The sequence below is a fragment of the Camellia sinensis genome, chromosome 1, assembly GCF_055761805.1.
Source record: "Camellia sinensis isolate YWXY chromosome 1, ASM5576180v1, whole genome shotgun sequence".
Taxonomy (NCBI): Eukaryota; Viridiplantae; Streptophyta; class Magnoliopsida; order Ericales; family Theaceae; genus Camellia; species Camellia sinensis.
The window spans coordinates 21,266,449-21,410,627 of NC_138961.1; the positions used below are offsets into that span (position 1 = coordinate 21,266,449).

Genomic DNA, 144,179 nt, shown 5'->3' on the forward strand with positions numbered 1-144,179 from the left:
TGCTCTAGAACCACTTCATGGACATGCTGAGAGGCCATCGGCCAAATGGTGAAGCCATCGGCCAAAGGAAAGATGTTAACGACCATTTATGAGGTCATCGGCCAAACACGTTTAGCTGATTGACACATCAGATAGCTGATCGGCCATCTTTTCGTGTAAAATGTTGTTTTGCTGCAGCAGAGGACAAACAGAGGTATGGCAATACATTTGCAAGAAAATGTTTGCAACTACATCCCTTATCATGTTTAAGGATCAAAGATGTGTAGTTCTCGACCCTCAGGCCACCAATCACGCATTCCAATGCATGATGGCCAAAGGAGCCAAGTGTGCAATTCGATGTGGGATGAATGCACAAAATCACATAAGAGACCTCAACCTCTATCATGTTTGATCAAGAGGCAAGGCATGCACACACAATGCTACGCAAACATGCAAGCATGATGCGATGAAATTAGCATGCAACAACATGTAATGGAATTAGCATGTAACAACATGCAATGTACCAAGTATGCAACAAGCATGCAACAACATGTGAAAATGGGCTTAAACTAAAATAGACAGCTCTCAAACATGCCCAAATTAGTGGCCAAAAGTGCTAAAATGATGGTACCAAAATGCAAAACAAACATGAATGCCAATTGGCCCATAAACTAAGCAACAAGACACAACTCTCAAACATGAGCAAGGTATGACAAACATGAGAATATGGCAATGTAATAAGCTCTGAAAATATGTGAGGAATGATGCCAAATCAACCAAACAAAGCAAGTAAAGCATGCAAGAAAGCCTAAAGCTTAAGGCTAGCCAAAGGACTCAAACCATGGCTATGCAAGGCAAGCCTCAAAGGGCCATGGGCACCCAAAACAGTCCCAAGGCAGGTCAAGATAGGGCCAAAAACAAGCTTAAACCTAGCCAACACAAGCTAGAACAAAAGTCCAAAAGCATGAGGCATGCAACGCTACAAAAGAGGTGTTATATTACATCTATCAAAACCAAACATGGCATGACTTAAATAATGAAAAATAGAGTTATGGCATGGTAAAACAAGGCCAAAACCCCACTTAGATGGCATCCCAAAGACCTACGCATGGAGGCATGCACAATGATCCGTTCATGAGGCATAAAACATCAACCTCCCAATGCATGGAGAAGATGACAAATGCAAGTGTATGGCCACACTTCATGGACTGAAATCTCATATGGAATGATGCCAAATCATAAGAATAGTCCTAGCAATGCATACTAATGACTTGGACACTCAAAGCCAACAAGCTAGGTTGAACCATGACTATACAAAACAATGCAAGTATGACCAAAACAACACCAAACAGACCTTAAGCATGGTAAAACAAGGCTAAAAGCTTCTTTGGGTCAAGCCAAAATCATGCTAAAAACATGGCCTAAAGCACAAAGCATATTAAGGCAATTTCATGAAAATGCACTAGAAGTGCATGAGGCATGCAAAGGCTAACCAAACCAAACCTAAACAGAGGTATGACATAGTAAGACAACACCAAATACATGCTGAAGTGGACACAACATAGGCTAGAATAACATGCAACTTCATGAAGCATACAAGACTAGTGTGTGTGATTTACACTATAAGTGTATAAACCATGCATGGAGCGATCAATCCAAGCAAAAACAGGGGTAAGCCTCAGCAAAATAACCACAAATACATGCTAATATACAAGCTGAAACAAGCCTAACAAACATGCTCACACATGAGGCATTCAAGGCAAGTATTGAAGACACAAGGAAAGGGGATGACCCTCTCCTTTTTGGGACCTTAAAACACTATCCCACCACTGAAATCCAGACAATTTCAGTGGTGAGAAGGCCAAAACAAGGTGATCCCGAAGCTCACAAATAAGGCACAAAAGCAAGGCCAAACAAGGCCTAAGGGGGGGTAAACAACCCCAAACCAAAAAGTGACCTTAAACAAAGGTCTCAAGCATGCAAAGTCAGAACTTTTTGTAGGTTAGAGTTAAGCTTAAAACAATATGCAAATAGGTCTAAAAGCTTAAGCAAGAATGGGGGTTTAAAAACAAGAAGCTCACCCTTGAAGAACACCTTCAAGAACACTACTCCAGCAGCCTCCTCCGGCCAAAACCAACTCAAGAACACTAAAAACAACCCCTAAGGACCTCAGCAGCCAAATGATGGTGTTCTACTAGGTGTTTGTGTGCAATAGTAAGACAAAAAGACACTTTAGAGCACAAAACAAGGATCAACAAGGAGATATAGATACAAATGTATATCTATCTCTCAAGACTCCATTTTCTGAACCTCTGAGAAGGGAGGAGGGGCTCCCTTCTTATAGAATTCCAATTTTCAAGCTTGAGTCTTGAAACAAATCCCTCCATACACGTGTATGGAGGATATGAATTGTGGATACCAGCTGTCACAGCTAGCAGAAAATATCTGCAAAAAACAAATGGAAAGGTCTCAGCTCAAAAATATGGCCGATCGACCAACATAAGTGCCGACCAACCAAAAGGAATGCCGATTGGCCAACACTTTTGGCCGATGGAAAGAACACAAGGCCGATGGCATCATGCCTTGGTCGATGGGTTGAGGGGATGGCCAACAAGCCACCATCTTCCCTCAGAAGCAAAAACACAAATGCTTGTTCGACAACCAAGCACAAAATAGACAAGTTGAGAGATCCTAAGGCAAGGCACGCGGTCGAGACCTCCGGGAACTCAAAACGAACACGAGCATAGATGATCATCGAGTGTTCAAACGATGACGTCCAAATCTTGAGGACGATCAAAAATGGGGTATCTACAGGGTCGTTGTAATGTACGGAGCTTCGTACATACTCAATTCCTGACCGTCTTTTTCTACGAGCGGTTCCTTGCTATGGGCCTAGTCCCCAAAGAGCATGAACCCTTTTTCACCGACAAAGTCCTTGATGCAGATGGTTGTCCTGTCCTAGATGCAAAGGCATGACCTGTCACAGGACAAGTACGTCATTCCCTCCCTTGCATCTCTAAGTGGTCTAGTGTTGGTACCAACAGACCTTTCATGGAGTACATTGACCGCATAGAGAAGTGCGTGTTCCGCCTCTTTACCCAGCTTCTTCCATCTTTGTTGTTCCGTTCTATTTTTCTAAGGTTCGTCATGTTGATTTTTCTCTTGACAATGTCCAGGCCAACTCCTTTCTTGTTGCTACTATGATACGCCCTGGGTTTCTACTTATATGGAATGAAGAGGGCATGTCCAGCGTCGTCTATCGACTGGACAGGGTCCTTAAACAGTTTGGCATGGATCAGGGTATCCCACATGCCCCTCTGTCTCAGACAGATTTCCATCAAAGCTTCCAGCAATTTGCTCATGATTATACCACTTTACTTGTGGAGGGTTTAGGCCTCATGGAGCTGCCTTCGCTTGGAAGGGAAAACACCTTTACCCTTAGTAACAGACTATTTTGGCACCGCAACCTCAACTCTTTGTTCAACTTTTGCAACAGTGATCCCATTGTCCCTACAGTGGAACCCATTCCGCAACCTAACTTATCCCTTCGTCCCCCCTCTGGTCGCAGGAAACAAACTAGTGTATTTTGCTGTTTCAAGCTTTTGTCCTTGCCTACAGTAGAGGAGCCTCATCCGTCTGGGGCAATATTTGTCTAGCCTCTGCAAGTTGCTCTCCCCTATCGATACAACAGTACATATGACCCGCTCCTAACTGAGGACAGCCCAGGAGGCAGCGGCATCAGTTACTGAGGCTCATGCCTCACCAAGTAGGAAGAGACTTAGAAAGGTACCCATACTTAGAAATTATTCTGCGTTCTTCTGTGATGACCGGTACATAGTTGTCTTGTTCTCTTGAGTTATGTTGGATTTACTTTCGTTAAAATGTCAAGTATTAAAGTGTGGTTTTATCAACAGTTGGGCTCGTTACTTTTGAAAACTTCTTCTCAAAATTTTCGTTCTTGTTTGTTTCAATTTCGAGTTTTCTCTTATTTCAGAGGGTGCGAGGCCAAGTTCGAAGTATCAGGAGTTGAGTTAAAAATCTTCCGGGCTAGAGGGCTAGGGCCGCATGTGCGGGGCCTTGGACCGTACGTGCAAGAGGTGAGGCCGCACGTGCGGGTTTGAGAGCTGCACGTACATGAGGCCGCTCCGCATATGTGGGAGGGGGCGTCGCACGTGCGGCCAAACGCGTGTTCAGCCTCGTTTTTTGTGCATTTCACCTATGTATTGCACATGTTGCCTCCATTTCACTCATTTCTGATTATATCTCTCTCTCTATATAATATTTATCTTCTTTTCTCTTATCTCTCTCTACCCAAACCATCAAAACTTTGCATTTTCTTTTGATCTCAAGAATCCATTGGGATTTTGGTACTAGTTCCTTATACCAAAATGACGAGCATACCGAGAGCTTCGTTTTAATCAGTGGAGATCAATTTCCGGCGAAGTTGATTTTTTTTTTTGGACTTTTCTCCTCTTCTTTCTTTGAGGTAAGGATTTCTTTGATCTTTTTCAATACCTCGTCTAAAGATAGACATGTGGTAAGTTTTTATTGCATAAAAACCATGTGTTATAGATTTTTCAAAAATCATGATGAAGGATCTAAATTTGGTAATTGAGATTGAAATTTCGTGAAATTGGTTGTTCTTTTGGTTAAATTGAGGAGTGGCTAACATGTTTATGTTAAGAAAGAGGTGAAGCCCTAAATTTTCTTTTTATATAATGCCTAATGGATAAAAAGGGTTGAAATTGTAAAATAATCATGTTATGAATTAAGGAATTTGATTAATGATTTGGTAATTGATTTGAGATTAAATTGGGTCTTATGATTTTAGCATTAACTTGTGTTGGGTTGATTATAGTTAAATATAACGAATTGATAGTTTGTTAATTGTTAAAAAGGGGATTTAACCATGAGATTAGAATTATTGGGTTACACTTTCGTTAAGTAGAAATTGAGTTTTTGTTGAAGGTATAGTTGGTGTATTGTAAATTGGGAATTGTGGAAAATTAACCTTGGAAAGGTAATGGTAATTATAACTCTTTTGCAAATTAAGTAAGAACCTTGGTGAAAGTTGAAAACGTTGGAACATTATTGTGTTGTTGAACTTAATGCCTCATGGAAATTGGATGATTGTATTACGTGTAGTGAATACATTTTGTTTAGAGGTTTGTCCTTGGTCATCGGTGGAGGATGATATTGTGATGATTGAAATGTTTATGTGAATGTAGTGCACTTGAGTTAATTATACTTGTTGTATAAAGTGATGGTTGGAAAATGTGGACTGCGCTGCGAATGAGAGGTACCATTACCTTCCAACTAACACTTGGAGAATTGGCAGAAGTACCATTACCTTCCAGCTGGTGTCTGGTAAATTGAAATTTCATTGCGGGTTGTGATGGTTATGTTTAAAGAAGGTCGAGTTGCCTCACTTGTTGAGTAAATAGTTGTTGGTTGCTTGCTTGTTTCCTTTTATCCTAATAGTATACATGTATAGATACGAATGTATTGGAAACAGACATAAGTACTATATTGAGATAGTAAGAAATGTGAAGGATATTGGACAATTGTGAACATGTTTTAAAAAGTCAAATCAGGTGTAAGTCGGGAAAGTGGGAGAAAACGTAAAATGATTTTGGTGAAATTCTTTCTTTCAGAAATTTGTTATTGTCATATAAATTTTGGTGAAAAGGTAATAAGAAGAAAGGAAGGTGAATTGCTTACGTTATGGAATGAAATTAATGATTCTGAGAAAAGTACTTATATGTGTATATTTTAGTATAAACCATCACATTATTTATACAGTATGAGATTAAGCATTCATGATTATAGCTATCTATAAGTTGTTATTGTTTAGGATCATGTTGAAATCCCTACTAGACATTATGTTCATTCCACGTTGCTAATCCTTTTTCAGGTGAATATCAAGAAGTGTTTCAAGGTCTTGGATCTTCTTTACTTGTTAGCCACGGGGCTTTTATTTGTGGGCAGAATGCCATTGATGTAAAAGGGTTAAATCTTGTTTCTACTTTTTGAGATGTAAGCCTTCGGAAAATTTATTTAGATGTACTCCTGATGCATTCATTTTATATTCGAATAAGAGAATTTGATTTATTCTTCCTTGTGATGTAAGGATGTTCCGCATGTTATCTCTGAAATTGATTTAATTTAATGAATTTGGTAATGGATTCTGAGTAATAAAAAATGGGGCGTGACATCTTCCATACCTCCTTGGGCTTTTTATCTTTACTTTAGTAGTCACCTGATCTTTTCATTTTCAGGGCCTATTAGTTTCTGGACGCGACACTACTTCGGCTATACCACCTTTAGGCCCTGGAGGTCCTTCGACTGCCATCAAAATTTCTTCAGATTCAGATAACGACGACCACCTTCCCATCGCTTCAAGGGTCACCAGACTCAGAACTCGTAGAGTGATACTCCCAGATGTTGAAGAAGAACCAAGTGCCGAGGTTGAACCAGCTACTGAGGCTGAGCCAGTTGTTGAGAATGAGCCAATTGTTGAGACTGAGCAAGTTGCTAAGGTTGCAGATATGGAAAGAGGTCATGATACCCCCCTTGTTGAAAGCAAACGAGTTTCCCTTGCTACAGAAGTTGTTGAGGGTGGTGTAGTTGCTGAGGGTGTTGAGCCACCAAACCTTACTGATTTTGCTCATTCAGACCGTTCCTCCGATGGAAACTGGATTTGGGGGTTCTTCCTAATCCACAAAGTCTCCGCTAGTTCAACAAACCACACTTCCAAGTATCCAAGTTGCTAAGGGAGGTGCAAATGTAGCGGTTGTTCCTGCTGTGGGTCCCCCAAACTTGGCCCGACTTGTAGAGGTAGTTGTCAACTTAGCCACTCATGCCGCTACTACTGTTGTTGGTACTTCTGACCCAGTTACCTCAGCAACTTTGGAGTACCTCGCTGATTTGTACCCCACTCATTTTCCTGATGTGCCAGCTAATCTTGGGGTATCACAAGATTTTTATATTGGGATGGCTACTACTATTGTACCTGATCTGAATGTTAGAGATTACCAAATGGATGACCTTTTCTCCGAGCGGTGGAGTGATAGAGGTAGTTTTGGTTTGTCTCGCGAGATTAGCTTGCCTGGCCACCTTCCAAAATCCACTCATTCCAATGCTGCTGGTCAGTCATCTTTGGGAGAGGTTCGCCACCCCTAAAATTTTGATCGCTTTGCAAGTCTCCCTCTTGTAGTCCAAGCTAGCAATGCTGCAAGAGAGTCCTCACAGCCTTCAGGGAGAGTTTCTTTTCTAAGCTATTGGGTCTCCTCTGAATCTGCTCCCATTCTTACCTGCACCCTGGCATCTTCACTGCTTTTAACGTTCCTAGCATGATGGTGCAGATAGTGCTGTTGGAGTCACTTACCAGTTTCATTTGTGACCTTGCTACGAAGAAGATTCTGACAACTCCCATCAAATTCGTGGAGAGTGCTAAGGCCAATCTGAGCGGCTTTGAGAGAAATGGTTTGGACCTATCGTGGATGAGGGCTAGGCTTCAGGCAGTCGACGGCTTCCTTGAGCATGCAAATAATGTGGCGATGATTGCATCCTTGGAGGAGACTATTAAGGAGTGTGAGGGTACTTTGGAGCAATACTGACAGAACCTGGCTTAGTTCAGGGAGAAGGACTTCGCGCTTGTTGCTCAGTTGCCTCGGGATGTGACTCTGATGGACTCTCTCATGAAGGGTTTGATTTGATGTATTGTGACTTTGTTATGGCTTTTTTTCTTTGTATTTTCGCTATCTTTTTTTTTTTTTCCTTTTCTTCTTTTCCCTTTGAACATTGTAATCATGCTATGGAAAACTTTGATATTTAAAAGGACCAAATATATTGAGTAGTTGAATCTTACTTCATTGCCTTCCTTTCATTGTCTTTACATATCTTCTAAGGATGAGCAAAACTCTTGCTATGAATAGAACTTCGCCATGACTAAGTCTTTACAAGGATAACATTTCACTAAGTATGAAAAACTTTTTTCACACTAAGTATTTACAAGAGTAACAGGTTTACTAAGTGCATGACATTTTTTTTACACTTTGCTTTAGAAATATTAACAAAGAAACTTACAACTCTTTTTCTGAACAAAAGAAATTAAGGAAAATACTCCTTTACATACTTAGCGTTGATAGGTCCGGTTCTGAGCCCATCATCTACTCTTGTCAACTTGTAATACCCGTTGTTGCTTGCCTCAGCAACTTTGTAGGGGCCTTCTCATTTGGGTGAGAACTTGGGAAATGGTTACCCCCGCATGACTGTATCCACTGTCTTCCTTACCATGTCCCTCTCATTGAACTCCCTGTTGTAGACACCCCATTTTTGACCGCCCTTAAGATTTAGGCGCTACTGATTGATCACTCGATGATGAGAGTTATGCTGTACAAACAGTTAATTTCTTCAGCAAGAAGAGCTTCTAAATCCCAACTTTACACCTCATTTTGGACCAAAACTATTTTGACCAAAACTATTTTAGACCTTACAACCCTTTTTTTCAAAATATTTTTGAAAATGTTTCTACGATGTTCCGAGACTCGCATTTCGTTTAAAAAATTACACTTTTCGGTAAACCAAGCAAGAACAAAGTGGAAATAGATGGAAGAGAGGTGAACTCTTTGAAAAATCTTTTAAATATCTTATCTAGAGGTTTGGAGTTGAAGAAAATAGAAGGAGAGGGAAGAAAACTAGTTGGGGAAGAAGTTGGGCTTGAAACCGTTGAGAGATAACTGAGTAGCCTTCACTAAATCAGGCCTATCCTTTTGTACACATGGACTTTAGTTGTGAGGCCATCACCATTGGAAAGTGGACTTCCAAGGCTTCAATTTACACTCAAGAATCTCCTAAAGTCGGGTCCAGATGAGGGAGATATGACTGTTTGAAGTTAGACATCCATCCATTTAAGCTAGAAATGAGCAACCTTAATTCAAATAGAAATATCTCTTTTCACACTTAGAATTTGGATGTTAGGCTGCCACCATTAGAAACTAGACTTTCGGGGCTTCAATTTAGACTCAAGAATGACTTAAAACTGAGTCCGGATGAAGGAGATATGCCCATTTGAAGTCGGACTTGGAATCAGATTTTTTGTGACCGACAAGCCATCATTGGTGGATGGCAGGCCACCATTGGTGGACCGCAGGCCACACTTATGGCCTGCCAACCACTGGTGAAAAACCTAGATATTTTGTGCCAGCTATCCCCTAAAAGGTTCAGCTATTCCAGGCTTGATATTTTCGACCTGAGGGGCTGTTTTTCTATATATACCAGGCCTTCCCTCGTGGTTTAAGGTTACAAAAATTTCCAAAAGTTCCAAAACTTGGAATTCTCTCTCTATCTCTATCTTGCAACCTATACACACTCTCTCTCTACACTTCCTAAACCAATATTGGAGCTCTCCTTGTTGAGATTCTTAAGTCCAAATTTCAGTCTTTGAGAGTGAAAGACTTGTGGTTTGTGAACAAAAGTGTTATTGCTCTTCAAGAGGTAAAATTTTGATCATCTTTGCACTATTTATTTTCTATATTTTCTTGCTAATTTTGAAGTATTTTTCAACTATTTTTATGGGTTGAAGCTTGTGGTTTAAGGCTATTAAAGGTAGAGGTGTTAATCACCCTTCTTTGAACCTTGTTCTCTAAGCCTTTCCACTTGTGTTTCTCATATTTTTCTCAATTTTTTTTGAGTTTTTTACCATTGATTTTCAGTGTTTGCCAGAGGCTAAAAATCATTGTTTTGAATTCCCAAAAATGGAGGGTTTTAGCCTTCCCTTTTTGTGCTTGTTTCCTAACTTAATTGCTCAATATTTTAGCTTGTTATTTTAGCTACTTTTGTCTTCATTCCAGCACATTTTTGTACTTTTTTGGGATGTTTTTGGACTGTGTAAACTCTATTTTTTTTGCATTGAAATTGGTGGTTTAAGGCCATTTAAGGTTAGGGCATGGTTCACCCATCTTTATTCCTTGTTTGTAAGGCCTTTCCACCTTTGTTTCCCACTTTCAAACTATCTCTTTTTGGGATTTTGAACATTGAATTTCAGAGTATTTTCAGTGGTAAAAATCATGTTTTGAGGTCTAAATTTGGAGGGGTTAGCCTCCCCTCCTTGTGTCTTGTTTACTAGCCTAGTTTATGCTATGTGTTAGCTTAATTTTCTAGCCATTTATAACTTAATTTCAGCATGTTTTAACCTCTGATTTGGACTGTTTTAACTCTTTTTTAGGTTGGTTAAGTCATTTGAGTCTTGTATTGCATGTTTGTAGTGTAAGCGCCCTCACAAGCTTGGTGTTTTAGGCCTTTAGACACCACTTGTTTGAGTTGATTGCATGTTTTAGTGCTTTTCTCACTTATTTTCAGCAAACATAATCTTTTCAACCTCCCTCATTTCTTCACTCTTTGTTTGCTTTGAGGGTTGTGTCAACCTTAGGATTATTTAAGCTTGGGATTGAGGTCCATGCTTAATGGTTTAATCTTCTTTTAAGGGTTCATTATCAACGGCATGAGATCTCTCTCTTGCCTTACACTACTCATTGTTTGACACATTCTTCTCTTTAGAGGACTTCTCACCAATGGACTTAATTGGTTAAAGAATGGAAGGATAATTAAAATGAGTAACTAAAAGTTAAAACTAAAATTGTGCAAAGCTAAGAATTTGGTTGTGTTTTGGAGTGTTCAATCGGACGTTAATTAAACATAAGGAAAATTGGGGCATTTCATACTCAAAGTGATGAAATGTGCCAATTTTTCTAAGGTCTTCATTGCTCTTGATCATGCATGATAGGATGATGGTTTTTGGTCTCGTTTGTGCATTTATTAAACTTGTACATCTTGGTTCCTTAGCCATTATGCAATGAAATTGCTTGAATTGATGGTTTGATGACAAAGTGTATCACTCATTTGAGATGTTTTGATGATAAGAAGGGATACACAGTACAGACAACCTGTGAGAATACCTTCTCTTTGCTTTGTTTGCTCTCTGTTGCAGCAAAAAATGGTGCATCATCAGTGGCCGACCGGCCACTATTTCTGGCCGGCAGGCTATCATTGTTTGACGGCAACCCCCTACTGGTGGCCGGCCGGGCACCACTTCTGGCCCGCCGGCCACCAATGAATTTTGAGCAGAATGTTTGTGAAGCAGAGCAGCTTTGACCTGGAAATGGAAAATCAATGTAAGTGTTATGCAACATAGGCTTTCAAAGGCAGACAGTGGACGTTGTTCGAGTGGAAATTGAGCATGCATGGACCTCCCTTGCTTCCCGGAACTAGTTAATTAGTTTAATTAGCAATTGGTCATTTATTTGTTGTACTTAATTAGTTGTAGCTATTACTTTGTTTTGTATTTATTTAATTAGTTTAGATTGATTAATTAAATTAGCTTGTGTTGTAATTATGTAATTAGTTAGCTAACTAGTTAGTTAATTCAAGTGTTGTAATAATTAGTTAAGTAGTTTAGTTAGTTATTCATTTAGTTTTGTAATAGTGAGCTTAATTAGCTTTAATTTAATTAGTTGTTTAGCTTAGCTAGTTTATTCATTCAGACTCTCCTTCGTGAGATCGTAATGTAATAATGTGTATGTCTTTCAACCCCACGTCTTTCTCCCTTTTATTTATTCGTTTTTGATGGTTAGATTAGGGGCATCACATTTCAATCATCATATCGCGTGTTTTCATCCATTCATTTGTCTTGCATACACCGAGGCTCAGTTCATCATTCAAACTTGCATTTTCGTTTATTACCTCGTTGAATACATGTTTAAACGCATGCTATGTAATTGTTTCATATAATATGTTAAGTAGCCGAGCCTATTTTAGTCGCATTATTGTATGTGTTGCATTAGTCATATCGCATAGTTAGGAGTCATACATATTTTTCTAACTCTTTTATTTTATCTTAGCTTGGAGTATTAGGTAAGCTTTTAGTGCTTTAGCATAGTTGCATGAGTGTGAGTGATTGCCATGACTAGTATGCTTGCCATGAGGCTAAGTGCTTACTTGTTAAACTATTTAAGTGCCTGTGGATGAAGGCTTGTTGTTTGAATTAGAATGATTCAATGAATGTATGTTTAAGCCCATTTTGTCAAGTGGCAAATTCAAAGCTTTAAGCCCACTTTGTTAAGTGGCAAAAATCAAAAAAAAATCGAAAAACAAACACGAAAATTGAATTATTCCAATTTGAGCAAACTAGTCTATACCTTGTGTGTGTGCGCATCACATAGCAAATGCTAGTCTAATAACCGGAACAAGAGCATATAATGTTAATAAAAATCATATCATGATTAGTAGAAGCCGATCTTTGATCGGGCGAGCAGGGGTGCTCAATTCATGACATTCCCCTCTCGTACCTAAGTTTCCGAGCCGAGACAATCTTAGTGATGACGGACACGTGGCCTTTAGCACGAGTCATGGGTTTTCTAAATTTTCCAAAATAAAATATTTAGGTAACAATTTTGTATCTAACAAAGCAGTCTATTTTTGGCAATTTGATTCAAAATCGATTTTCTAAAAAATTTACGAGATTTGGACTATTTGGTGTTTATCAATTTCACATTGCCCTTGTGAGATTAGATTTAGAACCGCGGGAGTCCAAATTGTAGGGCTTCTTTCGAGTTTTCCGAAAGGGGGTGCGAAAAAGCTGAGCTACATCTGTGTTGAACAGAGTGATTGTAGGTGCAGGCTATGGACTAATGATACTTTTCCATTGCTCGCGAGGCCCGATCTCTTCTCTCTTCGACTGCCTCTATGTCGTTCTTTTTGTTGTCTGGAACTAAGTGTGCTGACATAGCCATTCTTGCTGAGGGTACTGCCAACTCAACTGGTAACATAGCTTAGGATCCATATATTAGAGAAAATGGGGTTGCTTGAGTCGACTTCTTCCTTGATGTTCTGTATGCCCAGAGTGCTACAAGGAGTTGTTCAGATCATGTGCCCCCTACTTTATCTATCATTTTGCTTAGTATTCAGATAAAAGTCTTGTTGGTTGCCTCAGCATGTCTGTTCCCTTAAGGATAGTATGGAGTCGACTTGTGGTACTTGATCTGGTAGGTGTCTAGCAATCTTCCCACATGGTGGTTCATAAGGGGGTCCCATCATCAGACAACATCACCTTGGGTATGCCAAACCTGTAGATTATGTTTTCCTTGATGAAATTGGCCACTCTTGCTCCATCTGCTTTTTTCATCAGTATAGCCTCTACCCACTTGGTACTAACTTCAGTCGCTGCAAGTATCCATCTGTGGCCTTTGGATTACTACACTATAGAACATACTAGGTCAAATGCCCAAGTATGAAACGAGTAAGGAGTCTTGATGTTGTGCAGTTCAACCGCCAGTGTATGTATTAAGTTCCCAAACTTCTGGCAAGATTGACATCTCCTTATAAAGGTTTTAGCATCTTCTTCTATTGTCGGCCAGTAATAGCCAAGGTAGATAAAGTGTCCATATAGTCGCTACCCTCCATGATGCTCTACTTTGTGGGCTTCCCTCAGCACTTCATTTGCCTTATCCTTTGATAAACACGTTAAAGGTGCCCCATCAAAGCTTCTTCGGTACAGCTTGCCTTGGTCAATGAGGGTCCGCTTCTTAACTCTGATTGCATCGGCTTTGTTCTCAGGCAGCGTGCCATTTCCAAGGTAGTCAATATATTGTTGTCTCCATTATTCACTGCTTAAGAAATGGGCTTTCTCTTTTTTAGGATGGGACTGACATTTTGCACATTGCCTCTACAACTCTATACTTTCCTTTTTCCATTTCTGGCCAGCAGTACCCTTGCACCTGTATTCGTCGATATAGACTGATATCCCTATCTCCGCAGGACTTAGCATGGATCTGCTTAAGTCTGTAAGTTACTTCTTGTCTACCGATGCACCTTGCTAATAGGTTGTTGGGACCTCGAAAATACAACTCTCCTTTAAGGAGCAGGGATGATGCAAGTTCTACTGGTCTGATAGTTCCCTGGCCTATTTTCAGCTGTTGGATTATATCTGGTTTCCATCCCTTGGTATTTTGCTCTGTATGTTTTTTGGCTAACACTGTTGGTGTTGTTCTTTTCTCGATGACGATGGCTATACTATCATCTGGTATATCCACCTTTGCCCCCAGTGTAGCCAAGGCATCGGGAAAACGATTGCGTGTTTGAGGGGTGTGTAAGATTTGGACATCATCAAACTGAATGAGCAACTTTTGATCTATGGTGCAATATGGGGCAAGCAAAGGCTCCTTCAAGGTGAAATCGCCCATTGTTTGCTTAACAACTAACTTGGAGTTGCCCCAAATTTTCAACTTACGGAGGCCTTTCTTTTGAGTAGCAATCAAACCCAGTATCAACGCCTCATATTCAGCCTCGTTGTTTGAACATTCAAAGTTAAGCTTATATGATAAATGAAACTTCTCTCCTTTTTGATTGGTCGGTGTGATGCCAGCTCCACCTTTCCTAGCTCTAGAAGCTCCATCAAATTTTAAGTCCCAATAAGTCTCAACTGCGACTGCTGAAACGTGGACCTCACCTGGTAGAGGTACCTCTGCAAGTTCATGTTCACTAGACGGGAATTGGGCAAATAAGTCTGCAAGTGTTTGGCTCTTAATAGCCTTGGGAGTAACGCATGTTATGTCATATTCTACTAGAGCCAAAAGCCATCTTGTCATTCTTTTGGTCAGAGCGGGCTTGTTTAGTAAGTAGCGGACTAGATCACTCCTGGTCACAACCTGGATCAAGTGTGCCAAAAAATAATGGTGCAACTTATATGCGGTAAAGATTAAGGCTAAGCATTGCCTCTCAATTGGGGCATACCGTGATTCGGCACCATTGACTTTGCGACTGATATAATAGACTAGCTTTTCAACGCCGTCTATGTCTTGGACAAGTAGAGCTCTAATAGACCGAGGTATAGAGGTAAGGTACAGTAGCAGAGGCTTTTCAGGCTATGGGGTGATCATTATAAGTGACGAGATAAGTGCATTCTTGACCATATCAAATGCCTGTTGGTGTTCTGGTAGCCATTCAAACTTGTGATTCCCTTTCAGCAATGTCCCAAAGGAAAATGTTATCTCAGCAAGGGTTAGAATGAGCATCCTAAGGTATGACACTTTGCCTAGGAATTTCTTCAAGGCTTTTTGAGAGTGTGGTGGTGGCATCTCCATGATGGACTTGATCTTATCCCTGTCTACCTCATTACCACATTGGTGTATCAAGAAACCAAGGAACTTTCCTACGGTAACTCCGAGTGCACACTTGAGAGGATTCATATTTAAGCAGAATTTGCGATAACGCTGAAAAACTTTTTCCAAGTCGCGGAGGTATCGGTTTGCCTAGGTAGACTTTACTACCAGATCATCCACATACACTTCTACTTCATGATGTAACATATCATGGAATACTGCAGTCATAGCACATTGATAGGTTGCCCTCGAGTTTTTTAAACCGACAGGCATCACTATATAGAAAAAATTTCTCAAGGGCGTTCTGAAAACTGTCGTTTCTATATCTTCCGGTGCCATTTTGATCTGGTTATAACCATTAAACTCATCCATAAAGGAGAACATCTGATGGCCCGCAGTAGAATCGACAAGTGTGTCAATATGGGACAATGGAAACTCATCTTTCAGGTAGGCCTTGTTCAGGTCGTGAAAGTCTACGCAAACCCTAATCTGGCCATTCTTCTTCATAGGCACAATATTTACTAGCCAAGTTAGGTACTGTATAAGCTCAATGAACTTGGCCCTCTGTAATTTTTCTACTTCTTCCTTAATCTTCGCCTCAAGGTCAGGGTGATACTTTCGAGCATGTTGCTTTATTGGCTTAGAGTTGGGAAATGTGTCAAGGTGATGGGTGACAAGGGATAGGTCAAGACCACGCATCCTGTCTTATGTCTAAGCAAAGACGTCACTGTACTATTTTAACAGTGTTATCAATTCTGCCTTAGCTGCTAAAGCCATTGTGTCGTTGATAAACATAGGTTTGCTCTGCCCTAGTAATTCGCTGAGGTTTACCTCTCAAGTACTTCTTGCTGCAGTTTAGGCCTGTCTTGTATGCACTCAAAAGCGGGCTCAGGGGTCTCCACCAACCCTTTTTGGAATTCGTCACCATCACACTTATTGGTCTCAGGGCTATCCTCCCAGGGTATAAATTCTGGCCCCCAAGACCATCATAGGTAGTAAACTGTCTTGCCGCTCTCGTGCACCTTAACAATCTTGGGCGAAGGACTTGTAGACTTGCTGTTCCTCTTTTGCCTACTACTTTCTGGAGCTGCTTCTGCATCTCCAATGTCTTCCTACTTCGACAACTTTACCAGTCCTTGGAATTTCATCCATTGATAGTTTGGTAAAGAAAACTGTATCAAAATAGTGTTTCTCCTCCACTCCAAATGGCTTTTCAGACACATTTATGGTCACTGTTCGCTTCCCCAACTTTGCCTTCACACATTGGTGATAACTCGATGGGATAGTCCCATATCGGTGCACCCAAGCTCTGCCAAGTATCATGTGGTAATTTGTGTCAGTTTCAATCACGTGGAACTTAGTTGCAGAGCGGATCTCGCCAACTGCTAAGTCCACTACAACATGGCCCTTAGTAACTTTTTTCTCACCACTAAAACCCGTTATAGTAATGGATTGCCGGACTATCCTGGACTCTGGGATACCGGCCTTCACAAATGTGTCGGTAGTGATGATGTTTATGGATGCCTCACCATCAAGGAAAGCATGCTTAAACTCCACATCATTGATGTAAGCTGTAACAAAAAGAGGACGGTTATGGGGAAATGGTTATGCTCTGTCTGCTTCTTGAAAAGTAATAGCCCTATAGTCCTCTTGGATATGCCGAGGCACATACTTCTTAGCCTCAGCAACTTCAATATGATGCACTTTAGAAATATTGATGAGGGCCTTTGTTGCTTCTAACCTGGTAGCTTGGCTTAGCCCCAGCTAGTCAAAGAAGGTACGAAACTTGACAGAGTTTTGTAAGGCCTGAGCATGAGTATCTTCTGCGAGTTTTGCCTCCGTAGGTACTATTTCAAGGAGCTGGCCAGTTGTGATTTCTTTTAACTCATCATAGTAGGACGCCATGTGCACTTGATCGCGCACAGCCCAAGATACCCAATCATGTCTATGTTCTTCTCCTTCTTCTTGTGGTTAGAATAAGGATAAGGTTTCTAGCCGCTTCAATCAAGGCTAAAAAGGTGGGTAGATTGAAGTTCACCAAGAAAAGTTTGCATTCGCGTATGGCGCCCTCCACACATATGCTGACTAAATGAGCCTCATCCACTGGTTCGTAGCAATCAATGGCTTTGTCCTGAAACCGTTTGACATAAGCTAGTCTATCTTCACCTTCTTTCTGGACATCTCACCCAAGTGTAAGGGTAGTGACTTTTTCCTGGACTTGGAAGAACTTTGTATGAAACTTGTTCACCATCTCCACCTAACTCTTGATTGAGTTGGGGGCCAAGTTCACATACCAGCTGTAAGCCCTTTCAGTGTGGGATTTGGAAAACTCCTGAAGGCACAGAAGGTGGTCACTACCATAGACACCAAGGATTTCAATGAACTTCACCACATGTTCTCTGGCGTTGCCTTGTTTCCTATCAAACTTCACAAACTTGGGTACTGTATACCTAGTTGGGTATGGCATGGCCAGTATATCTTGAGAGTATGGGGGCTTCACATCTGGATTAGGAAGAGATGGCAGCTACTTCTTGCTGCGCTCTTGCTTGAGCATAGTTTGTATGTTGGCTAGAGTAACGAAGCGAGTGGGCTGAAATGGGCCAGTTTGCCCTTGGGTAACTAAACCAGTAGCCGTACCGTTCGCATGAGGTACCGCTGAAGGCACCTAGATTGGAGCCCGATTCTTAAGGAATGGGTTAGGCACTAGGTTTGGGGTTGTTACAAGCAAAGGTGCCTGTGTTGGAGTTGGTCTGGACGCCATGGCCATAATAGCCTCAGTGAGAGTTTGCAAAGCTGTTAGGATCTCCCTTTGCGTATCCTGAAGTGACTGGACTGCCTCAACCACAACACTGTGGTCATGGTCCTCAACATGTGCTGCTTTACCATTAAAAGAACCTTGCTGCCGTGGTTGTTGCTAAATTTCATCTTCTGCCATTTTTTTGGGTGAAGTATGAAAGCCTCTGGGAGTATGAACCATCAACAAAGTAGCATCCCTAGCAGAGTCGCCAGAAATGTAGGAGGGGTTCAAGGTTAGGAAGGTGATTAGAGAGGCAAAACTATGTTAATGGTCCAAGAATGGTGGAATGACTAGAGAATGAGCAACAACAACTGTCTGGGAGGTTGAAGAGTGAGTAGTTGAGTGAAGATGAAGCAAGTAGCTTAAGAAGAAGACAATGGCAGTGCACAAATGGGTAGCATCTTTCCCAAATCTGAAAAATTCCTCTCCTTGGACCTTAGGAAATGGGTCCTATTTATAGTCTTTTCCTTGGTATCAAGAGGACACCAAGTGGCCAAATAGAGAGAAGACAGGTGTCCCTAAGGATCACATAAAATATTCAACCTTGAGCCACCAGGCTGAAGGTGCCACTTGTCCCTCTGCATATACTGTGTACTATTTGTTTGCCTCCCCAACTACCTTTTTTGAGTCTTAGCAAGTGTAGTTACGACAGGAGTGTTTGGCGCTGCAACTCTTTTTTGAGCCTCAGCAAGTGCAGTTATGGCGGGATTATAGCGGTAAACCTTGTTGCTGCACTTACCTTCTCAGTTCTATTTAGCCAGTACATGCATTCTTAAGACTCTATTAGCCTACTATCGGCTATGCTCGTGTTCACCTCAACGAAACCTCCACCCTTAGCCACCTAACCACAAACTCCCCAGCTTCTCCGGGGTGAAGGCCACAACCAAACCTATAACTATCTAGATTGTACCTCGACCTTTGTTGTGTTCTGGACTCGGGTTTCGTGGTTGTATGTTGTTGTCTTTGTCTTGTTTCCTCTCTTTAATTCTTTAAATTTGAGTTTTGGGACTTATTGGGCGAGTTTGGAATAGGTTGGTTGTCTATTGGTGCAAATGGTTGTTGCCCAGGTTTTGGCTTCTTCGCTCGAGCGAGCCTTGGCTATTTGCTTCTTCGCTCGAGCGAGGGTTCTTACGCTCAAGCAACAATTGAGAGTCCTCAGGTCTTTTCCCAAACCTAGCTTTTCTGGGAAGGTGGAAGTGCGTCGCTCGAGCGAGGCTTCTTGCGCTCGAGCGAGCCTTGTGAAATTGTTTCTTCGCTCGAGCGAGAACTCTTACGCTCGAGCATGCGTCTGTGTTGGTGGCAGACCTGAAGCTTGGTATCCTACGCTCGAGCGACGTTTCTTGTGCTCGAGTAAGGTCATTGTTGTGTCTGGTCACTCGAGCGACAATTCCTTCGCTCGAGCGAGCCTCGCATTTATCAGTTCATAGCAGCGTGATTTTATATCACTTTTTGGTCCCTTCTTCACTTAAAACCCTAGATCGGCTGCCTCTCTCTCTAAAACACTCACTCTCTCTACAAATACTACTTGATCTAGAGTCCTTCTACCCTACTTCCTTTGTAAAAAAGGTAGAGTACCGCGTGGGCTTCCTTTTGATCCGAAAAAGTTCAAGTTTGGAGCATCTTCAAGTTTCTCTTTCTTCCTCTTTGAGCTTCTCCATTTGAGGTAGGGATAATCTACTCTTTAATATGAGTTTTGACCTAGACATTTGTCATTTTTGCATAAATGGTGGAGTTGGGGAGTTATGTGAGGTTAGGGTTGGATTTTGGTTTGTGAAAGAGGGGTTTTCTATTTTGGACTCCATATGTGTATGTGAGGTCTTGAAAATGGGGTTATGTGTGTATAATGGGTAAAATTTAGCCTTGGGTGTAATATTTGGGAAATGGGGAAAAATGCCCTAGTTTGGATTAAATAAACTATTTTGTATAAATAGTGAAATCAATGTAGAGATATGAAATTGGTTTGAAAATTATGAAATTGGGGGAAAATGTGATTAAATGGTGTAGTTGGATTGGTAAATCACTCACCTATGAAAAATTTGATAAATTATATGTTGATAGATTTATTTATCTATTTAGAAATATTCGTTTTGAGCTATCGGTGGAGGATAGCTATGATTATTGTAGAAAATGCATGAGGATTAGGAAAATTGAAACTAATCAATTGTATTATGTCATTGAATATGACGGTTTGAGTAAATCATTGAATATGTGAATTGATGAGTTATTGTATATGACAACGTGTTTAAATACATTGTATATGTATCTTTGAATGGGAAGAGATAGGTGATGTACTCTATTGTTTGGGAGGAGATAGGGGATGGACTCCATTGAGAATTAAGTTGGCCAGAGTGTCTAGGGTAAAAGTCCCAAAATCTTATTTATTTATGGGTGCCAGTTCCCTCGGACATAGTTCCGTAAAATGGCAAGAAATAGAAGTGTTGGACTGATGAATGCATTGAATTGTGAACCATTGAGTTGAAATCTCATTTTGGTTGTTTTGATGATTATGAATTTGGCAAATAGATTTACCCAAAATGGATGATTGGAAATGAATTGAGATATGGTTATGTAAATTGAATGGTCATGGAAATGATATGGTAGGTTGAGAAATATCCTACATTTATCTGATGCTTATGCCTTAGTTAATTCTCATATATTGTGAAGCATATCTGTACTGGGTTTTGGCTCACCCTACTTGGGACACCATTTTCAAGTACTGGTGACAGCCTCCAAGGGCATAGCTTGAGAGGTTTAGGGGCTGAAGGCTCCATTTTTGCTATTTCATTCTGTGTTGGATGTTTTCTTTTTAAACCGAGAGCTTTACTTGTATAGAGACTAGACTCTTCTTTTGTTGTAACCAAGTGATAATTTGGAAAGATGTAAGCCCGTAAGGCATTTATTTTGTTGTTATCAATTAGAGTTACATGCTATAATTTCTGGAAGAATATTTGTGAAAGTGTAACGCATGTAATATCTTTTGTAATACAGACTCTGATGAATGAAAATGTAACATTTCTATTATGTTTATGATTCTTATGAATGAATGATTTATATAATATTTTGAGGGCGTTACAAAGCTTGTTATCAGCCATGTTGTGCCTTAGTACCAAGCCCAAGGAGACTTTCTTAGTCCTGCCTATGCTACTAAGACAGGTCCATGACCTGGGTAATGGAAAGGGAATCCCTTACACTCAGGCTACTCGGCTTATCTTCGTGGGATCACCAAGGTAAACTGGTATCTCTGGTCCTGCTATCAGCTCTAACCAGTAAGTCTTGGGGCTTGCTATCAGCGCCAAGTCAATGAACTTTGAGGCCTGCTATTAGCCCTAGGCTAGTAATGTCTTAGGGTCTGCTATCAGCGCCAAGTATTAGCCAACTAACTTGTAGATGGAGAGCTTCTCCTAAAGGCTACTATCACCTTGGCAGGAGGTTTTCCTCCGCATGTTAGTTGTGGCGACTGTAATTACTGTGGTAGTCACTTCCCACGACAAATTCAAATGGAAAAATTGGCAATAGTAGAAATGGCGGCTCTGACAAAATACCTCCGCAACTTGGGCACTGCAAATACTGCCTCTGCAACTTAGTTGCTTCGGTTTTCTCGTTCCCTCAGCAACTCCAAATGGCTGCAGTACCGACAATACTGGGAATGGCGGCAGTACCGACAATACTTGGAATGGCAACGCTGAATCAAAGTGCCTCCGCAACTTGACCGCCACAAGTGTTGCCTCAGCAACTTAACCGTTGCATGTGTTGCCTTTGCAACTTGACCATTGCATGTATTGCCTTAACAACTTGACCGTTGCATGTGTTCTCTCTGCAACTTCACTTAAGTATTTTCTTTCATGGAGTCTGTTCGGACCCTAGGCGGGTCGGACCTGCTTCGGCCCACTATTGGCCCAATTCCCTTGAGCTTTAGCCCATACTCTCTTACTCATTCCTGGTCACCTTGATGGGGCGACCTCAGCACTTGGATCCACACTTAATTTGGGATTCAATTTCTGACCATCTACACATATATTTATTTGGGTCACATTAATTACATCTATCAACATTTTCTCTTTACTTTTTTACCTACTTTCTCTATTTTTCTACACATTCTTTTTTAATAAAAATTCAAAAAGTGCACTTATTTAGAACATCCCAAACCACTCCTTAATTGAATTAAAAAACATAAAAATAAAATAGACTAAATAAGTCAATAAGGTAAAATGTCACATCCAAATCATAATCATTTTATTTTTCTCTCATAAAAGTTAAAAAAATAAATCAAACAAACTTTTTAATCCCAAATTAAAAAAATCTCAACTCACAAAAATTTATTAAAAAAGTCAATGTCATATTTAGTACCCTATGATCACAATCAAAAGTCAAACAATCAAACGGCCGACAATATTCCATTCCGTTGGTTGTCTGAACTCTGCCTATCTATCCATTATGCGGGACCCAAACACGCCCTAAAACCCTTCCAATTTTTCACCCCTCCTTCTCTCTTCTAAATCCCTCCGTCACGCTTTTCAAAGCTCTCAATTATGCACACATACAGTTCTTGTAAAACCACTCACTAGCAATTCACTATTGTTCTTCAAAAATCAAAGAGTATATATACACATACAACAATATACATGAACAAATGTCTAGTGCTATAAGATTCTCTCTGCCCTTCAAATCACTCCGTTTTTCATGTGATCAACACTACCCAAAATCAGCCTTTAGGAGAGCTTCTTTGGCGACTAAGCATGATGTTTGTTCGAGAAAGATAGATTTGAATGGTGGGTATGATCGTATTAAGGCTTTGACTAGCCACAGCGAAGAAGGGTCTGTTCAGGGGCTCGAGTCTTCGCTTGCTTCGGTCAAGTTAGAACCCATTTCAAGCGAGAGCCAGTTCGATCGAGTGGTTGCCGAGGCTCAACAGCTCGAAGAATCGGTTGTAATTGTGTGGTATATATCTGGGTTTTGTTGGGTTCTCTTTGATTTTGTTCAATTTAGTGAGGTTTTGGTTTAATTTTTCTTAATTTGTTTTAGTTTTTGTTACTGGGTTTGTTTTATATTTTGCTCATGGAAGTTTGGGCATATGGGTTTTTGTTAGTTCTTTTTGTGGAATGTTTGAAATTGTTTAGAATATGCCATTCATTTGATCTCTGGATTCTTTGTTTTGTTATTGGCTTCTTGCTAATATATTAATGAAGCATGAATGTTGGATCATAAACTGTGCATAATAGGCTTAATTTAATTCAGAATTATTTTTTACTAGAGTTTTTTAGGAGAATACAGAAGATTGGTAGAGCATTTGGGAGAAGTTGTGTTATTTATCTTCTTATTGGGTATCTCCTTTAAATGGATTTCACTTTTTAAAAGTTATAGAGATTGGATTGTTATTCATAGAGCTTGAAGATCCTTGGTTTTCTTTTCTTTTTCTTTCCTTTTTGATTTTGGTGGACTTCTCCTTTGTATTTTCGCTTTTTAGTGTTTAATGAATTTTCTTTGTTGCAGATTGAAAAGAAAAAAAAAATTATGCATTTGTGCATGTGTCTGCAACTTTGTATGTGTGGTTTCATATGTATGTTTCTTGAAATGAAGCTTATTTTTAGAATTGAAGTCTATTTTGTCAAGGAATATTGAATTGAGTTGGGTTGTCATGTGAATTTACTTGGATTTGTAGGATGGCAAGCTGGTGCAGGAAATGTGTATATTTAAAACCAAAATTGGAAAAATTAGCAGCAGATTACTATCCAAGGTTAGATTGAATTTTTGTTTATAACCATCTGAGATCTAATTTTCTTGTGCTGGTTATCAAAAGCTTGTTGTGTGAGCTTTATGCAGGAAAGCGTGTTAGTACTTGCCTTTTGAGTCTTTCCATTTAAGTAGTCGTAATGTATCAGTACTTTACTTGTAGGGGTGATGAAAAGGTAGTTTATCTCTAGAACTGCCACGTGCATTCTTTCTCTTGGCGTATTTAATTCTTCCATTAAGATTTTGATGTATAGCATTAGCAATTGTACCTTCCACATCATGCTAAAATTTCTAGGTATTTGACTTTTATTTGGATAATTTAGAGGCCTTGATTGCAAAAATTTGTTAATCTGGAGGTTTAGTGTAGGCATAATAGTTGGAAGGGAGGTGTGCCATCAAGGTTACATCTCTTAAAGTGGTTTCAGTAGGTGGGAAGTGTTCTGTAGTTTTCTTCTGCTGTTTATTTATTTATTTTTGTTGTGTGTGTGTGATGCCTCAAGGTTTCAACATTTCTTGCTTGTGATTGCTTTGTTCTTATGGGGGAAATTCCCCCTTCCATTTTCATGTAATTTTCTGCTTAATGTTCAACATCTCCATTTCTAACAAAAAAGTAATCAAAGAATTTAGTTGAACTATGTGAAATGCATTGTACATCATGTATCTGCCTACGGCTCTCTAGGGGTGTGTACAACTAATCGCACATCATGTACCCCTATATGTTTACATATGTGTACCTTAACTAGAGTATAAAAAATTTCAAATCTTACTTGGTGACCCCATAATTATTAACCATTATATAGTATTGTTGATGCAGGACACGATTCTATTGTCTAGATGTGAATAATGTTCCACACAAGCTTGTGGTTCGTGCAGGAGTCACTGTAAGTCAATCAACTTTACAAATAATTTACATGCTATTGGTTTTTGTTTTGCCTTATTGTTTCATGTTATTACCTGTGCTCGTTTGTATTAGGAAATAGAAATAGATAAGCTATTGTTCTCTTCTGAGGTGCATGTTGAGTATTAATAACAAATTGTAACAATAATGAACAGTCCATGAACTGAAGCTATGGGTTGGATTGCAGATATATGGTCATTCAAATGTCTCATAATACATAATATTTACTTTTTCAACTGAAAGTTCTATGTTACATAGATTTGGGTACAAGTATCAGGTGTAGGTGCATGTCCAAATATCATACCTTCATAAACTTAAATAAATTTTAAAATACTGGGATATGTATCCAAAAATTGGATATGGGTAAGCACAATGGTCATTGCATATTGGATAATAATGTTAATAATTTATTGTAAATTAACTAGAAATGTACTTGAAATTAAATTATATTTAGGAAAAATATGGAATTTCAATCTCTCATGTATGTTAGAGGCTAAAAATGTTTATTTCCTTGGAAATGTGAGTTTATTCTTATTGTAAAAAAATTAGTGGATCTAAGTGTCTAATTGGGTATGAGTGTTAGAAAAAGCACATATCCCAACCTTTACCTTTGTCATATTCAGTAGACATGAGTACTTTGGAGAAGTAGAAAAGTCTATGTAACATAAATTGATGCATAGTGCACCCCCCCGGGGGGGGGGGGGGGGGGGGGGGGGGGTAAATTGGTTTTGTTCTTTAGGTTTAGTGGACTCGTGTAGCCTTGGGGTTATAGATTGTAAATTGGTTCTGTTCTTTAGGTTTAGTGGACTCAAACTTAGTGTAGCCTTAGCAGAGAGCATTAATGGTGAGGTCTTGAGGGAAGATTTGAAAGGTAAGATGTTTGTAGCGACAAGTTAGTGGTTGTTTTGTGATACTTCTTGAAAACTTTTTAAAATTCTCATCTTTGGCTTTTTGTGTCTAAGAGCACTTTCTATTCCTTAAGTGAGTCTCTTGATATTCCCATGATTTCAAATCTAGCAACATGTGGCTCATAGGTGGATGTATATAGAGTTCATTGCTTTCAGGTATATTGTAGTTTTAATATGTTAGGCCCCTGTGAAAATTCTACTCTTAAGACTGTGACTAGCCGCCAGTAAGAAAGTTGACAATGCCTTGTGATGGTATGCAGCTTAATGTGAAACTTCACTTTGAACTTGAAATATCACTTATTAGCTTGCGATGACAAACTATGAACTTATGGGAAAGATCAATCCGGCAGGGAAACAATTTGACTCTTAAGAGGCAAAGAAAGCATGGACACCATACTCTAAAGCAACTATAAGATCCATCCTCAATCTATAGAAAATATTAATACATGAATGATCTGTTGACTAGGAATTATGTGCAACTTGTGTAGGATATCTTAAATGTCTGTTTTGATGGGATCTCTCAGCCTGTGATGAAGGATATATTACATACTCTTAGAGTACATGTGACATATAGGCAATGCTACGTGGTTCTCCGGGACTACTAAATAAGGATATCCTTATTCCAGTCTTCTAGATTTGTGAGGGAATCTGTTTTTACAGAGCTCATAGTTTCCTGTTGTTGGAGGAGTGGGAACATTTCTAGTTAGTATACTGGAAAAATAACATTTCCTTTCTAATTAATTATGCTCAGATGAAATTAGTTGTAAACATGCTGGACCTTTCCTTCTTTGACCATACTGCCATGGGAATAATTTGTTGTTTTCATTAGTCCCATGGCTTCACCCATATAAATTTGCAGGAATGGTGATTGACACTTTGTTACCTTTTCATGCATGTGGGGGACTCCGAAACTTATGCAGAAAATGCCTACCATACAGGTAAATCTATGGATTTGGTTTTAACTTAGATGATTTTCATGATTTCCCCCCTCCTAATAATGATAAAGGACCGTGTAACAGCTGTGGAAGGATGGCAAGAAACAGGCAGAGGTGATAGGAGGCCACAAAGCATACTTGGTGGTTAATGAGGTTCAGGAAATGATTGAAAATGAGTCTACCGTGTAAACTTTCTCCTCGACGTTCAATATTCTGCACCCTTACTTTTGTGCTTTTACAGATTCTTAACGTGAAATTCTGTTTTTATTTCTTTTAAGAAATCAAACTAGCTAAATTTTTACAGATAGACATAAATTATAATATTGGCATTTTTATTTTGCCTCACTTTACAGAAATATCATTGTTTTTACTGGAACAAGTGATATTTGAGAAATTGCTGCCCTAATTTTTTTGTGGAAACTGATGCGTCCTACCGGACCGAAAGCTGGTGGTTCTCCATGAAAACAATATCGGTTACTGTTGCATACATTGGCATGAAATCTTGTTTGTTCTTCTTGAATGGCTATGAGATGTATTGGTAAGTTGTATAGGGAAGAGGATTAAATCAAACAAAACTAAGCTTGGTGCCACAGCCAGAATTTACTTGGTACTATATTTATGTATGTTCTCTTGAAACAAATACATTTGATTTTTTTTTTCTTTTTTGTATTTGTGTTTGTAGTTGAAGGCCTGTTTTCCTTTTGCTATTGTACTTGTCATAGTGTTTTTTAGGGGTTATGCATCATTAGTCTCGTTTGGAAATATGTTATTTTAGTAATTTTTTGATTTTTTATAAAAAAATATACAGAAAAATAGAAAGGGTGATGCGACAACTTATAGTGACTTTTTGATTTTTTAGTTAAAATATATAGTTGACAAACGAGAAGTAAGTATGGGTATATCAATAATTATAGTGTTCATTTTATAATTAAAAAAAAAAAATGAACGGTTTATTTTTAAAATCACAGTAGTGTTCATTTTTTTTTTAAAAGACAAGTATGATATGATGATATAGTTCTAAATGTTCGATTATCAATTTGTCTTTTGTTACATTAATGATCTTTTTTGTTCGGATCATGAAGGTGAATCTGAAATGGGATTGCACAACAAAACCCCTTATCCCACTTGCCAAGTTATTTAGTCTAATGGGTAGTGTCAAAAGTATATCATGTTATTGAGCAAACTTCTCACCCAACTGCCACCATCAGCTAAGGTGTGAGGCCTAGCTACTTTGGCACCAATTAGTTAAATGCTAGAACTGTGTTGTTTGTGAATTTTGATAGAGATTTGAAAAGGGAAAAAAAAATGTGTGAATTATAGGTATATTTTATTTACATTTTATTCACTATTCTTTTGATTTTTTATTTTTTAATTTTTTTTTTTTCAATTCTTATCTAAATTTATGAACCAAACACAATTAAAACTTTTCAATCTAAGGATGTTACAAAAAATATTATTATCGACCATTCAATTATTTAACCTTCAATTGTGCCTTTGGATTGTAACGCCCTCAAAATATACAGAATACCCATCATTCAGACATGCAGTAATATAAGAAAATCAATATCTTTCCATTCATCAGAGTAGTTTTTACAACAGTATCACATGTTAACAACAAAAGCAAGTGCCCTACGGGCTTACAGCTTTCCAAGTCAACACTTGGTTACACAAAAGAAGCGTACTAACTCTATACAAAATAAGCCATTGGCTTGATAGACATGTAATACAAACAAAATTAATCAAAAAGAGCCTACAACTCCCATAACTATCCAAGCTATGCCCTTGGAGGTGACATGCTATCTGTACCTGAAAAATAATGTCTCATATAGGGTGAGCCAACGCCCAGTAGAGATATGCTAAACACAATATGAGCAGTAACTAAGACATTAGCAATTGATAAACGTTTAACTCCCATAAATCAATTCATAAAACCATTTCCATTACATGACCACTATATCTATGTTTCATTTCATTTTCCATTTCTTATCCAATTTCCAAATTCATACCCATGGCTCAGAACCTGGCCACACACTCTAAACGAAATAATAATTCATATTAAACGTTTCCCAGTTCGCAATAGATAAGCATACAAGCTGTATCAACACCTCCACAGATAAGCATATGAGCCATATCAACACTTTCATAGATAAGCATATGAGCTATATCAACACGCTAATTGACAAGCATATTAGCTGTATTAGTGGAGTCCATCCCCTATCTCCTCCCAAACAACATCCGGTTTAGAGGTCCATCCCCTATCTTCCCCTAAACCGTGGAGTACATCCCCTATCTCCTCCCATACACACAACGTATATACACAAAGGTCATATACACAATCAATCAATACATAACGTTAATGTATTCTATCAACCGCCATCCACTTGATTAGTTTTAGTTTGCCTAATCATCATGCATTGTTTACAACAATCAAAACTACCCTCCACCGGTAGCCCAAAACAATTATTTCTAAACAGATAATAAAAGCTCCAATAGATACAATATCAATGTTTTCAAGAGTGAGTGATTAATAAATCCAACTCTACCATTCTACAATATAATGAGCAAATTTCATTATTTCCAACTCAATTCCAAATAACGACAATTTTTTCAAATTAATTATACCAATTAATTTATACAAAAGATTATGATTTTCTACCCCATTTCCCAATATAGACCCAAGAGTCCAAATATCAACAACCAACAACAACATCATTATTTTGAAACCCAAAACACACATTTTAGAATCAAAATAACAAACCCTCTTTTATACATTTTGAAACCCTAGATCTCAAAACCAAACCATTTAACAAAGTGCCCAAAAATCTAGGTCAAAACCCATAAGAGTGAGTAGGAATCCCTACCTCAAAAGATGAAACCTAACGAAGGAGATGACGAAAATGAAGATGCTCCAAATCACAAATTTCTCGGATCAAAAGATAGCCCTCGACGATCAACAACCTTTTTGTAAAGGCCAAAGGTGAGGAAACAACTCCTACTAGATCAATACTTAGAGAGAAGTGGAGGTCTTAGAGAGAGAAGCTCTCAAATGGCGTTTTTGAAAAGTAAGAGAGAGTGTGAGAATGTAAAAAGTGACTTGAAAATGCCTAATAGCCTTCTGATATACGACAGGTCCGCTTGAGCGGAAAACACAACGCTCGAGCCTAAAAAACAAAGTACTGAGTTCGCTCTAGCGCAAGAAGTCCTGCTTGAGCTCCAAGACACAAGAATAAAGTACATCCGCTCGAGCGTGAAAACCAGTCCGCTCGAGCGTAGATTTTCCTCTCCCAGAACTTACACAAAAAAGTACTACCCGCTCGAGTGCCAACAAGCCCGCCCGAGCGCGACCCGCTCGAGCGTAGGAAATCCACTCGAGCGTAGAAATCACACCTGCAAAAGTTTTACAGAGCACGAAAATACTGGGAGTGTACAATCTCCGCTCGAGCGCTATACGACCCGCTCAAGCGGAACGACCAAACACCCGGCAACAAGAAATTAGACCAAGGCTCAACCCACCTGCTCGAAACATGCTCAACACATCCTAAAACTCAATCAAATGGAATTAAAGGACGACAACAAGATAGACACAACTACCAACTCTACGGAACCGAGTCCGGAATGCAACAGAACAGTAAAGGGAATACCAGAATCGCTATATGGATTCCAAAATTATAAATTTGAGGGGTTGTGGGATCTACTACTGGTTTTGTTTAATTCATTTGAATTGTCTATTTTGTAAAAAAATTTAGATATATCATTTATATATAAAAAAAATTAAGTTAATTTGATAATCATACTTTTTTTATTTTGTAGAATTTGTTAATTTGTAACAATTTTTTATTTATTCAACGCAAACAAAATCAAATAATACTCCAATAGTATTTGATAATTTTTAGGGCAAATTACATATACACCCCTCGAGATTTGGCTAAATTACAGATACCCCCCTGAGGTTTCAGAAATTACATCCCGCCCCCTGAGGTTTGTATTTTCATAACAATTTGCCCCCTGAGGTTTATATTTTATAACAAATTACCCCCTAATTTCTTATGCAAATATAGCATTCAGGGGGGAATTCGTAATTTCTCAAACCTCAGGGGGGCATCTGTAATTTAGCCAAACCTCGAGGGGTGTATATGTAATTTGCCCTAATTTTTTATGGCAGTAGTACCAATTTTGAGTAGCCTGAGCTCTTTATTATGGCAATGTTGGTGGCGGCCGGAACGGCTGCGGTCCAAGCTAGATGTAAATTTTAAAAGAAAAAAAAAAAGGAGAATAAAAATGGTGTGTAATGTCTGTTAATTTGGTTGCTATTATAAACTATTGATTCTATATTTATTCTGTTTATAAAATACAAGGTCGTTTTTTTAGGGCAAATTACATATACACCCCTCCAGGTTTGACAAAATTACAGATACCCCCCTGAGGTTTGAGAAATTACGAATTCCCCCCTGAATGCTATATTTGCATAAGAAATTAGGGGGTAATTTGTTATGAGCTCTTTATTATGGCAATGTTGGTGGCGGCCGGAACGGCTGCGGTCCAAGCTAGATGTAAATTTTAAAAGAAAAAAAAAAAGGAGAATAAAAATGGTGTGTAATGTCTGTTAATTTGGTTGCTATTATAAACTATTGATTCTATATTTATTCTGTTTATAAAATACAAGGTCGTTTTTTTTAGGGCAAATTACATATACACCCCTCCAGGTTTGACAAAATTACAGATACCCCCCTGAGGTTTGAGAAATTACGAATTCCCCCCTGAATGCTATATTTGCATAAGAAATTAGGGGGTAATTTGTTATGAAATATAAACCTCAGGGGGTAAATTGTTATGAAAATACAAACCTCAGGGGGCGGGATGTAATTTCCGAAACCTCAGGGGGGTATCTGTAATTTAACCAAACCTGGAGGGGTGTATATGTAATTTGCCCTTTTTTTTAATAGAAAATAGCAGAGGTGAAAAAACTACAAAAGTTTTTAGGTATCATTTGACAATTGGGTTGCGTTGATTTTTTTAGCTAAATTAATCACAAAACATAATAAAATAATGTTACATTCAAATTATAATTGTTTTATTTTTTTCTCAAAAAAATCAATCCAACCGAACTTTTTAACTTAAACTAAAATAACTAGAAAGTCAAAAAAAACTAACCTAACTTACCAAATGAAGCCTAAGAGATGGCTTCCACACGTAAAGGTTGTGTAAAATGAATTTTACACTACAAAAATTTATAAAATAAAAAATATACTACAAAATTTCGAAAAGACAAACAAATTTTTTTCAAAAAAATAAATTAGAAACACAAATATTAAACACAATTTTTTCATTTGAGATGAGGCTCACACTATTGTGTTAGTTTTTACGAAAATTTATGCATAAATTTCATATATGGGAATGTTAATTCATTTAGTTCCAAGAGTTTTCTTATAAATCAATTAGTTTATTTTGTTTTGAAAAATTATATTTATTTGATTTTGTGCTATTTGAGTTTAAGTGAATTCCTTTTGTGATTTATATTTTTACTTTTGTGATTTGTTTTTGAGATGAGAATGAAAATGTAAGGCGTGGAAAATTTTTTTTTGATGGATTGGTGGCTAAAGTGTTAGTTGTCGAGCGTGAAAATCTACATTTCTGTTAGTGTGGTTTTCTAATGTTACATTAGAGTGTTACGTTTGAAAAAAGTAAACTAAAGAAATTTCTGTATATTACATTGATTGGAGTGTTATGTTTGAAAAAAAAATACACTAAGAAGTTTTTTCTGAAATGTTACGTTGTTACGTTTGTGAAAAACACACTAATGAGTTTTTTAGTGTGTTACAATGGAGTGTTAAGTTTTTTGAATGTTATGTTTGGGATAGTACATTAAGGAGTTTTTGTGTGTTATATTGATTGGAGTGTTTCGTTTGAAAAAAAATACACTAAAGGAGTATTTTTGGAATGCTACGTTGTTATACTTGTGAAAAGTGCATTAAGGAGTTTTTTAGTGTGTTACATTAGAGTATTACATTTTTACAGTGTCACGTTTGAAAAAATATGTTAAGAAGTTTTTGTGTGGTACATTAATTGAAGTATTACGTTTGAAAAAAAAAAGTACAACAAATAGTTTTTTAGTGTGTTATATTGGAGTATTATGTTTTTTAAATGTCACATTTGAAAAAAATACACTAAAGAATTTTTGTGTGTTACATTGATTAGAGTGTTACGTTTAGAAAAAATATATTAAGGAAATTTTATAGAATGTCACGTTGTTACGTTTAAGAAAAGTACACTAAGGAATTAATGTGTTAAATTAAAGTGTTACGTTATTAGAGTGTTATATTGAAATGTTACGTTTGAAAAAATACACTAAAACATTTTTTTTTTTTGAAGTGTTATATTTAATTTCAATATTATCAGAAAATCTACATTTGCCCTTCAACACATAACAGATGCGCTTTTATGCTTGACCATTTATGTAATTCACATTAGAATGAGACTTTTAAACCTGTAAAAAAAAAAAAGTTGGGACAAAATAATTTATAAGATCATTATTTAAAACTTGCTGGTGCTTTACCTTAGTTTTTATGATTTGTTCTCTACAAGTAAAAGAATTGCAAAAAAATTTCCATAATGAAAAGTAATTTTATTTTAGTAATTACCAAACATATAAACTTTTTAAATAAATAAATAAAATAAAATAAGCCAAACAAGAAATTACTTCAATTACTGTAGTTTCCTTATTCTCATTCTGTGTCCATATCCATAATAAATGCATGCCTCCATGCACGTAAACCCTAACACCGAATCATCCACCGTCAATTTTCAATCAAGCGTTCCATAATCGCCCCCATACACGTATCATCAGTAGTTGCTTCCCTTCCCACCCATCTCTCCCTCTCTCTCTCTCTCTCTCTCTCCAATTCTAACGCGACCGTTTCGAAAAATCTCCACCTTGTTCGCCTCTGTATATTTTCCCTTTTCTCTCCATCGAATTGTTCCAAAATCGTTGCTAGATTTTCGATCTTGCCCTTTAACGGCTTCAATTCCTCACAAATTACACGTGAACTTGAAGCTAATTCCACCCCTTGTAAGTCCCAACGATCCCAAAACTCTCTCTTTCTCTGCAATTTTCGCATGAATTATCAAACCCCATTGTCAATTATGTGTATATCGTATTTGGGTTTCTGTATTTTTTTTTTTCAATTTTTTTTTTTTTTTTTTGCTGTATGTTTGATTTTAGTTCTATGTATGTTATATCTCTGATTATTCAATTTTGTGTTTGTTGTTTCAGTTTCACAACCCATCAATTGTAAATTTGTCTGAAGGTGTGTAATTGCAATGTTAATTTTGGGTTTTGTTTTTGTTTGAATTTAGTGGTTTTATTGATTTTTAAAATTTTTTTTGGGGTGTGTGTGTGGGGGTAAATTGAATTAGGGTTTTCTTGAGATGGTTACTGGGAGTAAGATAGATATGCTGTCTGATGTGAATTTAAGGAGGAGCCTACAAAATGGGATGACGAGAGGATCGAATGGTAATTTAGAAGATACTTTGCATAGTGAGCTTGAATTAATGCTGCGAGAGCAGCGTAGTCGTGATGTTATTGATCAGGAGAGGGATCTTAATATGTTTCGGAGTGGCAGTGCTCCTCCTACAGTTGAAGGGTCTTTGAGTGCAGTGGGTTGTTTATTTAGCAATCCAAATTTTGCACTGATTGATAATAGCAGTAGTAATGTCGATGAATTATTGTCAGAAGAAGAAATTCGATCGCACCCTGCTTATTTATCGTACTACTATTCAAATGAAAATCTGAATCCTAGATTACCCCCACCGTTACTGTCAAGGGAGGATTGGCGTGTGGCACAAAGGTTTCAGGCAGGGGGTTCGTCCTTTGGGGGGGTTGGTGATTGGCCGAATAGGAATTTGGTTGATGTCGTTGGCAGTTCATCATTATTCTCAATGCAGCCTAGCTTATCTGTACAGAAGGCAGAAGAGGAGTTGATGGAGTTGAGGAAAGCTAGTTCAAGGAGTATCTCACGGCCATCCTCCACTGAGTGGCTGAACAGAGGCTCTGACAGTTTTATTGGATTGCCAGGTGCAGGATTGGGTAAAAGGAGGAAGAGTTTTGCCGACATTCTACAGGTGATTTATCTAGGCTGTACTAAATTTTGTAATTGTTAAACAGTTTATAGTTCATGCAAGAGTTTTATTGTGAAATTTCTTTTTATCTTCTATTATTGTTCTCATATTTATACAATTGTCATAGAAGCAAATTTTTTTTGCACTTTTTGACGAAATCTGATGATTCCTTATTGAAGATAAGCCTAGATAATAGCAGCTGAACTTCTATAATATGGCTTTGCTGTTGAATCATTCAATTGGAAGTTGGAAACGGGATACCATTTGACTTGTAAATTACATATCACATATTAAACCTGGGTTCTGATAAGTTGGGTGCTGTCATTCATGGCCATTAAAACTGTATTTTGATCTTCTTAAAAACTTTCCTCTAATCATCTCAGTAATGTTGAAATGTATAATTGTCAAGAGTTGATTTGACTATTTAATTTGTGGTTGCCCATGCCATCTCAGATTTCTAGCTTAATTTTTGTTTCACAATTGGATCTATCATGATGTGTTTTTCTTTGTCACTGCTTTCCCCATTTTCTCTCATTGACTTGTAATCATGTTACAAGTCAGTTGACGTAATGAACTCCAGCAATGTGTAATGAATGTTGACAAGATATGCTTCTATTATTTAGAAAACTAAACAATTTCATTTTGTTAACATAAAAATTACCGAAACATATCTGTTGCTTAGGAAACCAAAACAAAAGATTAGTGGAAAAGCAAAAGTCTATAATGTTTCCACATTTTTTTATTTATTATAATCATAGTTAAAAGATGCAAAAATATTAGTAAAAAAAAAAAAGCATGTTTAAAGTAAAAAATAATTCAAATTAGTAACCTATATATTCTTGATGAATAACACTTCGAAAATGGAATGTCCAAAAGTCTCCACCAACAAAGTTAAACTAAAACAAGTAATATCTAGGTTTATTTTATTTGTATCTTAAATAAAGGCACAAATTATTCATTTATTTATTTTAAAATGAAAGTTATATTGAGAATGAATTACCCAGCAACCTTACAATCTTAAGATGCAAAATTTACCACCAAATCTTGTAGTTTTGTAAGTTAGAACAGTATATCTAAGTTAGAAGAGGAGTTTTAGAGGGCTTGGGTTTCTAAAAGAAATTAAAAAACCAAAAGAAAGTAAAATAAAGACTCTTAAAAGTTCGCATGTTTGAACTACTGCTATGGAGCACTAATGGCAGTTACACTCATGAACTTTTGTCTTGCCGCTATAGCGGCTGTAATAGGATCGGAACCCTTTGAAGCCGTTATGTTGTAATGGAGTAGAGCGTCCGATTACCCTGATTAGGAATACCTAACAAGAACTATTTCTATTTTTATTTTTATTTTTATTTTTATTTTTTTTTTGTTAAATAGAAAATGTACAAGAGTAAAGAAAATTCTTGATTTTATTAGAAAATCTGAAAAAGAAGAAGGAAAAAGATGAGAGATAGAGAGATAAAGAAAACATGGAAATGGTTAAGGTAACTTACTTTACGTCTTTGTTATTATAAATGGTTGGATAACATACTTTATGTATTTGTTATTATAAATACCTTTTTTGTAAATACTATCACCATTATTTTCTTTTTTTCCATCACAGTACTATTAAAATCTATCATTTCTTATGTTTTATTTTAAAATGGTAAACTCATTCTCCAATTAATCCTTAATATTGTTTTTTGTTTTGTTTTTGAGCTTCTAGCATTGATTGACATTTGTTGAACCTTTTTGATTGATATTTGTTGGGCTTTCCTATTAGAACAAAAATTCCAAAAATCAATAACATCTCAACACAAAAAGTAGGTATCACCATTCCATCTCTGGAAATCAAAATAATCTACACCATAAAGACAAAACCATGGGTCAATGTAAAACTAAATGATCAATACTCTCTTTCTCCTTGCACATAACACCACCATGGACATAGATAACAATTAGACATCCTTATATGAAGTATGTCGTTAGTATTGAGTTTCATATATCTGCACTCAAAATCATATTAGGAGGTTCAAACAATAGTACATTTGGATTATCAATAATCTTATCAAAGAAATATTTGCAAGAAAATTCCCCAGATGAATGAGCAGTTTGAATTCTTTTATCAATAGTGTCTTGTCTTAAAAACGCTTTATCAATAATAAACAACAAGGAAAAGAATTCAAAAACTTCACGATCATTCAAGTTTCTAAAAAAAAATTGTAATTTCAGTTGATGGGGAAAGTACAAGAAGAGACCATAGAAGAAATGGAGACATTATATGAGATTCGAAAGACGATACAATCAAGAAAATAATTGATCAAAACGAACAAACCCAGAGAATCAAGATACATCTTGAGAATTAAATTTGTATGGAGATTGGGAATTCCCTGAATTAACCACTTCCCATACTTACTTTTAATGACAATATGCTATAAAGAATTGTAATCGACCAGAAACCTCCATAATAATTTACTAAGCAAAGCAATATTATTCTCTACAATATGCCCCAAAGCAAGACCCCTTGTTCTTAATAAGAGAAACCACAAGGCAATTAATCAAATGAAATTTTTTTCCCCTCACCACTAGCCTGCCACAAAAAAAGAAAAAAAAATCTTGTCATTTATTAATCTTATTTGCCACACCCATCGGACTCTCAATGATGACAACTAGGAAGTACGGATACAGATACGGGATATGGATACGATACGATACGGATACGGCGATACGACCAAATTTGAAAAACTAGGATACGGGTACGGCGGGGATACGTTCGTAAAAAATATTATTTTAACAATTTTTAGTAATGCAGTATTCATAAAAATAAAACCTAAAGCAAAAGACAACTTGATAAAGAAGAAAGATTCCTATAAAACTAAGAGTCTTCAAGGTCAATAGCTTCAACTTGTTCCCCTTCATCATTGAATATCACAAGACCTTAGCTAAAGCCAAAAAACCATTCTTAAATAAAAATTTCAGCAAATATACTTTTTTAAGTCATCAATGATAGCCTAGGAAGCACGGATACGAATATGGTGATATGGGGATGTGGATATGGCGATATGTCAAAATTTGAAAAAGTACGATACGGAAACAGCGGGTATACATTCATAATTTTTTTTTTTATACAATTTTAATAATGTAATATGCATGAAAATAAAACTTAAAGTAAATTAATAAATAAGGAGAGGGATTCCTATTAACCTAAAAGTGCTCAAACATTCATAAAACATCCAAAACTAAAAGCAAAAGCAAATGCAAATGCAAATTAAACATCATCCTTACATGTCAACACCAAAAAAAGAATGAAAGCAGAGAAAAGAAACGTGAGAGAGTGAAAAAGCGAGAGAGAAGTGAGAGAGACAACAAGGATACATCAATTTGACAAATTCCATTACTTTAACTCTCACTATATTCCTCTTATCAAAGAACTAAACAAAATATTATAAGTAATATATAACTTTGAGTATCCGATACTTCAAAATTAAGTATCCGATACTTCAAAATTAATAAAAAATTAATTAAGAAGTATCTGATACTTTTAAGAAGTATCCGATACGTATCCGATACTTTTAAGAAGTATCCGATACGTATCCGTGAGTATCCGAGGAGTATCGGTATCCGATAAGTATCTGATACGGATACGTCACCCTTTTTGAAGTATCCGTGCTTCATTTGTCAAATAGTAATTAGGAATACTTAGACAAAAACGGAATGATCCAAAGTAAGCCTACTCCATTGAAAATTAAGGCCCTTTTCTATCCATCTAGCGCATTACCAATTTTTTCAATCATTAGGTTACAAAAATATTTAGACCCAGGATTACCTCCCTAAGGAAGCCCTAGATAAACAACCCAAAAGATCTGCCAAACTTTGTGACCTATTCAGTAAATGAGAATATTATTAATACAAACAATAGAACTTCTATTCATATTTACCTTCGACCCAAAAGCCACCTAAAAAATTCTCAATAGGGAATGAAGATTAGCCATTTTAGTTTCCTTGGCAGAAGAAAAAAAAAAGGTATCATCTGCAAATTGTAGATGAGACACTGAAACATAATCCCTATTGTCGTGATCTCTGTTTTTTTCAAATTGGTTGATATGATATAATTCATCAAGGTTTTGACTCAAATAGGTATGATAAATCGTGGAACCGGACCAAACTGAGAATCGCAGTGAATTGATGAATTGAGCAACACATAACAAAACTTGAGCATAAAAACTGTCTACTGTTGCTGTTGTCACAAGCAGTTTTTGGAGATTATTAAATATGGAGGCATTTTGGTTTTGCCTCGCTGCAATTAAAAAAAAAAAAAACTTGAGGATTTATTTGAACATGCATATCTGTATAATAGCTTTGTTTGATTTTATGATACTATGCAGACATCTTGTTAGGCTGTTGATTAAAAGTAATTTTTCCCTTTTCTGCAGGAAGGTATTGACCAACCTGCTTCCTTAGCAGGTCATATCTCACGCCCTGCAAGTTGTAATTCATTTGGTGATACTGTGGATACAACAGGCATCTCTAGTCATCATTTAGCAGAATTATGTAATGGTATGGAATCCACAGAAGCAGCCTTGCATCCTGGGGCAACTAATGCTGGCCTGCCTAGAGTTCAGAGCCTTGGTTCTGGAGTTTCTCATTTTTTTGCATCTGCGGTGGCTGCACCTCTGCCAAGGAGTAGAACCCCTGAACCTCAGGTGATTGGAAGGTCTTCAAGTCCTGGTCTTCCTCCTGTGGGTAACAGAGGTTTCCCAGTGGAAAAGAAGAATATTATTGGCTCAAATGCCATGAATGGTCTTTCTTCTAACATGAATGAGCTTGCTGATATTGCAGCTTCTTTAACTGGCCTTAACCTGTCAAAAAATCAACTTATTTATGAAGATAGTCGTGTGCAATCTCAACTCCGAATGGGATTTGATAAACCTAATCAACTGCTGGATATGCCAAATGGTCACAAGCAGAATCTGCATCAGCCATTTATTGACAAGTTTCCTACCAGCTATGTTGATTTAACAAGGAAAAATGGAATTGTAACAAACCAAAATGTTTCCAAGTTAGGTTTTGATGGGCAGACAAACTTTCCCCAACCATCTCTCTTGAAAATGAATCCTTCAGGGTTTACAAGTTTAGAAGGATCTAACATCCATTATCAAAATGATAATTTTTCCTGTGTGGACTTTTTTGGCCACATGCCAAGTGGGTGTTCCGTTAGCAAGAAGCAAAATACAACAATTGGTACAGGTTATTTTTTATTCTTGATGCCATTTATGCAACTTTTCTTTCACTAGAGTACCTTGGCTGGATTTTGTCATTTACATATTGTTTTATTTTTAGGTTCAATTTTGAGTGGTGGTGGAAATGGACAAAATTCGAGTAGAAGTAGCAGTCAAGCCGGGTCTGACCTTCATTTGCCACATCTGGATCCAAGTTATATCCAGTGCTTGCAGAAAAGTTCTGATTATGCAATGCATGCTGCAGTTTCCTCAGATGATTCTTCTCAAGGAAGGAATTATTTTGGCACTTCACATGCTCATGGAGAGTTGCAAGGGTTAAAGAAAGCTTATTTTGAGGCACTGCTGGCTGAACAGAAAAACCAGTATGAGACTGCATTTCTTCGTAAATCTGGCGGTTTGAATCATGGATGTCATGTGAATCCAGCTTTTGATCTCAGCATGCCATATCAAGGAAACACAACAGCCAAGCCTGTACTTCCATCTGGTGGATATGCGGGTCCTATGTTGCAGAATGAACGGATCTCACGATTTAATTCTATGTTGAGAAGTTCATTGGGAGGTTCTAGTGGGCCATGGCATCCAAATGTTGGAACTAACATGGAAGGTGTACTTGCATCTTCTTTATTAGAAGAGCTCAAGAACAACAAGACCAGGTCTTATGAACTTTCGGATATCATTGATAATGTAGTTGAATTCAGGTGTGCAGTAGATGTTTTGGTTGTCTTTATTTGACTCCTGCTGCTTCAGCTTGTTTTATGAGTTCCTTGTCTCTTGTTTTTATAATGCAGTACGGATCAGTATGGGAGTCGCTTCATTCAACAGAAGCTAGAAACTGCTACAGTGGAAGAAAAGACAAAGATATTCCCAGAGATTATCCCCCATGCTCGTGCTTTGATGACTGATGTCTTTGGGAATTATGTCATACAGAAAGTATATAGTTTTTCATCAAATGAACTCAATAAATCTTATATAATTCTGAATTTATCATCTAATAGGCTAATAGTTGTACTTGGATATGTAGTTTTTTGAGCATGGCACGGAGAGTCAAACGAAGGAGTTAGCCAACGAGCTTACTGGTCATGTATTGCCTCTGAGTCTTCAGATGTATGGTTGCAGAGTAATTCAGAAGGTGCATTCTTTAAGCTTTCTCTTATTTGTTCTGCTTTCACTGCACAACATCTCTCTTGAGTTTAAATGTGCACTATTTTGATACAAGTGTTTTACTTTTCTTAACCTCTGTTATTAGTTGTTCAAGATATACGAATTATAAGCTTAAGATCTAGTCCATACTTACATGTTAAGCCAAGTCGAAATTTGGCCTCCTCCCACTCTTGCCTCAAATGCCATACAACCCTTTCTTATTACCAAACACTTCCATCAAGTTTGGTGATCTTCTCTTCGTTGGTTGTGGTGTTGGGAACCTGGCTTCTCTTTGGCAAAAAGATTTGTAAGGAAAGCATAAGGAGTACCCTTATCACAAGAAGAAATTTGATCAGCATCATCTTATGCTGATAGGCAATGTGAAGTATTTCTCTATAATTTATTGACAGTCAATGTAGATCCTACTAGATTTATCATGTCTTATGCGACTCTTGTCTATGTTAGATGATGGAATGATGAATATCCATTCCTTAAGAGAGCATTTTCTTTTTTCTTTTCCTATTATAGATTGTGTCCATGTTGTAACTCTGCCAACAGGCCTTGGAAGTGGTTGATGTGGAACAACAAACACAGATGGTAGCAGAGCTCGATGGTTTCGTCATGAAATGTGTCCGTGATCAGAATGGTAATCATGTTATCCAAAAGTGCATAGAATGTGTCCCTCAAGATCGAATTCAATTTATTATCTTAGCCTTCTTTGGCCAAGTTGTGGCACTCTCCACACATCCTTATGGTTGTCGTGTCATTCAGGTTAGAAATTTGCAGTTGTGTGCTTAATTTGGTTGGTTTTCTATATCATCTATCATGTAATGTCATTTGATGTCAGCAGAGGGTTCTGGAGCACTGTGATGATCCAAAGACACAGCAAACTATCATGGATGAAATTATGCATTCTGTTTGTACTCTGGCACAAGATCAATATGGGAATTATGTTATTCAGGTATTTTTGAAATTTACTTCTGCATGTGTGTTATATGTGTCATTGACTGGCAGTGAGATCCCACTTTCTGTCTAGGGATTATGTTGTGGAGTCTAGGTGTTCCTTGGTTATTACCTTGTAAGATCGATTCTTCTCTCCTAAATTGATGGTTCGCTGCATGAGACACGGAATCTCCATTTACTTCTTACAATCAAATTGCTTAATACACATGGCTCTAGATGTAGCTATGGGCAAAAAAGAATGTGTAGTTTGCCCCATGTATTTGGGATCTATGGTTGTGTTTAAGCTGGGCATTATTCTAACTCTCTTCTAATTTGACATCAAACTGGCTTAATTTCTATTATGAGGAAGACAAAAAATGAGAGGAAGTGAAAGCTTTTGCTGATTTCTATGTTATCTTTCATTCTTGAATGTGTTTTTTTTTTTTTTTTGGTATGATGAGTATACTTTAATTCATACAGCAATCTTGCTTTATCAATCAGAGTATATAGCAATTATTTTGTCCACTGATGTTCTTATTTTTTGCTTGGTTATAGCATCTCCTGCAACATGGTAAACCACATGAACGATCTACTATTATTAGCAAGCTAGCTGGACAAATAGTGAAGATGAGTCAGCAGAAGTTTGCCTCTAATGTTGTTGAGAAGTGTTTAACTTTTGGTGGTCCTGAAGAGCGTCAACTTTTGGTGAATGAGATGCTCGGTTCCACAGATGAAAATGAACCCTTGCAGGTTTTTGTCAATCTCATGTCTCCCAAATTCTGAAGTAGAATATTTCATGATACGAACAATCATAGTCTTCTATGTTGTTTTTCTTTAAATCAGACACTTGAATTCTCTAATTTTTAACAATGATTGAAGAAGCAGCAGCATCTTACGTTTGATAATAAAGAACAATTTTGCACCTCCCACATGGATGGGGGATAAAATCTCTTGCTTTCCCCCCAAAAAATCCCATTTAATGTCAAGTAATAACTAAATGATAATAAATCTTCTTATATCAAAATATTGTAGATACGATGTATTTAAATGTTTATAACGTGTCCATGTACCAATACCTAATTTTTGGATACATGCTCCTGTAACCTAAAATTAACATTTAGGGAGGTCAAACACAACCAATACTTGTACCCAAGTCCCTGTAGCATAGTTGCTCAGAACACTGTAAAAGAGCTCAAATGAATAGTATGAAGTTCAGCACGAGCATTTCTTGATTGTCTTACGTATGCTGAATCTGCTAGCACTTTCTGTTAAATCATTTTTTTTTTCTCACCTACAACTAATATGTGTGAATAACTGGAAGTGTGAAAATGCAAATGCAGGCGATGATGAAAGATCCTTTTGGAAACTATGTTGTGCAGAAGGTTCTTGAGACCTGTAATGATCAGAGCCGTGAATTAATTCTCTCGCGCATCAAGGTCCACTTGAATGCACTGAAGAGGTTCACTTATGGCAAACATATTGTTTCGCGAGTCGAAAAGCTTATCACAGCTGGAGGTAAGGAATTATTTTTTATACACTTATCATTACTCGACGTCAAGTTTACTAAATGTTGAAACTATTTCTCATGACATGTAAAACTGTACTTGCAGAGCGGCACAGTGGGTTAACATCTGCATACTCTTCCTCTTGAAGTATATCCCAATTTGGAAAAGACGACATATTTTGTACAGCTAACATGGATAATGACCTAAATTAATCAATCTTGAGTTATATTATTTTCTACATGGAGCTTCTAGTAGCTGTAAATAAACAGAGAGTTCAGTTAACCTGCTGAAATAAGATTTGCTTGTCTATTCTCTCTAGGTATATTCAGATTGCAATTTGTAATTTGGGAATACGTGTATGAGGTCTGGAAAGAAGAGTATAAATGGTCAATTGCCGCAGTGAAGAGATGTTAAAGTGTATGATGTTGAGAACATAGTTTATATGTAAATATTACTGCAATTTTCTGCAGCAGCTACATTTTTACTGGCCTTTGTAGCTGTTTTTACTATATTTTGTTTATTTTCAGGTCAATTGCCAGTTAACTAACCTTGTTCGATTTGAAATTTTTTTCACCCTTTTAATGACATATTGGAATGTTCATATTGGTTAGATGCACTGTATCCATTTTTTCTCATTCCCTTACTTGCTCTTCTTTAATTTTTCAATTAATACATTCACTGAAAGGAAAGATAAATAAAGTCAAGTTAGGTGGTGGATTGTTCGCTCATCATGCTGGAACTGCTTTGCGGTTTTATTTATTATTTTTATTTTGGTAAATTACACTTTTTATCGACGGATTAATCAATGAAAAATGTACTTCCAACCCCCTTTGATCTGAAGTGAAGTGCAAAACACAAGGAGCTTGTTGGTCACAAGCTGTTAACTCGCTAGAATCTATCTATTTTGCACTTCACTCCAAATCACATTAGGACGAGTACATTTCTAAATTACAATAAGGACTAAAATGTTTTCAAACTAAATCACAAAAACGTAGAAGTATAATTAATCTTTCTGTTTTTGTTACTCGCTCTGAGCTTGCATTGCTAAAGAGCCAGTTCATTTTATATAAACCTTGCACCACTGGATAAACTGTCAAACCGTGATATACGAAACAAAGAATTAAGAGTCACAAAATGCTTATTCAAACTGTACAAAATGCAGTCACCTTCAGAATGAAATGGTACAGAAATATAATCCGAGACAGACAGAACTGAAACAGAAGAAGAAAGACGCTAGATAGCAATTTATTATTATATAAATAAAAATAACAGCAGCAGCAATGACCAAAGAAAAACAAAACCTCCAGCGAAAGCTAGAAATAAATCAATGAATGAATAAATAAGAAGAAAATAGCTTCAAAAAAAGGATTAGGAGCAAGCCAATAGTCATGAAAATTATTATGTACAAGGAAAGAAAACGCATATTAACAGCAGGCAGCAGCAACAGCAGCCAATTTCTCATCAATGAAGTTGAAAACCAATGGATGGGAATGGTGTACCCACCAACCAAGGAAATCCCACTAAGAGGAGCCGGAAAGTGGTAAAAGGTCAGCAAACTGAAGCTTCTGCCCGCGACAAAAGAGTTGAGTGTGAAATTTGCTGCGAACCCCATGAGCATTGTCCGTGGTTACTAACTTCAAAGCATCCACCACTTCTTCTTTTTCTTCATCTCTAATGCAGGAAGATCTAAGAATAAAGTAACGTGTCAAGAAGAAGAAAAATGTCAGAACTGTAAAAACTAAGCAACAGATACTAACTAAATCCAGGAGAGGAACAAAATTCTATTGTGAAAGCAAGAGGAACATGTTACATGGTGAAGCCAGACAAACTCTAAAAACAAAGCAAGCAATTTGATTGAGTTTTCAGAACTTGTTTTCTGATTCTGATTTTTATTTTTAGTTTTTTGAAAAAATTAAAATCTAGTTTGATAAAAATAGACACCAAAAAAGATATCAAAAATTGAATGTATGATTAGAACTAAATGGCTACAGAATTAATCACCAACCGAAATATGTGGCTTAATACTCTAATGTTTGTTTGGGCGGACTGGATTAGCATTCCCATGACTAATAGTCCTATGACTACCAATCTGTTGGATTATGTATCCTATCTTAACTAATAGTCAAGTTTAAAATAATTAGTCCGTACTTCAATTGTTTAACCAAACATCGGATTAATAATTTTATTGGACTATTAGTCCAATCCCAAGCTCATGTCCACCCAAACAAACATGGCCTAAAAGCAAATGGGCAATGCCATAAGGAATAAATTAAGCAGGGAAGAAGATAACTGACATTCATGCTCATACACAAAAATTGTTATTAATGTGTACATTGTAAGAAATGAGTTTACAACTATATCATTCTTCGTTTCCCACAACATCTAGTGTCAGTTGTGGTATCAAAAGTTGACATATGCTTACCTCCTTCTGGATAAATGGAGTTATAATGTACTTCTGCCCAGAAGCTCAAACATATAACTGCACAAGACAAATCATGAAGCTTTAATGCCATCATCTCGACAATGATAAAACAATGTAACCAAGGATTAGCTAAAAAAAACACTTTAAATTTATCCCTCTTACAGTTAGAAATGCAACCAATTGTCAAAGTTGGTAATAAAAAACAGAACTAAATGATATACAATTCTAAGATAATAATAACATGAAACAACTTGAACATGAAGTACAAAATAGATCAAATGAAGCAAGTGGAACAGAAATGGTCAGAGTGAATCATAAAAGCTTGTGAGCTGCTAAGCATGAGAATGCAGGTTGGAGTTTGAGAGCAGCCAGTTTGTGTAAATTTGTCTCCAATCTTACCTCTACCTCCCAACACCCTCAGTTTATGGGGAACAGCACTGGCAATGTAATTTTGCGATATGATTTGTGTTTACAACCTTTCACCTCATCAATCCAATTTGAATTTTACAGACTGGAAACAAAATTACCCAACAATGCTTAGAAGCCCTTTTAAGTTATTGAATTTTTCTCAAAAGATTCAGAAACTTCTCCCTAAATAACTCCTCCCAAGGAATCATTAAAACCTCAAAAGAGCTCAATTCCAAACAATCCATTCATTCTTGAATACAATATACAACTAGTGAAATTCTTTTAGACCATAAAAACATATCATGAGCTAAAGTTCCTGATAAAACCAACATGACAAGTTTATGATTGAAAAGGCATCAAAAGCAAGTTGAATTCTCTAAAGAAGACTCATTTAACCTATAAAAATATTTTCATCAGTTTATTTCCTTGATGGGTGAATTAAAAACAGATTTTTTTATTGTTTCCAAACTTAGACACAATCATAAAAACAGGTGACAATGGTATATGAACAGAGAAACATCGTTATTCTCTCAATGCTTCTACCATTAGGTTGTTCCCCTGAGGTAACACTGCAGACACCCTTTCCTGTGTGTCCATTTTACTTTGATGCACTTCATTCCATTTGACGCTAGGGTGCATCATTCTGCATGTTCTTTGTTTTATTTCTGCTGATCACTACCATTTAGGATCTTAATACGGATAACGTGTTCTCAACAAAACTTTATTTTATTTTATTTTATATATCATTTGTAGGGATATCATATAAACTTGTGAAACATTATTCTGGGTTTTTTCCTGTTTTGTGTTTATTTGACCATGTTTGTGTGTGTTGTGTTGATCACAACAATATATGATAAAATCAGCGTGATCCAGTTATCCGTAATGACTTTCCCACTGTATTAGTGGCACAGAACAACTATTGGAGAGATCAATTGTGCATCAACTTTCAGAACAAAAAATTGAGATGCCATCACTTACTTCTTTTCGACTTTTGAGTGTGTGGAAGAATCTCAATGTAACAAGTATCCTTAAATGACGTTATGATAAATATCTTAACACCATACTGCAATAAAAGTATATCCAAGGATTAGTCATGGATGGGATAAGTACTATATAGCACTATTAACTTGAAATCATTCATTAAAAAACAGAGCCAGAAAAGAAAGTCAAAACTGTTCATTTAAAATACAAATATGTTAGGCCCTTAAAAAATAATAAACAATGTACAAATTTCAAAGATAACTCTACTCTGAATCTGCAAGAGTTCAAAACAAAAAGGAGCCCAAACTAATATCCCATTAATGAGTGTGCTTTAGTTTAACCATCAAGCAAGAAATGCCTTCAAACAGTTACAACTCAATCAATCCAATAAAGCTGAATGAAACCCAAACACAGGAAATTTAATGTTTTATCGATAATACAGCCTGGGGAAAGCCTATGGTGTGCACCCCCTTGGGGGGTGCATACCATATGCACACAAATTGGCATAACTTTATCACAAAATTTTGTAACATCAACCACAAAATGCGTAACCTCACCACAAATTAGCGTAGCAAAATGTCCAAAATTTTGTGATTCATGTTAGAAAAGTTTGTGGCTTGGTTACGAATTTTTTTGTTACAACAATTTGTGGTGAGATTACGCCTTTTGTGGTTGATGTTACGAAATTTTGTGGTAAAATTAGCCAATTTGTGGTATGGTGTATATGGGTATGTTTCCCTACAATCTAATCTATTTAATAATAATCACCCTATGTTTCAGGCAATTATTTTAGCATGACAACATACCTAAAACCAATTAATTTTCTAGCATAAGAAAATTATGTTAAATAAACTTGTTTACAGGTGTGGGTTACAGCAATACAAGGGTAGGTCTAACCTTTAAATCCTCCTAAACTCCAACAACAACAAAAAAAGAATAGGGGGGCACTGATAAGATTGCCAGAGTTGTAAAATGAGTGCAGGTACTGATACAAGAAAAGAAAAAATATGTTCAGAGGAAAGGTGAAGGCGCAAAACTTTCCAATAACTTCAGGAATTGCAAAAAGAAAAAAGAAAGCAGTTATATTGTTTCACTAAAATTGTAGAATTTTGTAGAAACATCAACGTGTAAGGTAGTTTTTAAGGAAACCTCAACTTTTATCTCCTCCCCTGGAGACCTCCACCTTTAGCGAGCTACTCTCTAGGCACAAGGTTCGGCAGCCCAAGGGGCTATTACATATTACATGATGATTTCAGAGGGTTCCAAAGCCATTATAGGCTACTATAGTGGCCAAGATGAAATCCGTACCCGTAATGGCTCATTAAAGTGTTGTAATGGCTGGATCAGTGTCATAGCAGCCCATTGTGGTGCCATATGGGATGCTCATCATCATATGAGTCTTTTTAATAATTTTCAATTTTTTTTAGTTATTTTAAACTCCAAACTCTCCAAAACTCCCCTTCTACTTAGATTTATCTAAATGAACTGCATTCTACAAGTTTTATGAATAAACCTTGTATCTTTAAAATTTAAAAAAAAAAAATGAAAAGTTGTTCCATTTTGTTATCAATTCAAGTTAAATTTTAATTATTATTTTTTAATTCTTTCATTTGATACAAGCTAGAGTTGTCAGAACTAACCTTAGACCTATTACTTGATTCAGGATCCAGCTTTGCTTTATTGGGTATTTAAATTTCAAAGTAATGTTTGTGAGGCCTTTGTTTGTAATCCCACTTAACACACACCATTCCTTTATCTTAACACCTTTTAATTTTAAGCACCTCTCCCCAGTCATAGAAATAGAATGATAAGTATCCGTCCAAGTTTGTCTACTTAAGCTTAATTGTTGGCATAAATACAAAATGCAATTTGATTGAAATAAGAACCTTTGGGCTAAAGAAAAATCACTTCAAAGCTTTCAACCAAGGCCAACATCAATATGAGCAAAATATTTTGCAGTCTCAACCACCCATTATTGTAGGAAAACCTTCTTTCTCTTGATTAGGACTCAGTCCCACAACACCCATCTGTTTTGTAGACCCACAATACAGACACATGCCTTGACCACCATGCTTCCAGTATGAGGCTCAACACAATATGTGAACCTATATTTATCTCCACCTCACAAAACTACTAAATTCTTTTAGAAAAGAAATATGAAGCAACTTCACAAGCAAATTCTTGAATAAGGTTGAGGTCAAGATCAAACTGTGATGTGACCAAATTTCAAATTGTTTGAATTTAAGTTAATTACAGATGATCGTAGCATCATAAGATCAATCGGTTCTTGCTTGAGCAGCAGTTCAATAAACCCATAACTTCATACAAGATATGAAATAATTCACATAGAGGGAAAATTATGAACAGTTAATGAAGGATAAAATGAAAGCAAAGTGCAAAGATATGAATTTGTGAACAACAGTTGAAGCCATGGTCACCAAATAGCTAGATAATGCTAACATGCACATGAGAGAGAAAGAGTTGTTAATACCGCATCTGCAGCAGCCTGCAATGTGACATGATCACCCCACTCACCTGTCCTACAATGATTTACATCAAAAAATATTAATGAGCATGACCAGGTTTTATGAAAAGCATAGATGCCAAAAAATTCAAGTGAAGAATGCTGCCATACTTGCTAATATGCTTCAAATAGTCATTGTAAGCCATTGGAACATAACCCTCATATAATTCTGGGTGCGATTTGAGCTGATTACATTGTTGCATTGCAAAGATAAACATTAAAACTTTAGGTCCAGTGGAACACTATGCAATGGCATCAAGAAAATAAATCAATATACCAACCTGACCAACAACTTGTTCTCTTACAAATTTGTGGTGTTCAGTAGTACGGTAGATTTGATCTGACAAAGCACGGAACTGAGAAAATAAGAAAGTGGTGAGATCATAATAGAAAGAACCACTAAAATATAAGTAGGGTCTTCTCACATTACACATAACTAAATCTACCACTAGCTGTTGACCAGGGGGTGAGGAGGGAGCACAGAAAACCTCTAAAAAATCAATCACATAAGTAACAGTAATCAGCATGATTTGCATGCCAAAACTCCTAGCACAATCAGCTAATACTTAAGACAAAATCTACTTAGAAAAGGTGCAGCATTCTAAATCGAAACCCGACTATGACTGATTGGTAAGTGCTAACACAGTGGAAGCTAATTTTGCTGTTAGTGTAAAACTTTACTTTTAGTATCAATTCTAAAATTTTAACTAATTAAATTTTTAGCACCAAGAATTCAGCACCTAAATTTTTTCAATACTGAGATCAAGCCTAACCTCATCTCTTTTGATCCAGAAAGCCTAAAAGCTTTCTTCTACCATCTGAACCCAAGCAACTTTCCATAGCCAAAACCCACTCGTAGGCGGCCTTAGTCCAAGTTTTCTAAAGTTGTCCTACATCATATTCGAATTTTAAAGATTTCTCTATAACCACAAACTCAATGGAATAAATCAGATGAGCAAATTTTTCCTACATACAAAGAAATGCAAATGATTCTTTTTTCAAGCGCGACTGTAATGCAATTACTAGAGCATATTATCAAGCAGCATACATAAAATAAAAATATAATACAAGTTATCATAGTCCACTAAATGTATTTTCATACATTTTCAACTCACGACAATATTTATATTATAACACTATCATCTCTCACAACAACAAAGCACAAGTACACAGATTATTGACAACAATAATCTATAACGGAAAATTCTAACCAGAAAAAAAAAATGAATGCACTGTTAAGAAGGATAAGAACTAACCTGACAGTTACCATCTCCTTGAACCTTTAGCTCAACCAACTCATACAAAAGCAATCTGAAAAAGATCAAATATTTTTGCTATTAAAAACTACTATACTAAAACCAATTTCATTTGCATTACATAAAAAGAAAAGACAAAGCGAAGACATTTAAAGACCAAGGAAGAGATGCAGAGGGCGAACAGGAATGTGATAAGCAATCTTTCTAGATATCATTTGTCAAGACATGTGCAAAAGTTGTCAGTGCCCAACAAATAAACAAGGTTGCCTTCTCTTTTTCCCCTATAGGAAAACAATAATATCAAGATAGGTGCCGACTGGAAAGACAATGCAAGGTTTCTTCAAGAACAAAAGAGGTGAAGCCTCACAAAAGAAAGGTCAATTAAGTGCCAAAATCCACACAAAAACTTGCCACCAAACATAAAAAGTTAAAAACTGAACAAAAGCTCAAGGCAAATAAGCTCTCTCTGAGAGTTCCCATTGTGATGGTTCCCTTCACCATTAGTCGACTTTTTCTCCATGGAGTGACTCGCATAAAAAGAAAGATTGGTTATCTCATAAATCACATATCGATATATCTTCAAGAACTAAAACTCACAGATTTGGCCCAACTAGCATGGGTGGACCAATCACCTACACTAACTTCTTAAGTCATCCCAAGGAAGGAAGCTTAGACAAGGCCTCATCAACTCACTTCAACTTAACAAAATTATAGTCCCAACTACATGGAGCTACCAACATGAATTGTATTGTCCATATCCGGCCAGCTTTATACGGAGTCATATCCTACATTAGTGAAGCCAAATGTCTAGCTTAACCAGATTTGTTAGCAAAAACCAGAGCAGTAGAAATCCATATTCTGAAGGTGGTCTCCAAAGAAGTTTGAGTTTCAACTTTCCATGTCTAACAAGGAAAGCATCCATTAGAGTTCGATTTCTCTACACAAAAGCCCATTGAAAGACATAAAACTGAAGCCCAATTTTTAAAAATGAGAAGCAATGCAAAGCCAAGAAACCTCTTTGCTTGTTAAAACTTGTACATTTTTTTTAACAAGTTCTGAAATACTTCAACTAGAACCGGCCTACGCAAGCAGGTGATGGGCTCAAAATTATAAGTTTCCTCATAAAGTACTCTTTAAGCTAGAGAAATAAACAATGATAAGCATAACTCTAATAAGATTAAATATTGAAGCTGGAGATCCAAGAATCAAGGAATTCCTGGCTTGGAAGCCCCCAGGCAAATAAAACAATAGAAAAAAAAATCCCCCAGTGAAATTTTTTTTTTGAAAAGACATACAAACAATAAACGCAGCAGCCATATACATAAAAATAAAACAAGTATAAAGAGAAAAACGTGACACAAAACCTTTCAAGCAATCTTTGATGATCTGTTGTTTCTTCATCAACCGAGGGTATTTCTCCGTTAATCTTAGGAACATGCTGCACAAAGACAGTAATAAATATGGAAATGTCACTTCCAATTCAGTTTAGATACTTAAAGGCTATAGCCTACAAAACCAAGTAAATGAGTCGACACAGACGCCAAGCATTGTTTGTTGCAATATAAACCAGCATCAAGACAAAAATCTTCTCAAAAGGAAAAAAAAATTAATGCATCTTTGTGATGTAGTGTGTTTCCTATATTACACAAGTGCGTGCCTAAAACAAAGATGAACATTTCTTGTCCTCAATTGGAAGAAAATTCCATACCAAGCAATTCTCCCACTCACATTAGGAAACTTGTTTGTTCTCTATAGTCAGGCGAGTGACCCATCATGACAAAATCTTATACAAACTTGAGGCTTGTTCAAGTTAGGAAGAAAGTTTAAACTATTTGTATATGAAACTATTAAAGACGGAAAACATAAAGCATTTAAACTGCAAAAATTTAGTGTAAAGTTTCAAGGATACAATAAAAATGTCCCTTTTCCCAATTTTTCTTATCTAAAATAGGGACCACTGCATGATGGAGTGGTAAAAGCACCGGCAATCAAGCCTGAAAACAAGTGTTTGAGCATGAGGCAGCCAATCATATTGAATAAAGCCCGACGTTTGTAGACCCAATTCATCGGTTGCAACACCAAGGATTAACAAACCAGCAGTTAAGTAATGGCCTCTTTAGCTGTTAATTGAGAGCTTTGTCCCCACCAGTAGACTGTTATAATTCTACACTTATTTTTCTCTGATCTTGTGATTTAAATATAATGAAATTATCGTAGTCAACACATGGCTATAGACGTGTGAAGGCACTAAATGCAGTCTTTTAACTAATCTACCAACAGAATATAGAAGAGTGTTATTAAAAACCGGGAAAAGACCAAGAAGAGAGGCATAAATAGACACTCAGGATAACCAGTTATTGCAACTTTCACATTATATATACAAGCAAATTGGGTGGAACTGGCTCGACCTAGACAATTTTTCAAAAAATTATTACATTTCTAATTTTCTAGAATACACTGTATTTATTAAACATATAAAAACTACATAAAGGCAAAAGCACAAGACATCCTTGTAAGATTTACTAGGACAACAAAAACATACATATTTCAAGAAAGGAAAGTTATCAAGCAGATTAAATGCATTTGATTCTTATTTCACTTTTTTCTATTGTTTCTTTTTATTCAATTTGTTAGAACACCCGTTGTCTCAAAAGCTTAAGCCTGTTAGAGATGGGTCTCACTTAAAAAAGCACTTGCTCTCCACCATAAGAAGGCTACAAAATTTATTTTTATTTTTTTGTTATTTTCCATTTAAAATAAAAGATAAAATTTTGAATTTTTGTTTAGTATTTGTATCTCAAAAATAAGAGAAGAAAGAAATAATCATGAATGGTTGATACTAATATTATAATGGTCAATAGCCAGTAAGGTTCAAAAGCAATATCTTTTGCTTGCTTTGTTGCCATCCATGTTAGAATATCAATTTTCAAGAAACTTAAACTATTGGCAAATAGGCCCCAACAACATACGAGCTTAATACACATTATTGGACCTATTTCCTAGCAACTTGAGCTTTCAGGTGAGTTGCTCATAAAAAAAATTAAGATGATATCAAAGTAAATGATGTTTCATTTGTCATTCCATAAAAGCAAGAAGAAAAAAAAAAGTTCTAGAGATAGAAAAAAATGTACATTGCATTGCCATAAAATATACACATACACAATGAAGAAATATGAAAAATATAACAAAAGAGAAATGCTAGAGACCCACAATTTAAGTCCCACAATTCACCCACAATGACATGGCAAGGGACATGGGCCTCACATGATTGAGTTTGTGGCAAATCAAAAGTTGACACATAACATATCATGTCATTGTTTTGTAGGTATAATTGTGAGACTTAAATTGTGGGTCTCAATCTTTTTCCTTAAATAACTATGCTCTTACAACCAAAATAAGCATACAGGAACAGGAAGGCAGAACTAATCAAGAAACTGATGTGAAAATAGACTACCAGACTAGCAACAAACAAACTTCAAAATAAAGGAATCTTCCATTCAACTTTTAAGGCAAGAATATTACTCCAAAGTAGATACACTTACAGGAATAGGAACCATCTGATTCAACCTCTTTCCCACTTCACCATCAAGAGTAGACTCATCTGCTATCTCCGGTGAACATGACTGGTCCTCCAGACCAAGTGATTTTTCTTCTGTGCTAGAACATGAACTGTATTTCCCCCTTTCATCTGCATCTCTCTGATTGTTCCCATCCTCTACACATTTGATAATATAATCAAAACAAATCAGAAAAGAGAAGTTTTTCGGAAAAAAAAAAAACCAATTCAATTAATAAATCAAAGTGCAACAGCTGGTTTTTCTCAAATACCAAAACTGCAATGTCTCTTTGAAGGACCCCGCCAATCCTGAGCAAGAATGGATGCTTGCAAATGATCTTCCCCAGCTTGTGAAGATGCAGATGCTTCTACTGCTGCGAGTCGTGATAGTTCTTCTTGAAAAGCACGTGCAATTATCTCATCATTCTCTACTTCATTGTGCTTTGTCTCACAAAAATCTTCTTTGACATACTCAACTTGTGATAAATCCTTGTCATAATGAACTATACTACCAGGAGAACCATCAGTGGATACGCTGCAACCATCTAGAAGATGGAGACCCCAACGAACAACATCAGGGTCTTGCTCATACATAATCATCTGCCTTTATTATCTCCAACAAGACTCTGCAGCAATTTAATTTTAAATTTTCCCATAGCGGACTTTCATTATTAAATCTTTCAGACTGATTATTAAAAAAAAAAAAAGCAGTAAACTTTCTATCTGGACTATTCAGCTTTGATTTTATAAATTACCAGCAAATTTTGTTGAGCTTGTAATTCATTGCATTTTCCACATCAATATCACTTTCAATAACCAGAATACATAAGGTGATCACAAAATTGTAAACAAGTTACAAAAAAATACAGCATTTCTGCTATTTTTCTTTTATATGTCATGATTTGAGACGAAGTGACAACTTTATTGCCAGAGCCATACTCCCAAGTAGCACAGTGTATGAGATCAAGATCAAACAAATCATGCCATCACAAATTTTCTTCATATGAGATTTTTACTCCTCAGACCACCACAAACTCATACCACATTCTAATGGGCTAGGTATCTCTGACTAGTTAATCAAGCAGCCCATTTCTCTAAATTGACATAAGGACAGTTTCGATACTTAATATAGAAATATCATAGTTTAGCTCTTACCAAGAAACTCATTCTAGATACAACCATAAAACTTAAAACAAGGACAGATGTTTAAGAAAGGAAAAAAGCATACCAGAATCCAAAACACCTCAAAAAGTTAAGCCATCAATATATGGCAATTCAGTAAACTCAAATTCTGCAGAAAAAGAATTACCCAAGAGTTTGTGAATCAAAAGCTATGTAATGAAAAATGAGAGAAGCTATAAGACACACAATCAACCAGGGGGAAAATGTGATTTAGTGACTAAAACTGCTATCAGACAGATGGCAGAATAAAAAAGAAAATCAAAATCAGAAGATTGTCATCAAGGATTACGCTTCAGATCTGTCATCCAGGATTCCGCTTATGATCTATCTAAATAATAAAACTTGAGTTAAATCTGAAAGTCAGAAGACATTTTTTCATCCTTCAGACTACTTTTTCTAAAGCAGACCTATGAGCAAACCAAACCAAGCCTTAAGTCCCATCAAATGGGGTCGGCTACATGAATCATTCTTTTCCACTTGATTTTATCAACGGCCATCTAATTAGTCAAATTAACGAGATTCATATCTCTATTTACTAACCCACGTCAATCTAGGTCTGCCGCTTCCTCTAACACTTCCATCTACCGTCACTGTATCACATTTCTTCACTACTACTTCTATTGGTCTCCGCTGTTGTATATGATCAAACCATCTCAATCTATTCTCTCTCAACTTATCTTCTATCGGTGCTACTCCTACCCATTCACGAATATATTCATTCCTAATTATGTCTTTTACAGTTTTGCCACATATCCACCTTAACATCCTCATCTCAGCAATACTCATCTTATCTACATGTTGTTTCTTAGTTGTCCAACATTCTGTCCCATACAATATCACTAGTCTTATAACCATTCTATAGAACTTTCTTTTTAGTCTAGTGGGTACTCGTTTATCACAGAATACCCCAGACGCACTCCTCCACTTAAGCCTCCATGCCTTAATTCTATGGACTACATCCGCTCCAATCTTCCCAACCGTTGTGATGACTACATTCTATACATCACAAAGACACAGATTTTAACTCTTTTCCACCACATCAATAACAAATGTAATTCTCTCCTAAATTGTCCAATATGGAAAAGGAAATTATCCCTCAATTTGATTTCCAAGTACTGTTATAACTCTCAGACATACAAAACTCCAATGTACTGCAAATCTCCATCGAAGCCTATTTCATATTTCATATCTACCAAATGTAGCAGAAAAAAGGCTTCTGCATACCTTAAGCTGTAATTTGAATAACAGCTTAACTCCAAATTGCACACAACAATGAGGGTCTAAGACCGAACCTTTCCAATTCAATATCTACATTCAGAAAAAGTAGAGTAAATGAATTTTGTTCATTATTCTGTCTTGACATTCAATAAATACCTTTCCTGAATACACATACATCATGCCATATTAGCTAGCCACAAATTTTCAAACTTACTTTCTTTTTCAGATAAAAAAACACGACAACAACAAGACTTGATCTCTAAAGGTAACACTTGGCCTACAAGACAGGTTATTCGAGGGGGCAAAAAAAATTCCATTTACATAAAACCTTCCCAGCCTATCCCAAATCCCAAAAATAAATAAATAAATAAAATAAAATAAAATAAAACAGAGAGAGAGAGAGAGAGAGAGAGAGAGAGAGAGAGAAGTTTAGAACAAACTTCAAACTACATACACATACTTAATCTTTGCCCTCATATACCCAATACCAACTATTTAAGATACATATTCCTTAATCCTTACATAAGGACGGAGAATAAGATTGAACTGTTCCATTACTGAAGTTCATCAAAATTGCCTCAAGGAAAGCAAGAATTTTTATGCAACAGTAACCATTTAAAAAATAATAAAAAAACATTTGCCTAAGGACAAATTTTCTAATTGAATTGCCATATCCAAATTTTCTCTCCAGTAAAATTTTCTACATTTCTTTTTGTTGTTCTGGTATACCCAAATTGCAAGTCCTAAAATCATTCAAACCTAAATTTAAATATCACAACTCCTCAACCCAGAAACTCTCCAGATTAAATCCTTCACAAAATGCCAACATAATCATTCAAAAACAACTAATCATTCCAAACTTAAGCATCAAGAAATCTCAAACTCAAAAAAGTAAGAGAAAATCAAAATGCTCCAAAAGATCTCAGAACCCTAGCCCTAATGTGAAACCTCAAAAAACTCGTATCGTTTATTTCAACAAAGAATCCCAAAAATCAACATCAAAACATTAAGCATACAGTGTACCTACCTTCAATTCGAAAAAAAAAAAAACACCTCTTATTGATCGAAGTTCGAATACAGATCTTCCAATTCGAAGAGAACGCAAAATCGAGAGAGAATTTAGCGAACGACCAAGAACGAAGTCACAGTTCCACACATGACCGCGCCAGAGGGTAAAGGTCAAGCAACTTTTTGAAATTTTAATCGTCACGGAAGCTTTTTTGGGGGCTCGACAATTTGGAGTGGGTGAGAATTGCCGTCTATTTAAGCGTGCTTTTTCGGAAATTCTGTTACGATGTGGAACCGACCTCAGAAGAGTGGATTATTTTGTGAGTCGTTGGGTTGTGTGTGTGGGGTCGGTTAGAGACATTCCCTTTTATTACGCGTGGAGATTTTCTTTCTGATTTTCCCGGGAAATTTTCTGACTCCCTTTCAATTTAACTAATCATTGTGATTTGGTAAATCTTGCCCCCAAAATTATGATTTGCCATTATTGTAATAAAATATATTTTAATTGATTTTCTTTTATTATTATTATGAGTGGAATACTAAGGAACGAGTTGTTAAATTTTAAGATAAATGAATTATCAGATTTTTATTATTGTGAATTTTTATATAACCAAATTGATAAAATTAACAAATTGGATGATAATGGGATAAATAAATAAATTGAATAAAAAAAAAACCCTTGTGAATAGCTACAAGGTGCAAAAAGGAATTTTTTTTTATTTTATAGATTGAAGTACAGAGATAGGAATTTTAGAGATTTTTTAATTTATTATAACCAAGAATGATACATCAATAAACCTTATTCATTTTAAAAATAATTTATATTATATTAATTTTAAATTTATATCATATAATTTATTTTAATTTTCAAAATATAAATTTCAGATATATAATATTTTTTATTTACTCTGATTTACTATCAGAAAGTCCCCGTACTTAGAGAAGTATAGTTAAAGCTTGGAATATTATTAGTGAATCCACCAAATGAGCTACTGGAGATAGAGTAAAACCTCATTTTGGAATTACTTAGGCTTCGTTTGGGAAATGGGTTGGCTTTTTGATTTTTTGACTTTTTTGACTATTTTAGTCTGGGACTAAAAAACTTAATTTGGAAAAGGCTTTTGATTTTTTTGGCTTTTTTGTGAGAAAAAAAATGTAATGATTATGAATTAGATGTGATGTTTTGCCTTATTGAACTAAAAAGCCTATTTTATTTTTTTGTAATTATTTTAACCAAAAAAGTCTAAAAATTAACTTTCCAAACAACGCCTAAGTGATGTTACCTATCCTTTGTTATCACTTTTACTTGTCCCTCATATTTGATTATTTCCTCGTACAAGTCACATCAAGATTCACTCTATTTGTTTTTGATAGAAATTATTTTTTATATTTAATTATAAATCTTGAAATTTTAAAATATTTGAGAAAGGTATCCTAACATGTTCAAAATTCATTTAAATGCGTCACTCCCTTGACAGTTGGACTATATTAGATAATAAATTTTAATAAAAATTTAAAAAGAAAAAAAAATTAGTAAAATATAGATGAAATGTAACCTAAATTAATAATCCAAACATAACCTTAGCCAACATCATATTAGCATTAAATAACTTCCCTCGATAGATTCAAACTTCAAATATCAGCGCATACAAATGAACTTCTCAATGATATAAGAGGGGCTTGGTTGTCCATAAATAGTTTTTGTCTACAACTGATTTAAAAAATAACAAGGTTTACATTTGAAAACAAAGTTGGTTGACAGCTTGTGCGCTTGTTGATGACATTTTTTTGATGCAACAAAGCTATTATCAAACTGTGGGGACATATTTTTTGAATACCAACACGTGGCATGGTGACGCCGACGTGTCAGCCGAGGTGCCACGTGCCCTGGTAGTTACGCCGAGGTAATCTCGGAGAAGCCGAGATCATCTCCGAAGATGTCGGAGTCCGAAGATAAGGGACAAGAGTCCTAAGGCAAAGAGGGGACTTAGTTAAGATAAGGATAAAGCTCTTAGGGAGTTTATCTCTATCCCTTAAAGAGTCCAGAGTAAGCACTAAGATTGGAGTTCATAGAAGTCATACTTCTAGTTGGACTTGGATTGAGTACATTATAAAAGAAAGGCACCCCCGTGGGTCTAAGGTATGTAATTCATACTTTGAGTATTCAGTTTAATACTTGATTATCCTTGAGAATCATACTGACTTGATCGTCGGAGTGCCCCCGGGTGGAAGAACCACCGCCGGAGCTTTTCTTTTCTGTTACAGGTTGCTGGAACCATCTATTCTGCCGGTGCTTAGCTGCTGATCACTAAACGGGCAGTGTGGTCAGATTTTTACCCACACAATTTGGCGCCGTCTGTGGGAACGAAGGAAGAATAGATGGCCAGTAACGGACAGCAAGGAAACGCTGGGGACGATGCTCCTTCTGGAAGCAGCAGACCGATTAACCTTGACGCCGAAGGAGACAATCACAATACAGAAGCCCGTGACCAGGGTCACAGGGAGAACAACGATATCCAGGAAGGTGACACAACAAAAAGATCAAACCAAGGAAAATACTACAATGAAGACAACCTCCAGGTATGGAGGGACAGGTGCCTACGCAGAGACGAGGAAGTAAAGGAATTAGCAAACAAGTTGGCGGACCTCCAGTCGGTCGTCAACTTCATGATGCAGAACAATGTTATGCAACCACCATACCCGCTGCAAGATACGCCAATGCCAGCAACCAACACCCAGAAGGGTGGAGGAAAAACAATCCCCGAGGCCCCTCAACATACCAGGAGCGGAAGGCATTCTCACCGGCCTTCCAGGGAAGTCGGACGAGAAAGGACGAGGCAAGAAGAGTCCCGAAGGACGCAACACATGAAGAATCCAGACCCCAAAGAACATCGACATGTTCAGGGGCAAGTACTCCACTTTGACACAACCCATGAAGAGAGACCCAAACGGACCCACCTCGAGGCCGAGAGCAGTATACCAAAAAGACTAAAATCGAAAGACAGCCGAGCTCCAGGGAGGAGCAAAGAAGACTTAAGGGACTACCTCAAGAGGAGGCAGCAAAATGCAGAGGCCGAGGTAAACTCCCCAGTAAAACCGAAGACAGCCTTCTCGGTAGAACTGGACAAATTCGAACCACCCAAGAGGTTCAGTATGCCGAGGTTCCAAATCTATGACGGTAAATCAGATCCAAACTTTCATGTTGGGCTATACCTAAATTCAATGGCACTATATAGCGGAAACGAACCATTGCTCTGCAAGGTATTCCCCTCATCCTTTGGAGAAATTGCATCTGATTGGTTCCACAAGTTACCGAAAGGAAGTATAAAGACATGGGAAGTCCTGGCCGAGATGTTTGTGGCCAGGTTCGTGACCAACAAGCTGCAACCCCTGAGGGTTGATGCTTTGATGGCTCTAAGAATAACCAAAGAAGAAGGCCTTAGGGCCTATGCGAAGAGATACTACGAGGTGTTCAACCGAATACCTGAATGCAACCAGGAAGTAGCAGTCGTGTCTTTCAAGAACGGCCTGAAAGATGACTGCCCACTACGGAAGTCTTTGGCAAAAACACTACCAAAGAGCATGGAAGAACTCATGGCACGAATTGAGAAATACGCAAGGGCCGAGGAAGATACGTCGGGAAACAAAGAGGTGAAGCAAGAAAAGGGAAACGGCTCGCCAAAGCAAGGCCGAGTCAACAACGGACTCACCAGGCAAGAAATAGAATTAAGAAATAAACAGGCGGTAACCACGGTATTCCGGATCCCCATCCATAAAATCTTGGATCGGATTCGGAATCAACCATATTTCAGGGCTCCAGAAAGAGCACCAGGGGAATTCATGGGAAAAAACGTCGGCAGACGTTGTGCCTACCATAATGAAGGAGGGCATCCAACTCAAGGTTGCAGGGCCTTAAAAGCACACTTGGAGGACCTAGTAAGGCAAGGCCTTCTGAGGGACCTGGTCGATGAGGCCAGAACAAGGGAAGAACAGGCAAGGTTGCCTCAAGCACCAGCAGCACCCCCTCCCCCAGCACAGAGACCACAGGCAGGAGAACCAAGGGTGGTCAATGTGATCCACTCAAGGGTCAACGAAAACGAGGTCAGAGGAGAAACCCAGAGGGTAAGACATTTACAGCATATCCACCAAATTGGGGACAAGAGACATCGGCCAGAAGAATGCCAAGGGCCAATGATAGCCTTTACCGAAGCCGACCTAGAACTGGTCCAACATCCGCATAATGATGCCTTGGTAGTATCCCTCCAGGTTGGGGAATGCCAAGTAAAACGCATCCTAATAGACCAAGGCAGCTCCTGTGACATCATGTACGTCAGATGTTACAGAGAGCTAGGCCTTCACCCCGATGACCTAGAGCAATCCAGCGGCCCGATGGTCGGCTTTAATGGAACGCCAACATGGCCACTGGGTGCAACAAGCTTAGAGGTACAAGCCGGCACTAAGAAGATCAGGACAGAATTCCTGGTCATTGACACACCCTCACCATACAACATCATCCTTGGAAGACCGTGGTTGCATGCAATGGGGGCAGTTCCCTCGACGTTGCATCAACTACTCCGGTTCCCAACGGAGCATGGGATTGAAGAAGTAAGAGGGGATCAACTACAAGCCAAAAATTGCTCCATGGCAGCAATAAAGTCCACCTGTAGTATACAGGAGCCAAAGAAAGCAGAAGTTGAAGATGGAGACATGGAAGTCCTGGAAGACGTCGGGAAAGAACCGACCGAGAAAAGCGAAGAAGCACTAAAGAAAATCTTCGTCCAGGAGGGCGACGAAGAACGATTTTTTCTTCTCGGCTCCGGCCTAGCCAAAGAAGAAGAAAAAGAACTAGAAGATTTTTTAAGGGCAAACATAGAGGCATTTGCCTGGACACCCTATGAAATGCCTGGCATTGACCCCGAGGTCACTTGCCACAGTTTGAATGTCGACAGATCGGCAAAACCAGTGATTCAACGAGCCAGAAGGCCGACGTTACTACACGTCGAAGCAGTGGAGGAAGAGGTAGACAAACTCCTTGAAGCCAGGGCAATCCGAGAAGTCCAGTACCCAACGTGGCTGTCCAACACAGTAGTAGTAAAAAAGAAAAATGGCAAGTGGAGGGTTTGTGTGGATTTTACCAGCCTCAACAAAGCTTGCCCCAAGGACAGTTTCCCTCTGCCCAAAATCGACCAACTGGTTGACGCCACTTCGGGACACGAAAGGATGAGTTTTTTAGACGCATACAGAGGGTACCACCAGATTGCTATGTACCCTCCAGATGAGGAGAAGACCGCGTTCATCACCCCGAAAGGCCTGTACTGTTATAAGGTAATGCCTTTTGGGCTGAAAAACGCAGGAGCAACCTATCAGAGGTTAGTAACAAAGATGTTTAAACATCTGATCGGCAAAACAGTAGAAGTTTACATTGATGACATGGTCGTAAAGACCAAGGAGTCAAAAGGTCATCTTGCCGACCTAAAAGAGGTCTTTGACATACTCAAAAGATATCGGCTCCGACTCAACGCCGCAAAGTGTGCCTTCGGAGTTGGGTCAGGTAAATTCCTAGGCTATCTGGTAACAAGAAAGGGCATAGAGGCCAGCCCAGACCAAATCAAAGCCATCCTGGAGCTACAGAGCCCAACATCGGCAAAGCAAGTCCAAATGCTCACTGGAAGGGCCGCAGCCCTGAACCGATTCATCAGCAGAAGCTCGGACAAGTGCAGACCCTTCTTTAACCTGGTAAAAAAAGCCACAGACTTCCTGTGGACCGAAGAATGTGAAGCAGCCTTAGCCGATCTGAAAAAGTACCTGACCACAACCCCGGTCCTTTCTAACCCTGTTCCAGGAGAAGAATTATTTTTGTACTTAGCAGTCTCTGAACACGCAGTCAGTGCAGTGCTAATCCGCGAGGAAAAAGGGGAGCAGAAAGCTGTCTATTATGTAAGCAAGACTTTGGCTAACGCAGAAACAAGGTACCTACCACTGGAAAAATTAATGCTAGCCTTGGTAATGGCCTCAAAGAAACTAAGCCATTACTTCCAGGCACACAAGATTGTGGTTCTAACAGAGCACCCATTGAAGTCCTTATTACATCAAGGAGACTTAACAGGAAGGATAGCAAAATGGGCAGTAACACTGGGACAGTTTGACCTAGAATTCAGGCCAAGAACAGCAATAAAGGGCCAAGTTTTGGCCGACTTCGTCGCAGAACTCACACCTGAAGCCATCGCACCTCAGGCTCCGTCAAGCCGAGATGAGCATCACCCCGACAAACAAAAAGAAACCCAGTCAAAGACAAAACAGCAAGAGAAAGAAAGGCTCAGACCATGCAGCATCTACATCGGCGATTCGTTCAGACTATATGTCGATGGAAGTTCAAACCGCCAGGGAGCAGGAGCAGGAGTGCTGCTGATATCTCCAGACGGAGAGATTGTGGAACAATCCATCCGACTGGGGTTCAAAGCCTCCAATAACGAAGCAGAATACGAGGCATTAATTGCAGGACTAAAGCTAGCAGCAGCAGCAGAGGCAGACGAGGTAATTGTTTTTTGTGATTCGCAATTAATTGTTAACCAGTCAACAGGAGAATTTGCAGCCAGAGACGAAAGAATGTCGGCATATGCAAAGGAAGTCATCCGACTGGCGGCCCTATTTCAGAACTGCAGATTACTCCAAGTCAGCCGAGATGACAACACCCATGCCGACGCATTAGCCAACCTGGCCAGTTCAATTCAAACTGGAAAAACAAGGACAATTATGATCGACTACATGTCGGCCCCGAGTATAGATAAACAGAGCACCGAACAAGAAACAATGTGCGTGGGCCTCGGACCAAGCTGGATGGATGCAATCATTGCGTTCCTAAAAGAAGGGAAGCTGCCAGAAGACCACAAAGAAGCACATAAAATTAGGCTGAAATCCGCCAGATTCAGCCTAACAGCGGAAGGCCATCTTTACAGGAGGTCCTTCACTGGCCCACTTTTAAGGTGCGTACACCCTTTGCAGGTTGAAGATTTTCTTTATGAGATCCATGAAGGAATTTGTGGAAGCCATGCCGGGGGCAGATCGTTAGCCCATAGGGCCATTACCCAGGGGTATTGGTGGCCCTATATGCAAAAGGATGCCGAAGCCTATGTAAAGAGATGTGAGCAATGTCAAAGGTTTGCACCTTTGATACATCAGCCAGCTGCCGACCTAAACCCAGTATCCAGCCCCTGGCCGTTTGCCCAATGGGGCATGGATCTGGTGGGACAACTTCCCCAGGCAACTGGGCAAAGAAAATATTTACTGGTAGCAACGGACTACTTCACAAAATGGATAGAGGCAGAACCTCTTGCCAAAATCCGAGATGTGGATGTCAAGAATTTTATTTGGCGAAACATAATCACCAGATTTGGGATTCCAAGAGCAATAGTTGCCGACAACGGAACACAGTTCGACAGCAAACTTATCAAAAACTTCTGTGCGAAATTCAAGATCAAAAACTATTTCTCAACTCCAAGTTTTCCTCAAAGTAATGGGCAAGCAGAGGCGTCCAACAAAGTAATTCTGGATGGGATAAAGAAGAGGCTCCAAGCAGCAAAGGGAAAGTGGGTAGACGAGCTGCCCAACGTACTTTGGGCATATCGGACCACGCCGAGAAGATCAACGGGAGAATCCCCTTTTGCCATGGCCTATGGCACAGAAGCAGTCATCCCATTGGAGATCGGCATTCCAGGGATCAGAACCCAGGGAGTAGAGAATGGCACCAATGACATACTCTTAGCCCGAGACCTGGATCTACTGGAAGAACGAAGAGAGAAGGCTGCAATTCAGCTTGCAGTATACCAGCAGCAGCTTGCCAGAGCTTACAACAAGAAGGTTAATCCAAGGGATTTTCAAGTTGGCGACTTAGTCCTAAGAAAAGTCGTCGGAAACAAGAAGGATCCCAGGGAAGGCAAGCTTGGCCCGAACTGGGAAGGACCCTACAGAGTTACTTCAGTATTGGGCAATGGAGCATATCGGCTTGAAGACAATGAGGGCAAAGCACTACCCAGACCTTGGAATACTTGTAACTTGAAATTCTTCTATCATTAGATAAACATCATTGTTTGGCCGATATTATCAATAAAGTCTTTTCAGAATTCTCTCAACACGTATGATTAATGGTTATTGAAGACATATCAAACTCAGGCAAACTAAGCCGATATTATTCCTCGATCCACTTGTTGAAATTTGTAGCAATCTACAAGTTGGAATCAAGCTGATTCCTTATCTTCACTTGTTGAAATTTGTAGCAATTTACAAGTTGAAGTTAAGCCGATATAATTCCTTGATCCACTTGTTGAAATTTGTAGCAATTTACAAGTTGGAATCAAGCTGATTCCTTATCTTCACTTGTTGAAATTTGTAGCAATTTACAAGTTGAAGTTAAGCCGATATAATTCCTTGATCCACTTGTTGAAATTTGTAGCAATTTACAAGTTGGAATCAAGCTGATTCCTTATCTTCACTTGTTGAAATTTGTAGCAATTTACAAGTTGAAGTTAAGCCGATGTTATTCCTTGATCCACTTGTTAAAATTTGTAGCAATTTACAAGTTGGAATCAAGCTGATTCCTTATCTTCACTTGTTGAAATTTGTAGCAATTTACAAGTTGAAGTTAAGCCGATGTTATTCCTTGATCCACTTGTTAAAATTTGTAGCAATTTACAAGTTGGAATCAAGCTGATTCCTTATCTTCACTTGTTGAAATTTGTAGCAATTTACAAGTTGAAGCTAAGCCGATGTTATTCCTTGATCCACTTGTTAAAATTTGTAGCAATTTACAAGTTGGAATCAAGCTGATTCCTTATCTTCACTTGTTGAAATCTGTAGCAATTTACAAGTTGAAGCTAAGCCGATGTTATTCCTTGATCCACTTGTTGAAATTTGTAGCAATTTACAAGTTGGAATCAAGCTGATTCCCTACCTTCACTTGTTGAAATTTGTAGCAATTTACAAGTCGAAGATAGGCCGAGGTTATTGCGTAAGTTCTCATAGCAATATATGGGTTGTCTGAACCCTAGAGAAGATGCTTAACACTTGTTGAAAGTTGTAGCCATTTACAAGGCTATGTTAAGCCGACGTATGATCACCCGCTGAGGTATACAGGAAATTAACAGGTCGATGCAAAGGTTAAGTATATTATTTAAACACTTGTTGAAATTTGTAGCAATTTACAAGTAGGGTAGAACGAAATCATTGTTTAAATACTTATTGAAAACTTAAAAGATGGCAAAAGTATACATTGAGTAGTATATGTTTAGTTCTTGATAGAATTTATACAAGGTTTGCAGGTCAGTATCTCGCCGAAGTAAAAGCCTTGCAGTTATACCCAGGGTATGTAGCCCCGAGAAGATTGCACAAAGAAAGCATGCAAAAATTTCTAAGTATAGAACTATACAAAAGCAAGCAACAGAACATCACAAGATCAAAAATATCCATTGCAAGAACAGTTGCAATTACATACTGAAAAAGGCACATTGGCCATAAGAAGGAATGTACATTGTTCAGGAATTAAAAGAAAAAACAAAGCCCAAAATCCAGAAAAGAAAGAAGGGAAAATCAAGACTCTTGAACATCAGCAGCAGCAGAAACTGGAACCTCGGATGATTCAACTGGAATATCCTCGGCCACCTTCTCCGCTCGTATTTCAGCATCTATCTCTGCTAAAGTTGTGTCAAGACTTCTGTCAGTCAGAAGAAGGTCAGATGATGGACACCCCTGAACAGGTTCCCTGTGCACTTCTTCAGCCTCATCACCCACTTCGTCTTGAGTTAAGTCTAAAAATTGCTCAGCTGGAAAGGACTTGGCCTCAGTAGCGCCCCTGGGTTTTCTCACCAAGGCTTCACCTTCATCTTTCTCTTCGTCTTCACCCTCAGCTTCTACCTCGGTCTCTGATTCATCCTCAGCTTGACTTGGAGGAAGAAATGGTAGAAGATTAGCATCAACTTGGCGCAATGGCGAGTCAGCAGGGAGATCAAGCTTCTTTATCAGAGACATCCAACCAAGGGAAAATCCCCTGTTGCATGCCTGCCTGACTTGAAGTTTGTATTCTTCTGCAACGTCGGCCATGCCTTGAGCATAGGCCTTTTCATCGGCCTCCTTGACTTCGGCCTCCTTGGTGGCCAGAGCTTGTTGAAGTTCTTTTTGCGCTTGGACCTTCTGAGCCTCGGCCTCCCTTTTCTCGGCTTCAGCTACTTTTTTAACGGCCTCAGCAGCTTCGGCCTTTTCAAGAGCTAAGGTTTGGTTCTGCGTTGCAGCCTCGGCTTGATCTTCTAGTTTTTTCATTTTTACTTCAAGGGCCCTTAATTCTCTCTTCATTGAAGTTGCTTCCCTCTTCATATCAACCAATCTTTGACGATTCTCAAAGGATTGCATTGAAAATGAATGGGCATGTTGGATAGCCTGAATGAAAACAAGAGTATCAGAAAGTGTTCTCAGAAAGAAACAGAAGGAAAAAACACAAAAACAAATAGAAATACTTACTTGGGCAGAATGTTGGAGCATCAGAGCGTAATTTTCATACTCACTGAACTTGGCATTTCGCTCCAAATCATTCGGTAGAAGAAGAGCGGTACTAAGGGCGACAGCAACGTTGATATCATCAGTACTTTCACTAGCCATGATAGGCCTGTCCTCTAGAGATAGATCAGGGGCCCATGGGACGTCGGGCTTCTTTGAAGCCGAGGTCGTCGCAGACGATGACCTTGGCCTCTTTGTTTGTGTAGATCCTGAGGGTTGGCCCTCAGCAGACCTTTTGGTTGAAGAAGAGGTCGATTTTTTGCTTTCAGCTAGCTTCAAAATCGGCAAAGCATCCTCAGCATCGGCATCTGTAACCTTGGCCTTAGGCTGAGCCTTTTTTACCCTCTTCGGTTTGGGTGGAAGCATTGATTGCGTTGCTGCGGCTTCGGCGTCAGCAGGAATATCGGCAAGAAGATCTTGGACGACAGGCCTCGGACGAACCATCTCGGCAGTCTTTACTAGCCTTCGTCGGCGTTTACGTTCAGGAATTGGTATTAAGAAGGGGGCCGAAGTTGATGGAAGATCGGCTGGGTCAGATGTGGACTCTTGATCTGTCCGAGATGTAGAAGCAGTTAAGGTTGTGGCTGTTGGTGGAGAGAGACTCTTCTTCCTTTTTCGAGGGACGTCAGGTAAAATGGATCTGTGTGTGGGGACAAAGTTTAATAATACTGGGGCTTTTCGTTTAAGGATTGGAAGACCAAGAAGTGTTCTCAGATCTGGTCCTGGGAAGAAGGATTGACGAAAATTTTTCGGTGGTTGATGAAGATCTGCAAAGAATCAGACGTCAGAAACAACAAAAGTATTTAAGTGTTGAATGAAAACAACTAAGTGTTGACTCAGGGCTCTTACTCTTGCCCTCTGTAAGTGTTCGAGGAAGAGGGTAAAGGTGGACATCTTCATCTGGGCCAAATTCCCAATTTCCAGAGGCAATAAGATAGTCATCTCCAGCCCCCTTGTTGGAGTCTGGAAGGTCGGCTATAATCTTGTACTGAGTGGATCTCGGCTTAAGGTAATATACAAAACCCCTATCCTTCAGATCAAGAGGGCACATGGTATAACAATATTGAAGGTCGGCGAGGGTGATTCTGAGGTTTTCTTGCCTAGCTAAGGCTATAATACCATTAATTATCCTATAGGAATTGATAGTAAGTTGCATGGGGTTTAGCTTATAGAAATAGAGAACTTGACGAAAAAGGGGATCGAGTGGAAGCCGAAGTCCACATTCGATAAAAGCAACTACTGGAAAAGGCATTGTATGGTCTGTAGGCACGATAGTGTCATTATCCCCAGCCAGCTTAAGATGAACGTCGGCTGGGATAGAGAATTCTTGCCTAAAGTATTCAAGACTTGTTGGGGTATTTACCCTGTGCCTCCACATACCCATTGTGTCGGCCTAAATTAAGAGGAATATGTTTCAGAAGACGGGCGTTTTTCAGGTTTCCCTAAAGATTAAGGGTTTTACAGACAAATCCCAAACCTACGAACTATTAAGATAAAGATCGAGGGCACAGATCTGGGGTAAATACAAAAAAGAGAAAACAAAAACGAGGTTTCAGATTCAAGAACAGAGGTATAATTTTCAGAAACAATAGAGGTACAGGAAAAAATCAAGAACAGCGGCGAAAAGAATGATGGAAAAGCATAGTGGTTCAAAATATAGCCACAAAATTCAAGATACGAATAGATCCCAGACCTCAAGTAAGATCAGCAATGGCAACAGACTGGCAATAGCGCATAAAGAGAATGAAAGAAATTAAAGGAAGGGGACTTACCAGGAGAAGTGAAGCCAAGGCAATACTCGTTGAATCCAGAAACCAGTTGCGACAGCAAAAAAGGCTTTGCAAGAAATACGGGACTAAGAACAGTTCCAGAGAAGAAATTGAAGCAATGGCAGATTTGAAGAGGAAGAACGAGCTTTCGGAAGAGAAAGAGTAAAGAAGATGAAAAGAAAAAGTGAAGAAAAGATAGAGGCAAAAGAAGTTTTGTCAAAAATTTGAAACGGCGGCAAAAATAGGGCAATTATTGCGCCTAGGGTAACGCACGCGTCAGACGGCGCAGACGAACGAACAGACAGCTTCCAGGCGCGTCACTAACACGCTCAAACAAAGACGAAACACGTGGAAGGAACAGTTAGACATGAATGACAGCTCATGTGCATAGGGGAGTACAACCGATGCCACGTTCTCCGAAGAGAACACGTCGGCTGAAAGAAGATAATCTTGGCAAAGGCAGTCTTCTTGAGCCATTATTCAGAAAGGAAGTGACAAAAAATTCGGAATAGGTTCCATCACCTCAGAATGCCGAGGTAATAGAACCTAGGGGGCAGTTGTGGGGACATATTTTTTGAATACCAACACGTGGCATGGTGACGCCGACGTGTCAGCCGAGGTGCCACGTGCCCTGGTAGTTACGCCGAGGTAATCTCGGAGAAGCCGAGGTAATCTCGGAGAAGCCGAGATCATCTCCGAAGATGTCGGAGTCCGAAGATAAGGGACAAGAGTCCTAAGGCAAAGAGGGGACTTAGTTAAGATAAGGATAAAGCTCTTAGGGAGTTTATCTCTATCCCTTAAAGAGTCCAGAGTAAGCACTAAGATTGGAGTTCATAGAAGTCATACTTCTAGTTGGACTTGGATTGAGTACATTATAAAAGAAAGGCACCCCCGTGGGTCTAAGGTATGTAATTCATACTTTGAGTATTCAGTTTAATACTTGATTATCCTTGAGAATCATACTGACTTGATCGTCGGAGTGCCCCCGGGTGGAAGAACCACCGCCGGAGCTTTTCTTTTCTGTTACAGGTTGCTGGAACCATCTATTCTGCCGGTGCTTAGCTGCTGATCACTAAACGGGCAGTGTGGTCAGATTTTTACCCACACACAAACAAGTGAAGTTTCTGCCCAAAAACAGAAACAAGTGAAGTTGTGTGCATACTAATTTCTCACCCTGATTTAACAGGCACAAATCTTCACACTTTCAACTACAAAACATTCAACAAAGTCCAAAACTCAAACCTTTTTGTGTTTGAAAAACACATAGTCTAAAAGATACTTTAAGTAATAATAAATAAATAAAAAATAGGATTATATTACTGTCTTTTCATGATCAGAGTATGTTTTTGCATTAGTTCATTGATAGCAGCATCACAACTACTGAATACAATGATTGTGTGTCATTCTAAACCTTCCATGAAGAAAAGAAGAGAGCATTTTTAAGGGAAACAACCTTGAAAGAGTAATCTATGTAGGAAATGGCCTTACCACCATAATTACAGTGTGGGTGGTGGAAGTCTTACATACATTTGAAAGCGAAAAAAACACTACCGGGAGGTGAAAACACCATAAACAAAACAAACCTCTTCGATTGTAAAGCACCAAAAACAGATAGAGCACGTAATTCTGCATTACCCATTTGTTGATTTTATCTTTGTTCAACTACTCGTCACAAGCTTAGGCCTCCAAGTTCGCCATGCCAACCACCTGTTTTCTCCGATTATAGGATCCACAAATCTTCTCTTTAGGCCTTCTCCGAGAGTTTTGCCATTGGCTTCTTTTGGAGGAGTACTCTTTATAGGGGCTTCAGGGATTCCCATTTCTACTTCCTCCACAATCCGGTTCACCATCTCCAAGACTTCACTCATTTTGGGACGCAGTTTTGGGTGCCTCACCAAGCACCTGTTGGCTATCGCTGCGAGCTTTTGGGCGGACTTGCGCGAGTATCTCCCATTAAGTCGAGGATCCACAATCAGTTCAAACTTTTTTAAATCAGAGAGGTGGGGCCGAACCCAATCCAAGAGTTTTTGCTCGTTCTTTGGTCGGTTTCGATCCAAAGGACGCCTACCAGTGATAAGTTCATAGAGGAATACCCCATAGCTCCAAACATCACTCTTGTATGTGAGGCGCCCAGTTTGGATGTATTCTGGAGCCGCATATCCAACTGTTCCCACAACCTGTTTGGATCTTAGAATATCAATCTACAAATCCACATATTGAGAGTGTCTATTTCTATTTCAGCATGTTTGTCTCAATCAAAGATTGTATAACAGTAAAAGAATAGTGATAAATATTCCTATTTAGTGGAAAGATAAAAGTTTGTTTGATTAGAAAAAAATAAATGGTGGAAAGTGAAAATGGCAAAAAGTGCAGTGAAAGAAAAGAAAATATATTATCTTATATGAGTTTGATTAAAATGAAACTTTTGCAAGAAAAATGAGAGAAATTAGGAATTCTAATTATAATAACTGTTTTTATAAACAAATTTAAACTTTCTTATATTTTTATGTATTTTTTGCAAGAAACTAAACTTAAACGTGATACATGGATTGTACAAGAAAATTAACTTTCTTATAACTTCCACCACTTTCATGCCAAACAAACTCAGATTTTTTTTCCCTTTCTGTCACTTACCACCACTTTCATCCTAACCAAACTTGGCCAAAACGTATAGGGGTACAAATTGAGACAATTAAGGAAGGATCATGTTGCAAATACATACCGCGGTTGAGACATGGCTTACTCCGTCCGAAGGGCCTAGCCGGGCCAACCCAAAATCTGAAAGCTTTGCATTCCATTGGCCATCCAACAGGATATTTGAAGATTTGAAATCTCTGAAGATAATCTGTGCCAATAGAGAACAAATTGCCAACTTAGGAAAATGATCTTGACAAATTTGTGCAGTCAGGGAACTACTCGAGGTCATTGCCTATTTTCAAGACCACCAATCTGAAATAGGTATAATTTTCAAAGTTGGCTTCCCAGAACTCGGAAAAACTTTACAAAAGTCCAGTCCAATCCTCCCTCATTTTTTATTTGTTTCTCTCATCTTCAAAAATGCATAATCCTATTCGTTAGCACTGGTTCTCAGTTTCTGATTACTGTTTCTGTTGCCCAATTATATAATGGATGACCATGTTTGAATTGAATAGAAACAGTAGCAACAAGGACAAAGGATACCTGAAATTCCATTCCTTCATGCAGATATACTAAGCCACGAGCAGCATCCTGGGCTATTTTTAATCTTGTAATCCATGGAACAGGTATCTGAAATCGACTTGATATATGATCCTGCACACTCCTATTTGGCATATACTCATAGACCAAAAGCCGTTGCATCCCTCTTTCGTCATCTTCAGCACAATACCCAACAAGCTTGACGAGATTCGGATGTTCAACAACCCCCAGGACATTTACTTCTGTCACCCATTCCTTATGCCCCTGTGAGACAAACCATGGGGATTTAAGCAACGTATTGAGCATTATTTAATGCAATATTAAAAGAAAAGGATAAGAGCAATGCATACTGAAGAATATTTCAGGTATATGATTGAAAAATGAAAATAATAAGAAAACTATGAGATAAAATTACCTAGATAATTTTAATGAGATTTAGTTCAGAGAAATATTAGGCAGCCCTTTTAAGTTTTCCATGTCCAAAATATATTAATGACACTGTTTCTTTAAAAAAAAAAAAAAAAAAAAAGTCAATAATTTCAAGAAGGCCAATAACATGAGATTAATAATTATTCTGGTGGAAAAAATTTCAGATCCAGGGTCCCTGAAAATATGAACAGCACATCAACTTATTCATGAGCTAGTGCATCTATGTAAGTTTCTCATTTCTGAGACCATGCACCATAAACTAAGCTCCTATTGTTCTCCTCATTTAGACTTTAAAAATTATTATATTTGACTTAAATATTCATAGATATGACATATAATAATTATTTATATTTATATATGACATACAATAATATATAAAATTATATATTTTGCCATGTCCCTCACATGTCGTGTCCTATTTTTTTTTTAAACTTTGCATGTCAACATGTCCATGTTCGTACCTCTTAGCATTGTGTTTGGTTCGAGGATTTGGCTAGGCATTTGGAAAAGGAAAAGAAAAAGGTAATTGAAATTTAAATAAAATATAACTATATTTCACTTACGTTTCACACATCTTTTCCCTTTCCCTTTTCCTTTCCCTTTCCAAATCCCTTCCTAAATCCATAAACCAAACACAACCTAGGTGTCAAGTTTCATACATGAATGCAGCCTCAACCAATACTAAACTAAGAGAAGCATAAGAAGATTATAACTCTAGAAGTCATTCCTAGAATCCTCAAGCATCATGCATAGGGTTGGAATCGCAACACAGTCCCGAAGATTTCTGAAATTAATAAAAATTTCCCCCTTTCGATTGAAAGTATTACATAAATATATTTAAACATTAGGCAAATTACAACTTCTAATAAGACCTAGGTATCAAAAAACAATAATTAAAGACCTAAAATCCATTTGAACCAACTAAAACACATATATTAAGACAGCACACTAACAATACTTTGCCAAAACTATGGCCAATGGACCATAACCTCAACTACTGTCCAGAACTTGTATTAAAAAAAAAATTACCAAAATACTAATCACTAATGAAACATAATAAATTGAAATAGTGTGCCAAAAATGCTCCCACTTAACTATGACCTTCACAAATGACAACATAAATTAAAGTTGCCAAATAAATAATTTTAATGCCACAATCGGGCCAAGTTTTGCTTCCAATTTGAATCTCATGTATTTGCATTTATCACCGTTTACCATTTATAGCTAACATGTTTCTCATCAAGTACCTCTAATTTATTTGATATATATATATATATATATAATAGATGTTAGATTTGCATAGTTAATACATTCTTACTTTTAGAGCTAATAAGCAAAGCTCTTCTTATGTTCAATCCACACAAGCTCATATACCTTTATGAAAATTAAAATTGAAAACAGTTAATAGCCAGCACAATTCAAATCTGAATAACAAGAGGAAGAAACCTTGCCTGCAATCCTCTTCTGCTGAGTTGTTTAACAGCGATATCAATCTTTTTGTTTGAATCTTCAGCTTCCCGTATCACACCCCTATATACACCACCAAACCCACCTTCTCCAATCATGAGAGAGCGGCTAAAATTTCTTGTGGCCGTCCTCAGCTCGTCGTATGTAAAGACTCTGAGGTTACTGGGTCTTTGAGACAGAATTGTAAATGAGATCCTCGTACATGATTCAGTGCTTACATCTGACGCATTCTGAGAGTTAAATTCAGATCCAGATTTCCTTGCCTCTCGATCAGTTGATGTGGAAGTGGAGGAGCGAACCGAGATAGACTTTGTAGTCTTCGGTTCATCATTCTTATCTCCGTTCGAGCATGAGAAACACTTCATAGCCCCAAAACTGCCAATCACTACACTGCATATTCAAAGCCATGGAACTACAAAAGTAAGACATTGTTGAGGAGAACCCCTAATTAGCCCTACTCTAACAGCAAAAGCAAACAAGCTTAATCACAAATCATACAAAGGAGACCATCAATATAAAATTAAACTAAACCAATAACCAATGCATTACAAACTCCCAATGAAAATCACTATAAAAAAATAAAGAAGCTACAAGGGATTAGGTAAATTAACAACAAAGTAAAGTAAAGATGCCTGATTCTTCATTGCAAAAAACAAAACAAAACAAAACAAAAAAGAAGCAAGACACAGAGAAATCACCAAAGAAGTGTTTACCATTTTCCAAGTTTGCTATTGTGGGTAGTTCCTACAAAGGATTGAACTAATGAAGTATAGAATATTTGAATTCTCGATGTAGATGCTACATAGTTGGCTCTCATCCTTCAGAGACTACGAGTATAATAGGAGCATAAGTCAACAAAAGGATCACCCTAATATTATCATCTCATGGCTATTGAGAACGAGTCAAAAATCAAATAGTTATATTTCTTAATCTTTCTCACTTGCACCTACAGAGCCAAGGTCGAAAAGATTGAGCACCAAATGCTACAGGGTTTCCTTCACACATTTCTCACTTCCATTAAAGGGTATCCATACAAAATCACAAAGTTACCAATCATAAATTTAAAGCTCACATATCACGTATTTGAACTCCAAATGTCATCTAAAATCCATTGAAGAAAACCAGTAGACTTGCTCAAGGAAAATTCAGAAACTCCATTCCCTATGTTTGGCTAATTTGTAGATTATACACACCGCGTCAAGAAAATTCTTATTACAAAAGAGGAAAGAAAAAGAAGAAGAAGAGAAGAAGTCAAATTCATGATACCTATATTGAAGAAATGTTTGTAAGACTATCAAACAAATCTTCCAACACCCAGATGTTATTTCAGCTTATAAGTACAGGTTTCACAAGAATTGATAATGGGTTGATGCAAAAATTCCCAATTTCATAATCAGACAATGAATTAAAGCGCGAAAGAGTTCATATTTGTACCTAAAACGAAAGGAAAAGAAAATAAGAAAATGATGATGATGATGATGATGATGATAGTGAAGCAATTCACCTTGTATAATCTGAGTGGAATTGGATGAGCAATCCTTAAGAGAGGTAAACCTCGGGGAAAAAAAAAACATTTTGGTAGGTTTAAAGTTTAAAGAGAAACAAAACTTGGAAGAACCAGATATTATTTCAGCTTACAAGTACATGCTTCATCATAATTGATAATGGGTTGATGCAAAAATTCCCAATTTCGCGTGAAAGAGTTCATATTTGTAAACTAAAACGAAGAAAAAGAAGAGAATGATGAAGAAGAAGTAATTCACCTTGTATAACCAGAGTGGAATTGGATGAGCAATCAATCCTGAGAGAGAGACAAACCCTCATAGAAAAGTCATGTAGGTGGGTTTAAAGTTTAAAGAGAAACCCAGAAGAGAGAGGAGGGCGTAGAGAGAATACAAGTGGGCAACGAGGGCTCCATGATCTGCTACACGAGAAGTCAATGGCAGGCAGCTGGAGTTCAGCTCACCAACCCTAAACCCCATTGAAAATGCAGACGGTTAGAGAGAGAGAGAGAAACAGAGAGAATAAAGAATTGTGAAGATGTGAAAACGAAAGAGAGACTGTGAATAAGACACAGAATTTTACAGTCCAAGAGCAAGATGACGAAAAATAATCATCAACATGAATACAAAAAGTACATCATATTCATTTTCATTTTCATTATTTTATTTTTATTTCACTATCTAAAAACATTTCACTTTTATTCTTTAAATTATCACTATTTTTTTTTTTTGTTTACTGGTAAATTTTAACGTTTTTAGTCTATCTTAAAAAAAAAATTTAAAAATCAATATGATCCGACTGAGGCACTATATAAACTAATAATTGCTGACCCGTGATTTGATGGATAAAATGTTATTTTAAAATTTGAATAATTTAAATTTTGTAACGTGACTTGTCCAAATCCATCTAAGCCTAAATTATAATTTAAAGTTGTCTGTTCAAGCCTAATCCTATTTAAACTCGAATTGTCCGAATAAATTTCAGTGTATGTGTGTGTGTGTTTTTTTTTTAGCTAAATTATTAATTTGTTAAAATTAAACTCTTTATATTTTTTTTAAAAATCACTAATAATATCAAAACAAATAATGGATAATTTTTATAATTTATGAGTGAAAATAAAAAAAGAAAAAATTTTGTATTGTATTACTTGTGTATATAATATATATTCAATATGATTTAACGATCTAAATTACTTTAATATCATGTAATAGCTAATAATTTATATAAATATATTTAATATTTTTATATATCTATATATATAATTCAGGTTGTTTGGGTTATTTGATATTTTTGCCTAAGCTCGTCTAAATTTAATTCGAATTTCTTAATTTTTGTCTAAACCTATACGAAATTTAAAAATATCTTGTCCAAACTATATAAAAATTCGGAGTGGCTCGAATTAAACCCGCCCAAGTTACACCCTTAGATTATATCCCACAACTAATTTAATGAATTTTTTATTGTATAATTTAAGTTATCTAAATTATGAAATTATTTTTTCCCCCATCAAATTAAGGTTTAATGATTATTAATTTTTATAACTAAATTAAACCAAATGAATAGAAATAAGAATTTTACAAAGAAAATAGTAGTTTAAGGATGAAATTTTTTTTTAAAAAAATAGTGATGATAAAAGTTTTTTTTTTATTATTGAATTGTATTTATATAAAAGCAATAATAATTTGTTTTATATGATATGTACTAGATGATGATTTTTTTTCCAGCTATGATTAGGACCCCTCATATTTCCATTCCCACCACCCCGACACACACGTGGAAGTTGGTGAGTGGGAGAAAAGAAAGAAAAAAAAATAATAATAATTTTGACCAATCGAAAGGCAAAAAAAGTTGTGGGGTACCTTTGAAAGGGGTCTCAATCTTTTTTGTTTTTTTTTTTTTATTGTGATGTGGTGAGTACTGGATGATGATGTTATTGCAAAGTTGAAAGATTTGAATTTGGTGTTTGGAGATTGAACATGACGCACCGACTTTATACCAAGGACCTAAGTTTATGGAGGGGATGCCAAGTGACTCATCATGAGCACTTGGTGTTGAAAAATAAATAATAATAATAATAAAATAATAAAAATTTAGACCCTGATGCTAATAAGATTAACAAAAATGTTTGGGAGGTTTAAAATAAGAGCTCTAAAGGAATTTTAAGGGGTAGACTCCATCTATTGATATGATATTTTGAATTTTTTTTTTCTTTGCCACATTATTGAAGTTTAATTAAAACTCTAAAATTAGGTGATGTATCATTGCTCATAAGACCAATGTGATGTCTTTTGTCGTCTTCTAATTTTTACATAGACATAAATTTTAACTTAATTTTTCATATAAATAATTTACTTAACAATTTTTAAAAAGAAAAATAGTTTAAATTATTATAATGAATCCAAAATCAGTTTATAATAAACAAATTACACGATGTTTATGAATTGTAGACATTTTTATTTTTTATTTTTTACTTTTATAAGTAGATCCCTGCGTGCATGTCATGACTCATGAATTTAGAATTGGTGGCAATATTTTCCATGCCAAAATTAAAATAAAATATTTTTAAAGTTTCTCTAATTAGATCTCAATTGAAAGGGTTGCTTTCAGATGATCTTAATCTATGCATGACTGATCACCAAACACCTTCCATTATTTTTAGGCTATTGGAAAAAACAGTAGTCTACATATACACCACCCAAATAAAATAATTGAGCATAGATGGATCAAGTTAAAAGCAGTTGACTGACTTATTTCTTTTTAAAATAAAAATAAAAATAAAAATAAAAACAAAAACTTATTGCAAAGGTAAAAATAATGTCTTAACATAGTTAAATTTTACTATATAATTTATAGACCTAGTTTCTTGTATAAAATTATTAACTCGATATATAGTAATAATATAAAAAAGATAAAATTGTTTCAAACACTACTAGAATTGGAAATGATCCTTATTTCAAATAGAGGAGGACGCGTTATTCATATTTCATTTTATGGTCAAAGGCAAATTGAAAACTGAACAGTACTAATTTTAAATATTCTCCCGAGAGAAAAATAGAGATGTCTTCTATATTACCAATAATATGTGGAAGTACCCCAAATTTTGTAATTTTAAATCTTTGACGAGTAGACAATAGCATATATATGATGAATTTTTGTTACAAAACACAAAATAATGCTAAAATCCCCTCTTTGGCAAAAGTATTCATTGGCCCTGTTTGGGAACAGGGTTTGAAGTTAAAGTAGTCAATAAAGATAGAATAGCTTAAGACTGATAATAAGACAAATTGTTACATCTAAATCGTAATTATTTTATTTTTTCTCTCACAACCATCAAATCAACTATAAAAATAAAAAATAAAAAAAGTCAACTATCTTTCCAAATATAACTTTTCTAACCAAGTTAAAAAAATCAAAAAAATTAATTAAAATAGCCAAATTTCTAAACAAAACCAGAGTCTCATCTTTTGTAAGGCCAATGGAATTGGTAATCCAAAGCCTATAAGGTAAAACAAGCATGAGACAAACTTGTATAATCCAACTTTTGAGTCTTTTATCCCCAAACAATGCCTACCATTGAGCCTTAAGTCGACCCTAATCCTTACTCAAAAGTATACTTACGTCTCGTTTTGAAATAAGTTATTTTAATAATTTTTTGACTTTTTTTTGAAAAAATGTACAGAAAAGTAAAAAGAGTAATATAACAATTTATAGAAGAATCCAATTTATTTATGGATAACATACCATATTCATTTACTCTTTATGTCCGAATTTATTTATCTATTTTGGAAAATCTAACTTATTAAGAAAACGAGCACTCATCACACATCAATTCAAAATCTGAAATATTTTTTCCATAATACCCATTGATTTTGAATTTTAAAATGTGTTTATACATGTGTATAATGAGTAATTTTGAAAATCTAAAAAATTTAATACCTAAAATAGAAAGTCAATAAATATTTTGAGACTAATCAAAATGAAAAGACGAAAAAAAAAAAAAGGACAAAAGGAGTATAATTTTTAAAATTGTATCAAATGACCATATCAAGATCTATAGTAATTTTATCCAAATATTTCACTCAAATATTATCAAAAAAACAAAAATAAAAACAAAAACAAAAACAGAAATTTGAAAGCACAACCAATCAGGTCCTCAAATCATTTCCCTCTTCAAGGCATCATCCAAACATAGCATTAAAAGATTTAATTGCATAACCAACTAGGCCTCACATAGTTGGCTAATATAACTTTCTTAGAAGATTTGTTTTTAAGAAAGTTAAATTAAGGGAGTAAATACTTAACCCCAAGGCAAGTGGTCGAATGGTAAAGTCTAGAGGATAAAATCCACAGGTCTCGAGTTCGAGTCACCCCTTGGGGCCACTGAAGGTTTGCCCGGTCATTAACTTCAAGGCCCTCAGGATTAGTCCTAGTTTCCATTACAATCATCGGGTTGGGGATACCTGAGTTATCAAAAAAAAAAAAAAAAGAGGAGCAAATACTTACGGTGTGTTTGGTAACGTTTACATTTTCAGTTTATATTTACAAAAATTTTATAAACTGATTTTTGTTTATTTTAGAAAAATATAAACTACAAACGCGTTTGGTAATTGACAAAATGTTTTAAGAAATTTAAAAATATAAAAAAGAGTGAGAAATGGCAAGTGGCGGCGGAAGACGGTGGTGGAAAGTGATAACGATGGGTGGTAGGTAGCTGGTGATGGTGGGTGGGTGGCGGGTGGCGGGTGGTAGCGAGTGGGTGGTGGTGGTGGTGGTGGTGGTGGCAGGTGGGTGGCGGATGGCGGGTGATGGTGGGTGGTGGCGAGTAGGTGGTGGTAGGTGGGTGGGTAACGGTAGCGAGTGGGTGGTGGTGATGGTGGTGGTGGTGGTGGTGGCGGGTGGTGGTGGCAGGTGGGTGGCAGATGACAGGTGGTGGTGGGCAGTGACAGGTGGGTGGTGGGTGGTGATGGTGGGTGGATGGGTGGGTGACTGTGACGGGTGGTGGGTGGTAACGAGTGGGTGGTGGTGGTGGTGGTGGCGGTGGCGGTGGCGGGTGGTGGTGGTTGTGGCGGGTGGCAGGTGGTGGTGGGTAGAAGCGGGTGGTGGTGGTGGTGGTGGTGGTGGTGGGTGGGTGGGTGATGGTGGCGGGTGGTAGGTGGTAGCGAGTGGGTGATGGTGGTGGGTGGTGATGGCAGGTGGATGGTAGATGGGTGGTGGGTGGTGGTGGCAGGTGGGTGGTGGGTAATGGTGGTGGTGGCAGGTGGGTGGTGGGTAATGGTGGTGGTGGTGGGTGGTGGCGGTGGCGGGTAGATGGCAGGTGGCTGGTGGTGGTGGGTGGCTGGTAGTGGCAGGTAGGTGGTGAGTGGTGGTGGCAAGTAGGTGACGGGTGGTGGTAGATGGTAGTGGCGAGTGGATGGCAGGTGAGTGGTGGTGGTGGTGGCGGCGAGGAGTGGGTGGTGGTGGCGAGTGGGTGGCAGGTGGGTGGTGGCAGGTGGTAGTGGTGGGGGGTGGGTGGTAGTGGCGGAAGACGGTGGTGGAAAATGGTGGCGGGTGGTGGCTAGCGTTGGGTGGTAAAAAAAAAAAAAACTCAAAACGGAAATACATTTTTTGTGTTTTCATTTTTTGGCCAAATTTATAAACTGAGATCACTGATTTATAAATCAAAAATTTTACCAAATAAGTTTTTATTTGAGTTTTTGAAATTTTTATAAATATAAATAGAAAACTAAAAACGTAAGTGTTACCAAACAGCACTTTAGGTACTGTTTGATTTAGTTTTGGAATTATAATTTGAATATGGAGTTTTGATTTAGGTGTGGAATTGTGACTTGAATTTTAAAAAGACAATTTATTTAGTTATGAGTTTTAAAAAGAGCTTTTGAATTTTGAAAAGAATTTTGAGTTGTATTTTGAGTTTTGAATTGTATTTTGAAATTTTTTGAAATTATTATTTTTAAATATTAAAAAATGTTTAAGAAAACTTTAATTTTTTTATTTTAAATATATAATTTTTATTTTAAATATTTTATTGTATTTTGTAAATATTTTAATTTTTTTAATTTTAATATTTTTAATTTAAAATATAATTCCACACATAAATCATATCCAACCATATAATTTAAAACTCAATTCAAAAACTATTTTCAAAACTCATAAACACATAATTTGAAACTCCACTGTATTTCCAAAACTCCACACTCCAATCGTAACCCAATACATAACAAAAAAATTAAAATATTTAAAAATATATTTATAAAATAAAATAAAATAGTTAACATAAAAAATATTTAAAATAAAAAAATGATTTTTAAATTTTTTTTAATATTTAAAAAATACATTAAAATATTTTAAAAAATATAATACGCAAATGTAAAAAATATAACGCACGTTAAAATAAAAAAATAAATATTTAAAATATAAAATATTTACGCTAAAAAATTAATTTTTTAAATGTTTAAAAAAAATAAATCCAAAAAATTTTAAAATACAACTCAAAATTCAAAATACAACTCAAAACTCTTTTCAAAACTCATAATCAAACAAATTTTCTCTTTTCAAAACTCAACTCAAAACACGACTTTACATTCAAATCATGATTCTAAAAATAATTTTAAAAAATGAAATAATTTTTTTTAATATAGAATTTTGCGAAGTGTTTGATTTTAAATTTTGAAAAGAGTTTTGAATTGTATGCTTGGTTATAAATTTTGAAAATAATTTTTAAATTGAGTTTTGAATTGTGTATTTAGTTATGACTTTTGAAAAAAAATTTACAATGCTTTTATTGAAATCATAATTCCAAAAGACAACCAAGCGGAGGTATGGTGTTTTGCAAGGTGCTAATTTAATAATTAATAACTGGTTATCGCCGATAGAAAAAAATTTAAATACATTTTGAAATTAGATATTTTAAAACAAACTTGACTTCCTCAGGCTCAACAACTGTCTTTTGTCCTGAATCAGCACCTGTTAAGATAGGACCAGTTCGAGTTACCTCAAGTACATTCTGCTCTGTTTGTATACCAATACTTCAATACATCAATAAATAGCTTGTTCAGAGTACTCTAATAGATTCTTAATTAGTCTACCAAACACACATTTATATTCATAAAACCAAACAAACTCTACATAATTCACATACCTGACTAAAAATTGTCCTTTGATTGTTCATATAAAATTGCAGAAGTTAGTGATACTTAATAGTATCTCACTTTTAATACTTTTTCTTGTGAGACCACTCTGATACCCTCTTGATTTTGGGTTTCGATATTTTGGAATGCAATAACCAAACCATTACACAAAAGGGAACATGGTATGTGATATAGCAGAGAAACGGAGGCTCTGTATGTCCTACAAGATACAAAAATTAATTCTATAGATGAAACCATTCGAACATATTCAAACAAACATAAATCTACAAACTGTAAATTATACAGATGTTTATTGTTTCTTAAAAGAGACAAACTAGAAGCGTTCTGTTAATAGCACCCACTTTGGACCGCCACTACCTAATTTCAAATTTTGTAAACATTCTTTCCACAGCCCACTTGATACTAAAAATAACCCCTACCTTAAATCCTAAGGCAATATTTGTTTGGGCGGACTGGATTAAGTTAGATTAGTATTCTCATAACAAATAGTTTTAGGATTACGAATCCCTTTGTGTATCATATCCTATGTTTGGATTGAGTTAGGATTATAAAGAGGGACCAATAATTCAAACTTTGGCTTAGTCCTCCAATTTATATCTCACCCTCCTCTATGGGATTGAATAGTCCATCATATGTGGGATACTATATCTGGATGGATTGTTAGTCCATACTTCAATTATTTAACCAAACATCAGATTAATAATTTTATTGGACTATTAGTCTAATCCCAAACTCATGTCTACCCAAACAAACATGGCCTAACTATACCCCCACCACCAACTCTGCCAACCTCCCCCTAACCCCCAGCCCCTTCCCACCTGTTCATGCAGACCTCATCAGCCACCCTTCAGCCCCTACTCTTCCTCCCGATGGTAGTGAGAAAGAGAAGTTGATAGGCGAAAGAGAGAAATCATGAAGGGGCGGTGGGGTAGGATGTGGGGTAGGGGTAGCAGGGGTGGAGGGTTGCGTGGTGGCAGTTACAACAGAGGAAAAAGGGATTGGGAGAGGCTAGAGAGGGAAGGGGAGAGATTGGAGGTGGCAGCCAGTGTTGGGTATACCTCCTTATTGGAGTGTGGGATCCAATTGATTTATTAAAAGAGTTTTAATTTGGCTTGGTTTAGTATAATATATTTTTATATATTATATTTGAGGAGACCCAATTCAATTAAGATACAATTAGGGTTTGATTCCAAAACCCAAGATTTAATAATATATATATCCAATATATATATTATTTTGTTTTAACACAAAAAAAAAAAGTACGGTGGCTTTTTTGTGGGTGAAAACACTTTTTCCAAGTGCTGCGGCTTATACAGTGCATGTGAAGTCAATCAATTCCGTGGAAGTGCTTTGGTGCATCTTCGGCTTTCGGTTCTGATTTGGGTTCATTATTTTGGGTCTTCTTCAACTTTGGTTCAGAAGATTTTGGTTCTTCTATTTGGTGAGGTCTTTCCTCTTTGTTTATTTGTGATTATTTGGAATTCACCTAAGGGTGTTTTGTGAGACCATTAGTGTCTCGTTTGTAATCGTTTGGAATTATTTGGTTGATAGTGGAATCGGATTTCGATCCCGTGGACGTACCTCACATTGAGGGAACCACGTAAAAATTCTTGTGTTGCCTTTGATTTAATTTTTCCGCATTAGTTTTTATTCCCATTGATTGATTTACTTGTGGGGAATCACATCGATTTTCCCTAACAACTGGTATCAGAGCTTACGGTTTATTTGGATTTATTTATTTGTGTAAATCAATGGAGGGGAATGTGGGTCGCATGTCTAGCTTCAATGGAAGTAATTGGGTAACTTGGAAAACTAAAATGGAGGACCTATTATTTTGTAAAGATCTATATGGACCCATTGAGGGTGATAGTGGCAAACCCGAGGGTATGAAAGATGATGAATGGAATAGGCTTAATCGAAAAGCCGTTGGTGTTATCCGTCAATGGATTGATGACAGTGTGTTTCATCATGTTGCTACTGAAACTTCAGCACATGATTTATGGAAAAAATTAGAGGGCCTTTATGATAGGAAATCAGCCACAAATAAAGCTTTTCTGTTTCGTAAGTTGGTTAATTTAAAATATAAAGAGGGCAGCCCTATTCCGGAACATCTGAATGAAATAAAGAGTATTGTTAACCAACTTGCTTCTATGAAAATTGTTTTTGATGATGAGTTGCAGGCTTTGATGCTACTTAGTTCTTTGCCCGAAAGTTGGGAGACTTTGGTTGTGACGGTTAGTAATTCGGCACCTGATAGAGTTGTCACAATGGGCCAAGTCACTAGTAGCCTGTTAAATGAAGAAACTAGAAGAAAATCAGCGGGTTCCTCTCATTCGGAAGCATTTGTTGTGAGAGGCCGAAGCAAAACAAGGGGGAGGAGTAAGACTCCTCATGGTCGTGATCAAAGCCGTGACAAGTCAAGAGATGACTCTTTTTCAAAGAAAGACGTTGAGTGTTATTATTGCCATGAGAAAGGGCACATGAAGCGAGAATGCCGAAAGCTCAAGAATAAGGAGAAAAGGCATGATAAAAGTGTGGATAAGAAGCAAGAAGACACAACAGCAGTTACTACCAATGGTGATCTCATGGTCGTTTGTGAAGATGATTGTATCAATTTTGTGGGCCAAGAGAGCAATTGGGTGATTGATTCCGGTGCTTCTTTTCATGTGACTTCTCGAGTTGATTTCTTCACTACCTACACTGCAGGAGATTATGGTTCTGTTCGAATGGGTAATGAAGGTTTGTCCAAGATTATCGGCATGGGTGATGTTTGCTTGGAAACAAATCTGGGCTGCAAGTTGTTGCTTAAAGATGTGAGGCATGTTCCCGACATTCGCCTCAATTTGATCTCTACCGGGAAGCTAGATGATGAAGGCTACAACAACAAATTTGGTGATGGAATATGGAAGCTCACAAAGGGTTCCTTGGTGGTGGCTAAGTGTAAGAAGACTCATACACTTTATTCGATGCAAGGAAAAATTTGTAAAGGTATTGTCAATACACTTCAAGATGATACTTCTACCGAATTGTGGCACAAGCGGCTTGGCCATATGAGTGAAAAGGGGCTGCAAGTTTTGTTCAAGAAAGAGCTTCTACCCGGTTTGAAAGGTACACATCTTAAAACTTGTGTTCATTGTTTGACGGGTAAACAACATAGAGTTTCTTTTCATAAAAATGTTGCTTCTAGAAAAGAAAATGTTTTGGAGTTGATTCATTCGGATGTTTGTGGTCCTTTAAAAGTTAGAACACATGGTGGTGCACTTTATTTTGTTACTTTCATTGATGATTATTCAAGGAAAGTTTGGGCTTTTTTACTAAAAACTAAAGATCAAGTTCTAGAAGTATTTAAGCATTTTCAGGCTATGGTTGAAAGAGAAACAGGGCAGAAATTGAAGTGCATCCGATCAGACAATGGTGGTGAATACATTGGGCCATTTGATGAGTATTGTCGCAGCCAAGGTATTCGGCACCAAAAGACAGTTAAGAAGACTCCTCAACAAAATGGAGTTGCCGAGAGGATGAACCGCACCATTGTGGAAAGAACAAGGTGTTTGCTTTCACAAGCTAAATTGCCAAGATCCTTTTGGGGTGAGGCATTGAAGACAGCGGTTGACGTGATCAATTTGTCTCCTTCCTATCCATTGAATAGTGATGTTCCAGAAAGAGTTTGGACCGGCAAAGATGTGTCTTATGAGCACTTGACAGTGTTTGGTTGCCGAGCCTTTGTTCACATTCCAAAAGATGAGAGGTCCAAGCTTGATAGCAAGTCAAGACAATGTATTTTTCTTGGCTATGGGCGTGATGAATTTGGGTATAGATTGTGGGATCCGGTCGACAAGAAAGTCATTCGAAGCCGTGATGTTGTGTTTCTTGAAGACCAAACAATTGAAGACTTTGGCAAAGGTGATCAACCGGAGCCAAAAACTAGTGATCTCATTGACATGGATTCATCTCCTTCATCTTCAGTTGATGATGAAAACGGGAGAGATGTGCAGCCACCTATTGAAAATGTAGAGGATGATGCTAATCCTAATGAAGTTGAGCCAGAAATTGAGGAAGAGCATCCAACTCAAGTACCGTCACCACAACTTGAGTTGAGGAAATCTACAAGGGACCGACAACCTTCAAGAAAGTATCCTCCCAATGAATTTGTGTTGATTTCTGATCAAGGGGAGCCTGAGAGCTACCAAGAAGCAATTGAGCATGCAAAGAAAGGTGATTGGAAAAAAGCCATGGAAGAGGAGATGAATTCCTTAGTTGAAAATCACACTTATGATTTAGTGAAGTTGCCTAAAGGGCGGAAAATTCTGAAAAATAAGTGGGTCTTCAAATTGAAGAATGATGGCAAGAATCTGAGGTACAAGGCACGTCTTGTTGTGAAAGGCTTTGGGCAAAAGAAAGGTATTGATTTTGACGAGATTTTCTCACCAGTTGTAAAGATGTCTTCTATTACCTCGGCATTCTGAGGTGATGGAACCTATTCCGATATTTTGCCACTTCTTTTCTGAGTAATGGTTCAAAAACTGATTATCCAAGATTATCCACTTTCAGCCGATGTGTTCTCTTCGGAGAACAAGGCTTCGATCGTACTCTCCTACGCGCATGAGCTGTCATGCATATCTAACCGTTCCTTTCACGTGTTTTGTCTTCATTGGAGCGTGTCGGTGACGCGCCTGAAAGCTGTCTGTTCGTTCGTCTGCGCCGTCTGACGCGTGCATTGCTCTAGGCGTAATAATTGCCCTATTTTTGCCGCCGTTTCACGTTTTTGACAAAACTTTTCCTTTGCCTCTACTTTTCCTTCACTTTTTCATTCTGTCTTCTTGTTCTTTCTCTCTCTGAAAGCTCTTTCTTCTTCGAATCTGCCATTGCTTCGATCTCTCTTCTGGAACTGCTCTTAATCCCTCATTCTTGCGAAGCCTTCTTCGCTGTTGCAACCGGTTTCTGAGCTCGGCGAACATTGCCCCGGCTTCATTTGTTCCGGTAAGATTCATTCCCTTCAATGTTAATTTCTTTTTATGTGCTTTTGTCTGCCTGTCGCCATTACTGATCTTGTTCGAAGCCTTGGATTTATTTGTACCTTGAATTGTGGCTACACCTTGAACTTCTATACTTTTTCACCATTCTTCTTGCCACTGCTCTTGATTTTTTTTTTTTTTTTTTTAACTTATGTATCTCTATTGTTTCTGAGAGCTATACCTCTGTTCTTGAATCTGAAACTTCGTCTTTGTTTTCTGTTTTTCGTATCTGTCCCAGATCTGTGCCTTCGATCTTTATCTTCATAGCTCATAGATTTGGAATTTGTCTGTAGAACCTTTAATCTTTAGGGAAAACTAAAAAACGCCCATCTTCTGAAACACATTTCTCTTAGCTTAAGCCGACATAATGGGTATGTGGAGGCATAGGGTAAATACCCCAACAAAACTAGAATACTTTAGGCAGGAATTCTCTATCCCAGCCGATGTTCATCTCAAACTAGCTGGGGACGGTGATACCATCATGCCCACAGACCATACGATGCCCTTTCCTATAGTAGCTTTTATCGAATGTGGACTTCGGCTTCCACTTCATCCCCTCTTTCGTGAAGTTCTTTATTTCTACAGGCTGAACCCCATGCAACTTACTATCAACTCATATAGGGTGATTAACGGTATTATAGCTTTAGCTAGGCAGGAAAATCTTAGAATCACCCTGGCCGACCTTCAATATTGTTATACCATATGCCCTCTCGACCTGAAGGATAGGGGTTTTGTCTATTACCTTAAGCCGAGATCTACTCAGTACAAAATTGTAGCCGACCTCCCAGACTCCAACAAGGGGGCTGGAGATGATTTTGTCATTGCTTCTGGAAATTGGGAATTTGGCCCAGATGAAGATGTCCACCTCTACCCTCTTCCTCGAACAATTTCAGAGGGCAAGAGTAAGAGCCCTGAGTCATCACTTAGTTGTTTTTATTTAAGTCTTTAATACTTTTTGTTTCTGACGTCTGTCTCTTTGTCCTGCAGATCTTCATCAGTCACCGAAAAATTTTCGTCAATCCTTCTTCCCAGGAACATATCTGAAAACACTCCTTAACCTTCCAATCCATAAACGAAAAGCCCCACTGTTACTAAACTTCATCCCTACATATAAATCCACTTTACCCGACATCCCAAAGAAAAGGAAGAAAAGCCTTTCCTCGCCTACTGCCACAACTCATACCGCCTCAACATCACGAACAGACCAAGAGTCTACATCTGACCCTGTCGATCTTCCATCGACTTCGGCCCCCTACTTAATACCAATCCCAGAACGCAAACGTCGACGAAGACTTGTAAAAACTGCCGAGATGGTTCGTTCTAGGCCCGTCGTTCAAGATCTTCTCGCCGATCTTCCAACCGACGCCGATGTTGTTCCTTCCCAATCAATGCTCCCACCAAAGCCAAAGAGAGTTAAAAAGGCTCAGCCCAAGGCCAAGGCTACAGATGCCGAGGCTGAGGATGTTTTGCCGATTTCTAAACTGGCAGAAAGCAAAAAATCAGCCTCTACTTCCACCAAGAGGTCTGCTGAGGGCCAACCCTCAGGATCTACACAATCGAAGAAGGCGAGGTCATCGTCCGCGATGACCTCGGCTTCAAAGAAGCCCGACGTCCCCTGGGCCCCTGATTTATCCCTAGAGGATAGGCCCATTATGGCTAGTGAAAGTGCTGATGATATTAACGTTGGTGTCGCCCTCAGTACTGCTCTTCTCCTTCCGAATGACTTGGAGCGAAATGCTAAGCTTAGTGAGTACGAGAATTACGCTCTCATGCTCCAACACTCCATTCAAGTAAGTATTTCTGTTTGTACTTGTGATTTTTTCTTCCGTTTTTTACTGAGAGTATTATCTAACACTTCTGTTTTTCTGCAGGCCATTCAGCATGCCCATTCATTTTCAATGCAATTTTTTGAAAATCGTCAAAGGTTGGTTGATATGAAAAGGGAAGCATCTTCCATGAAGAGAGAGATAAAGTCCCTTGAAGCAAAAATGAAAAAACTGGAGGATCAAGCCGAGGCTGCAACTAAAGCTCAAACTCTAGCTCTTGAGAAGGTTGAATCTGTTGAGGCCGTTAGAAAAGTTGCTGAGGCCGAGAAAAGAGAGGCCGAGGTTCAGAAGGCCCAAGCGGAGAAAGAACTCTAGCAAGCTCTGGCCACCAAAGAGGCCGAAGTCAAAGAGGCCGATGAAAAGGCCTACGCCCAAGGTATGGCCGACGTCGCAGAAGATTATAAGCTTCAAGTCAGGCAGGCATGCAACAGGGGATTTTCCCTAGGTTGGATGTCCCTGATAAAGAAGCTTGATCTCCCTGTTGACTCGCCCCTTCGGAATGCTGATGCCATCCCCTTGCCATTTCCTCCACCTCCACCTGAAGGCGAATCAGAATCTGATGCTGAGGATGAAGATAAGGAGGTCAATGAAGAAGCCTTGGTGAGAAAACCCAAGGATGCCGTCGAAGCCAAGTCCCCTCCTCCTGCAGAGCAGGTTATGGACTTAACCTTGGATGAGGAGGGTGATGAGGCCAATGAGGCAACCAAGGAAACTGCCACTGGGCAGCTATCGTCCAATCTTCTCTTGATAGAAAGAAGTGTTGAGGAATCATTAGCAGAGATTGATGCCGAGATACAAGCGGAAAAAGTGGCCGACGAGGTTCCACCAGAATCGTCCGAGGTTCCAGTCCCTGCAGTGGCTAACAGTGAAGAATCTTGAGAAAATTGTCTTTTGTACTTTTTCCTTCTTTTTCTGTACTTTGCACTTTTGTACTCTTTTAATTTTTGGACAATGCAAAACTTCTTCTTATGGCCGTCGTGGTTTTTTCAATATGTAATTGCAACTGTTCTTTTCTATGGATGTTTTAATCTTATGATGTTCTGTTGACTGGTTTCTGCATAGTCTTGTATTTAGAAGTTTTTTGCATGCTTCTTCATGTTGCTTCCTTTGTGCAATCTTCTCGGGGTTACATACCTCGGGTATAACTACAAAACTTTCACTTCGGCAAGATACTAACCTGCAAACTTTTCATAAATTTCAACAAGTATAGAACATATATTTCGGAATGTAAACTTTGCAAGCTTCTTCTCAATTTTTAACAAGTATTAAATGGTAATCTTAGTCTAACCTACTTGTAAATTGCTACAAATTTCAACAAGTAATGAACAATATACTTAGCCTTTACTTTAACCTGTAATTTTCTGTATACCTCAGCGGGTGATCATATGTCGGCTTAACATAAACTTGTAAATTGCTACAAATTTCAACAAGTGTTAAGCATCTGCCCTAGGGTTTAAGCAACCCACATATTGCTATGAGAATTTAAGCAATAACCTCGGCTTATCTTCAACTTGTAAATTGCTACAAATTTCAACAAGTGAAGATAAGGAATCAGCTTAATTCCAACTTGTAAATTGCTACAAATTTCAACAAGTGAATTAAGGAATAATCTCGGCTTAACTTCAACTTGTAAATTGCTACAAATTTCAACAAGTGAAGATAAGGAATCAGCTTAATTCCAACTTGTAAATTGCTACAAATTTCAACAAGTGAATTAAGGAATAATCTCGGCTTAACTTCAACTTGTAAATTGCTACAAATTTCAACAAGTGAAGATAAGGAATCAGCTTAATTCCAACTTGTAAATTGCTACAAATTTCAACAAGTGAATTAAGGAATAATCTCGGCTTAACTTCAACTTGTAAATTGCTACAAATTTCAACAAGTAAAGATAAGGAATCAGCTTAATTCCAACTTGTAAATTGCTACAAATTTCAACAAGTGAATTAAGGAATAATCTCGGCTTAGCTTTGCCTGAGTTTGACTTGGGTTCACATTAATTATGTCTTCAATAAACATCAATGCATAACTTTATCAATCATACATGTTGAAAGGATTCTGAAAAGACTTTATTGATGATATCGGCCAAACAATGGTGTATATCTAATGATAGAAAAATTTCAAATTACAAGTATTCCAAGGTCTGGGCAATGCTTTGCCCTCATTGTCCTCAAGCCGATAAGCTCCATTGCCTAATACTGAAGTAATTCTGTAGGGTCCTTCCCAGTTTGGGCCAAGCTTGCCCTCCCTGGGATCCTTCTTGTTCCCGACGACTTTTCTTAGGACTAGGTCGCCAACTTGAAAATCTCTTGGATTAACCTTCTTGTTGTAAGCTCTGGCAAGCTGTTGCTGGTATACTGCGAGCTGAATTGCAGCTTTCTCTCTTCGTTCTTCCAACAAATCCAGGTCTCGGGCTAAGAGTATGTCATTGGTGCCATTCTCTACTCCTTGGGTTCTGATCCCTGGGATGCCGATCTCCAATGGGATGACTGCTTCTGTGCCATAGGCCATGGCAAAGGGGGATTCTCCTGTTGATCTTCTCGGCGTAGTCCGATATGCCCAAAGTACGTTGGGCAACTCGTCCACCCACTTTCCTTTTGCTGCCTGCAGCCTCTTCTTTATTCCATCCAGGATTACTTTGTTGGATGCCTCTGCTTGCCCATTGCTTTGAGGAAAACTTGGTGTTGAGAAATAATTCTTGATCTTGAATTTTGCACAAAAGTTTTTGATAAGTTTGCTGTCGAACTGTGTTCCGTTGTCGGCAACTATTGCTCTTGGAATCCCAAATCTGGTGATAATGTTTCTCCATATAAAATTCTTGACGTCCACATCTCGGATTTTGGAAAGAGGTTCTGCCTCTATCCATTTTGTAAAGTAGTCTGTTGCTACCAGCAAGTATTTTCTCTGCCCAGTTGCCTGGGGAAGTTGTCCAACCAGTCCATGCCCCATTGGGCAAACGGCCAAGGGCTGGAGACTGGGTTCAGGTCAGCAGCTGGCTGATGTATCAAAGGTGCAAACCTTTGACATTGTTCACACTTCTTTACATAGGCTTCGGCATCCTTTTGCATGTAGGGCCACCAATACCCCTAGGTAATGGCCCTGTGGGCTAACGATCTGCCCCCAGCATGGCTTCCACAAATTCCTTCATGAATCTCGTAAAGAAAATCTTCAACCTGCAAAGGGTGTACGCACCTTAAAAGTGGTCCAGTGAAGGACCTCCTGTAGAGATGGCCTTCTGCTGTTAGACTGAATCTGGCCGATTTCAGTCTAATTTTATGTGCTTCTTTATGGTCTTCTGGCAGCTTCCCTTCTTTTAGGAATGCAATGATTGCATCCATCCAGCTTGGTCCCAAGCCCACGCACATTGCTTCTTGTTCGGTGCTCTGTTTATCTATGCTCGGGGCCGACATGTAGTCGATCATAATTGTCCTTGTTTTTCCAGTTTGAATTGAACTGGCCAGGTTGGCTAACGCGTCGGCGTGGGTGTTGTCATCTCGGCTAACTTGGAGTATTCTGCAGTTCTGGAATAGGGCTGCCAATCTGATGACTTCCTTTGCATATGCCGACATTCTTTTGTCCCTGGCTGTAAATTCTCCTGTTGACTGGTTAACAATGAGTTGTGAATCACAAAAAACAATTACCTCATCTGCTTCTGCTGCTGCTGCCAGTTTTAGCCCTGCAATTAATGCTTCGTATTCTGCTTCATTGTTTGAGGCTTTGAACCCCAAACGGATGGACTGTTCTACTATTTCTCCATCTGGAGATATCAGCAGTACTCCTGCCCCTGCTCCCTGGCGGTTTGAACTGCCGTCGACGAATAGTCTGAATGAATCCCCAATGTAGATGCTACAGGGTCTGAGCTTCTCCTTCTCTTGTTTTTTCGGCTGGGATTCCTTTTGCTTATTGGGACAATGCTCATCTTGGCTCGGCGGAGCCCGATGTGCGATGGCTTCAGGCGTGAGTTCTGCGACGAAGTCGGCCAACACTTAGCCCTTTATGGCTGTTCTCGGCCTAAACTCCAGGTCAAATTGGCCCAAAGTTACTGCCCATTTTGCTCTCCTTCCTGTTAAGTCTCCTTGTTGTAATAAGGACTTTAGTGGGTGCTCTGTTAGAATCACAATCTTGTGTGCCTGAAAGTAATGGCTCAACTTTTTTGAAGCCATTACTAAGGCCAGCATTAATTTTTCCAGTGGTGGGTATCTTGTTTCTGCGTCAGCCAAAGTCTTACTTACATAATAGACAGCCTTCTGCTCCCCTTTTTTCTCTCGGATTAGCACTGCACTGACTGCGTGTTCAGAGACTGCTAAGTACAAAAACAATTCCTCCCCTGGAACTGGGTTAGAAAGGACCGGGGTTGTGGTCAAGTACTTTTTTAGGTCGGCTAAGGCAGCTTCACATTCTTCTGTCCATAGGAAGTCTGTGGCTTTTTTCACCAGGTTAAAGAAGGGTCTGCACTTGTCTGAGCTTCTGCTGATGAATCTGTTTAGGGCTGCGGCCCTTCCAGTAAGCACTTGAACTTGCTTTGCCGATGTCGGACTCTGTAGTTCCAGGATGGCGTTGATTTGGTCTGGGCTGGCCTCAATGCCCTTTCTTGTTACCAGATATCCTAGAAATTTACCTGACCCAACTCCAAAGGCACACTTCGAGGCGTTGAGTCGGAGCCGATATCTTTTGAGTATGCCAAAGACCTCTTTTAGGTCGGTAAGATGACCTTTTGATTCCTTGGTCTTTACGACCATGTCATCGATGTAAACTTCTACTGTTTTGCCAATTAGGTGTTTAAACATCTTTGTCACTAACCTCTGATAGGTTGCTCCTGCGTTTTTCAGCCCAAAAGGCATTACCTTGTAACAGTATAGGCCTTTCGGGGTGATGAACACGGTCTTCTCCTCATCTGGAGGGTACATAGCAATCTGGTGGTACCCTCTGTATGCATCTAAAAAACTCATCCTTTCATGTCCCGAAGTGGCGTCTACCAGTTGGTCGATTTTGGGCAGAGGAAAGCTGTCTTTGGGCCAAGCTTTGTTGAGGCTGGTAAAGTCTACACAAACCCTCCACTTGCCATTCTTCTTTTTTACTACTACTGTGTTGGACAGCCATGTTGGGTACTGAACTTCTCGGATGGCCCTGGCTTCAAGGAGTCTGTCTACCTCTTCTTCTACTGCTTCGACGTGCATCAACGTCGGCCTTCTGGCTCGTTGAATCACAGGTTTTGCCGATCTGTCGACATTCAGACTGTGGCAAGTGACCTCGGGATCAATGCCAGGCATTTCATAAGGTGTTCAGGCGAACACCTCTATGTTTGCCCTTAAAAAATCTTCCAGTTCTTTTTCCTCTTCTCTAGCTAAGCCTGAGCCGAGAAGAAAAAATCGTTCTTCGTCGCCCTCCTGGACGAGGATTTTCTTTAGCGCCTCTTCGCTTTTCTCGGCTGGTTCTTTGCCGACATCTTCCAAGACTTCTATGGCTCCATCTTCGATTTCGACTTTCCCTGGTTCTCGTATGCTGCAGGTGGACTTCATTGCCGCCATGGAGCAATTTTTTGCCTGCAGTTGATCTCCTCTGATCTCTTCAATCCCATGCTCTGTTGGGAACCGAAGTAGTTGATGCAACGTTGAGGGAACTGCCCCCATTGTATGCAACCACGGCCTTCCCAAGATGATGTTGTATGGTGAGGGTGTGTCAATTACCAGAAATTCCGTCTTGACCTTCTTAGTGCCGGCTTGTACTTCCAGGCTTGTTGCGCCCAGTGGCCACGTCGGCGTTCCATTAAAGCCGACCATCGGGCCGCTGGATTGTTCTAAGTCATCAGGGTGAAGGCCCAGCTCCTTGTAACATCTGACGTACATGATGTCACAAGAGCTGCCTTGATCTATTAAGATGCGTTTCACTTGGTATTCCCCAACCTGGAGGGATACGACCAAGGCATAATTATGCGGATGTTGGACCAATTCCAGGTTGGCTTCAGTAAAGGCTATGATCGGCCCTTGGCATTCTTCTGGCCGATGTCTTTTTTCCCCGACTTGGTAGACATGCTGTAAATGTCTTACCCTCTGGGTCTCCCCTCTGACTTCGTTTTCGTTGACCCTTGAGTGGATCACATTAACCACCCTCGGTCCTCCTGCTTGTGGTAGTTGTGCTGGGGGTGGGGGTGCTGCTGGTGCTTGTGGCAGCCTTGCCTGTTCTTCCCTTGTTCTGGCCTCATCGACCAGGTCCCTCAGAAGGCCTTGTCTTACCAGGTCTTCCAAGTGTGCTTTTAAGGCTCTGCAACCTTGAGTTGGATGCCCTTCTTCATTGTGGTAGGCACAACGTCTACCAACGTTCCTTCCCATGAATTCCCCCGGTGCTCTTGCTGGAGCCCTGAAATAAGGTTGATTTCGAATCCGATCTAAGACTTTATGGATTGGGATCCGGAATACCGTTGTTACCGCCTGTTTGTTTCTCAACTCTGTTTCTTGTTTGGTCGGTCCAGTGTTGCTTCGGTTTCGCTTTGGCGAGCCGTTTCCCTTTTCTTGCTTTATCTCTTTGTTTCCCGATGTATCTTCTTCGGCTCTGGCATACTTCTCGATCCTTGCCATGAGTTCTTCCATACTTTTTGGCAATGTTTTTGCCAAAGACTTCCGTAGCGGGCAGTCATCTTTCAGGCCGTTTTTGAAAGACACGACCGCTATCTCTTGGTTGCATTCGGGTATTTGGTTGAACACCTCGTAGTACCTCTTCGCATAGGCCCTAAGGCCTTCTTCCTTGGTGATTCTTAGAGCCATCAAAGCATCAACCCTCAGGGGTTGCAGCTTGTTGGTCACGAACTTGGCTACAAACATCTCGGCCAGGCCCTCCCATGTCTTTATGCTTCCTTTTGGTAATTTATGGAACCAATCGAATGCAATTTCCCCAAAGGATGAGGGGAATACTTTGCAGAGCAACGGCTCGTTTCCGCTATATAATGCCATGGAATTTAGGTATAGCCCAACATGAAAGTTTGGATCTGACTTACCATCATAGATTTGAAACCTCGGCATACTGAACCTCTTGGGTGGTTCGAATTTGTCCAGTTCCACCGAGAAGGCTGTCTTTGATTTTACTGGGGAGTTTACCTCGGCTTCTGCATTCTGCTGCCTCTTCTTGAGGTAGTCCCTTAGGTCTTCTTTGCTCCTCCCTGGAGCTCGGCTGTCTTTAGATTTTAGTCTTTTTGGTACACTGCTTTCGGCCTCGTGGTGGGTCCGTTTGGATCTTTCTTCATGGGTTGTGTCAAAGTAGAGGACTTGCCCCTGAACATGTCGATGTTCTTTGGGGTCTGGATTCTTCATGTGGTGCGTCCTTCGGGACTCTTCTTGCCTCGGCTTTTCCCGTCCGACTTCCCTGGAAGGCCGGTGAGAATGCCTTCCGCTCCTGGTATGCTGAGGGACCTCGGGGATTGTTTTTCTTCCACCCTTCTGGGTGTTGGTCGCTGGCATCGGCGTATCTTGCAGCGGGTATGGTGGCTGCATAGCATTATTCTGCATCATGAAGTCGACGACTGACTGAAGGTCCGCCAACTTGTTCGCCAGTTCTTTCACTTCCTCATCCCTCCGTAGGCACCTGTTCCTCCATACCTGGAGGTTATCTTCATTGTAGTACTTTCCTTGGTTTGTCTTTTTTGACGTGTCGCCTTCTGGGATGACGTCGTTCTCTCTGTGACCCTGGTCACGGGCTTCTGTATTGTGGTTGTCTCCTTCAATGTCAAGATCAATTGGTCTGCCACTCCCAGTGGGAGCGTCATCCCCAGTTTTTTCTTGTTGTCCGTTACTGGCCATCTATTCTTCCTTCGTTCCCACAGACGGCGCCAAATTGTGTGGGTGAAAATCTGACCACACTGCCCGTTTAGTGATCAGCTGGAGAGCACAGGCAGAATAGATGGCTTTAGCAACCTGTAACAGAAAGAAAAAGCTTCGGCGGTGGTTCTTCCACCCGGGGGCACTCCGACGATCAAGTCAGTATATCTCTCAAAGATAATCAAGTGCCAAACTGAATACTCAAAACATAAATTGCATACCTTAGACCCACGGGGGTGCCTCTCTTTTATAATATACTCAATCCAAGTCCCACTAGAAGTATGACTTCTATGAACTTCATATCAATGTTTATTTGGATTCTTTAAGAGATAAAGATAAACTCCCTAAGAGTTTTATCCTTATCTTGGTTAAGTCCCCTCTCCGTCTTAGGACTCTTGTCCCTTATCTCGGATTCCGACATCTTCGGAGATAACCTCGGCTTCTCCGAGATTATCTCGGCTTAACTACCAGGACACGTGGCACCTCGGCTGACACGTCAGCGTCACCATGCCACGTGTTGGTATTCAGAAAATACATCCCCACACATACATATATATATATATATATTTATATATTTGTGAATACAAAAATGCTCTGTAGCTCAAATAAATTGAGACTCGAGTGGCCTGAAAATTTTCTCTCTCCTGACCATCTCTTTCCTTTCCTTTCCTTTCCTCTCTCTCTCTCTCTCTCTCTCTCTCTCTCTCTATTCTTGGAAACAAAACAGCATTCAACACTCTCATCACTCTCACCTCTCATCTCTCTCTCTGATCGCTTTTCTCATCTTCTTTTGTTTTTCCTCCTCATTTTCTCTCTTTACAAACGGCGAACAGCGACAACTGGCGAAGGACGAACGAAGACAATCGACTATAGACAACTGGCGACTGGCGACAACCGACGATGGATGAATGATGACTCGAAGATGTTCTGCTTCTTTCTATTTTATGTATATATATATATATGTGTGTGTGTGTGTGTGTGTATATTACATGTATGTATATATTTTCGAATTCTTTGGTTTTATATGATCTTTAAGATTTCTTGGGTTTTATATAATTTTGGGTGATTTGTGACATGGGTTTATGAAATTTTGGGTGTTTGAAGTGTTGAAATTGAAATTACGAGCATGAAGAAAAGCAAAGTTTCCAGATTTGTTTCCTCTCCTCTCCACTCTATCTCTATTCTTGGAAATAAAAAAACATTCAAACACTCTCATTCAACAGATTTGGGTTTGATTTTGAACTGATTTTTGTTTGATTTTGTCTGATTTGGGTTTCGATTTTGATTTTGATTTGTGGTTGTGGGTTTGGTTTTAAGTTTTGATTTTTGAGTTTATTTTTGGGTTTGGGTAATTCTTCTTCTTCTTCTTTCTAGACAAAGTTATGAATTTTTTTCATTTATTTACCTACGATTTCTGTTTGATCTTGTGTGATGTAAAATTCCCATCTATCTCTCTCTCTCTCTCTCTCTGTTGTTTTTTGTTTGGTCTCATTCAACAGTCTAGAAAGAAGAAGAAGAGGAAGAAAGAAGAGAAAGGAAAAAAAGAGGAAGAAGAGAGGAAGGAAAAAAAAAGGTGCCAAAACAATGTCGTTTTGGCACCTCGAGCCATTCGAGTCTCATCTTATTCGAGCTACCTAGAGGGGTTATTGTGAATAATGAGGGATCCAAAGAAATTGTATGGATGCAATTGGCAGCATCCAAACTAGAAAGGGAGGGAATTTCCAATAGCTAAGCTTTACACTCAGTATTCCAAGATTTTCTATCAATAAAGATAAAGAGCATAAAAGCTTCAGCAACGTAAGCGAGCACAGCAAAATCTAAGACAATTAGCTACAACTTACTTTGAATGCAAAACAAATATCAACAACCCGAGTTCTAAGCGAAACAACTTGCTCCCAAGTTCTTCATGATAGTTATTCCATCTTTTATACACACTACAACTTCTTTTAGAAATTGAAAATGCTGAAGAACTGTACATCATATTTAACCCTAACACATGACACAGCAAAATCTAAGACAATTAGCTACAACTTACTTTGAATGCAAAACAAATATCAACAACCCGAGTTCTAAGCGAAACAACTTGCTCCTAAGTTCTTCATGATAGTTATTCCATTTTTTATACACACTACAACTTCTTTTAGATATTGAAAATGCTGAAGAACTGTACATCATATTTAACCCTAGCACATGGCAAGTCTATATATAGCATTATGTAACAACACACAAAGAATGTAGTCTTTAATTTCAAATCAAAAAAATACCACAAAAACTAACAAGCTCCCCGCTTTTCTGAGAGAATTTCATGGTACCAAGAAAAGTACAAGAAGAGCTATGACATAACAGTAAAGAAAACATACCAGACCAAGACTAAAATACTTGAAGCCTGATAAATTTAGAGAATACCAAGATTAGGAAATGATTATGATATCATCCCCCTTTTATATTAATGAAGATTAATAATTACAAAGGAGCCCTAAGGCATAAAATAATTACAATCAAAATATAACCCAACTAATAATATGCTATTCTAACACTCCCTCTCAAGCAAGTGCAAAGATATCTCTCATGCTCAGCTTACCTAGGATGTCACGCAATGGCTTACTCCCAACTCCCTTGGTAAGGATGTTAGTGAGTTGTTCACCAAACTGCACAAATGGAGTACATATTGTGCCACTACCGCGTTTCTACTTAATGAAGTGACAATCAATCTCAACATACTTTGTCCTATCATGTTGAATCGGATTGGGAGCGATGTTGATGGCAGCCTTATTATCATAGTATAACCGCATGGAGTCCATCTGATCAATACCTAGATCACTTAATAATAACTTGATCTATAAGAGCTCATACACCCCCTCTGCCATAACTCTAAACTCAGCTTCTGCACTTGCCATGGCAACCACATTCTGTTTCTTACTCCTCCAAGTAACTAGGTTGCCTCCAACAAAGGTACAATACCCTGAAATCAATATCTTATCAGTTACTGATCCAGCCCAGTCAGCATCTGTATAGGCTTCCACACAAAGATGATCATGCTTTGAAAAATAAAGGCCCTTACCAGGAGCAGACTTCAAGTACCTTAAAATTCTTACGACAACATCGAAGTGAATCTGATGAAGAGTATGCATAAACTGGCTAACCACACTGATAGTAATAGCAATATTAAGACGGGAATGAGATGGGTAGATGAGTTTACCCACTAATCGCTGATAGCTCCCCCCTATCAACAACTTCTCCTCCTTCATCATCCCCTAGTTTCTGATTGAGTTCCAGTGGAGTGTCACAGGTTTTGCAACCAAGCATCTCAGTTTCCTTCAACAAGCAAAGCACATACTTCATCTGTGAGATAAATATCCCATTCTTGGATCGAGCAACTTCAATTTTTAGAAAATACTTAGTCTTACCACGTGATGAATGTTTCACAAACAAGATGTGATCTGTCTGACTCTGTTTGAAGCCATAATTAAGCATAGCCTGAGTGAATTTATCAAACCAAGCCCTTGGAGACTGTTTGAGACCATATAATGACTTCCGAAGTCGACATACTTTACCCTTTGTCTGATGATCTTCAAAACTAGGAGGAATGTCCATATATACCTCTTATTCTAAGTCACCATGGAGGAAGGCATTTTTACATCAAACTGATGAAGTGGCCAATCTAGATTAGTTGCTAGAGAAAGAAGTACTCTAACTAAATTCATCTTAGCCACGAATACAAAGGTCTCCTAATAGTCAATGCCATATATCTGAGTGCACCCTTTTGCCACAAGTCTAGCCTTGTAACCCTTAATAGAACCATTCACTTTGTGTTTCACAGTATACACTCATTTGCATTCCACAGGTCTCAGTCAATTCCCAAGTGCCATTCTTCCAAAGTGATTTCATTTCCTCAATCATGGCAAGTTTCCACTCAAAAGTAGCAAGAGCATCTTGAAAATAGTTAGGAATGCTAATAAAGGAAATATTTGATACAAAAACTCTATATGAGGACGACAAATGAGAATATGACACAAAATTTGAGATAAGATGTTGAGTACAAAATCTCATACCATTTCTCTTGGCAATAGGAACATCAAGATCAATAGGAGTATCAAGATCAGTGGACTCAAGAGATTCACAGTTACCTGGACTCTCATCAGAAGCAGGAGATAGCAGTGGGTGAGCAGAAATGATTTCTTGTATCTAGTTAACTTTCTGTCTCGCTTTGTCCCTGACATAAACTTGCTCTTCCCTATCCTTGGTGACATTAGGTTCTGTAGTCCTAGTATGAAGTGGTAGTGCAAGAACAACTGATTCCACCATAGGAATCACAGACATCACTTCACACAAAGGCTTCCCTTGAAGGGAGGACTGCGACATCGGAGAGGACAATAAATAGGACTGGGACTCAAAGAATGTGACATCTATGGACACAAACCACTTACGAGAAGAATGATGATAACACTTATATCCCTTTTGAGTATGAGAGTACCCAAGGAAAACACATTTGAGGGAACGAGAGTCCAACTTACCACAAGTAGGAGAGTGATTGTGGACGAAACAGACAACCAAATATTTTGAGAGAAATAGAAAACAAAGACTCGGAACCTAGAAAGACTTGAAGGAGAGCTTGTTTGTGTAAGGCCTAGGTAGGAAGACGATTAATAAGATGGGCAGCGGTAAGAACAGCGTCGCCCCAGTAGGACAAATGTACACTCATAGAAAAATACATGCACCGAGCTATGTTAAGAAGATAACGATTCTTACGTTCCGTCACCCCATTTGTTGAGGGATATTGGTGCAAGAGGTTTGATGGATAATGCCATGGGCAAAAAAATATTGCCCTAACCCAGAATCTATGTATTCCCTCCTATTATCAGAATGAAAGATTTGACAATAGCCCTAAACTGAGTACAAATCATCTTACGAAAATTGTGAAACACAGAGAAAACCTTACTCTTGTCTTTCATGAGATACACCCAAATAGTACGAGAAAAATTAACAATAAAGGTAACAAACCATCTATGACTTTTCACAGACATAACACGTGATAGATCCCAAGCATCAGAATGTATTAATGAAAAAGGAACTAAACTTTTATTAAAACTGGGAGCAAAAGAAGCTTTGTGTTATTTTCTAAGTTGACAAGATTCACAAAGAAACTCCGGCACATTATTGTTTGTAAAAACAGACGGAAATAAATGCCTAAATAAATGAAAAGAAGGATGTCCAAGACGCTGATGCCACAACCATAAATCATCTTTGGTAGTAGGACTCGTGGCGAAAGAATGAGCAAGCGTATCTGTAGACACCCCATTTTTGACCGTCCTCAAGACTTGGTTGTGCTTGCAGGTACTTCCAGCCACAAGTTCGATTGCTCGTCGAGTACTCGACTTTCGCGGCAGAACGTCACAGGTTTGAGCTATCCAAACCCTGTATCCTTTCTGCTCCATTTTTGGACCATGTGTTGGCCCTTTCTTCATGCTTCTTTTGAGGCACTGCTGGCCACTGTTTGGCACTGCCGGCCTTGCACTTTCCCCTGCCTGCTATTGGTGAAGCCTGCCGCCCATCAATGAGGCACTGTCGGCCACCTCAGATATAGCCGACAGAACCCTTTGTCTCAGCAGATTTCACGCCAGATGTTTTGAACCAGCTGGTTTTCACTCATCCCTCCTCCATACACGTGTATGGAGGGATGAAACCCTTTCCAAGCTTGTTTAACAAGCTTCTCATTGCATTCCTCTATATACAGAGAGGCTCTTCCTCCCTTACAGAGGTTCAGCACATTTTGAAAAGATATCTCTCTCTCTATATATTTTTCATTCTCTCTTTATATTGTTGTTGGTTTTGTGCCGTAAATTCTATTTTTCTCTCACTTTTGCACTACAACACATAGTGATACACCACTACCTTTGGGCTGAGGTTCTTAGGAGTGTTGTTTGATCTCTGAAAATTGGTTTTTGACCCCTGAGGTTGCTGGTTTCGAAGTTGAGCTTCAAGGGTGAGTATATTCCCCCTTTTAGCATTTATTTGCATCTCATTTTGGCCATCCTTGCATATTGGTTTAGGCCTTTCTTTCAACTGAAAAAAGTTCTGTATTTAAGTGCTTTTGTTGATTGTTTAAGGCCTCTTTGATGTTTAGGGTGTTCAACCCTCTTGTGTGCCTTGTTTGGCCTTGTTTTGTGCCATGCCTTAAGGCCTTTGGGTTAGTCTTTGTTTGGCCTTTTAGCCACTAAAATCTAGTGGATTTTCAGTGGTAGGCATGTGGTTTTGAGGCCTCAAATCAGATGGGGTGATCCCCTCTCTTTTTGTTTTTGTTTGCTTGAGTTATTGGCTTATCAAATGAGCATGCATCCCTTTACTTTTGAGGCTTAGTTCAGACACTTTTTTGTGACTTTTAGGACCTGCCTTAACTCTGTCCATGACTGGTTTGGTCACCTTGTACATGCATCTTGTATGTGTAGTGTAATCCCATTTGTGGCTCATCAAAGTAGCATGTCATTCTAGCATGCTTTTGGCTTAGCTCTGAGAGGACTTTGTTCATATTTTAGCATGTTTAAGGTCTAATTTATGTTGTCTTGGTCATGCATGACTTGCTTTGTATAGCCTTGGTTCAATTTAGCTTGCACGCTTTGTGCATTGAGTCCATTAGCATGCATTACTTGAAGTATTTTCATGATTTGGCATCATTATGTGATTTCAGTCCGTGTTTCATGGCCATACACTCACATTTGTCACTTATTCAATGCGTTGGAGGGTTAGTCCTTTATGCCTTAACATGAGTCATTGTGTATGCCTTCATGCTTAAGCTTGCGAGCTATCATTTCAGTGCTGATTTGGGGTTATTTTGCCATGATGTAACTTTATTTTATGTTGTTCAAGTCATGCTATGTTTGGTTTTAATAGGTGTAGTGTAATACCCTTTTGTAGCCTTGCATACTCCATGTTTTTGGCCTTTTGTTCTAACTTGTAATGGCTAGGTTCAAGCATGTTTTTAGACTCACCTTGACCTGCCTTGGGACTGTTTTTGATGCCCTTACCCCTTTGAGGCTTGCTTTGCATGGCCATGGCTTAAGTCCCTTTGCTAGTTTCAAGCTTTAAGCTTTCTTGCATGCTTTGTTTGTTTTACTATGGTGGTTTGGCACTATTCCATGCATGTTTTCAGAACTTATGGTGCTGTCACATATCCATACTTGTCACTCTTTAAGTGTACTTAAGAGTTGCATCTTTGTACTTTGATCATTGAGCCAATTGGCATGCATGTTTGCCTTACCTTTTCATGCTTTTCATACCATCTTTTTAGCACTAATGGCCACTGATTTGGGGCATGACTGAAGTTTACCCCTTTTGGTTTAAGTCCATTTGGCATATTCACTTGCATGTTGCTTACATGCTTACTCTGCTTTGCATTGAGTATGCATATCCCAAACGTTGCTAATTTATCCTTGTAGCATTGCATTGTGCATGCATGCATTAACATTGTTCGCATATCATTAGCTTTGTTAAGTTAATCATATTACATTGCATTGAATATGCCATGTAGTTGCATGTTTGCATGCTTAAGTCATATTGCATGTTTGTCATGCTTGTGTTGCATTGTTGTTTGAATTAAGTATTAATCCGAGCACGAGAAACGAGGGATATTTTATACTTCGAGTGATGAAACGTGCCTCAATTCTCGGTCGCCGACGCTCTTGATCATGCATGATAGAGTTCTAGGCATTTATGTGTTTCTTGTGCATTTATTTTACATTAATTTGCACAAGTTGGATCTTTGGCCATCATGCATCGAGATGCGTGATTGATGGTCTTGCTATTAAGGGACATTTCCCTTATCATCCATCAAGGGACATTTCCCTTATCATCCACTATTACATCTTGAGTCACATCACTATTTTTTACACTGATGATTACATTTCGTAAAACATTAGAAAATTCTGCTGCATCCATAACAACTGATCCTCTACGATCAACTTCCTCTTTGCGTTCACCAACCTCTGAAATCGACGGACCAGGATCAACATCACTAGATTCATCACCACCTCTGCGTACATCAATCTCTGACAAACTCAGACGACCTCTGCGTTCATGAATGACTGAACCACTTTCCCCAAAACCTCCTAACAACAAATCTCTTCGCCTTTCCGGTAATCCAACAGACTTAGTCCGTGTCAGAATCGGAATGGCCTTCGTTGGAGGACAATGCCAGACATCAACATTATCATTAGTATATTTTTTAGATAACACAACAATAGAGGGGGCCCTCATTTGCGAATCTTCTGGCATGTCACTTGTAGAATACTTCAGATACCCCTTCATTTTGCAATACGTAACCCCCCTTTTAATATTAGAATTTTCAAGTCGATACTTCACCATCCATGGCACCTGTTTGTCGTTAATTGAACAATAACCATTCCCATAATAGACTAACTCGCATTGACAATCTACTGGGAAAATAAACCATGCCTGCAAACTGTCATTACCGTCTAACCTCCGATCATAAACATTTACTCTGACCAACCCACTAGCATTGGGTGCGCAAAGGGTGGAATATTTTATCAATATTTTATCAACCTTAATACTTTTTTGTTTGTATCTTAACCTCAATTGAGAAAATAAATTAGGCAACGCAAGTTCAATACAACTGAAATCACTTGCCGAAACACCTTCAACAACCCTAGTTTTTATATCGTCCACCTCCATTAACCTGAACATTAAAAATAAAAATACATCAAATTACAATTCTAAACAGTTTTAAAGTACATTTGACTCCTTAAAGTAATTTTGCATTCCTTTCCACTAACAGTAGCAGCCACTAAATATATGGCACCCTTTTGAATGCTTCCAACATTTCCCAACAGCGTATCTTTGTAGTCCGTCCAAACATCAACTGGGAAGAACCGGTCTACAACTTCTATCCCGTGACGAACGTACTCTTTGTCCTTGCCACCAACGAGCTTGAATCTTATTTTCTTTAGCATCCGAAAACGGTCAGACTGGCCAGGATCAACAATCCAGGTCTCAGGATTACCCTCGCCAACTCCAATAAATATCTTGTCAGGTGTAGGGACGGAGTCTGACGGACTATTATCACTGATGACAAAAAACAACACGTGGTGGACCACAGCTTCGTCCTTAGCATCCTGTCCCAATTGAACATTACCAATGAATTTGATACCCTTAACCACGATCTTGTCTGATTGACGGTCAGATCTCTTATTACCCAACTCAATACCATTAAGTAATCTCGCCACGCCTTTATTATCAAACTTAACGTCCCTTAATTGTTCATCGTATAGCTGTAATTTCCTTACTCCCCTCTTTGTCTTCTTAATAAATCGGGGAATATTCTAAACGTACCGTCTGCGAACATACTGGGTCTTAAAAGGTGCACGACTACGGTAACTACGCCTATATCCACTGGCCGCCGGTGTCCTTGACCTCCGGTACGCAAGGGGGGTCCGGTAATGGCTGCTTCCTATTCCTTCCATTTTTTATAAATAACTCCAAATCTTTTATACGAACACTTTTACAGGATCTGTTACCTCTGCTAACCCTTCTGTTCAGACACCTTAGCTTTGATATTTTTGCCCTCTGATCTTCGTACACTGGAACAAACTTCACCGGAGCTCTCCGCCGGCTCTCTTCCCACAATCCTAGTTGCCACGTCAAAAAGCGATCTACACACATTTGAGTGAACTGCCCGTAATTCTCGGGATACTCTTCTAAGGAGTACAACATTGTATACCAAATAAATCGACAAAAATGGCAGAAAGAAAAGGAGGGACGAAACAAGGTACCAGAAAATCACCTCAGTGTAATAACTCTCCAACTGCAAAAGCATATCTCGCATATCTCTCTCCACCGACAAATATCTGAGGCTGGACCCAGATATATAGACAGCTGTAAATACGGAGATTCGGAATTTAAAATTTGAATTCCCGCCCATTACTGTTCATTCACGCGGAATTCTGTGCACCTTTGCTTTATCTCCAAGCAAAACCACCACGATCGTGACACGTGGGTGGACAGGATCCGGCCACGTCTACTCACACCACTCACACCAAATAGTGATTACTATTTGGTGTGAGTACGGATTTAATCTCCACCTAATGCAAAATTACTTTAAGGAGTCAAATGTACTTTAAAACTGTTTAGAATTGTAATTTGATGTATTTTTATTTTTAATGTTCAGGTTAATGGAGGTGGACGATATAAAAACTGGGGTTGTTGAAGGTGTTTCGGCAAGTGATTTCAGTTGTATTGAACTTGCGTTGCCTAATTTATTTTCTCAATTGAGGTTAAGATACAAACAAAAAAGTATTAAGGTTGATAAAATATTGATAAAATATTCCCCCCTTTGCGCACCCAATGCTAGTGGGTTGGTCAGAGTAAATGTTTATGATCGGAGGTTAGACGGTAATGACAGTTTGCAGGCATGGTTTATTTTCCCAGTAGATTGTCAATGCGAGTTAGTCTATTATGGGAATGGTTATTGTTCAATTAACGACAAACAGGTGCCATGGATGGTGAAGTATCGACTTGAAAATTCTAATATTAAAAGGGGGGTTACGTATTGCAAAATGAAGGGGTATCTGAAGTATTCTACAAGTGACATGCCAGAAGATTCGCAAATGAGGGCTCCCTCTATTGTTGTGTTATCTAAAAAATATACTAATGATAATGTTGATGTCTGGCATTGTCCTCCAACGAAGGCCATTCCGATTCTGACACGGACTAAGTCTGTTGGATTACCGGAAAGGCGAAGAGATTTGTTGTTAGGAGGTTTTGGGGAAAGTGGTTCAGTCATTCATGAACGCAGAGGTCGTCTGAGTTTGTCAGAGATTGATGTACGCAGAGGTGGTGATGAATCTAGTGATGTTGATCCTGGTCCGTCGATTTCAGAGGTTGGTGAACGCAAAGAGGAAGTTGATCGTAGAGGATCAGTTGTTATGGATGCAGCAGAATTTTCTAATGTTTTACGAAATGTAATCATCAGTGTAAAAAATAGTGATGTGACTCAAGATGTAATAGTGGATGATAAGGGAAATGTAGTAAGTAAATAAAACTTTGAGCGGTTTCATAAATAAAATTAATAAAATTTTTCATTAATCATAACAGTGGTCACATTAACATCAAACCATTCTCTCATTAATGGGGACATTGCATCTAACCAACTACTGTCCCTATTTGTTAATAAAATACAAGGAATTCCTCCTCTAATAGTGAGATCTGGTTGGAACTTAACAAATACATGGAAATCTCTCTGGCAGCCTACTAAATTCTTCATTAATTCGATAGGGACTGTCGAGTATTTGATGTCGTCTATGACGTTGTAGACGGCGTCTTGGTCGTAGTCCTTGAAGCTTATTCTGCCGAAGAAGTAATTGTGTCGTCCGAGGCTTCTGGCCCAGGCGGTTGTGCCTGTTCTTGAGGGTCCTTCGAGGTAGAGAGAGATTGGGCGGATGGGCCTCTGCTCTGGTTCCTGTTATCAGAGGAGAAGGAGAGTTCTTCGTCAGTATATAAATTGTTTATATTATTTTTATGTATCCCTAATCTAAGGAATTCGTCTTCCCTCCAAACGGAGAGACAGCAATTTTGACATAACTCGTACTGAACGAAATTTCGACTTACAAACAAAATATTATTTTTTGCCCATTTTTTTACTTCTTCATTTAAGAAAGGAAATGAATTAAAAGGGCTAGTATATGGGGGCCTCTCTTTTTTGTAATGATCCCTGGAAAATGTTTTTAATTGGGGGTATTTTGTGACGTAATCGGTGGGACATCTTTCTTTGCAGAGAGCAAAGAATTGTTCCTCCGTTTCTGCTTCGCCAAGTATTCCCTTCCAGAGTTCGTCTCTATTTTTCGAAGGACTTCTCCCCTTAGATGAAAATTCTCCCCATTCGACGAACTCGCCCCCTTTCTGTATATACTGTCGACTTGCTGTTGGCGAGTGGAGTTTTTCTATATTTGGATGGTAGATCCTCCCATTGGTTCCACTGAGATCGAAAAATCTCGGGTTGGAGGTTTGGATCTTCTTCGTGCATTGGACCATGGCATGAAGGTGTGGGTTTCCATCTTCATGGAGCTCCCTTGCGACAAGTATGTAGTATGGTTGACAGGCTAGTTGGAGGAGAGACTGGAGGAGTTCTAAGAGTTGTTCTTTTGGGCATGGGCATTGTGGGTAGGTGAGGAAGACATTCTTGGCATAAAAACGGAAAGAGGCTTGGCGAGGCATTATTTAGCTTATTTAGTGATTAACACTTAACTTACACCGGTGTGAATGTTGTTAGTGGAGGCTTTATATAGAGGGAGGTCACACCAGCCGGGGGGGGGGGGGGGGGGCGCTATATATAATATTACTAGCGCCCCCCCTGTTGAAATTGTCAACCATACTACATACTTGTCGCAAGGGCATCTCCCTTGATGTTTCGAGGTGATATATGGTGGCATAGTGCGTACATATCCTTGGGAGACCCTCCCTTTCCACTGTTTTGTGTTCTTTTGCAGCTTGGTGTCACAGTACACCAGTGGCCGACAGCCCCTCATCCTTGGCTGGCAGTGTGCACTCTTGGCTGGCTGGGTGGTCGACAGAAGCTCCTCATGGTCGGTAGGCCACTGGTGCACTCCCCAGCATGTTTTTGGTAAGATCCAGCAGCTAGTTTTCAAGGACACCCTGCAGACAGAGCCTCTAAAAAGCATTTGGAGAGCTTTCGGGACAGGAACCGAGCATGCATCTCCTACTTCTTCGAGCAGAGCTGGGGCATTTTATTTTAAATGTTTTACTTGTTAGTTAGCTTTAATTTGTAATTTAATTAGTTAATTTGTTAATTAATTAAGTGTTTTAATAATTAGTAAGTAGATTGCTTATTATTCAATTTGGTTGTGTAATAATTAATTAGTTTGTTAATTTTTTAATTAGTTGGTTTGTATTATTTTATTCAGACCCTCCGTCAAGAGGGCGAATTTTGTAATAAGTGTACGTGCGTGTGTGCATATCTTCCAACCCCATGTCTTTCTCCCTTTTACTTACCCGCTTTCGATGGTTAGTTTAAGGCATTTTTTTAATTAGCATACTTATGCTTCGCATGTCTGCATCCATTCATTTGTCTTGCATGCACTGGGCTCGGCGCATCATACTAACTGCATTGTATTTCAAATCCAAGTTAAATACATGTATCGAATTGTTGCATTTCATATGTCATCTTAGAATAGTCGAGCCTATTTTAGATGCATTTTCGCATATGTTACATTAGCCATCTTAACATAAACTAGGATCATGCATTGATTACTAACTAGTTTTTTGTTTTGGTTCGGAGTACACTGTGAGTGTTTACGTTTTAGCATACCGCATGTGTGTTATTGTTTGCCATGAAAGCATGCTTACCGTAAGGCTAACTGCTTATGTGATATAACTGCCTGAATGCCTGTGGGTGAAGGTTGTATTACTTGAATTGGAACAATTCATCAAATCCCTGATTTAGCCTACTTGCGAGTAGCAAACTTTAAACAATTTTCAAACAAATATGCAATGTTTTGTTCCAATTTAGGCGATCTAATCTATACTTGTATGCTGTGCGCATCACATAGTAATTCTAGGCTTAATAACCGGAATAAGAGCACATTTGTTTTCAAAAACAAGATATCATGCTTAGTACAGGCCGATCCTTTGATCGGGCGAGCAGGGGTGCTCATTGCATGACCTTCCCCTCTCGTACCAAAGTTCCCGAGCCGAGGCAACTTTGGTGATGACGGATACGTGGCCTTAGGCACGAGTCAGGGTTTCCTAAATTTTTCCAAAAACAAAATATTTAGGTGGCGATTCTGTATCTGGAAAAGTAGTCCATGTTTGACACTTCTTTATAAAAATCAGTTTTCCAAAACGATTTGCGGGATTTGGACTCTTTGGTGATTTATCGGTCTTGCATTGCACTTTGCAAGATTAGATTCAGAACCGTGACATTGAGCCCGAACTGTAGTAAGCCCAATGAACAAAACGGGATTTTCCCGGGACGCTCGGGCACGTCTACAGTATCCAATTGATCCAGGAAGTAGAGACTTTTTTTTGCATTACCACTGCCAATCGTCTTCCTCATGACAAGGTTCTAAAAAAGACAATGATCAAGAAAAAAAGTTACACTACAATTCAAATCCTTTGTAATACAACTCAAAAATAACAGGTTAATAGAAAAATTAGAAACATGAAAAACAGAAGATAAAGATATGGTAAGGGTGACATGGACTAAACCTTTTCCAGGAATAGACGAAACAGTACCATTGGCAATCCTAACTTTGTCCTGACCTAAAGAAGGCTTATAGACAGAGAAAAAGTCAAAGGACCCAAACATATGATCTGACGCATCAGAATCAATAATCTAGGACAAAGACTTATGTGAAAGGAAAACACGAGGAAAAGAGGCCAAGTTACCCGAGCGGGCAAACGACGAGGAAAATGTATTGACAGAAATAGAAGATCAACGGTCCAGTAAGTCACGCAGAACATCCTCAAGCTTATGAGTAGTCATGCTAGAGAGATCGTCAGTAACCTAGCTAACGGAAGCAGAAGTAGAATTAAGTATATCAACAACACTAGACTGATGAGCCTGCGGATAAGAGCTACGTCTTCTAGACTGGCCTGACCAATCGCCTCTAGAACCAGACCGATCACCTCGACCCCCAAATGGAATCCCATGAAGCTTCCAACACGTCTCACGAGTATGTCGCGACTTGCGATAGTAATCACAGAATACATACTCTTTGGCAGCAGATTGAGGGATGGGAGTCAGGTTTAGGCCATCTCTAGTGGTAGACAGTAATGCTGAGCGGTCAATAGGACAAGTGACATCATAGTAGACCGGCGACTCTTCTCATTTTATACATAGGCAAATGCATCATGAAGTGAAGGAAGAGTATCCATACCCAGAACCCGACTCCGAACTAGATCATACTCCATATTGAGACCTGCCAGACTATGCAATGAACTTCTTATACTCGGCTGAATCAGCAGTTCACCTAGGCTTATAGTCTTACAAGTGATCAAGGCGTTTCCAGCCGTTGGTGAGGAAAGTGAAGTACTAAAGAAAAGTCTATTTCCCCTGGACAAAGCTCAATAGTCAAACTCATCTTCCCTCTGCTCTTCAAAAAAATAGTCAAACTCTGCGACCACGCTAGATAGTTCTGACCATTAAATGGAGAGGTAGTGATTTTAAAACTAGGATTGGGGTTATTAGTCAAGGTAGTAGGTAGAATGGAACTCTCACTCCTAGGTATTTGAGAAATAGTGGACACATTGGTGGAATCTGCCGTGAAAACTGTACTACCGAACCCTCAACAAAACTAGTATCAATCACAAATCCGGAAGGTGATGGTGGAAGGTACGACATAACTACCACTATGAAAGCATAAAGAATTAAGAACTCATAGAGTTTTTTTTTTTTTTTTTTTAAGAATTAAAAAACTAGGGTACCAGTATCAGTTTACACGTCTACAAAGAAGCAAAGGACCTAATCAAATAGACTAGGGTTGTGGTTGAAGAATGTCGTCAGGAAAAAAAAGAGAAAGGTTGTCGCATGAATGTCGACAGGAAAAGAGAAAGAAACTATCACAGGGGGTGTCGGTTGGGCCAAAAAGACTATCTGTGGCAGTCAGCAAAGACTAACAAGGGACATCGATGCCTGCGGTGAGGATGTCGACCAACCTAGGTAAGGTTTAAAACGAGGGTGAGTTTCGAACCCTAGACAAACATCAACCCAAACCCGAAACCACCTGGGTCTTTCTCGGTGTGAGCCGAAACCCCTTAGGGTGGAGTTGGCTACTGAAGGGTAGTCACTGGCGGCATGGGATGTCTCCAGCTGAGTAATTGGAACTGTATGGATAGATGGGTTTAAGTTTTAGGGTTAGGCTCTGATACCATGATAAATTTAGAGAATACCAAGATTAGGGAATGATTGTAATATCATCCCCCCTTTTATATTAATGAAGATTAATAATTACAAGAGAGCCCTAAGATACAAAATAATTACAATAAAATTATAACCCAACTAATAATATGCTATTCTAACAAAACCTAGTAGCATAGAAGACATGAAAAACTTCAATCCAGATAACACAACATAACAATATAGCAGCAGGCAACATCATAAAAGTACAACCAATATGCAATTCCAACTTCCAAACTAAATCCAAACCAGTTTAACATAAGAGTTCAATTGTTTCAATGAAGAAATCAATTTTTAATAAATATTACCTACTTGGAAACTTGACTATTTTAGTTGATTTTTTTGACTACTTTAGCATGATTAAAAAAATTATGTTTGGAATAATAATTGTTTTTTTTTTTTTTTTAGTTGATTCGATAGTTGTAAAAGAAAAAGTGAAATAAATATGATTTGAATGTGATATTCTGAGCTCGTTTAGAATGTGAGTTAGTTTTTTTAGCTATTTTAGCCTGGAGCTAAAAAATTTTAATTGGGATATGCTTTTTGGCTTTTTTGAGAAAAAAAATGAAATGATTATGGATTGAATGTGACATTTTGTCCTATTTGGCTAAAATAGCTATATATTTTAGCCCAAATGTTCTTCCCAAACAAGCTCATTGGCTATTTTAGCCTATTTTGTCTTTATTTTAGCCAAAAAAACAAACCACAAAAATTCAAGTACCCAAACATTACTTTCTAGTGGAGAAGAAGAAAGTGCAATCCCATGAACATGTTGGTATGTGTTGCATGACGAGGCAAAGGTTGCACCACCATCTCCACTGATGAAATGTCTCTTAAAAAAATATAGTTCGGGTTGCAAGGTAAAGTCTAAAATAAGATCAAAAGTCTTGGGCCTAAGCGTAGTTTGGAAGAAAGAAATTCACACTGCAATCAACAAGCACATAAATCAACAAATGTGCAAACCAAGCAAACAAAGCCAGGAAAGTGCAATTATTCTGAGGATGGCTAATTATGAGAAATTCACCCAAGAGAGATGATTATATATGGCTTGAATGTACATCAGACTGAAAAAACTGTTATCACCACACTTCCCTCCCAAAGAAGAAGCAAAGATTTATTGTGTTCCAATCCAATCCCAGCTACTCCAGAGCTAGGCGGCTTAAATAACTTGGTAACCCACTCACCACTCCAAGCTAGTAATGTCAGTATGTTTCATCAGCCGCAAGTATCAGGACATGAGCTTGGGATTGGACTAATAGTCCAATAAAATTATTAATCCGATGTTTGGTTAAACAATTGAAGTACGGACTAATTATTTTAAATTTGACTATTAGTTAAGATAGGATACATAATCCAACGGATTCGTAATCCTAAACTATTAGTCATGGGAATGCTAATCCAGTCTGCCCAAACAAACATGGCCTTTAGACCTTGCCAAAACTAGCAACAACAATGAACCAAAGAAGAAAATTTTCCAATATTTCTGAACTCGAGAACTATTGTCTCATCAAAGCAACTAGTTTAAGGAGCTGGAGCAATGTCTTGCACACTACATCCGTGAGAGGAGTATAGAGATGTCCTAAAATAAGCATGTATACTGACTTGAGGATAGACTGACATCCATCAAGTTTGATAACCTGGAACTTATAAATAGGAGATAAAGGGAGACGATTTCTTTTTTTTTTTGGTTATAATTTTTGTTTTTGGCATTTTAAGACACCTTCCACGCATTTACAGAGAGAGAAAGACTCACAATATTGAGGCAAAACATAAAAGCAATAACCTGAACACGGGCAAATGCAAGATATGCAGCTTCAGCCTACAAACTCAACCTACTGTATCAGCAAACCACAGTGACAACAAAGCTGACATGCATTTCATAAAATTTTAATAGAATATCTTTTGCAACACCATGTAAAATTTTCTTCTCAATGGTTGGTTGAGATATAAAACATACAACACAAACATACTATCTCATACAGCACAAACATAGTATATCCCCAAAAAATTGGGGGTGAAGAAAACACTTAAATGAGATGCCTTTACAGTTTCCTTACATGGGTTTCCATAAATTTCAACTTATAATCATTTTTTTTTTTTTGGGGGGGGGGGGGGGGGGGGGGACCAATAGCTTCAACAAGAGCAAAAACTAACATGGGGAAATACTTCAAAGACATGAGTGGCCATCTCATTTCAGTAAAACATTAGCAAACTATCAAATAGAAGTTACCCTCCAAACAACATCAATTCATTAAGACTAATGTCGAAATAAAGTTCTTAACACCTATTGATGTATCAAACAAAAATGATCAATTTAAACGAAACATAAAAGCATAAACTTCAGAATGTAAAGGAACCTTAATCATTATTATTGATATAACCCTCTTTCCGCCCTTCGAAACCCGGCCTCATAAGCTTCTTCTCTCTTTTTGCAATCTTCCTCATCTTCTTCTGATGAATCCTCTCAGATATATTATCAGTCCTCTTCTTCTGCTTCTCCTCCTTCAACTTATCCCTAGTCTCGAACCTCTCCTTCCACTTCCCCACATTCTTCTCATGCCTCCTTTTTTCCTTATGCATACTCTGCTTCAACAATTTCGGATCATCGTGCACCTTAACCCCGGCTGCCCGGCTCACCGCAGCCTTCCACGAATGCTTCTTCGCCACCAATTCGCCTTTTTCCGGGTCCTTTTTCGCCTCCTCCAATCTCTTTGCCCTCTCAAGCTCCTTCGCCTTCGATAACTTCCTCTTCTTCGTCTTCCTCTCGCCCTCCTCTCCTCCCAGCTTCACTTTCCCAAATTCAATCCCCTTCGTCGCCTCAGTCACATCCTTCTCAATCTCATCCTCAGATTTCCCAATTTTACCAACATTGCCATCATTCTCACTCTTCTCTCCCACTTCACTACCCCTCTTTCTCTTCTTCTGTTGGTTCTCTCTCTTCTCAAACTTCGATCTTTCGCCATTGCCGCGGTTCGATCGGAGATCTTCGATGCGGCGGTGGAGGCGTTGCCGGAGCTCCTCATAGGTGACTGACCGATCACCATCGCCGCCGTCCTGTTCATCTTCGTCTTTATCGGCTTCCGATTTGTTCGGTTCTTTTCCGATTTCGATGCTTTTTTTGAGCAGTTCTAGGGTTGAGCTTTGGGACTTCTCGGGGTCGAGTCGGTCGCGGCGAGCTTTCTTGATGTTCTCTCTGGTCTGTTGCTTGGCGGCCTCTCTGGCCGATTTCTTCAAACCCTGGAACCATGGCTTCGCATCGTCGCTGGGGAGGTAGAACTTGGCGGGAATGAGCTCGATGAGCTTGTCGAAGAAGAGAGAGTGCTCGCGAATCAGAGCCTTCAGATCCGCGGCGGCGGAGGTGGTTGCGGCGGCGGCGGCGGCGGCGGTAGGCGGAGGTTCTGCGGACTTTTGCTTCTTCTTCTTCATCTGATGTGTGAGAGAGAGAGAGCAGCGGTGGTTGGGAGCTAGGGTTTTTGGTTTGATTGCTTTGCTATTTTGCTTCCTGATACAACTTTCGTAAATTACAAATACACCCTTGACATTTATTTAAAATATTGATTTTTTTTGTGATTTGAAAAAGGGCAAATTACATATACACCCCTCGAGGTTTGGCTAAATTACAGATACCCCCTGAGGTTTCGGAAATTACATCCCGCCCCCTGAGGTTTGTATTTTCATAACAATTTGCCCCCTGAGGTTTATATTTCATAACAAATTACCCCCTAATTTCTTATGCAAATATAGCATTCAGGGGGGAATTCGTAATTTCTCAAACCTCAGGGGGGCATCTGTAATTTAGCCAAACCTCGAGGGGTGTATATGTAATTTGCCCTTTGAAAAATTACAAATATAATTTTGTTAAAAGAATTTATTTAACAGAATTAACTAAAAAATGAAATTCATAGTTGCTCTCCTATATAATAAAATTACCTAAATTATTAATTGAAATATATTTATAATATCATTAAAAAGTGTTAATTAATTCTATGATTTATTAATAAAAATAGAAATTTGTTATGAAATTAGAAATCTCAAGAGGTAGAATGTAATTTCTAAAATTACATGGGATAATTCGTATTTGGGTGATTCTATTTACACACCACACATTTGCTCAGTACCCACCATTTCTCAATTTTTTTTTATTATAATTTTATTCATAAGGTCATTTCTAACGGTTCATCAAACCTTGCATCAGATTTGAAATTTAGTGAAAAAATCACTTTTTGGAGCTTCAATAGTTTCAGCAAATTGGTATCAAAATGAGAATGGAACAAAAAATTCATCAAAGTGAAAACAGGCTCCAAGTTTCACCATTTTACTGTGCGTGACCGTTGGGGGAGACCAACCGGTCAACCAGCCGGTTGATCGGCCGGTTGACTGGTTCCCTTTCAAATAGGTAGGTTCAAACAGGTCGAAAGGTTCAAACAGGTTTAAAAAAAAAATTAGTCTTACTGGTCGACCCTTCCCTCAATTCTGTATATATTTTGTTCGACAGGTTTGATGCTCACCGTTGGAATAAGCTGTATCAAATTGAGAAAACAACCTATTTTTTACTCATATTTGGTGAAAAAAGAAATGAACTGTTGGAGATGCTCTAAGTTAAATTACATTTTAGACAAAAATTTCAAACCCTAGTTCTCATTACACAGATTTTCTTTCACTTCAAACCCGAGCCAGTACCAGCACCAACGCCCGCAACACCATCTATCAGTCTCATCGCCTTCTCCAACCACTTTTTTTCTCCAACTCCCTTCTCTCGCTGCCATTTTTATTCTCTTTTGCAGCACCGCAATCCGCCACAAAACGATTGAGAGAAAGATATCGTACAGCAGTGTCGCTGCATCCTGACGACCTCCTTCATTTCCATCACACGAGCACCGCTGCAGTCCAACGACTTACCTATCCATTTCTTGTCTTCATTCGCTCTGTGTGTGTGTGTGTGTGTGTGTGTGTGTGTGTGTGTGTGTGTGTGTTTTGCAGCCGGTCTCGAAACCCTCACCCTAGATCTAGGGTTTTCAAAGAACGATTCGTGATCTGGCGGCGACGGTGGAAGATGATGGCAGCAGCGGTGGGTTGCGAAAATAATAAGAAAAAAATAAAAAATGAAGAGAATGAGGAGCAACAGTGGGTCTAAATTTAGATTGGAGGAGTGTTGCGATGAGAATGTGAGAAAGAAAGCAGCGGCTAGCGCTGACAGTGGTTAGGGTTAGGTTAGGGTTTGGAATAAAGAGTTGAAGAAGATAGGGATAATTTAGGATTTTTTGAAAATTGATGGTGTAAAGTGAGAAAAAAATTAAAGAATTGAAAATATGTGTGGTGTGTATTGAGAAAATAGTGTGTGTTGTAAGAGTGAGCAGCGGATATTCTGATTTGTCTAAACCAATAGAATCAAACCGATCCGTCGCATTTTGGATAGATGTATAATAACGACAGATGGTTGCGGATTTATTTTTTTCAATCTGCCTAATTTTGGACGAATGGCGGATTTGAGATTTCTTTGGCCGTAACTGAACTGCCAAATCGTGAGCATGCCTAGTAATTTGTAAAATTTTGTATTTTTAATTTGTTTAGATATTCTATTTATATTTTCAATTAAAAAAAATAGATATACTGTTGTGTTTTCAATATGGGAATCCTTTTATCAAATGGCAAGTATTGATATTTGGTATTTTTATGTGAAAAATATAAGGCTTAATTTTGTCATTTTTTAAAAAAAATAAATTATATAGTTTTTAAATTCAATACGTATTTATAATTGGTATTTGACAATTTACTTGATAATCTTTTGATTATCAAATGGCAAGTATTGATATTTGGTATTTTTATGTGAAAAGTATAATTTGTCAATTTTTTTAAAAATAAATTAAATAGTTTTTAAATTCAATACGTATTTATAATTGGTATTTGACAATTTACTTGATAATCTTTTGATTATATTGAATTAGATTGTTATAAAAAATATAAAAAAATGTTGACAAGTTGTATTTTGTTCAAAATTTGTAAAAATTTAAACTGCTAAACTGATTCGCATCCATCTGTCAATTCACAAATTCGCTCAATCTGCATCCGTCAATCCAGCGGACGGATGTGGATTGATATTTTCCAATCCGCCAATCGGACAGACAGATGGCGGATTGGAGGTTTTTCGGCTGCAACCGAACCGCAAACACCTCTAGTGTATTGAAAATTTTTGTGGGGTGTAAATAAAATTACCTTTCATATTTTAATCAAATCTCATAGATGTATTTATAATTTATCCTAAAACTTTAGAAGAATGAGTTACCAACTCGGTGACCTATCCAACCCATTTAACTCGACTTGTTTTTTTTTAAATAGCCTAGGCTCTGTAATATTTAGCCCACTCATTTGGGTTGGGTTGGATTTTTATTAAATGTACCAAACTTAAAAGAATTAAGTAATATTAGAAATTTCAAAAATTCTACTACAAGTTTTATCAAAGGTCTCACATGGGTATGAGACCCACATAATGTGGGTTTCACACCCATGTGAGACATTTAGTAAAATATTTGAGCTCCCTAGCATTTTTGTAAAAAGAAAATGTTTTAGACCTCTAAAACAGCTCAAATGAGCTGGACCCTATTATGATGTGATGTGTGTGTTAGTTTTTTTATCTTTTTTTTTTTCCCACTTCCACCTCAGTAGAGCTCATTTTAGAGCTTTCTATCATTGCTCAACTTAAGAATAGTAATTGAAGTTCAGTCTAGTTCTATTTGATTTGACTATAGTATGTAAAAAGAGAAATGCTAGAGACCCCAAAAGTTTTATCAAAATTTTTACAAAATATCTCACATGGGTGTGAGACCCATAGCGTGGGTAGAACTTTTTGAATCTCTAACACTTTTGATGTAAAAATCATGGGGTAATAATTAAGGGTGTAGATCCTAATAGGTCGACTTGTTATCTAATAGGTCCTATGATAATTAATAATATTTTTTATCAAACACTATTAAAAACCATCAGTAATTGTTAACTTTTAGTGACAGTTTGAAAATTTTGTTACAAAAAATGTCAATAATTATAAGTTTTAGCAACAATTTAAAAAAATCGACACAAAAAAGGTAACTAATTTTAAACTTTCAACGATAGTTTAAAAAATTTGTCACAGGAAAATATAACTAATTTTGTAAGTTTTAGCGATAATTTATAAAAATCGTAACAAAAAAATCACTAATTGTCAATTTTTAGCAACATATGTAAAAAATCGTTATAAAAAATTATTTTTACCAATCATTTTACTAAAACTTATTTTCAATAAGACCTGATGAGAATTATCTAATTATTAGGACCTACTGATAATTTGCCTAATAATTTCAAACCTGTTAACCATTAAGTCTCACAAGTGTTTGTATAGATCTATCAGGTAGTGACAGTTTCCTAGTAATGATTTCTTAAATCTATCACTAAAAAATGATAATTAATAACGTTTTTCTATGGTAAATTTTTCAATTGTCACTAAAAACTAAAATTAATGACATTTTTTTTTATGAAAAAGCCACTAAAAAAAATAAAATATAAGATTTTATAACAATAATTAAAAGTGAATAAGACTTTTTGATGTACCAAAACGTTAGAAGAATCTAGTGATATATCCATTTTCTTAATAAGACTTTTCAGTCAGTTCCCCATAAATCATCTGGAGAGAAGTCTCTCTTGGAGAGGTATTGTTCGAGCCTATTTTGATAATTCGAATTGTTAATTTTTAGAACTCTTTGTGTGTTTTATTCACACAAAAAAGTAAATCAATCCGATAATTGTAATATTTTTATTTTTTTTTCTAAAAAAATGAACAATAATTATTATTCTTTTTAAAATAAATCATTCATTTTAATTTGTTTCTCTTTCAATTTGTATACTTTTCAAGCTTAGTTTGAGACCATGAATTCTAATCAAACTCCACGTTTTGTAAATTAAAATATAAAAAGGCTTTAATTTTATATTAATTAATTACATAAAAAACCTATGAAGGAAAAAAATTATAAATTCATTTTTTTATGATTTCAACTTAAAAAATAAAAAATATAACTCACTGTCAACACTATTTATTATGATGTTTCTTAACATATATTTCATTTATATTTACTTTTCTTTTTAAAAAAAATATATACAATATCTTAAATCCGAACATTGGAGTTCACAAGATGACAGCTAACATTATTTCACATTCTTATATGTTAAATAAAAATTTAAGATTAAAATAATAAATCCTATTATATCATTGGATTTGCACCCAAATATTCTCACATTAGGCACACTTAGGCCTCGTTTGGGAACCCTCATTTTTAGTCAAAAAGTCAAAAAGTTACTAAATTAGCCAAAAAGCCAACAATTCATACTAAAAAGTCAAATATTCTCTTTTCTCTCTACTTTTTACACATCTTTTCGTAAAAAATCAAAAAGTCATCTCAAACATACTAATTTTTTTTAGTTCATATTTTAGTCAAATAGCCAAAAAATTACTAAATTATCATGTTCCCAAACGAGACCTTAAGCCCGTTAGATTTTAGTGGTGCTATCAATTCAAATTTCTTCTCCATAAATTTGTCCAAAAATATAAATAAAGGGTCAAAATACATATTATATACAAACTCACAACACACAAGCTGGCTCTGAGTCATATTTGAGGAAAATTCTTATTCAAATTGTTTGGATTCACATGTTTCACTGACTGGATCTTTTAAATCCATTGACAAATGTAGATAAAGGTAAAACTATGTCCATAAATTAATTTTTAAAATTTAATTGTTGCCAAGAAACAATTTAATTTTAGTGCAATGTTCTTCATGATTGTCCTAATCCTAATTTATTTATTTGGGTTTTTGTTTGTTGCAATTCAGCCGCATAGGAACAAGAAGTATAGATATTTTATACATAGTTGTAATTACGGTTTTGATTCTTAAAGTATAAATATTGTGTTATTTTAGTCTTAATATTTAAATTGTGTCAATTCAGACTCTATTATATAAAAGTATTTTAATTTGGTTCCTAATGTTTAAATTGTACCAATTTGATCTCCAATATGTAAACCATATTGACATAACATAATTAAATATTGAGGACCAAATTAAAATATTAGGCAAATTACAGCGGTGGTCCCTGTAATTTACCTTTTTTTCATTTTAGTCCACGTTTTAATTTACTCAATTTTGCCTCTTAATTTTACGGATTGTGTCATATTAGTTCAATAAATAACGGCGGTTAAGTTTGATGGACAGATAATGATATGATGTTTCAATTTGATCTCTGTAATTTACAGGATGCGTCAATTTGGTCTCTGTTGTTTTGACTTTTCTATAAACTACATGGACTAAATTAACACATCCTATAAACTACAGGGACCAAATAGAAACATCATTTGATTTTTCGTTCATCAAACTTAACCGCCGTTATTTATTGGACTAATATAACATAATCCATAAAATTAAGTGGCAAAATTGATCAAATTGAAACAATGGGGACTAAAATGAAAAAACGGATAAACTACAGAGACCATTTACATAATTTACCCTAAAATATTTTAATGCATTGGAACTAAACCCTCATATATATGATTTAAGTTTGATATTTAAATAATTACAACGTTTTATTCCACCACACGCACATGCTAAAATATGACTTTATTTATTTCTTATATAGCTATATAATAAAGCAGAACGGATTTTGAAAATATGTAAAATGTATTAGAGATACAATTTGAATCAACGGCCTATATCAATCCTAAGTATATATCAATGGTTGAAATACATTTATTTCCCGCCCAGACAATAAGCTACCCACTTACCCACATCTCCCCTCTATTCTGTTATATCTTTATCTCTCTTCCTCTCTGCTCTCACTCACGTTTCCTCCTCATTCCCTCTTTATCTCTCTCTCTCTCCCTTCCTGTTCTTCTTTTTCCCTATCCTCCCTCTTCCCTCACTCCTGAAATTGCTCTCCAGTCTCGGCTTGCAAGGTAAGATGCTTGATCCCCTTCTCTTTATGTTCCCTTTCTCTCTCTTTGTATTTCTGCCTCCCCCCTTTCTCTCTATCAGGCTGTTCGGTGTTCTCCTCCTCTCGCTGCTCAGTCTTTTTGAGCTTTCTAAAACTCTCTCTAACGATTGTCAACAGGTTATTTTAGGGTTGTTTGCCTATGCCATTTTTTCTCTTTTTTTTTTAAAAAAAAAAATTGTATTCAAAGTTTCATTTTCTATCGGGATGTATTGATTCTTTGTTAGTTTCAGATTCTAAGAATTTTCTGTCGGGCTATATTCTAAGAATTTTTTCGAAATTTAATTTTGGTTCATTATGGTGATTTGCTTGGGAAAATCCTTGAGGCCAGAAAACCTGTGTCTCTACATAATTGTTCAACACCAAACCTTAGGCAATTGAATTTGGGGTTTTCTCCCTTTCTCCTTTCGACTAATTTAGTAAGTCAAGTTCGCTTATTTTCTTAGTTGAATGTTTCTAAATTTTTTGTATTTATTTGATTTTTCTTTCTCTCACTTTCTCCCTTTTCAGTAATTCAAACGGGCTGTATTTCTACCTCGATGTTCAAACTTTTTTGAGCAACCCTCCTCTCGCTGCTCAATCTTTTTTAGCTTTCCAGAATTCTCTCTATTGGATTTTACGTTCTTTATGTAAATTTATATTCAAAGTTTGAACTGATAATTGTTATACAGAATCTGTTGGTTTCAAATTCTAAGAATTTTGAATTTTTGTGTGTGTATATAATTTACAGTTTCGTGGTTATGATTCTATGCCAAAATTGCTTTTTGTGTTTGTTTTTAAGTACCATGTTTTCATGAAGATTTGTGGGTATTTATAGATGTTATAAATATGATTAGATTTCCCAAGTTTACTGCTAATCGTTATATAGAATCTGTTGGTTTCAGATTCTAAGAATTTTTTAAACTGAAATGAAGTACTTGGGTTTTTTAACTACTTTCATGTTGTTGCTCTATCAAATATTCTCACTCATTATGAAAGATGTGAATATCACAAAGAGCTTAACATTCTCTATGGGAGCTTGCATTTTAAGATTAGTATCCAGAGTTTGGTAATGAGCTGCGATGTTGCCTTTGAGTCAAACTTGGTTCTAGATCATGACACAATGCAATTATGCAATTGTCTAAATTTTGTGGTTACCAGATGTTATAGGATGAATTTTGTTGTCAAGCTACATACCATCTACAGATTTGATTCACTGGTTCTAATTTCTCTTAAAGATTTGATTTTTTGTAATGGAAAAGTATTTGACTGCTAATGAAACTTAGAATCTGTTGGTTCAGATTCTGAATCTGTTGGGCTCAAATTCTAAATAATCATATATACCCATGGATTTCAGATTTGTGGGTATTTATAGATGTTATAAATATGGTTAGATTTCTCAAGTTTGCTACTTTGGATGATTTCAAGAGCAAGGTTATCTTTTCTTTGTTTGGTTTTTGTTCTGTTATTATAACCCTGCAAGTAAACAAGGGCAAGCAAGCATAGGATTAGTATCCAGAGTTTAAAGTGCATTTTCTTTGGCTGAATGGATGAGATAAAGGTTGAAATGGAGTACTTGGGTTTTTAAACTACTTTCATGTTGTTGCTCTGTAAAATATTCTCACTTTTTCCATGGGAGCTTGCATTTTAAGATTAGTATCCAGAGTTTGGTAATGAGATGCGGTGTTGCCTTTGAGTCAAACTTAGTTCTAGATCATGACACAATGCAATTATGCAATTGTCTAAATTTTGTGGTTACCAGATGTCATAAGATGAATTTTGTTGTGAAGCTACATACCATCTAGAGATTTCATTCACTGGTTCTAATTTCTCTTACATATTTGATTTTTTTGTAATGGAAAAGTATTTGATTGCTAATGAAACTTAGAATCTGTTTTTTCAAATTCTGAATCTGTTGGGCTCAGATTCTAAGAAGGTCAAGATTCAAAACATCCCCTAAATCTAAAAATATATTTTCAGCTCCCAAAACTCTCATCTATCTCCTTCTGATTGATGCCATTTTCTTGCTATCTATTTGCAATCCATTATGTTTTGTGTTCCATTGAGAAACCTGCGTGTTTTTCTTTGATATTTTAAGTTTGTATCTCTCCGTCTAGGTTCAGATTCTGATTCTGTTGGGTTAAGATTCTAATAATTTTTTAACCATTGGTTTGTTTTTTTAAATATTTCTATGCTTTTTTTTTAATTTTTTATTTTAAATTTTGTATTCAAAGTTAAATTTTTTGTAATGGAAAAGTATTTGATTGCTAATGAAACTTAGAATCTGAAAAAAAAAAAAAAAAATTATTCTTCGACCATAATGCATGTTTGTTCAAGGACTGTTCTATATGAACTGCAAGGCCCCTTAGCGCAGTAACGTGAGTTGCAATGATTTCAAAATTTTAAAACCTCTTCAATGTGCAGAAGATAAGAAGCTAAAAACTCTTGCAAAGAGGAATCTGTGGCGCCGATGTGTGAATTGTAGCCATATGGTTGAACTTGCAGTAGGGTTGCAACCATATTTATTGTAGGTACTGCATTACTTCATTTTGAATTGCCTTAATGCTTTTCATATTTTTATAGTGGTGTTTAAATCGTGTTGTTCACTCCATAATCGCAAGTTGCCACTTGGCTAGGATACCAGTTGACTTACCTTATGGAAGTCGAATTTTGAAATGGAACAAAAATTTTAACCGTTGAAACAAGTTGATTGCTTTTATATGCATTATAAATGAGTTTGTATCTCTCCATTTTAAACTCCTAATCGTTGGGTGTTTGTTCCATTGGATTGTTTTTTTAAACCATATTTTGTATTCAAAGTTAGATTTTTTGTAATGGAAAAGTATTTGATTGCTAATGAAACTTAGAATCTGTTGGTTCAGATTCTGAATCTGTTGGGTACCGATTCTAAGAAGGCCACGATTCAAAACATCCCCTAAATTCAAAAATATGTTTTTCAGCTCCCAAAACTCTCATCTATCTCTTTCTGATTGATGCCCTTTTCTTGCTATGTATTTGCAACACATTATAATTTGTGTTCCATTGACAAACCTATGTGTTTTTATTCGATATTTTATGAGTTTATATCTCTCCATCTAGTGTTTTTGTATTATGTTTTTGTGTTCCATTCAGAAACTTGCGTGTTTTTCACTAGTTTACCCCCCCCAAAAAAAAAACCCTTAATCTACTGTTAACTTCCGAGTACTTTCTACTCTCCCAGCAAAACAATTTCAATTGCACATGTTATGTTATGTTATGTGTAGATATTCTAGACAAAGGATCAAAACTTATGTGTTGAATTTAAAAACAGTATTAGAGTGGTTAATATTAATAGGGGCATTTAAAAAGAAAAAAATTTGAATAAAAAAGGAGAAATACAATACAGTGCAAGTTTGAGAAAAAAAAATTACAAAGCTGCCACTGAATTGTAATTTCCCCAATAACAAATATACATACAATCGCATGCCCAGTCAGCATGCATACACATGGCAGTGTGCACACACTGGCAAAGGAAATGGAAAAAAAAAGGTAAATCAAGATATACCTGTTTCTTGCGTAATTCTTAGTTTTCCTCTTTCAGTTTTGCAATTTCTGCTTCCAACTCCATCATATAGGCCTGGCAAAAATCCAAACAAACAAACACACCTTAAAATCTTTAAAGGTTGTGAGAGGCGGCCATCATCATAACATTTTTGAATGATTTTTATAGGCAATCATTTTTGTTTTATTTGTATTTCTTTTAAATAATGTATTGTTAATGTTAGACAAAAGAAAACACCTAAATTGATATGGAATATGATAGTGAAAAAAATGTCAGTTTATCTCTATACTATACAGTCAAATAATGTATTGTTTCTCTTGCTATTAGGCTCCATTTTCAAGTTATCCCCATACAATTAGGTTCCATTATAATCCCCTAGTCTCTTAGAAGTTGGATTTGTTGATTGGGATTTTATTTTATTTATTTATTTTTATTTTTGTTAGCCATTTCAGTTTCAACCTTCTGAACCAATTGTCCTTTATCATCTAAGGAGGCATCTTATATGTCATGCATATGTGTATTTTAATGTATGAAATGTGTGGTTTGATGTACAAATTCTGTGATTACATGTCAAAATGATATATAAATTTGGTATAAAAATGGTAATCACACAACAATACTCTGCAAAAAGTAGGCATCTTGCATTTGAAAATGAAAACAATTTTGTTCAATGATAGAATAATTACTAGAGTCATATTTACCGCCCTTGAAATAAATTCTTAAGTTTTAAACAATTGAAATTGCATGACATTATTGAGCATGATGGTTTTCAAAAGATGAAAATGTGATTTATCTTCAAAAAAGGGCATAGCATGACATGTGCATTTCATCTCTTGAGACTTGTATAAAATATATATACTTTGTTAAGGATTTTCTACTGGGTTTTATGCTCACCCTACGGGATTTTTGTGCAGGAAAAGATGCGGTGATGCAGCCTAACTAAAGGCGAGGAAATGTGTGTTAAGAGTACGAGACTCTCATTTTGCTGTGACTCTGTTTGTAAGCCAAGGGCTGTATGTATGTGGGTTTGAATAACCGTTTTGTGTAACCAGGCTCAAGTCTTGGAAACTTGTAAACCCTTGGAGGTATTAATTTGTTTATTTACTTGTTGTTGGATTAATGTATTGTTGCATGAAGAACTATTGTATCATGTAATGTAAGTTTGGAGATTTATATTTCCAATCCCTCTCTCTATCGTAGTATTGTTGGTGCACTTCAGTATTTGACAATTACTCGTCCAGATATCTCCTTTGCTGTTAATCATGCTTGCCAAACTATGCATGCTCCTACTGAGGCTGATTTTGCATCTGTCAAACACTTGTTGTGGTATCTTAAAGTGATGAAAGTATAGCTTACAAAGCTTACAATCAGACTCAGCAGCAGCAACAGTCCAAACAGGTTCAAGTTCTGCAGCAGTTCAAACAGTCTTCATCAGCCACATCCAAGTGTGAGAAGCTACAAGCCGAGTCCAGTGATAACATTCCATATCCATTATAATATCTGTTAGATGTTGTTGTAACAGAATTAGTTCTACAGTTAGTTAGTTAGAGTTGCAGTTAGTTAGTTAGAGTTAGAGTTAGTATGATTAGTTAGAGTTAACTCATCATGGTTAGTCTTGGATAATTGTTGTATAAATACTCTGTATTCATCTGTAAAAGAGTGTTGAAAATAAGATCTCAAATCTTCTTTATGGTATCAGAGCCAATATTGCTCTAACGAGTTTGAAGGTCCATCAATGGCGACCTTACCTTCTTCTCAGCTTCCCTCAAATCTTTCACTTCTTATCTCCAATCTAAATTCATTTGTTACTGTCAAGCTTGATTCTTCCAATTTCATTATCTGGAAAAACCAATTTCACAACATTCTCAGAGCTACTGGTTTGCTCTGTTATGTTGATGGCTCTACTGCACCTCCTCCTCAATACATCAGAGAGGTACCGAATGATGCATACACTCAATGGATGCTTGTTGATTCACATCTTCTGAGCTGTATTACAGCTACGTTATCCTCAACAGTGTTCACCACAGTGTTTCATTGCAAGACTAGTTATGAAGTCTGGAGTACACTTGAGAAACGTTTTACTTCTCTCTCAAGGTCTCATATTCATCAGCTCAAGAACATGCTTCATAATGTTGTCAAAACATCCTGTTCAATGGAAGAATATCTCTCTCAGATTAAAGCTTTGTCTGATCAATTGGCTATGGCTGGTTCACCAGTGGAAGATGAAGATCTGGTCCTTCTCACATTGAATGGCCTTCCTGCTGAATATAATGCTTTTAAAACCACAATTCGAGCAAGATCTGAAGCCATCTCCATGGAAAATCTGTCATCACTACTTTGTTCAGAGGCAATTCATGTAGAATCTGTTTCCAAACAGAATTCTACTAATCTGCATGTGGCTTATTCAACTCAAGGTTCTTCTCAGAAAAATTCTACTTCGTCTCGAAATTTGTTTGGACATTCTCAATTTAGCAGAGGCCATAAATCTGGTGGTCGATATTTCTCACGAGGAAGAAGAGGTCGAGGTTCCTATGGCTATCAACATTCCTCTGGTTCTAACAACAATGCTTCTGGTTATATTTTCAATGACAAATCTTCTGTGGTTTGTCAAATCTGCGGCAAACATAATCATGTTGCTCTCGATTGCTGGTACCGAATGGATACTTCCTATCAATCTACCAACACTAAGACTTCTCCTATTGCATCTGACTTTCAGAATACTTACCAGGATAAGGCTTACCTTGCTTCTGGTTCTTCTCCATCAGACAATTGGTTTTTAGACTCTGCAGCCACTAGTCATGTCACTCATAATCTGCAAAATTTACAATCCTATAAGCCATATCAAGGTTCAGATCAGATTATGGTTGGAGATGGTAATGCCTTGCCTATTCAGCATAAAGGTACTGGTATTTTACCAACTCCTTCTAAACAATTTGCTCTTACACAGCTTCTTCATGTTCCTAAAATTTCTGCAAATCTCATCTCAGTTCATCAATTTGTGTCTGATAATCATTGTTCTATTACTTTTGATTCTTCTGGTTTTGTGATTCAGGACAAGAGTAACAAAGCTATTCTTTATAGAGGTTCTAGCTCTCATGGCCTCTATCATCTTCCAGCTGTTCTTCCTAGGTTTTCTTCTCATCCAGTTTGCCTCAACACCACTACTGCTTCTTCCACTTGGCATGCTAGCTTAGGCCATCCTTCTTTACATAAAATGAAATTGATTTGTAATAAACTGAAACTACCTCAGACTGTTTCTAGTTCTTCATTTCCTTGTAAGCATTGTTGTATGGCCAAAAGCCATCGATTACCATTTAGTTTGTCTACAACTTCTGTTAATAAGCCATTGGCTCTTATTCATAGTGATGTATGGGGGCCATTTCATTCTGCTTCTTCCATTAAATGTTAAATATATTTTTATAACTGTATTTTAATTTTAATATTATTTACAAATACGAACATATGGTAGTATATATATATTTCTAAACTCGTCATCAATTAGATGAATCTAACTAGGCAGTGATAAATTAATAAACAATTAAACGTTTTATTTCACTGCACAAGTTAAAATATGACTTTATTTATTTCTTAGGTATATAAATTTTTTTCTTCACTCATAATCAATTGGATGAATTTAACTAGGCGTGATAAATTAATAAAAAAATGTGGGGAAAAAAATGAGGGGCACCTAAAAAAATATAAATTTAAGCCTTACTTTGCCTACCCAAAATCTTTTGTAAGAAAGATTAAAAAAAAAAATTTAAAAAATGTCGAGAAATTTATCTCGAATTATGATGTATAATCCAGATTCAATTCTTATATATTAATAAGACTCACACTTTGGTTGTAACGCCCCAAATTTCTAACCCAAATGATAATACAACAATCATGACTCTTGGAGGACAACTAGTGTTTGCTTCGCTACCCCCGGTTACGAGATGGAGGAGAGTCAGGCATAGATCACTGGTTTAGCAATCGCCAATTCAATAGTCACTATCTATGTCAACTGTGCTCAGTCGGGCCCAGTTTTCTACTTCCACCTCAAAAAGAGAGTATACACCGGTCTTGACAAATCAGCACCCTGTAGACAATATGGAGGATATGATGCACCAACTTCAACAAACCATCAAGGCCATGCAGCTAGACGCTGCTCGCCAAGCAGAAGTTATCGCTCGCCAAACAGAGATTGCAGCCCAGCAGGCTGAACTGATTGCTAAACTTCAACAGCAACAACAACCACAACAAGCAGTAGCTTCTGCCTCCCATCCACCTCCTGCAGATATTCCAGTACCCAGAGCTCTTGCTCCCACAGCTAATGTCCAGGAGAATGTGGACATTTCGGCAGAGCCAGTCTCACCCCAGACTTCCAAAGCACCGGTCTACCCAATGGAGACACCGTTTGAGCTTGAGGTCGACCCTACCGCGCTAAAAGTGAGTAAGCTTGAGAAGCTTTTCAAACGAGCTCAAAGTGTTAATTCGATCCCGAATATAGAGGATGGCTATACCGATGCAACGGTGACCTTGCCAGATAGGTTTAAAATGCCACATATAGACCGCTTTGACGGCTTGGGTGATCCCATGGTCTACTTGCGGCTATTTTCAAATATTCTACGGTCAATGGGCCTAACTAGACTGTAGAAGTTATCCCTTTTCGGCCGGACCCTGTCGGGTATTGCGGCCATTTAGTATGCTAAGTTGGAAGATTCCGTGAAGAGGAGCTGGGAAGAGCTGGTTGAGGCCTTTGTTGCCCAATATTCCTATAACACTCAAATTGAGGTCACAACTCTTGATCTCGAGGCAACTCGTCAAGAGCCGAAGAAGGGCTTCTACGATTTCGTCACTCGGTGGAGGGCCAAGGCCTCCATGATGACCACCCGGCCAGTGGAAAAGGACTAGATAAGAATGGTCGTTTGTAATCTGTAATCGAGGCTGCTTTAGAAGATGATAGTCTTACCCCTGCCTACATTTTCCGACCTTCATGATATAGGGGGCAGATAGAGGATGCGATGAAACAGGGTCTGATAGACCATGAAAAAAAGCAGTCTAAGAGGGCTTTTACATGCAGTTCAAATGTGGCTACGAGTAGCAATGCAGCAACAAGGACTTCTGATGCTGGTATGGTCACCACCACACCGAAAACAGCCACCTCCTTTATCGGTACATCCGAAACTACCCCATAACCTGTAAAGCACCAACCCCGAGGCCAGAGGGTTTTCACTCCACTCTACATGTCTTTCACTCTACTCTACATGTCTCTATCTGCGGCCTTGAGGGTCTTGATCAAAAAGGGGCATTTAAAACCCCTGGAGCCGTGGCCATTGCCTAATCCCCTCTCGCTTACACACAACCTGGCCAAGTACTGCGCCACCAGCAGCATGGTCATGATACCGACCTATGCTTTAGGCTCCGTCATGAGATTCAGGATCTCATTGACAACAAAGTGATAACGCCTCCCGAAAAGCCTAATGTCACTACAAATCCTCTCTCACCACATAACCAACCCCCACCACCCAGGCGAGTAAACTTTATCCAAACACTGGCTGTCCCATACGACCCTAGTATATACATCACCCCCTCCTACCTACCTAAGCTGGCGCTAGTCATCCTAGAAAGCACAGACCTGTGCATGATGAGTGCATCCATATCTCAACCCGAACCTATGGTGGTGGTTGTGGTAGAAGAAGGTATGCTTGGGGGCTCCATGAGCTTAATTGAAGAGGAATACAACTCGTGCCGTTACATTGTGCCAACTAGCCAGGCCAAACCAGGGTGGAATTGCTGATAGGGATGGAGGTTAATGTAGTCCGAGAGGACGGGCCAAGCCAGGGACTGGATGACTTAGCTGAGCTTGAGGAGGACATTAGTAATCTACAGTTCTTCGATGAACAGGATCTGGGAAATGTAGAGATTAGCTGGTTTGATATGAATGGATCAACGGATACTACAAGGTGGCTTAATGATGAACCAGATGTTGATAAGGGGGCTCAACCGAAGTAAGAACAGTTGGAAACAAGAATTGCTGCAACGGCCAGAACGGTCGACAACAAGGGAAAGTTGCTGGAGAGCACCAGTACTAAGAATTTTGCTCAAGAATTGGGTAATACTTGTACAGTCGATACAGTGCAGGAGGCTGGACTGAAGCGGTTCAAACATGAAAGAATTGAGAATGAGCAGAAGGTTAGAAAAGCCAAACGCCCTGCAAGGACTGACTGTGTTGTGGACACGGGAATACTTACAACAGAACCGGACAGTTGCTTGTCGGTTGCCGAAGGAATGTGGTGGGAAGATAAGGATTTGTATCTCGCCCACACGAATGAGGATTGGGGACAGAATTTTCCAGATGATACATGGTATGTCGAGGAAGTTGATCACATGACTCGGAGCAGGCGGTACTTCAAGCCCCCACACCTGGACTAACCAGAAACATCAGGGAATGATAAGGATATAGAGAAACAGAAAGATAAACTGCTAAAAGAAGAAGCTGTACTGAAGCAGCTGAAGAAGATTTAGGCGGATATATCCATTTGAGGATTGCTCATGGCTTCATGGGTGCATAGACAAGCAGTCCTATCAGCAATGGACAAGGCTAAGCTCTCTATCGACACAACCCCTGAGCAGTTAGTGGGGTTAGTCTTCCTGGGAGGGGGCTTCGCCGACTTTGACCTTTACAAATAAGGAATTGCCACTTGAGGGCTCTGAGCACAACAAGACACTATATATCTCTGTTGAATGTAAAGAGAAGTGGATACCAGTCGTCTTGGTTGATATTAGGTCTGCAATTAATGTGTGTCCGTCGCGTACGGCCTATGCTATCGGTTAAAGCCAGCAGACTACATACCAACAGCCCAGGTGATTCAAACTTATGACAACACAAGTCAGGAAGTGATGGGGACAGTTCGAATCAGAACACAAGTTGGCCCAGCACAACAGGACATCGAGTTCCATGTCTTGGATGTTCCGGCCACCTTTAATTTACTCCTTGGACGGTCGTCGCTGCACCAAGTGAAAGCTGTCTTTTCCACTCTGCATCAAATGCTGAAGTACCCCTATGGAAGGGGGTAGCTATTGTTTTTGGGAATTCTTCGATACATCCTTTGCCGGAAGTCACTACACCGGTACTGGAAATTATACACAGCGATGAGGATGTCTTTTTGTCTGGGTTCACCTTGGCCGAGGCCCGGGTAGTGCAAAATATTCTGGCTATTGATGAGGGGTTGTATGTCAGTGCTCAATTCGTCTACCTCATGAATAAGCTACAACATATACCCGGAATGGGATTGGGAATGAGTGGCCGGAAGAGCATTGCTATGTTGGCCGAAGTGCCACATAATCCTCATACCTTTGGTCTAGGTTACACGCCTACCAAAGAGGATTGGATAAGAAAGGAAAACGAAATGACAGGAAAAGCCAAGGCTAAGCAAATTGGGAAGCACTATGAGTTGGTGCATAGACCCATTCAAGGAACCCTGAACGGCTGCTTTGTCCGGGAGGGAGAAGATTTCCCATTCTGCGACTTTCCTGAGCCATGGCTGAGTTCTGAAAAGCGACTTTTGCCCGGTTTTGAGATCTTCTTCGACCTACAGTTGCAAAGAGATGAAGTTACAAAAGAGCAGACTGACCTACCAGCTGAGGCTGAACAGAATACAGAGAATGAGTTCAATGGCAGGAAATTTGAGCTGGGAGCAGCGTTGACTTGTCTCATCTCGGATCCTCAGATCAAATCGGAGAGCTTGGGGAATGATTTCACCATTTCCATGATTGGAGATCAATCGGTTGTGAACCCTTCTGGTGGTATTCTGGATGCATCTATCGTACCCTCCCTCATTCGGCAGTTCGAGGAGGGCTTTTGCCCAGCAGTTCTAAATCAGGTAGTGAATCGGAATCTGATTCTACAGAGTCTGTAGAGTCAGAATCAGATTCTAGTTCTTCTAAGTCGGAGTCCGATATTCCTAGGGTTGATAACCCGAATGCCGTTGCTTTGTCCAGGTCGTCTTTTTCCTTTTCTTTTGAGTCGGTTGTAACCGAGGAATTGGACGAACTGGAAGTTATGAATGAGAATGGTACCACTGCTGTTTTTGAGTACTTTTCTGTGCCACTTGTATGTTGCATTGATCATGACTTTCAAAATTTTGATAAAAACAACGAGGAAGGAATTCCTCTAGTTTTAAAACATTTAATTGATTGAGAGGAGAAGAGGTTTGTAAAACCCCTGGTTGATGAAATCACTCCAATTAATGTGGGTACCGAGAAGAATCCGCATCTGGTTCAGATCGGGTCCACGTTGTTTTCGGAGGAACGCGAGCACTTAATCACTTTATTAAAAGATTTCAAAGTTGTTTTTGCGTAGTCCTACAAAGACATGCCTAGAATCGATCATGAGATTGTACAACACTGGATCCCTCTTGACCCTGAGGTCTGACCCATCAAGCAGAAGTTTCGGAGAATACACCCAGATTGGGTTCTGAAAATCAAAGAAGAGGTCACCAAGCAGATAGATGCAGGGTTTTTGCTAGTATCTGAGTGTCCTACTTGGTTGGCCAACATTGTTCCAGTGCCAAAAAAAGATGGCAGAATTCGAGTGTGTGTGGATTTCAGAGATCTGAACAAAGCTAGTCAAAATGACGACTTTTCTCTACCGCACATTGACGAATTGGTGGACTTTACCGCAGGCCATGTGTTGCTCTCCTTTTTGGATGGGTTTTTCGGGTACAACCAGATTTTGATGGCACCCGAAGACAAAGAGAAGACTGCCTTCACCACACCGTGGGGAACCTACTGCTACAGGGTGATGCCGTTCGGTTTTAAGAACGCTGGGGCTGCTTATCAACGGGCTGTAACCACGATCTTGCATGATATGATCCACAAATAGGTTGAGGTGTACGTGGACAACATGATTGTAAAGTCCAAGGAAAGAGAGGGCCATTACACTGCCTTGAAGAAATTTTTTCGACAGATTAGAGAATATCGGTTGAGGCTGAATCCACAAAAATGCACTTTTGGTGTCACAGTAGGAAAGATGCTGGGGTTTTTGATTACGCAAAGGGGCATTGAGGTCGATCCTTCCAAAATCAAGGCCGTACTAGAAATGCCACCACCAAGGACTGAAAAGGAGGTACGAGGCTTTCTGGGTAAAGTGTAATTCATAAGACGGTTTATTACAAAATTAACCTTGATTTGTGAACCACTATTTGGTCTCCTGAAGAAAGGAAAGGAGTTTCAATAGGATGACCGATGCTAGGTAGCTTTTGAGCAAATAAATAGTACCTTCAGAACCCGCCTGTGTTGTCGTCGCCAGAGTTGGGGAAGCCATTGATTTTGTATCTGTCAGTAACCGACACGACAATGGGTTGCATGCTTGCGCAAAAATCTGAAGATAGAGTGGAGAAAGCCATCTATTACCTTAGCAAGAAGATGCTGGAATAAGAGACCCGTTACACTCCGCTGGAGAAGGCTTACTTGGCCTTGGTATGGGCCACTAGGAAGTTAAGGCACTACCTATTAGCTCACTTTGTAATTCTGGTTTCAAGATTAGATCCTATCAAATATCTCTTCGAGAAACCGGCGCTTACGGGTAGGCTAGCTCGTTGGCTGTTTCTTTTCTCCGAATTTGATTTGAAGTACATGACTCGCAAGTCTGTGAAAGGGAGAGTGGTAGCGGAGTTCCTAGCTGATCACCCAGTGAAGGGAGACGAAGCAGTAGAGTATCTGTTCCCGGATGAGGCTATTCTGCAAGTTGAAGAAGAGATTTGGACTATGTACTTTGACAGGGTGTCTAATCAGTACGGTTATGGGATAGGCGTGTTGCTGATAGCACCCGACAATTTCCATATACCTTTAGCCTTCAAACTCTGTTTCAAAGTATCTAATAACAAAGCAGAATATGAGGCGTGTTTCGCTAGCTTAGAAGTCGCCCTAGAACTAGGGGCAAAATGGTTAGACGTCATTGGGGACTCGAACTTAGTTATGTCTTAAGCAAAAGGAGATTAGAAGGTTAAGGAAGAAAGAATGAAAATCTATCACCAAACCCTAGATGTTCTGATCCCTAGGTTTGAGAAGCTAACCTTCATGTATCTGTTAAGAGAGAGCAACGGGTTCGTAGACGCTTCATCAACTCTATCTTTTATGATAGACATCTCTTTGGGAGTCCAGATGCGTCTGATCATTATTGAGCAAAGGTATGTGCCAGCCTACGAGTTGATTGCCGCGATAGATGAAGTGCAAGATCAGAACCCCTGGTATCAAGATATCTGGAACTTCTTGGTATAGGAGGTTTATCCACTACGGGAAAATGCCAAAGATAAAAGGGCAATACAGCTAATGGTTGCTCAGTTTATCATCTGCGGGGGTAAATTGTACAAACGAGGCCATCTAGGAATGCATAAACTGTGTGTTGATGTAGAAGAGGCGAAGCGCCTAATGAAGACCATCCATGGAAGAGAATGTGGTTCGTATATGAGCGGAGTGATGCTAGCTCGGAAGATTCTCAGGCAGGGTTACTATTGGTCAACCATGGAGGAGGATTGTATTGGTTTTGTTCGGCGATGCCATAAATGCCAAATTCATGCAAATCGCATGAGCATCCCGCCGTCGAAGCTGTGCAACATGACTTCGCCATGGCCATTTTCAGTCTGGGAAATTGATGTTATTGGGCTAGTTACTCCGAAGGGGTCAAACGGGCATGAGTATATCTTGGTGGCAATAGACTACTTTACAAAATGGGTTGAGACCCAATCCTATGCAGTGCTGAAAGCGTCGCACGTATCCAAGTTCATCAGGAATAATATCATCTGTCATTATAGGGTTTCGAATGAGATCATCTCAGACAATGGTTCCCACTTTAAGAAGGAAGTGATTGACTTGTTGGAAAAGTACAACGTGGCTTTTCATAAGTCGTCCATATATCGGCCGCAAACCAACGGAGCTGTTGAAGCCGCCAACAAGAACATCAAACATATTCTACAGAAGATGGTGGAAACCTACAGGGACTGGCCAGACAAGTTGCCATTTGCTCTCTGGGGCTATAGGACATCAATTCGGACATCTATTGGGGAAACTCTGTATTCTCTGGTTTATAGGATGGAAGTTATTCTACCGATTGAAATTGAGGTTCCGTCGCTGCGGGTTATGGCTGAGTGCCAGATAGCAGAAGTGGATTGGCAGCAGAGCAGATTTGAGGAACTTATGCTGTTTGACGAGAGGAGGCTGAAAGCACTGTACCATGTCCAAGGTTATCAACGCAGAATTGCCAGGGCTTTCAATAAGAAAGTTAAGTCCAGGAATCTAAAAGAAGGGGATTTGGTTCAGAAAGGGCGGCCTTGGCAAAAGTTAGAGTGCAAAAGGAGAGTGTTAATACTCAAGTGAACCGAAACCGAATTACGTAAGGCTTGATTCCCATCTTCGGGATACATAGGCAACTTCATTCTGAAATCCAGCCATAAATACTTCCAAATCAATGGTATCCATGAGATTGTTTTGGTCATCTTTGTCTTTTCTACATCCAAGAGTTCGGTTGTGATCTTTGCTATGAAAGCTGATTACAATGCAGTGTAATGCTATTCAAACAAGGGGCAACTTTCCAATTATTGGATTCAAGGTTATACATCTCAAGGATAAATTCCGGGTGTGTCCAATTGTGATCCTTATCGAAAATGGTTTTGAAAAGTTTTAATAAAAGTTGATTTTGTTCAAATTAATCTTTTTACAACTTGGACCAACTTGATTAAATTTCTAAAGAATTTTCTCAACATAGTGCGACTAGGTAAGAATCAAATTATTGTCCTCTCGTTTGATCTTAATACCCAAAATTATATCAACCAAGCTCATGTCTTTCATACTTAAGCTAGACGACAAGAAACTTTTAGTACTTTCAATGACATCATTGTCAGTACCAAAAATAAGCATGTCATCTACATATAGACATATGATTACACCTCTATTGCTAGTAAACTTACTGTACACACACTTATCAGATTCATGTATCCTAAAACCATTTGACACTATTACTTTGTCAAATTTCTCATGCCACTATTTAGGAGCTTGTTTCAGTCCATATAGTGACTTCACGAGTTTACACACTTTGTGTTCTTGACCTTGTACAACAAATCCTTCCGGTTGTTGTATATAGATTTCCTCATCTAACTCTCCATTTAGGAAAGTGGTCTTAACATCCATTTGATGGATTTCAAGATTGTAGATTGAGGCTAAGGCAATCAACACTCGAATGGAGGCAATTCTAGCCATCGGAGCATATGTATCAAAATAATCAATACCCTTCTTTTGAGTAAAACTCTTAGCAACTAATCCTGCTTTGAACTTGTCAATTGTGCCATCAACTTTCATTTTCCTTTTGGAAATCCATTTACAACCAATTGGTTTGGATCTAGGTGGCAAATCAACAAGTATTGTTACCCATGATAGAATCCATCTCATCGTTTATTGTTTTGTTCCAGAAAGCAACATCCTGAGACTTCATAGCCTCCTCAAAAGTTAATAGATCTGAATCCATATTCAAAGAAATCGTTGTTTGCTAACAAAAAGCTTTCCTAGTTCCTTCTACAAGGTAAATAATGAAATCAGGGCCAAATGACTTCTCTGTCCTAGCCCTCTTACTCCTCCTTATCTCAATAGGCTTATTAGGTTCATTAGGCTCAATGGGTTCATGTCATTCATTTTCCTCTATAGATATCAAAGGAGTTGATTCATTTACTTGATTAGTATCCAACCTTGGAATGGTTGTGAAACGATTCTCATAAAATACTGCATCACGTGATTCAATGATAGTATTTGTTTCCACTGAATCATGGGCTCTATTACCAGAAACCTATATGTTTTGCTATGTATAGCATAGCCAAGGAATATACATTCAATTCATTTTCCACCTAATTTCTTCTTTTTAGGTTTAGGCAATTTGACTATTGCTCTACAGCCCCATGTTTTCAAGTAACCTAGATTAGGTTTCTTGTTTTTGTCAAATTCATAAGGAGTAACATTTCTTCCCTTAAGAGGAATTCTATTGAGCATGTGACAGGCAGTGAGCAAGGCTTCACCCCAAAATCAGAACTTAAACTAGAGTGAGAAAGCATAACATTAATCATTTCTCTTAATGTCCTATTCTTTCTTTCAGCTATTCCATTTTGTTATGGTGTGTAGGATGCAGACTTCTCATGAATAATACCAACATTTTCACAATATTCTGGAAAATGGTATTTACCGCCTCTATCAGACCTAACTCTCTTTATTTTGACATTATACTAATTTTTCACTTCTGTCTTAAAAATCTTGAATTTATCAAGCACCTCATCTTTTGAATGTAAAAGATAAATATGACAGTATTTAGAAAAATCATCAATGAATGTTACAAAATATCTCTTACCACCTCTAGTGAGGGTACCATGCATGTCACATACATCACTATGCATAAGTTCAAGCAGAGATATGATTTTATCTACTTTAGGAAAAAGAATGAAAGTAATTTTAGATTGCCCACAAAATTTGCATTTTTCAAATATATCAATATCATACTTAGGAATTAAATCTAAATTAACCATATCATGCATTTTCCTAGTATTAACATGACCTAAACAAGCATGACATAAAGAAAGAGAATTAACAATATAAGCAGAGACAGATATATTATTGATAATGTTAAGTTTGAACATTCCTTGATACATGTTGCCCTTCCCAACGAAAATCTCACCCGTAAACAGGACAAATTTGTTCAACTCAAATACTAACTTGAAACCATACTTATTAAGTAGGCTTCCAGATACAAGATTTTTCCTGACATTAAGTAAATGATAAACATCACTAAGACTTAAGACTTTTCTAGATGTGAACTCTAAATCCACTATCCCTCTGCCTTTGATAGCAGCAGTTGAAGAGTTACCCATGTATAGAATTGTTCCATCACTCACTTGTTCATAAGTAGTGAAATGGCTCTTGTCATTGCAGACATGTCTTGTTGCTCCTGAGTCAATCCACCAGTCACCAGCATTTTCAAGCATGTTTACCTTGGATATAACAGCCACGAACTTGTTCTTGGCATTTGATGCTTCTGGCTTTTTCTTGTATGACCGACATTCATTTCTGAAGTGCCCTGGCTTGCCACAGTGCCAGCAAGCGCATTTCGACTTCTTAACATCTTTCTTGGGTTGGGGTTCACGCTTAAACTTCTTTTTGTTAAACCTCTTGCCATCATCCGCCATGTGGATTTTGGAATTATGAGCCAATTGGTTATTTTTAACTTCAAGAAGCCTTGACTCTTCCTCAACTCGAAGGTGTTGAGCCAATTCCTTTAAAGTAAGATCTTTTTTTTTTTGTGTTTCAAAGTTTTCTTAAAATCTTTCCAAGAAGATAGTAGTTTTTCTATTATAGATGAAACTACAATAGATTCATCCATGTTCATATTTTTTTGTCGAAACTGACTTAGAATATGTTGGATCTCGTGGAATTGTTCCATAATGGGCTTTGTATCAATCATAGTAAAACGCATAAAATTACTAACAAGAAATTTCTTATTGGTGGCATCCTCGGTGAGGTACTTTGACTGTAATATGTCCCAGAGTTGCTTTGCCGTTTCCAAATGTTGATACACATCGAACAGAGAGTCTGACAGTGCATTCAAAATGTATCCTCAGCAAATATAGTCGTTATTCTCCCATTTGGTTCTGGTAGGGGTTTGCTCCATAGTTTTGTCTTCTTGCTCTACCAGATAGGGGGTAGTCAGCACATAGACCACTTTGAGAGTAGTGAGCAAAAAATGCATTTTCTTGTGCTAGCGTCAGAAATTTCCTTTATGAAAACGGTCAAGCTTCATGAAATCTTAAGTCATTTTCTGAATAGACACCGCCATATCTAAATATTGTCTTTAGATTGTTGGAACAATTTATCTTGAATTCTTTAGTTGGTGGTCTTCGGGTTCTTCAAAACTTGCCGATGAACTTGTCTATACAGAATAGAAATTTGATACTTCAAGTCGCGTCACTAAGTCGCTTTCCTAAAGGCAATATTTGCACCCACAAAAAGATCTGCATGGGGTTACAACAAATTTGCCTCCAAGATATAATGAAGCCTGATCTAAAAATCAAGTCTGTCGGCGTCTACACTGACGACAATAGATCAAAATAATCTTGATATAATCAAGAAAACCAAGACACTGATAATCAAATCTGCAAAACTTGATTACCAGTAAGAAAAACAGAAATTGCCTAAAGAAACTCTTGATCGAAAACTCAAAATCAAGAAGGGGAGAGAGAGAGATAATTGGAAGAATGCTTCTGAAGCTTGATCGTTGGATCAGATCCGATCAGATCTAACCATTAGATCGACGATCTACGGTACAGATCATTCTCACACCAAATAGATGCCTTGACTAATCACACCTGATCACGATCGGGTGCCATCTCATCCATATGATCGCACACATCTCCAATCAACGGCTATTATCAAATTGCTCTAGATCGGATATATAACCTTTTGATCAGTTGGTTGACTCACCGCCAACGGACGCCATGTGGAGCTTACTGTATTCCATGTCACCCATGCCACGTTAGATCCACGTCATCGCTCCAACCTGTCTGATGTAAATAGGAAAGCGCCCTCATGCCGATGCGTCCATGCAAAGTGCACCATCAAACGCCACACAGCTCACTGTGCACGCCGCGCGTGCGAGAGCGATGTGAATGCATGCACGCTAGCACTCATCCCATAATATCATATTCAAAGGATGTGGGGGCCGAATATTGGAAGTCGTAGAGATTCCAGAGAGTCGAACATTGAAGAATCAAGATTCTAAACATTCGGCCATTGCCACGAAAACTCGGACCCAACCTTATTCGGTTAGATAATCGATTAAGCAAGGGGCCGAGTGAAGATCGGTTTATTACAAAATATGCTGAATAGGTACTGAGCTGTGGAACCGGGTAAATATGAATATAATGAGCGAAAAGTGGACCTGGCCCCGAGGCCCAGAGAACGAGTATAAATAAAGGAATAGCAGACTGAGAAAGGTATGTGATAATTGTGGTTTTTAACTTAGAATACAAGTAATCTAGAACGAGAGACTGACTTGTCTGTCGGAGTGCTAATTTCGACACCCCCGACCGGAGTGTTTACTTCCTTTCAGGTGCCTATCGGTGGATCACGAGCGTCCCCCAAGATCAGAAGAGTATT

The 144,179-nt window shown here is 38.1% G+C and overlaps 6 protein-coding genes across 20 annotated transcripts; 2 read left to right on the forward strand and 4 right to left on the reverse strand.

Moving 5' to 3' along the window:
- Positions 1-13,670: 13,670 nt before the first annotated feature.
- On the reverse strand, positions 13,671-15,836 carry LOC114286976 (uncharacterized). The gene is made up of 2 exons (XM_082920109.1): positions 15,306-15,836; positions 13,671-14,684 (listed from the first exon to the last, which is right to left on the reverse strand). Exons 1-2 carry the CDS (start codon positions 15,834-15,836, stop codon positions 13,671-13,673), a joined length of 1,545 nt encoding a protein of 514 aa, XP_082776235.1.
- A 6,537-nt stretch (positions 15,837-22,373) lies between these two features.
- Positions 22,374-27,063, forward strand: WCRKC2 (WCRKC thioredoxin 2). Of its 6 annotated transcripts, none has more exons than XR_014331932.1 (6): positions 22,374-22,872; positions 23,594-23,668; positions 24,479-24,545; positions 26,300-26,408; positions 26,490-26,590; positions 26,759-27,063. XR_014331932.1 is itself a non-coding variant. In XM_028230272.2 (6 exons), exons 1-6 carry the CDS (start codon positions 22,565-22,567, stop codon positions 26,793-26,795), a joined length of 624 nt encoding a protein of 207 aa, XP_028086073.1. In that variant the 5' UTR covers positions 22,374-22,564; the 3' UTR covers positions 26,796-27,063. The 6 variants fall into 6 exon arrangements, 4 of the variants coding, with proteins under 4 accessions (XP_028086073.1, XP_028086074.1, XP_028086075.1 ...); XM_028230272.2 differs by having other exon boundaries at positions 26,373-26,408; XM_028230273.2 differs by having other exon boundaries at positions 26,391-26,408.
- Positions 27,064-33,083: 6,020 nt separating this feature from the next.
- On the forward strand, positions 33,084-43,832 carry LOC114287019 (pumilio homolog 4-like). Of its 3 annotated transcripts, none has more exons than XM_082873257.1 (12): positions 33,084-33,471; positions 33,676-33,709; positions 33,819-34,523; positions 38,930-39,737; positions 39,837-40,434; positions 40,525-40,666; positions 40,758-40,865; positions 41,435-41,647; positions 41,727-41,837; positions 42,374-42,568; positions 43,159-43,333; positions 43,429-43,832. In XM_082873257.1, exons 3-12 carry the CDS (start codon positions 33,831-33,833, stop codon positions 43,467-43,469), a joined length of 3,084 nt encoding a protein of 1,027 aa, XP_082729383.1. In that variant the 5' UTR covers positions 33,084-33,471; positions 33,676-33,709; positions 33,819-33,830; the 3' UTR covers positions 43,470-43,832. The 3 variants fall into 3 exon arrangements, with proteins under 3 accessions (XP_082729383.1, XP_028086078.2, XP_082729393.1); XM_028230277.2 differs by having other exon boundaries at positions 33,181-33,471; positions 38,930-39,743; XM_082873267.1 differs by having other exon boundaries at positions 33,186-33,471; positions 33,676-34,523.
- Positions 43,833-44,535: 703 nt separating this feature from the next.
- LOC114287020 (Cysteine proteinases superfamily protein) lies at positions 44,536-58,340 on the reverse strand. Of its 6 annotated transcripts, none has more exons than XM_028230281.2 (12): positions 57,898-58,340; positions 55,699-55,761; positions 54,743-55,096; positions 54,457-54,629; positions 52,279-52,352; positions 50,915-50,969; positions 49,940-50,014; positions 49,770-49,843; positions 49,626-49,674; positions 47,132-47,216; positions 45,746-45,802; positions 44,536-45,009 (listed from the first exon to the last, which is right to left on the reverse strand). In XM_028230281.2, the coding sequence occupies exons 3-12, from the start codon at positions 55,068-55,070 to the stop codon at positions 44,960-44,962; spliced, it is 1,020 nt and encodes a 339-aa protein (XP_028086082.2). In that variant the 5' UTR covers positions 55,071-55,096; positions 55,699-55,761; positions 57,898-58,340; the 3' UTR covers positions 44,536-44,959. The 6 variants fall into 6 exon arrangements, with proteins under 6 accessions (XP_028086082.2, XP_082729419.1, XP_028086081.2 ...); XM_082873293.1 differs by having other exon boundaries at positions 57,924-58,103; XM_028230280.2 differs by lacking the exon at positions 55,699-55,761 and having other exon boundaries at positions 57,898-58,280.
- Positions 58,341-71,484: 13,144 nt separating this feature from the next.
- On the reverse strand, positions 71,485-77,391 carry LOC114287022 (serine/threonine-protein kinase PCRK1). Of its 3 annotated transcripts, none has more exons than XM_028230287.2 (5): positions 77,026-77,391; positions 75,247-75,652; positions 73,370-73,630; positions 72,912-73,034; positions 71,485-72,366 (listed from the first exon to the last, which is right to left on the reverse strand). In XM_028230287.2, exons 2-5 carry the CDS (start codon positions 75,625-75,627, stop codon positions 71,848-71,850), a joined length of 1,284 nt encoding a protein of 427 aa, XP_028086088.2. In that variant the 5' UTR covers positions 75,628-75,652; positions 77,026-77,391; the 3' UTR covers positions 71,485-71,847. The 3 variants fall into 3 exon arrangements, with proteins under 3 accessions (XP_028086088.2, XP_028086087.2, XP_082729274.1); XM_028230286.2 differs by having other exon boundaries at positions 75,247-75,647; positions 77,026-77,377; XM_082873148.1 differs by having other exon boundaries at positions 75,247-75,674; positions 77,026-77,206.
- A 39,319-nt stretch (positions 77,392-116,710) lies between these two features.
- LOC114287023 (uncharacterized) lies at positions 116,711-118,000 on the reverse strand. Its single transcript, XM_028230288.2, has one exon. It carries the CDS (start codon positions 117,908-117,910, stop codon positions 116,843-116,845), a length of 1,068 nt encoding a protein of 355 aa, XP_028086089.2. The 5' UTR covers positions 117,911-118,000; the 3' UTR covers positions 116,711-116,842.
- Positions 118,001-144,179: the final 26,179 nt, after the last annotated feature.

What these genes read in the sequence shown, in the direction of transcription:
- LOC114286976 (XM_082920109.1), bottom strand. Translation starts at nt 15,836, where the DNA reads ATGCGTGGTCTTGACCTATCCCTTGTCACCCATCACCTTGACACATTT. An exon ending in AAGTGTATGTGGATGATCTG is followed by an intron (nt 14,685 to 15,305) that starts GTAGTAAAGTCT and finishes CACTTGATCCAG; the next exon opens with GTTGTGACCAGGAGTGATCT.
- WCRKC2 (XM_028230272.2), top strand. Translation starts at nt 22,565, where the DNA reads ATGTCTAGTGCTATAAGATTCTCTCTGCCCTTCAAATCACTCCGTTTT. An exon ending in GCAGCAGATTACTATCCAAG is followed by an intron (nt 23,669 to 24,478) that starts GTTAGATTGAAT and finishes TTGTTGATGCAG; the next exon opens with GACACGATTCTATTGTCTAG. An exon ending in ATTGAAAATGAGTCTACCGT is followed by an intron (nt 26,591 to 26,758) that starts GTAAACTTTCTC and finishes CTCACTTTACAG; the next exon opens with AAATATCATTGTTTTTACTG.
- LOC114287019 (XM_028230277.2), top strand. Translation starts at nt 33,831, where the DNA reads ATGGTTACTGGGAGTAAGATAGATATGCTGTCTGATGTGAATTTAAGG. An exon ending in ATGAAAATGAACCCTTGCAG is followed by an intron (nt 42,569 to 43,158) that starts GTTTTTGTCAAT and finishes ATGCAAATGCAG; the next exon opens with GCGATGATGAAAGATCCTTT. An exon ending in AAAGCTTATCACAGCTGGAG is followed by an intron (nt 43,334 to 43,428) that starts GTAAGGAATTAT and finishes CTGTACTTGCAG; the next exon opens with AGCGGCACAGTGGGTTAACA.
- LOC114287020 (XM_028230281.2), bottom strand. Translation starts at nt 55,070, where the DNA reads ATGATTATGTATGAGCAAGACCCTGATGTTGTTCGTTGGGGTCTCCAT. An exon ending in AAAGAGACATTGCAGTTTTG is followed by an intron (nt 54,630 to 54,742) that starts GTATTTGAGAAA and finishes TCAAATGTGTAG; the next exon opens with AGGATGGGAACAATCAGAGA. An exon ending in CTCCATTTATCCAGAAGGAG is followed by an intron (nt 45,010 to 45,745) that starts GTAAGCATATGT and finishes CTTTATTCTTAG; the next exon opens with ATCTTCCTGCATTAGAGATG.
- LOC114287023 (XM_028230288.2), bottom strand. Translation starts at nt 117,910, where the DNA reads ATGAAGAAGAAGAAGCAAAAGTCCGCAGAACCTCCGCCTACCGCCGCC.
- LOC114287022 (XM_028230286.2), bottom strand. Translation starts at nt 77,086, where the DNA reads ATGAGGGTTTGTCTCTCTCTCAGGATTGATTGCTCATCCAATTCCACT. An exon ending in TCAGCAGAAGAGGATTGCAG is followed by an intron (nt 73,631 to 75,246) that starts GCAAGGTTTCTT and finishes TTTGTCTCACAG; the next exon opens with GGGCATAAGGAATGGGTGAC. An exon ending in ATGAAGGAATGGAATTTCAG is followed by an intron (nt 73,035 to 73,369) that starts GTATCCTTTGTC and finishes CTATTGGCACAG; the next exon opens with ATTATCTTCAGAGATTTCAA.